The sequence below is a fragment of the Heptranchias perlo genome, chromosome 3 (assembly GCF_035084215.1).
Source record: "Heptranchias perlo isolate sHepPer1 chromosome 3, sHepPer1.hap1, whole genome shotgun sequence".
Lineage (NCBI taxonomy): Eukaryota > Metazoa > Chordata > Chondrichthyes > Hexanchiformes > Hexanchidae > Heptranchias > Heptranchias perlo.
The window spans coordinates 113,321,811-113,424,309 of NC_090327.1; the positions used below are offsets into that span (position 1 = coordinate 113,321,811).

At 45.5% G+C, this 102,499-nt stretch overlaps 1 protein-coding gene across 1 annotated transcript; it reads right to left on the reverse strand.

The window, feature by feature from the left end:
• Positions 1-10,985: 10,985 nt before the first annotated feature.
• On the reverse strand, positions 10,986-79,539 carry dpys (dihydropyrimidinase). The gene is made up of 9 exons (XM_067976426.1): positions 79,251-79,539; positions 44,186-44,344; positions 36,312-36,491; positions 32,877-33,066; positions 25,644-25,800; positions 18,644-18,785; positions 17,296-17,438; positions 14,279-14,486; positions 10,986-11,052 (listed from the first exon to the last, which is right to left on the reverse strand). The coding sequence occupies exons 1-9, from the start codon at positions 79,500-79,502 to the stop codon at positions 10,993-10,995; spliced, it is 1,491 nt and encodes a 496-aa protein (XP_067832527.1). The 5' UTR covers positions 79,503-79,539; the 3' UTR covers positions 10,986-10,992.
• Between the last annotated feature and the right edge of the window lie 22,960 nt (positions 79,540-102,499).

Genomic DNA, 102,499 nt, shown 5'->3' on the forward strand with positions numbered 1-102,499 from the left:
TTGTAGATGGTAGATGATGGAGGCTTTGATTGAGGGGTCAGGAAGTGAGCCACCTGTCAGTCTCTGCCCTGTTCTTGAAGTGATAGTGTTGATATGGCTGGTCCAGTTAAACTCCTGGTTAATGGTGATCTCCACAATGGGGAGAACTTGGTGGTAGTGGTATCATTGGAGGTCAAGGGGAGGTGACTGGGCTTTCACTTGTTCGAGATGGTCATTGCCAGCACTTATAGTGCAAATGTTACCTGCCACTTGTCAGCCTAAGCCTGGACATTATCCAGGTCCTGCTGTAGGCTGTCATGGGCTGCTTCATTACAGGAGGAGTTGTAAAGGGAACTGAACACTGTGTAATCATCAGTGAACAAACCCAGTTCTGACTTTATGATGGAGGGAAGCTCATTGATGAAGCAGCTGTAGATAGGTGGACGGAGACTGCTTATCTGAAGAACTCCTGCTGTGATGTCCTGGGGCTGTGATTATTGACCTCCGACAATCACAATCATCTTCCTTTTTGTCAGGTATGACTCCAGCCACTGAAGAGTTTTCCCTTTTACCCTTTAAGAGATAGTGAAGATCCCTCTAAGTCCCCCTACGCCCTGAATTCACAGCTTCAGGTCTCAGTAGTAATGAGCCTTAAGTCGAAGGACTTAAATTGACAACAGCAATAAAATATTTCCGGAGATAAATCCTTTCCTTACAACAGATCAAAATCTCACCTCACTGAAATAGAGGGTCTGGGAAAAGCTGCTCCCCATGGCGCTCGAGCGCTCGATTTTCCAGCCTTGTGGGGCAGGCAGGCGTTGGAGGTGTGGCAGTAGTAGAACCAGCGCCTGTCTGCCCCACGCACCTTGGCTGACCTTACAAACTCCAGTGCAGAAAATGAAGGTAGATATGATACCAGGGTAACTGGAGGGATCACAGTGACTCCTGTCGGGATATGGTTCCACATACACTGGTAGCCAGGCGCACGCATCTTTGTAGAGTCCATTCTCTGCACCTGAATGGTGAGGCCAGAGACGCCCCTGATATTGGGCCTCGGGCCTCATTTCAATGGATCAGGTGCAAACAGCCAGACTGTAAAGAGGAGACCCAGATCAGGTAAGTGAAGCCGGGCATCAGGTCGGAGGCCACGGGGGAGGAATCGGAGACCAAGGGAGAGGGGGTTGGAATTACTGAGTGCAGCCGACGCTGGCTGCATCAAGGCAAACCAATCTTAAAAGTAGAAGCCTCAAACAGACTTTAGATCCTTTGCAAATAAGGGGCCTCACGTCTGTTTCAGGCTGGACCCTGGACACCCATTTGGTTTGTGTACCAATAGGGCGGGCGGCGCACTTACGGGTGCGCGAGCTTCTTGCCCACCATATTGGGGGCTTAGTAGGCTGGTTTATGCCTGGAAAATAGGTGCTAAGCAGCTGAATTGATAGGCCAGTGAGTGATGACAATCTACTTGAACTTAAAACATGAGAGTCAGATTATGTCCTCAACTGGCGTCAATTCCTGCACACTTTCCAACAGGGTGCACTGTATAGTGATCAGGAGTCAAAACCCCTTCTATTTTTTCCCTCCCCAGCTCAAGGTCACCAAGGCCACTTGTCGGTAGTCCAGAGACTTCAGATAACTCAGGAAATAAACTTCCTGTGCTCTGAGCAATAAACTACTTAGGCAATTCAATACACTGTCAACCCTTTACCCAAGAAAAGCATTCCACCAAACCTGACTAAAATATTAACAAAGAAAAATCTACAGGATGTCAACAACAAGAAGCATTTGTATAGCAACTTTAACGTAGTAGAACGTCCAAAGCTTCACAGGAGCATTATCAGACAAAATATGACACCGAGCCACATAGAGATATGAGGACAGGTGACCAAAAGTTTGGTCAAAGAGGTAGTTTTTAAGGACCGACTTAAAGGAGGAGAGAGAGGCGGAGAGGTCTAGGGAGGGAATTCTAGAGCTTAGGGCCTACATGGGCTGAAGGCCAATAGTGGAGCGAAGGAAATCGGGGATGCGCAAGAGGCCAAAATTGGAGGAGTGCAGAGAGGTTACAGAAATAGGGAGGGGCGAATCCATAGAGGGATTTGAACACAAGGATGAGACTTTTAAAATCGAGGCATTGCTGGATTGGGAGCCAATGTAGATCAGCAAGCACATCAACATCAATAAACTGTTGCGAACCCCTACTGAAGAACTAAAAGGATGAAATTCCTGCTCTCAGTAATTTTACTGTAAAAGTGAGCTTGATTTTTAGACTAAAATTATCAATAACAAGACTTTCACCCCCTAAAAGATTTTCTCTACAGTCTACACTGAAGAGGAAGTACCTGCATTTATATAGCGCATTTCACCATCTCAAGATGTCCCAAAGCGCTTTACAACATGGCAAAGTCCGACAAACAACAATGTGATAATGATCAGATAATCTATTTTAGTGATGTTGGTTGAGGGATCAATATTGGCCAGGGCACCGGGGAGAACTCTCCTACTCTTCTTCGAACAGTGCCATGGGATCTTTTACATCCACCTGAGACGTTAGACTTGGTTTAACGTCTCATCTAAAAGATGGCACCTCTGACAGTGCAGCACTCCCTCAGTGCTGCATTCAAGTGTCAGCCTGAATTATGTGCTCAAGTCTCTGTAGTGGAACTTGAAGCCACAACCTTCTCACCCAGTAGTGAGAATACTACCACTAAGCCAAGGCTGACACCAGAAAGGTTGAGAGGAGGACTGAAAAATGAAATAAAAACAGAAAATGCTAGAAACACTCCAGGTCAGGTCAGGAGAAAGGATGTTTTGTCAGAACCTGGCTAGAAGGGAAGGTAGGCGGGGTTGAGATCAATCTAAAAGGCTTGGGTCTGTTAAGACTCATTGCCTTTTCCTGCTCCTAAAACTTGCGTTCGAAATCTGAAAATATTAATGGTGTTTATTGCCTCATACTCATCTCTGCCGCAGACTTTGCTGGTCATAGCAGTCCCATTTCCCAGTCTTCTGACTCACTCCTATTATTAAACAGGAACAGATGAATGGTGACTGCAGGCATAATAAGGAATATTCTGGCGAGGTTGGTGTTGGGGCACGTCGACAGGGCAACTTTACTGTGCATCTGGCTTGTGTCATGCTTGATCTGCACACTGGCAAAATGTTTAATTTCCCATCACTGATATCTCCCACCTTAATGAGCAGGAAATTCAGGAAATTTTAAACTTGATGCCCAGAATTTGCTGCCAAAATAACGGTGAGTTTAATGACGGTCGCCGATATTGGTGTGTAAATCATTCAGGAACTTGTGGTGAGGAAGAAATACCCTGTGAATTGCGAATCACCACAAGTTGCTGGACTACTTGCGCCACTCCGTCATTAGCCTCACGAAAATGACAGGTCGCCCTCAACTTCCCCGTGAGTTTCATGAAGTTGCTGGATTTGCTCATTAATTGCCCATTAAACGCGCCAAAGAAAGTTAGGGCTAATACTTAACAGCGTAAATACCTTTTTAATGACCAGATTTATGTTCCAGCGATGCCAATCAACCTCTCCGGCCCAGAAAGGGAACAATTTAAACTGTGGAGTCTCATTGCTACAGGTAATAAATTGTTGTTGGAGATTTCTAAAATTTAAAATTTAAACATTTTTTTACTTTTCCTCTTTGTCTCTTTTTTCTCTCTCTTTATTTTTCCTTCATTACCCTGATTTGACTCTAATTCACCCTCCTTTTCTGTCGTTGCTCTGTTTCTTTCTCAATCTTTAAATCTCATTGGTTAAGAAGATAGACTGTTGGCCCCATCGTTCACTAAGTTCCAGTGCCCTCATCACACCGTTATCAGCTTGCACTTCCAGCAAATTACAAAGCAAAAAATTTCAGCTGAAGGGTTTAGGTAAAAGTCTAACTAACAGGGCATACTCCAGCAAATTCTAGGCCGATGTCTTAATATCCACACAGCACCATCAAAACTATGTTTAAGATGCATCTCTACATTCAAGCCCTTGCAATGGCTTCTGTCACCTGAAAATGCTCTGACACAACCTCTTGAAGAAACCTCATATCCCCACAGAGACAGAATGCAACCTTGCAGCACCCACCAAAACTTAATAATTTTAGAGAACAGCATTAAAATGATTTGCTCTAAAAATTCTGCAAAAAAAAATGTTAGTGTGAATGCAGCAAAATAAAATAGGAAATTGAGGACTATATTGATATAAGGGGTAAATTCTGCAAGGCTCTGCTCCTACCCCTATCGTGTTAAGTGTTCTTTCTGAGACAAGGTCAAGCAAGGTCCCGTGATGAGAGCAGAACTCTCGCGATAGTATCTGCCTACATAAGGACGGACCACAGTGTTGGAGGCCACAGCAACTTCTTTCAATTCTGTGCTAGTTCTGGTACTAGTCCACCTTGTTTACATGTGTACATCTCATATAATTGGAAAGAAAGACTGAATACATGGGTAAATCTATTGTTCAGCGATCTGATTAAACAGGCTGCTCAGAAAAGGATGTTCGACTTGCCACCCGGTGGTGTAGTGATGTGTCTTCTCTAATAGTTCGAAGGACTCTCTTGAACAGGCTCACCTGGGGAGAACGTGAAGCAGAACAGCTCTTTGACCTTTTAGAGACAGCCAGCGTTCCGTGTAGCATGTACAGTGTATTATGAAAAATGTAGATGAGCTTAGAATACAATTTAAAATCTGTATTGATTTGTAAGCCATGCCCAAGGCCCATAGATGCATTCTGTTTATACCGCATATCAGGTAAATACAATTATAAAAGTTAGATATAAATTTTAATTTTAAATGGAAATAAAATTCACGGTTCCTAGAGTAGCTCTGGTGCATCTATTGTCCATTGTGATGTCGCCTTCACTGAATACAACAACAAACATTTAAAAGCCGATAAATCCCCAGGGCCTGATAATCTGTATCCCAGAGTACTAAAAGAGGTAGCCATGGAAATAGTGGATGTATTAGTTGTCATCTTCCAAAATTCTATAGATTATGGAACAGTTCCTGCAGATTGGAGGGTGGCAAATGTAACCCCACTATTTAAAAAAGGAGGGAGAGAGAAAACAGGGAACTACAGACCGGTTAGCCTAACATCAGTAGTAGAGAAAATGCTTGAGTCTATTATAAAGGATGTAATAACAGGACACTTAGAAAATATCAATGGGATTAGAAATTCAACATGGATTTATGAAAGGGAAATCATGTTTGACAAACCTACTGGAGTTTTTTGAGGATGTAACTGGTAGAATAGATAAGGGAGAACCAGTGGAAGTGGTTTATTTGGATTTTCAGAAGGCCTTTGATAAAGTCCCACATAAGAGGTTAGTGTGCAAAATTAAAGCACATGGGATTGGTGGTAATATACTGGCATGGATTGAAAATTGGTTAACAGACAGGAAACAGAGAGTAGGAATAAAAGGGCCTTTGTCAGGGTGGCAGACAGTGACTAGTGGGGTACCGCAGGGATTAGTGCTTGGGCCCCAGCTATTCACAATATATATCAATGATTTGGATGCGGGAACCAAATATAATATTTCCAAGTTTGCTGACGACACAAAACTAGGTGGGATCGTGAGTTGTGAGGAGGATGCAAAGAGGCTTCAAGGCGATTTAGACAAGTTGAGTGAGTGGGCAAATACATGGCAGATGCAGTATAATGTGGATAAAAGTGAAGTTATCCACTTCGGAAGGAAAAACAGAAAGGCAGAGTATTATTTAAATGGCGATAGATTGGGACATGTTGATGTACAAAGGGACCTGGATGTCCTTGTACACCAGACACTGAAAGCAAAATGCAGGTACAGCAAGCAGTTAGGAAGGCAAATGGTATGTCGGCCTTCATTGCAAGAGGATTTGAATATAGGAGCAAGGATGTCTTACTGCAGTTATACAGGGCCTTGGTGAGACCACACCTGGAGTATTGTGTGCAGTTTTGGTCTCCTTACCGAAGAAAGGATATACTTGCCATAGAGGGAGTGCAGCGAATATTCACCAGACTGATCCCTGGGATGGCAGGACTGTCATATGAGGAGAGATTGGGTCAACTCGGCCTGTATTCACTCAAGTTTAGAAGAATGAGAGGGGATTTCATTGAAACATATAAAATTCTGACAGGGCTAGACAGACTGGATGCAGGGAGGATGTTTCCCCTGGCTGGGGGTCTAGAACGAGGGGTCACAGTCTCAGGATACAGTGTAGGACATTTAGGACTGCGATGAGGAGAAATTTCTTCACTCAGAGGGTGGTGAACCTGTGGAATTCTCTGCATCAGAAGGCTGTAGAGGCCAAGTCACTGAATATATTTAAGAAGGAGCGAGATAGATTTCTAGACACAGAAGGCATCAAGGGGCATGGGGAGAGAGCGGGAATATGGTATTGAGATAGAGGATCAGCCAAGATCATATTGAATGGCGGAGCAGGCTCGAAGGGCCGAACATTTTCTATGTTTCTATTTCATGGTAATGGTAGCAATGCATGTAATGTGAACTGTCCCATTTGATTGTGCAGACGTTTAACATAAAAATCCAATTCACTTCACAACCTTGTTAGTGTCTACATGTGCAGATATCCCTCCAGGTATAGAAACAGAAACTTGTTTCGCTCTCCCAATGACCTAGTTGGTATTAGATTAAAAGAAGAGGCTTATAATGTTGTTAAGAGTAGTAGTAAGCCTGAGGATTAGGAGAGTTTTAGAAACCAGCAAAGGATGACAAAAATAATTGATAAAGAGGGAGAAAATAGAATATGAGAGTAAACTAGCAAGAAATGTAAAAACAGATTGTAAGAGCTTCTACAAGTATGTAAAAAGGAAGGGAGTAGCAAAAGTAAACGTGGATCCCCTAGAGGCTGCGACAGGAGAAATTATAATGGGGAATAAGGAAATGACAGAGGCGTTTTTCCGGGTGGCAGGCAGTGACTAGTGGGGTACCGCAGGGATCAGTGCTTGGGCCCCAGCTATTCACAATATATATCAATGATTTGGATGAGGGAACTAAATGTAACATTTCCAAGTTTGCAGATGACACAAAGCTGGGGTGGAATGTGAGCTGTGAGGAGGATGCAAATAGGCTCCAATGTGATTTAGGCAAGTTGGGTGAGTGGGCAAGAACATGGCAGATGCAGTATAACGTGGATAAATGTGAGGTTATCCACATTGGTTGTAAAAACAGAAAGACAGATTATTATCTGAATGGTGATAGATTGGGAAAAGGGGAGGTGCAAGAGACCTGGGTGTCCTTGTACACCAGTCGCTGAAAGCGGGCATTCAGGTGCAGCAAGCAGTTAGGAAGGCGAATGGTATGTTATAAGAACATAAGAAATAGGAGCAGGAGTAGGCCAATCGGCCCTTCGAGCCTGCTCCGCCATTCAATAAGATCATGGCTGATCTGATCCTAACCTCAAATCTAAATTCATGTCCAATTTCCTGCCCGCTCCCCGTAACCCCTAATTCCCTTTACTTCTAGGAAACTGTCTATTTCTGTTTTAAATTTATTCAATGATGTAGCTTCCACAGCTTCCTGGGGCAGAAAATTCCACAGACCTACTACCCTCTGAGTGAAGAAGTTTCTCCTCATCTCAGTTTTGAAAGACCAGCCCCTTATTCTAAGATTATGCCCCCAAGTTCTAGTTGGATTTCATTGCAAGAGGATTTGAGTACAGGAGCAGGGATGTCTTACTGCAGTTAAACAGGGCCTTGGTGAGACCACATCTGGAGTATTGTGTGCAGTTTTGGTCTCCTTATCCGAGGCACTGATCCCTGCGGTACCCCACTAGTCACTGCCTGCTGCCCGGAAAAACGCCTCTGTCATTTCCTTATTCCCCATTATAATTTCTCCTGTCGCAGCCTCTAAGGGATCCACGTTTACTTTTGCTACTCTCTTCCTTTTTACATACTTGTAGAAGCTCTTACAATCTGTTTTGGTCTCCTTGTCCTTGCCATGGAGGGAGTGCAACAAAGGTTTACCAGACTGATTCCTGGGATGGCAGGACTGACGTATGAGGAGAAATTGGATCGACTAGGCCTATATTCACTAGAGTTTAGAAGAATGAGAGGTGATCTCATCGAAACATATAAAATCCTAACATGACTAGACAGATTAGATGCAGGATGTTCCAGATGGCAGGGGAGTCCAGAACCAGGGGTCACAGTCTCAAGATACGGGGTACGCCATTTAGAACCGAGATGAGGAGAAATTTCTTCAATCAGAGGGTGGTAAACCTGTGGAATTCTCTACCACAGAAGCCAGTGGAGGCCAAGTCATTAGATGTATTCAAGAAGGAGATAGATATATTTCTTAATGCTAAAGGGATCAAGGAATATGGGGAAAAAGCGGGAACAGGGTACTGAGTTAGATGATCAGCCATAATCATTTTGAATGGCGGAGCAGGCCCGAAGGGCCGAATGATCTACTCTTGCTCCTATTTTCTATGTTTCTATGTTAAACAAATATTTTGTATCTGTCTTCACAGTAGAAGACACAAGAAACAGTGGGGAACCAAGGGTCTAATGAGAGTGAGGAACTTAAAGTAATTAATATTAGTAAAGAAAAAGAACTGGAGAAATTAATGGGACTAAAAGCCAACAAATCCCCTGGACCTGATGGCCTACATCCGAGGGTTCTAAAAGAGGTGGCTGCAGAGATAGTGGATGCATTGGTTGTGATCTTCCAAAATTCCCTAGATTCTGGAACGGTCCCAGTGGATTGGAAGGTAGCAAATGTAACACCGCTATTCAAGAAAGGAGGGAGAGAGAAAACAGGGAACTACAGGCCAGTTAGCCTGACATCAGTCATCAGGAAAAGGCTACAATCCATTATTAAGGATATGGTAACAGGGCACTTAGAGAATCATAATGATTAGGCAGAGTCATCATGGTTTTATGAAAGGGAAATCATGTCTGACAACTCTATTAGAGCTTTTTGAGGATGTAACTAGCAGGGTAGATAAAGGGGAACCAGTGGATGTAGTATATTTGGATTTTCAAAAGGCATTTGATAAGGTACCACATAAAAGGCTGTTACACAAGATAAGGGCTCATGGGATTGGGGGTAATATATTAGCATGGATAGAGAATTGGTTAATGGACAGAAAACAGAGAGTAGGAATAAATGGGTCATTTTCAGGTTGGTAGGCTGTTACCAGTGGGGTGCCGCAAGGATCAATGCTGGGGCCTCAGCAATTACAATCTATATTAATGACTTAGATGAAGAGACTGAGTGTAATGTATCCAAGTTTGCTGGTGATACAAAGCTAGGTGGGAAAGTAAGTTATGAGGAGGACACAAATAGTCTGCAAAGGGGTATAGACAGGTTAAGTGAGTGGGCGAGAGGGTGGCAGATGGAATATAATGTGGGAAAATGTGAGGTTATTCACTTTGCTAGGAAGAATAGAAAAACAGAATATTTTTTAAATGTTGAGAAACTATTAAATGTTGGTGTCCAGAGGGATTTGGGCGTCCTTGTACACAAAACACAGAAAGTTAACATGTAGGTACAGCAAGCAATTAGGAAGGCAAATGGTATGTTGGCCTTATTGCAAGGAGGTTGGAATACAAGAGTAAGGAAGTCATACTGCAATTGTACAGGCCTCACCTGGAGTATTGCATACAGTTTTGGTCTCCTTATCTAAGGAAGGATATACTTGCCTTAGAGACGGTGCAATGGAGGTTCACTAAATTAATTCCTGGGATGAGAGGATTGTCCTCTGAGGAGAGATTAAGTAGAATGGGCCTATACTCTCTGGAGTTTAGAAGAAGAGAGGTGATCTCATTGAAGCATATAAGATTCTGAGAAGGCTTGACAGGGTAGATGTTGAGAGGGTGTTTCCCCTGGCTGGAAAGTCTAGAACTAGAGGTCATAGTCTCAGGATAAGCAGTCAGCCATTTAGGACTGAGTTGAGGAGAAATTTCTTCACTCAGGCGGTTGTGAATCTTCAGAATTCTCTACCCCAGGGCTGTGGATGCTCAGTCATTGAGTATATTCAAGACTGAGATTGATAGATTTTTACATTCTAAGGGAATCAAGGGATATGGGGATCGGGCGGTAAAGTGAAGTTGAGGTCGAAGATCAGCCATGATCTTATTGAATGGCAGTACAGGCGGTATGGTCTACTCCTGCACCAATTTCTTATGTTCTTATGTAAGGCAATGCACATTGTAGCCTTCAGCCACACAGACCAGAAATGTCCCAGGTTCGATTCCTGTCTGTACTTAGTTAGATGGTCTTCTTTGGGGCAGCATTTTAGGCACTTCAATTGACCTTACTGCCCTGCGCTAGACGTGGGGGGGGGGGGGAAGAAAAAGATCAGCCAGGGTTCCAGGTTCTGATAGTTATCCAGTGACCCCTGCTAGAAGTGCATGAGTATGGATGCTGGGTAAGGACATCACTGGACTTGGCTGTGATGCCCCCTGTGTTTGGATCTCCAGCCAACATAATTGTTTGGACTCACACATGATGAATAGGATAGGATGGTGACTGTGGAACCATATCCCCAAGTATGAATCGTCATCTTTAGGAGAACAGTGAAGCATATTTGAAGGGGAAAAAAAGGAGGAAAAAAGAGTAGGCCATTCAGCCCTCAAGCCTGCTCCGCTATTCAATTAGATCATGGCTGATCTGTACCTCACTTCCATTTACCTGACTTTGTTCCATAACCCTTGATACCCTTACCAAATAAAATATAGGAAATATGTTGTGCAGACACACCATATTTGTGGGTATCTAGAGGTTTTTGATGAACAGCTTGTGTAGCAGCACACATTGTGAATGAAGCATTTGAACAACTTTCTTACACAGTTTGGTCTCCTCCCAACTACTGATTCTCCCTGGCGGATGTTCCAATGAGATAAGGGCCAATCCACAATACAATAAGTATGACAGGAGTCCTTTGTGATCCACTCAGTGGGAGCATTTAAGGCTTGCTATGGTAACAATTTCATTCTATAAACAGATAATACATACCAGAAAGGGTTGACTGATGCAAGTCTCTTCCACCATGGTGGGGTGTGTCAGTTGGATGTTATTTTTTCTAGGTACGGCTCTCTCTGTACTGCCGTGGGCTGACAAACCTGTATTTAAAAATACCGATTAACATGGTATAATGTCTATGGGAGTACATTTACTGTTTTTTTTAAAATGCTTTTATATTTGAGAGACGAGGGGAATTTTATGCTGATCAAGGTGAAGGAGAGTGAAATATTCCTTACTGATTTGTAACATCAAGCACTCCCAACACCTACATTAGCCATCCTTGCAGTGTCTCCAAGGCCTCGATTTTAAAAGGGGGGGAGTCGGGTACTGAGCGTGTAAGCCCCAAAGCAGGCAGTGTGCCCGGGGGCGAAGGGGTCTGGCCAATCTTAAAGACCTGGCCTCATTTGAATAAATGTTCACCGATTCCCGGCCGAACCTGGCCAGATCCGTTACCTGGCCGGCAGGTGGGAGCGGGTGTTCGGCTGCAGGAGGCCACAGCCGAGGACCCGTGGGAGTTCCCGGTCGTCAGTTTGGGGGGGGGCGGGGAGGGGGAGGGTGGAGCTGAGGGCAAGGGAGGCCAATTCAGTGTCAAATTAGGGACATTTTTGGGCTGTGCAATCCATACCTACACAGGGTGTTTACAGCTGACAGGGAGAGGTGACTTCCAATGAATTCCAAAAGTGAAATGGCAACATGTCAGGCTCAGTCCTAATTTACTGTCTGACCATCAAATCAGTGCTTGTCTTTTACTTGTTGGAAAGTGGCAGGATAATGAGAATAGTGCGTCAGTTCTGTTAAGGAGGAACCTACGAGCTCACCCAGCACCAAGGTAGCGTGGAACATAGAGAAAATATTTTTTTCCTCAGTGGACTTCAATCTTACTAATTAATGTACAAAGGATAACATTTAGGATGGAGTGTGAGACACAAACACATCAAGGTGGAAGGATGACATCACAAACCACTACAGTAAAGCTTGGGCAGTGTTCAGAAGTCATCTCAACATTAAGGTGTGTTACTGCCTTGATATACACACATACAGCAGCTATGCTAGTATATTTATTTTCCCTTTGGGTGGCAGCAGGTGTCATGGTGGGAAACAATAAATAGCAGGTTCCCTGAATTGCAAACAAAGCACTGGGGTTCGTTTCTAGAGGAACGGAATTGAAAAGCAGAGAAGTTACGTTAAACTTGTATCGGACTTTGCTTAGACCACACTTAGAGTACTGTGCGCAGTTCTGGTCTCCATATTACAAAAAGGATGTAGAGGCACAGGAGAAGGTACGAGAAAGATTTACAAGGATGATCCCAGAACTGAAAGGTTAGAACTATCAAGAAAGGCTGAACAGGCTGGGGATCTTTTCTCTAGAAAAGAGGAGGCTGAGGGGTGACCTAATAGAGGTCTTTAAAATTATGAAAGGATTTGATAGGGTAAACATAGAGAAGATGTTTCCACTTGTGGGGGAGTCCAAAACTAGGGGTCATAAATATAAGATAGTCACTAATAAATCCAATAGGGAATTCAGGAGAAACTTCTTTACACAAGGATTGGTAAGAATGTGGAACTTGCTACCACATGGGGTAGTTGAGGCAAATAGCATAGATGCTTTTAAGGGGAAGCTAGATAAGTACATGAGGGAGAAAGGAATAGAAGGATATGCAGATAGGGTTATATAAAGTAGGGTGGGAGTAGGCTTATGTGGAGCATAAACACTGGCACAGACCAGTTGGGCCGAATGGCCTGTTTTGTGCTGTAAATTCTATGCCATTGCAAGTGGCTTGAACTACTGTTCAGATTTAAGGTGGAGTAAATAGAATATCAGATTTCACTGAAGCAATTGCCAATGTCTGGATGGCCCAAAGCAACAAGAACTGGAAATTCAGTCTTGGACTACAGATGCTATTTGTGCACATTACACAGGACCAAGTTACGATTTAGTGTTCCCAGGTTTAAAACCGGTTACTACCTGCATATTAAAATGGTACATACAGGTGTATAATATGAGCTTGTTAAGCTTTCATACATGAACTTCACTGGTCAGAATTCCTACCCTTTTACCTATCACAGTACCTGCTCTATGAAAGATTGAAAAAATATCAGTGACAGAGTTTATCTGAGAAAAATGGTTTCTGACTAATGGTTCAATAGTTCAATTTTTAACTGCAGTGAGTTATTTATTTTATTTTCTCCTCTTTTTTCCCTCTTTGGGAATTGCTGGCACACCTACCAACCCAGCCAAGTCGGTGAGCGGGCGGCAGGCGGCCTATTCCTGGTGCTTTACCAATGCCAGTCTGTAACCTCTGGCAGGTGAATGGCAGTGACCCAGATTGACTCGTCCCAAGACTTCCCTTCGTGGAGACAGCACTCGATGTCTGTTTCACAACCACCACCCCCCCAACCCCCACAACAGGAGAAACGCTCAGTGTCTGCTTTACACCTCCCTCCATGATATCTGCACCACACTCCCCCTATATAGGAAGAACCCAGTGTCTATTCCACACCTCCCCCCATTGAGGCACAGCTAAGATCAGCAAACCTACATCTTGCCAATTCACAAGTTGGCATGTTACCACCTCAATGCTGTGCCATTGTCTTGTCTTCCTTTGTTCCCTTCCTCTCCTGAAGGTGATGACCTTTAACGGGGGAAAGGTTTCACAGATGTCCCAGCCCTCCAGATCCTCATCCAAATGGCCATTCTTTAAGCATGAGGCAAGACGGTGAATATCAAAAGCTACTTGTGCGTGGAAGGGAGAAGGAGAAGGAGGAGTGGGAGCATCACAGCTGAGCTCAACTGGCACGGACTAGATGGGCCGAATGCCTCCTTCCGTGCTGTAACCTTTCTATGATTCTAACTCAATCCCCACATATTCAAGGCTGGACAGTAATCGGGGGTGGAAACACTGTCTGCTTTTTCTCCCTCCCCTAGCCCAGAAACATTGAGGCCAACAGTTGTGACTGTATTGTGCCCTGGCTGAGATCAGCTAGCTCAGCACAGACCGGGAATCAAAATCAGAGCCACATCACACCACAGATAATTGTTTTCATGCAATTAAATTAACTTCCATCAGACAGCCAAAGTTGTACTTCAATCTGAAGCAGTTTGAGCCATCAATGAGGGGGGCAAGAGCTACGACAACCCAAAGCAAAAGATGAAGTACAACAACCAGAAGTAATGATAGCTTGAAGGTGACTTGGGTGGGAAAAATATGTAAATGTTGACGGCAAGCTGGAAAATCGGACACATCTGGGAAGTGACTCAGTCCCAGGCTAATAGATGAGACAGAGATTCCCGTGCCAGAATTTTTTTTAAAAGCAATCACTAACCTTATCACGCTGTCTGATTCGCTGGAAGACATACTCTGCAAATGGTTTTCGTGGAATATACTTCCCTTCCCCTGGCACAACATGTAGAATTCCGTCTTCAAACACCACTTTACCTCGTGAAATGGTAACCAAAGTGACCCCATGGCAGACCATGCCTTCAAAAATGTTGAAGTCAACAACCTGATGATGTGTTTTGGCTGAAATAGTCCTGTTTGAAATGGAAAGAGCAAATTAAAACTATAGTAAACTGAAGAGGAGTTTAAAACCGCATCACTAATACAAACAGGAATCAACAATAGCCTGTTGCTTTAGATTGAATTCTTACCTACCCAACTGTAACCAGAGTATCTCCAGCAAAGGCTTCTCTTCCCATCCTCACACCGTTACCTTCAGAGTTTTCTAACGATCTCTCCTTGGGCCTCGTCGTCCTCATCTACATGCTGCCACTTATCATCTGAAGACATAGGGGGGTAATCTTAAACTCCCCCATGACGGGCGGGAAAGGATCGGGTGGTTGGGGTTAAAAACATAAAATCGGGTAACCCGACCCCAACCCGCCATGAATGCGTCTGCTTCCAATTTAACCGCGACGGGCTTGGGGACATCTGAGCAACCGCTCTGGAGAGGCGGGACCTTAATTATAATATTTAAATGAGGCCCCGATCCTGATATTTTGGTAGCGATTTAAATTTAACGCTGGCTGGCCAGGTCTCCCAGGGTTCGGGAAACCCGGCAACTAAAGGGAGGCCTGATCCGGCAGGTAAGTGCTTTTTACAGCACTGCTTGTGGGTCAGGAGGAGCAGGAGAGCTTTCCCACCTTCCCCTCAAGCAAATCCTCTGACACAATCAGCCGACTCCCCCCCTCCAAACCCGCGATGATTCCCGGTCTACCCTCCCTCCCGATTGCCGGTCTGATCCCCCCTCCCCCCACCAACCCACGATGTTTCCCAGTTGCCGGGGACCGTCCCCAAAGGTCCAGGGCTGCGACCTTCTACCGCTGGCTTTCCCGCCTGTCAATCTGGCTGGCTGGCAGGTGGGAAACGGAGTAAAAAAATGAGAATGGAGTCCTGCTGTTAAATTCGGCAGGACCTTCGCATCTCCGGGATTTCTGGGTCTCCCCCCACTGCTCCATGCTCCCGCTCCCTCCCCACCTCGCCGGAAATATCGGGGCCATGTTCCAGATATTGGCTGACGACACCCAGTTCTACCTCCACCCCTAGTCTTGATCCCTCCACCGACAGTGTTGTCCGACATAGTCTTAGATGAGCCGCAATTTCCTCCAGTTGTTCACCGGAAAGACTGGAGTCATTGTCTTCATCACAAACTCCGAACCCAATTCCATTCCCCTCCCCAGCCACTGTCTCAGGGTGAAGCAGACTGTTTGTAACCTTGGTGTCCTATTTGACCCCAACCTGAACTTCTGACTCCAAATTCTCTCCATTGCAAAGACTGCTTATTTTCAATGCAGTAACATCGCCCACCTCAGCCCATCTTCCACTGAAGCCCTCATCCATGCCTTTTGTCATCTCCAGGCTTGATTTGGATCTGCCTTCCTTTCTCCACCCTCCACAAACTTCAGCACATCCAAAGCTCTGCTGCCCACATCCCATCCCGCACTAACTCCTGCTCACCAATCACTCCTGTCCTTGCTGATCTACATTAGCCTTGCCCCTCCCTATCTCTGTAACTTCCCTCTTACAGCCTCATTGCCAGCCATGCTATCAGCCATCTAGGCTCTAGGCTCTGGAATTCCCTCCCTAAACCTCTCCAACACACATTCCTCCTTTAAGACCCTTCCAAAGCCCACCCCTCTGATCAAGCTATTAGTCACCCCTCCTAATATCTCCTTCTTTGTCTTGGAATTCATTTTTGTCTGATTAAGCCTCTGTGCAGCGCCTTGGGATGTTGGTCTATGTTAAAGGCACTTTATAAATGCAAGTTGTTGTTGATCTCTATCCAGCAACCCTGCAAAAGTATATCTGCATGGAACAAAACCAGAAAATGCTGGAAACGCTCAGCAGGTCAGTCGGCATCTGTGGAGAGAGAATGGACAAGTTAGGGTCTCAGATATGGGCCATTTGTCGCAGTGCTGACAAAGGGCACAGAACTGAAATATTAACTTGTCCATTCTCTCCACAGATGCTAACTGACGTGACGAGTGTTTCCAGCATTTTATATTTTTGTTTCAGATTTCGAGCATCTACAGTTTTTTTGTCAGTGGATGAAAATTGGCTGTGATGACCTCCATGGTGGAATAGCATTCCAAGTTTAAAACATAAACTTGGTCAAGATACTGCAGGTGCCTGGTCAATGGGGTGAAAACTTGTCCCTGCCCGTTAGACCCGGCGATGCCAAAGCAAGAGGCCGAGGATCGATAGAAATTGGTTGTTGGCCCTCGTCTGCAAACTTGAGGTGAGCTGCAGGCACTGATCGTGGCTCTAAAGGCTTCTCGCCCAATGGAAGAATCCGATTTAGAGACGTCTGTCTTGCTGACATCGGCCTTCAGATAAGTCTTGGGGGAAGGGGGGTGGTTTGGGGGGGCGGTGGCTATCACAATGCCTGTAGAGTCGGGGAATGCTCCTACTCCTCCTGGCTCCATGGAAAGGGTTTTAAGGAATATTTCCATACTTACTTTTAGTTGGTGGCCGCGGGTGCCGCTGAAGATTCCTGAGCAGGGTAGGCCTGATGCCTGTCGTACTTGTTGGGAAATAATTTCTCCAAGGGGTCCTTCAACAGGCGTTAGGGCTCTATTTAACATATGCAAGGTGCCTAGTCCCTGTTTTAGGCATTCACTTGGGACACCTAAAAAATGGGTCCCACCAATTTAGCAGTGGGACCAGTGCCTGTGCATGGGACGTCCCACTGCTAAATTTGTATACCTTGAGCAATTTCACGCCAGAGAAACAGGAGAGACACATATCAATTTCGAGCCCAATGTCTTTAGGAAAGGAGAGGAAGGAAAGAAATTGGCAAAAAGAGGGAAAACTCTGCATTTAACCCCCAGTCAGTCACCTTACCTGACAGCACTTGGGTCCCAGACGACAATATCAGCATCAGAGCCTTTGGCTATTTTTCCCTTCCTGGGATAAAGGTTAAAGATCTTTGCTGCATTGGTACTGGTCACAGCCACAAACCTATTCTCATCCATTTTACCACTGTGCTGAAAGAGAAAGGTACAAATAGGTTGCCATTTCTCCCAAGACCCCCTAACAAACACACAGAACACAAGATTTGAATGCTGCGATGCAGGGTTTAAAAATAGCATTTGTAATTGAAAGTTATCACAGGCAGTTATACAGTATCTGGAGTGCAATGCACAGCCAGAAAACTGGAGTTATACTACTGATTACGCATCGCTGGAGGTCACTCTGAGATCACTGACTATGGAGATCGGTGCATTTATGAGAGCAAAGATGGGACTGTCTGCTTTCTATTAATTATTCGAAACATTGACGAAAGTCTTCAGACTGTCCAGTGAACCACCTAGGCACTTTTAAAGGGTGGTTTTTGCACTCAGTGCAAATTCACACTGGTGGCAGTCAGACACGACCAAATTATGTTGCTGCTTCCGCCTCCAGATGCAGCAGAAATCACTTTGAATCGAAACAACAGACTGCACATTCATTTTAAACAAATACTTGTCAAATATTTCAAGCAAAAATAGTATTTGTCGGCGTGCTGATGCCTGTTCAGCCGCTTTGTAAAGACTGGGAACCGCTTCCCACCCACAGACCTGATCAAAAGTGTTAGCTGTGTTCGCAAAGTCTCCCCCCACCACCGCCGCCCCCCACAAGTGCTTCCATGGTCTTATCATTAAGCCCCTGGGAAATAGCTTCTTTTCTACCTGTTCCACTGCTACATTACTCAAGTACATATATGGGGTGATTCTGCATTCCTGCACTCACGGAATGCATCTTGGAAAATCACAGGATTGTTTTTTGCCTTTAAAATGAATGGATGGAAAAGAATCAGCTTTAATAATTATCAGACAGATTGATGGGCAAAAGTGCAATGTAATTAATTGTCCTCACTTCGAAATGGGACATGGAAATCACACCTAAACCAATTGTGGGCGCTTACATGGTCATATTGAAGGGTTGGACTAGAATAGCTTGGCAAAGTGTGCAGGCCTTTCTTTTCAGCATTGATCTGCATGCCAAATTTAAGTGAATTTAAGTTGACAAATTTTGGAATCGTTAAACTGTTGATGTAGCAGACCAGAACTGGGTTGACCAGAATCCTTGCCTCGATGCTGCTACATTTACTTCTAATGCTAATCCCCTCCTCCCCCAAGTGGAAAGCAACCCTGAAGATCTATAACTACACATCAGAATTATTGGCTCTCAATGTTCAAGTGACACTTACCACTCCTTTCTCCCATATGATGGACATCCTGTCCTCCACACCATTCACTCCATTTGGAATCTTTGTAAAATCATCTTTTCCCAAGGCTTTTTGGCAGCCGTTGAAAGTGCAGTTGTCTGTTCCGGTCACAGTAAGGTCGTCACTATGAAGAAAGAGAACCAAATTGACAAACAATTAAGCAGGTCTGCACAGCACTGCTTTACTGAGGATATCTGATGAAGAAGGTACCCCAATCCACAAAACATCCATTCTTTACATAAACAGGAGTTACAGAAACATAGAAAATAGGAGCAGGAGTAGGCCATTCGGCCCTTGGAGCCTGCTCCGCCATTCAATGTGATCATGGCTGATCCTCTATCTCAATACCATATTCCCGCTCTCTCCCCATACCCCTTGATGCCTTTCATGTCTACAAATCTATCTAGCTCCTTCTTAAATATATTCAGTGACTTGGCCTCCACAGCCTTCTGTGGTAAAGAATTCCACATAGGTCCATCCCCATAGGTAAGAATGGGGGGGAGGTGAGAAAGAGGAGAAATCAGATGACCAATCAGTGGCAAAATAATGTTCTTCCTAGTGGGCGACTCCAGAATGACATGGGCCAGGGCTGTAGCCACCACAATGTCTTTTATCCGTCCCAATTTATAAGCACAAGCCACTGCTCAATTGTAACTGCAAATAAGGTGGTTATTTCCTGTACTGTAGAGCTGCAGACAAAGTATTTCAGCTCCAAAATGTGTTACCATACACCTAGGGAAACATGTTATTCCTGTGCACTCGCTGACTCAGTCCTGCTTTGTGTATTCGCACAACTCATCACAGTGGGAAGTGGGCAGAACCCTTGAGAAATGCAGCATTTGACGTCAGACTTGGAAGCAGAAAACCAAACTGGCAAGTCAGGGGAAAAAAGCATGTCTTCGGCCTGTTTGAACAATGCAATCAATCACTGCTATCTACTGCATAGCTGAAATCGGCCTTTGAATTTTAAAATTCTGCCCCCATTCTCCCAACATAGTCCCTGGCGCCCAGCATTGCTAAGGGCATAAATGAGTAAAATATGTTAAACGCGGAAATCCGAAAGTTGTTGTCCGAGTTGCGCTGTTCCTCCAAAAGTTGCACGAAAACAGCACCTCACCGTCTGGTTCCCCGTTCAAATACATTGAACAGTGTGAAGTTCCTGTACTTATCTGATGGATATGAACTATATATTATTTTAAAACTTTTTCTTTCTGTCCCTTTTATCTCTGTCTCTTATTCCAGTCTTTCTTTCACTTTCTGTACCTGATTTGATGTGGAGATGCCGGTGATGGACTGGGGTTGACAATTGTAAACAATTTTACAACACCAAGTTATAGTCCAGCAATTTTATTTTAAATTCACAAGCTTTCGGAGGCTTCCCCCTTCGTCAGGTGAACGATGTGAAATGAGATCCTCGAAATGAAATCGCATTTATAATTCACAGAACAATGCTTGGTGAGTACAGACAGTTTTTTCAACTGCCCGTTGCCAAGGCAATCAGTGTGCAGACAGACAGGTGTTACCTGCCAGGTCTCACAGAATATACAAATCACCAAAAAAAAAAAAACAAAAAAAAACAGAGATAGAGAGGTAGAAACATAGAAAAGACAGCAACTGACCCGTTATATTAAAAACAGATAACATTTGTTCGCTGGTGGGGTAACGTGTAGCGTGACATGAACCCAAGATCCCGGTTGAGGCCGTCCTCATGGGTGCGGAATTTGGCTATCAATTTCTGCTCGACGATTTTGCGTTGTCGTGTGTCTCGAAGGCCGCCTTGGAGAACGCTTACCCGAAGGTCGGTGGATGAATGTCCATGACTGCTGAAGTGTTCCCCGACTGGGAGGGAACCCTCCTGTTTGGCGATTGTTGCGCGGTGTCCGTTCATCCGTTGTCGCAGCGTCTGCATGGTCTCGCCAATGTACCATGCTCTGGGGCATCCTTTCCTGCAACGTATGAGGTAGACAACGTTGGCCGAGTCACAGGAGTATGAACCATGCACCTGGTGGGTGGTGTCCTCTCGTGTGATGGTGGTATCTGTGTCGATGATCTGGAATGTCTTGCAGAGGTTACCGTGGCAGGGTTGTGTGGTGTCGTGGACGCTGTTCTCTTGAAAGCTAGGTAATTTGCTGCGAACGATGGTCTGTTTGAGGTTGGGTGGCTGTTTAAAGGCGAGTAGTGGAGGTGTGGGGATGGCCATAGCGAGGTGTTTGTCCTCATTGATGACATCGATTCATCCACCGACCTTCGGGTAAGCGTTCTCCAAGGCGGCCTTCGAGACACACGACAACGCAAAATCGTCGAGCAGAAATTGATAGCCAAATTCCGCACCCATGAGGACGGCCTCAACCGGGATCTTGGGTTCATGTCACGCTACACGTTACCCCACCAGCGAACAAATGTTATCTGTTTTTAATATAACGGGTCAGTTGCTGTCTTTTCTATGTTTCTACCTCTCTATCTCTGTTTTTTTTTGTTTGTTTTTTTTTGGTGATTTGTATATTCTGTGAGACCTGGCAGGTAACACCTGTCTGTCTGCACACTGATTGCCTTGGCAACGGGCAGTTGAAAAAACTGTCTGTAATCACCAAGCATTGTTCTGTGAATTATAAATGCGATTTCATTTCGAGGATCTCATTTCACATCGTTCACCTGACGAAGGGGGAAGCCTCCGAAAGCTTGTGAATTTAAAATAAAATTGCTGGACTATAACTTGGTGTTGTAAAATTGTTTACAATTGTACCTGATTTGACATTGAATTCACTATTCTAACTTACACTTCCTGGTTCAGTCTGCGCTGCTCATTAACGATTCTTCAGTCTGAATGGTTAAGGACACACACAGTTACTTGCCCTGTTCACACAGATCCCAGATGCCCTGTAGAAGGGGCTGCAATGTTTGGGTTTCTAATTTCCAGGAACTTGCCGTGCAAAAGTTGATAGAAAGCCGACGGGCAAATGCAAGTCTAACGAATGGCTGGTGCCACGCATTTGCCGTTCGCGGCAAAATCCGGCCCATCGTCTTATAATGCACCCGCTCCTGGAAGGACTGGGATTTCTGATGGGGCCGAAAAGGCGTGGGACCCTAGCACATCCAGAGTCCGGGCCAAATTCCAGCCTCCCCACCCCACTACTGCCAGTGCACTTAAAGATCAACCCTGGCCCCAGGAACTTTGGGACCTGCACACAGAAATATATTACACAGGCAAAGCATCACTAAGGCTTTGGCCCTGAAATTCGGGGCCCGTTTATCAGGCACTACGCGGCCTAAGTCCCCAAAATGGCAGGCAGGAAGCGCGTACAAACTTCCGACTGGTAGAGGAGGCAAGACTCGTATCAGCAGCGCACGCCGGGAACATTCTAAGTTAAAAATAATGTATACAGAGGAAGGGCCTGCACTTCTTGCAGGACCCGTTTCACAATTTGGACCACCCCAGCGCTTCATCTGTCACATGCTGACCTTGCTCAGCACAGCGGGACACTATCCAGCAGGAAGGCCCTCTCGCTAGTGCTATTTAAAGCGATCATGCAGATCTTACAGCTTAGTTGCTGGTTTACTATTTCTGGCTATTAGTCGACTTCTAGGCATTTCATCCTGTGTTCTATCACTCTGGAAAGTTCACTTTGTCTCCCATCAGAGAAGTTTTGTTGGTTTCTGCTCCTGTTCCTGCTCTTTGCCTCACAAACAGACTGGCTCCAGACATGGGTGGTCCGGTATGGCTAACTTTGGGAATAGAGCATGAGGGGGACCAGCAAGGAAGATATAACAGAGCAGGAGACTGACAGGTCTTGCCCTCACCAAATCCAGATGCAAAAACAAAATTTATCAAACAAATCATATAATTTACAAGACAAATGTATACTCACCATTGTGCATGCCCTTAGTGTCTGACTTGCATGTTCCTTTCCCTACAGGGTGTTTCCCCAGTGGCTACAGCTTGGGAAGTTGAAGATTGCTGAGCTTCCTTTGAGGAGTCTTTAGATAACCTTGAAGGATGACCAGGAGCAGCTCTGGGCCTAGAGGGCCTGGCTGCAGACTACACCATCTCAGCCTGGGCTGCAGCAGTCTGGGCTGGATAGCTAAATGACACCAACAAGGGTTGGAGTGTCTGGCAGGGGATGCTGTCATCCTGAGAGAAAACAGCAGGTTCCTCTCCCATACAGCCATGGCCTTTCTCCTGGGGTGTCGCCTCAGCGCTCCTAGTGCTCTGCTTGAGAACAGAGTGCAGGAGTGATATGACTCCCTGGAAACCCCTTTCAACAGTGGCCCCCAAAGCTAAGATGTCAGCCATCTAAGCTCCCATGGTAGTACTTTGTGCCACGAGGAAGCTGTCAGATCTGTCATGAGACCCTCCATCACGGCGGGTTCTACTGCGTTGCTGTTGGAGCTGAGCACTCCACGTTGAACAGAATGGGCTCCAAGCTCTGTGCAAAGCCTTCTGCCAAGTTGGAGTTGGACTCCTCCATGCTCCGCGACATTGTGAGCAAGCTCTCCGGCGGACTGCCCAGAACACCAAGCATTTCCTGGTGTGTGCCCATCAGCCGCCTTCGGTAGCCTGGCCCATCGAAGTCTGCATCTGAGTCCTCTGCAGCAGAACTAGTGAGCGACCTCGTCCTCCGGCGAGCTGGCACCTGTGGCGTCCTGTCCCCCTACCCTGGCTCCTGTGCACTCATGCCCGGTGAGTCACCACGTGCCGATCCCCCCACTAACCTAACCTCTAAGGACTGCGTGGTGTCAGTATCTGAGCTGGTGGTTGCGAGAGTCAGAGCAAGTGACGCTGCATCTTCTGCAACACCGCACTCATCTTCCTCCGCTGGCTGAGGGACGTCCACATTCTCAGGAGCTGAAATGATGAAGGGGCAAGTGTTAGGTTGTGGTTTGAGGGAGAGCAGAGAGAAAGAAGTGAGTGTTGAAAGCATCTGCAGCTTGTCATGCAACGTGTGTGGGGTGAGGGAGAAGTCGTAAGAGATGAGGAGGATTAGGTATAAAGAAACCCTCCTCAGCATCACCAATGGCCACTTCCTCCACTCTGCCCCTTCCCATTATTGCCAGGACGCTGTCTTCAAGGGGGGGAAGAGGGTTAGCAGACGGGCTCTTCCTCCTCCGGTGGCAGCCTGTTGCCTGGTGTTATGCACCACCTTCTCCTGCAAGAAAGAGGGAAGTGTGCTAGAGAGAGTCTTGAGGTGTTCAGGGAATGTGGTTGTCATGGTTGAATAGCTGAGAGTGTGTGTGTGAGATGTGAGTGTGAAGTTTGTAATGGTGCTGAGTGTGAGAGGATGAGGGAAATGAAGTGTGGTGCAATGATTGAAGCAGAGAGAAGGGTAGTGGGGGAGGGCAGCGTTGTGAGTGCTGCCGGTGTTGCAATTAATGAGGCTGTTAGTGGTGCAGCTGTGAAGAGAAATTATTTTAGCAATATTCTTATCTTGACAACTCTAGTCAAATCATTGACATTCTTCTTGCATTACATCCATGTTCTTGGAGCAATGCTCCTGGCATTGACATACTCAGCAATCTCCTCCCACTGCCTCGTTAGCTGCCTCCCGGGTGGAAGAGGATGTCCCTCCTCCTGTCCACTGCCTGCACTAAGGCCTCCAGTGCAGTGTCAAAGAACCTTTGTGCCTGCTCACTCGCTACTTCGGCCATTTCCTCCATACGTATTTGCTGAACAGATCTTGCAGCTAGAATGCACTTCCCCTTTAAGAGGTGCTCACTGCCTTTAAGTAGCAAAGTCTAAACCCGCCCCCCACCCCCCCCCCCACAACCAACCCCACCCCACCCCAGCAATCAGGAGTCAGATGAGCGCCTTGGGCAAAAGTGAAGTGGTGATCGGACGTCCAGTAAGGACTGAACTAAAGAGGGAGGCCACTCTATCGCTGCACTTCACAACAGGCCAAGCAAAGCTGCCAAAATGGCTGACAGGAGAGCAGGCAGCAGGCTGTTGTGTTATAAAACGAGGTGCCAGCCAGAAAGCCAGCAATCGGGCCAGCAAGAATTGTACATTGGGTTTGGGACCAGGCTATGTATTGCAGTCAAGGACAAGGTATCTGAAGTCACATGTGTGGATATCAGTAATGGAGATGAATGCCCTGCAGTCAATGCTTTACTTGAAATCTAGTAACAACTTGTCGAAAAAATACTCCAGAAAAATAATAAATCATGCCCCCAAAAAAAGCCAAGAGACATTGCTTTTGGCTGAAAATGTTTTTCTCAGTGTGGAGTAAATATAATCAGACAGGGGCCAATAGCAAAAGAAAAAGAATTGAGAACAGGAGTCACAAGGCATTTTTCTGCAGTACAAGAAGTGACAGACCAAGTGGTTCATCAAAAGTCTCTGAAAAAAGACCAATAACCCTGTGATTTTCCCTCGGTTTCATAGGACACTTAGGAAAAGGTGGGAGAAGTCCATTTAAACCTACTCTCTCCAAGCATGGTATAGCCACACACAACAATAAGGCTCATTTCCGAACCACTCAATCTCCTGGGAGAGGCAAATACTCAAAGAGTAAAACCTGTAGCCAATTCAGGAAAAACTCCAGGAAATTCTTCTCTGACTCCCTGAGGCAATCAAGTGAAAAACCCAGGAGACTGTGGTCCTCAGAAACCCTCACCATTACAACTGCTAGCATTAATATCCTCTATTAATGGAAATGGCCTTTTCACTCAGAAAGAGTCTTACTCATAGTACAACAAATGAGAATGAATGTTAGTCATTTAACAGGAGAAATCTAATTTACTCCCAGCCCAAATTTTCAATTAGTTCCATTTCTATCGATTTTTCGAAACGTCAGCCAGTATTACTTTTCCTATAGTTTATAAGATTACAGAAATCCACAGTACAGCTGACTGTGCTACTTAATAAGTAGGGACACCACCAGTGATAAGGATTGCTGGTATCAAAGTGTTGTACTCCTCATTTTCATTGTTCAAGTAAAATTAAGATTCACAGTTACCTGCCAATGAAGTGTGATTTCCCAATACTCACATCGCCAGCAGGTCCATGAGGTATCCTGGTGTTGTGGGGTCAGGTCTGAGTGGAGGTCCCATGACATATCCTGCGGCTTTGCGCCAGTCTTTGTCCCAGTAATGAGTCCCGTCTATCCCTAGACCGGCTGCAATGGGCTCCCCAAAGACAACCTTTCCTGGGAAGAGAATTTTTATTTGGAAACATATTTAATTAAAAAGAAGCACTGATTTTAAAACTACACAAAATGAACCATGTATTCTTGTTGATGTTTTGAGTTCATTCCTGTTAACTAAAGCATCTTCATGTAAAGGTAGGCATTTAGCTATTGGCAATAGTGTGTGGAATTCTTCAGATCCTAGTGTTTCTACATACAACTATGACCTATGATGGGATACTGGGGTGTTTAATACAATAATGATACAAATAATAATTCTTGGGTCAAATTCTTTTACAGATGCTATTTATATAAAATGTGGAGATTAAATACTCCATGCATAATTTTTAAAAATTATTTTTCTTGCCCTTCTTTAGTTCGGCTGGTTCATGCACATTTCCCAGGTAAAAGGTTAGGGAGATGACCTGTTCTAGACCTCTTCCCATGCTGCCTCTATTCAATTGCCCTTTAATTTCTCCCTCTCTGTAAGAGAATCATACCTGGCTTCCACTCAGCAATTTCTCCTGTCAGCCCTGCTTTGATCTGGAACTAGCCAGGGGGGAAGCTACAAACCAATGCTTCAAATATTTCATTAAGGCACCTATCAAATTCACAACATCAAATAGTGTAACAGGATAACCTTGTATAATCTGAGACAAATCGAAATCATCAAGTCAGAAATCATCAGTGATACAAGCTCTATATGATTGGATTAGTACAGTGTTATTCTTTTCTGAATAGCTTTTAACAAATAAAGTATCACTGGAAAAACTGTACATCTCCTTCAATTAAAATATATGCCTTTGACTGTCAGGTATGGTATCTGGCGCCCCCATGAGGTCACAAATGGCACAGTACATGCAGCTTAGAGTCATCGGGCCAGAATTTGCGATCAAAATAATGATGAGGTTAATGCTGCTCTCCGTTATTTATGCGCAAATGCTACAGCGGCTTCAGGCGAGGGGCAGATGTGCGGTTAAACGGGGTTATCTAAAAGTTGCAGTTTGAGATGCGCTGCTCTGCCGTTAGCTTCGCGAAAACTGCATCTCGTTGTCTGCCTCAATATTGAAATGAATTGAATGGCATGAAGTTGCTGTATTGCACGGTAGATACAAATTAAACTCGCCACAAAAAGTTAAGTCTTGTCCATTTCAGTCTAAGTATCCTTTTAACAATATGGTAAGTGTTAATTACTGCCAGTCAACCTCTCTGGTACTAAAAATTAACTATTACAAGTGGAGTCTCATTCCTTCAGGTTTTAATTGTTGTTGGAGATTATAAAAATGTAAAATTTTAAATAAATTATTTTTTTAACATTTCCTTTCTGCCACTATTTTCTCTCTCTCTTAATCCAATCTTTCTTTCCCTCTCTATTTCTCTTTCTGTACCTGGTTTGACTTTGAATTCACCCACTCTAATTTACACTTCCTTCTCAGTCCTTGCACTGTTTATTTCTCAATCCTTTAATCCAATTGGTTAAGGAGATCCCCTGTTGTTTGCCCTGTTCACTCAGGTCCCAGATGCCCTGTTTCCCTCTCTGCGACGTTATCAGCTCACACTTTCAGCAACTTGCCACGCAAAAAATGTAAAAACCTAAATGTGCAAGGGCAAGTCTAACTAATGGCAGATGCCTCTAGATGCCCTGCTACAGCAAATTATGGCCCATAGAATCATAGAATGATACAGCACAGAAGGAGGCCATTCAGCCCATCGTGCCTGTGCCAGCTCTTTAAAACAGCTATCCAATTAGTCTCAATCCCTTGCCCTTTCCCCATAGCCGTGCACATTTTTCTCCTTCATGTATTCATCCAATTCTCTTTTGAAAGTTATTATTGAATCTGCTTCCACCACCCTTCAAGCAGTGCATTCCAGATCATAACAACTCGCTGCGTAAAAAATTCTCCTCATCTCGCCTCTGGTTCTTTTATCAATTATCTTAAATCTGTGTCCTCTGGTTACTGACCCTTCTACCATTGGAAACAGTTTCTCCTTATTTACTCTTTCAAAACCCTTCATGATTTTGAACACCTTTATCAAATCTCCCCTTTACAACGACAAAGGTAGGACTAAGAAAGAGGTTCTGCTGAGAGAGTTTGAGCAGCTAGGGACTAAATTAAAAAGCAGAACCACTAAGGTGATAATCTCCGGATTATTACCTGAGCCACGAGCAAATTGGCACAGAGTAAATCAGATCAGAGAGATGAATGCATGGCTCAAAGATTGGTGTGGGAGAAGTGGGTTTCGATTCATGGGGCACTGTCACCAGTACTGGGGAAAGGGAGAGCTGTTCTGTTGGGATGGGATTCACCTGAATCATGCTGGGACCAGTGTTCTGGCAAAGATGGTAGAGAAGGCTTTAAACTAAATCGAGGTGGGGAGGGCTGAGTTGGGGCGAAGTTTAGATTGATAAAGAGAAAAGACAAGGAAGTGTACAGGAAAGTGATGGGGGTAATGATAAACAGAGTGTGTCAGGAAGGGACAGAGTGTACAAACATAAGAGTGCACTAGCAAAGGGGGCTGGGGTAGGAAAGAATGATGAAAAGATAAAATTAAAGGTTCTTTATTTGAATGCGCGCAGCATTCGTAATAAGATAGATGAATTGACGGCACAAATAGAAACAAATGGGCATGATCTCGTGGCCATTACAGAGACATGGTTGCAAGGTGACCAAGGTTGGGAGCTAAATATTCAGGGTTATTTAACATTTCGGAAGGATAGGAAAAAAGGTAAAGGTGGTGGGGTAGCTCTGTTAATAAAGGATGAAATTGGTATAATAGTGAGAAATGATCTTGGTATAGAAGATCAAGATGTTGAATCAATTTGGGTGGAGGTAAGAAATAGCAAGGGAATGAAATCACTGGTGCAGGTAGTATATAGGCCCCCTGACAGTAGCTACACTGTAGGGCAAAATATAAATCAGGAAATAAGGGGGGCTTGTAAAAAAGGTAATGCAATAATCATGGGCGATTTTAACTTTCACATAGATTGGACAAATCAAATTGGCAAAAATAGCCCTGAGGAGGAGTTCATAGAGTGTATGAGGGACTGTTTCTTAGACCAATACATCGGGGAACCAACCAGGGAGCAGGTCATTTTGGATCTGGTAATGGGTAATGAAACAGGATTAATTAATGATCTCAAAGTAAGTGATCCCTTGGGAAGCAGTGATCATAACATGATAGAATTTCACATCCAGTTTGAGAGCAAGGATCTTGGGTCTGAAACTACTGTATTAAACTTAAATAAGGGCAATTATAAAGGAATGAGGACGGAATTGGCTAAAGTGGACTGGGTAAACAGATGAAATGGTATGATGGTGAATAAGCAGTGGCAAACATTTAAAAAGATATTTTATGACTCGCAACAAAATATATCCCTGTGAGAAGGAAAGACTCCACAAAAAGGGTGAACCAACCATGGCTGACTAAGGAAGTCAAAGATGGTATCAGGTTAAAAGAAAAAGCCACAACTTGGCAAAGATTACTGGTAAACCTGAAGATTGGGAAAACTTTAAAAACCAGCAAAGAATGACTAAAAGAATAATAAAGAGGGAGAAAATAAATGATGAGAGTAAACTAGCAAGAAATATAAAAACTGACAGTAAAAGCTTCTACAAGTATATAAAAAGGAAGAGGGTAGCTAAAGTAAACACTGGTCCCTTAGAGGATGAGACTGGGGAAATAATAATGGAAAACAAGGAAATGTCAGAGGAATTGAACAGATATTTTGTATCTGTCTTCACAGTAGAAGATACGAATAATATACCAATAATAGTAAAAAATCAAGGGACAAAGGGGAGGGAGGAACTAAAAACAATCACTATTACTAGAGAAAAAGTACTAGGTAAACTAATGGGTCTAAAGGCTGACAAGTCCCCTGGACCTGATGGCTTGCATCCGAGGGTCTTAAAGGAAGTGGCTACAGAGATAGTGGATGCATTGGTTGTAACCTTTCAGAATTCACTAGATTCTGGAAAGGTCCCAGCGGATTGGAAAACCGCAAACGTAACGCCCCTATTCAAGAAGGGAGTGAGACAGAAAGCAGGTAACTATAGACCAGTTAGCCTAACATCTGTCATTGGGAAAATACTAGAATCCATTATTAAGGAAGTAGTTCCAGGACATTTGGAGACTCATAATACAATCAAGGAGAGTCAACATGGTTTTATGAAGGGGAAATCATGTCTGAAAAATTCATTCGAGTTCTTTGAGGAAGTAATGGGCAGGGTGGATAAAGGGGAGCTAATGGATGCAGTATATTTGGATTTCCAAAAGGCATTTGATAAGGTGCCACATAAAAGATTACTGCACAAGATAAGAGCTCATAGTGTTGGGGGTAATATACTGGCATGGACAGAGGATTGGCTAACTAACAGAAAACAAAGAGTCGGGATCAAAGGTTCATTTTCAAAATGGCAATCTGTAACTAGTGGGGTGCCGCAGGGATCAGTGCTGGGGCCTCAGCCACTGACAATATATATCAATGACTTGGATGAAGGAACAGAGTGTCTTGTGGCCAAAATTGCTGACGATACAAAGATAGGTGGAAAAGCAAGTTGCGAGGAGGACACAAAGTGTCTGCAAAGGGATAGTGACAGGTTAAGCGAATGGGCAGAAATTTGGCAGATGGAATATAATGTGGGAAAATGTGAAGTCATCCACTTTGGGAGGAAAAATAAAAAACTAAAACATTATTTGAATGGAGAAATACTACAAAATGCTGCGGTACAGAGGGATCTGGGTGTCCTCGTACATGAAACACAAAAAGTCAACATACAGGTGCGGCAGGTAATCCGGAAGACAAACGGAATATTGGCCTTTATTTCTAAGGGGATGGAGTATAAAAGCAGGGAAGTCATGCTACAACTGTACAGGGTGCTGGTGAGACCACACCTGGAGTACTGCATACAGTTCTGGTGCCCTTATTTAAGGAAGGACATACATGCATTGGAGGCAGTTCAGAGAAGGTTCACTAGGTTGATTACATGTATGGAAGGGTTGTCTTATGAGGAAAGATTGAACAGGTTGGGTCTATACTCATTGGAGTTTAGAAGAATGAGAGGAGATCTTATTGAAACATACAAAATTCTGAGGGGACTTGATAGGGTAGATGCTGAGAGGATGTTACTCCTCATGGGAGAATCTAAAACTTGGGGGCATAGTCTCAGAATAAGGGGTCGCCCATTTAAGACAGAAATGAGGAGGAATTTCTTCTCCCAGAGGGTCGTGAATCTTTGGAATTCTTTACCCCAAAAAGCTGTGGAGGCTGAGTCATTAAATACATTCAAGGCTGAGTTAGACAATTTTTTGATCAGCAAGGGAGTCAAAGGATATGGGGAAAAGGCGGGAAAGTGGAGTTGAGGTAAAATCAGATCAGCCATAATCTCATTAAATGGAGGAGCAGGGTCGAGGGGCCGAATGGCCTACTCCTGCTCCTATCTCTTATGGTCTTATGGTCTTTACCTTCTCTGCTCTAAAGAGAACAACCTCAGCTTCTCCAATCTCTCCACATAACTGAAGTCTCTTATCCCTGGTATCATTCTAGTAAATCTCCTCTGCACCCTCTCTAAGACCTTAACATCCTGCCTAAAGTGTGGTGTCCAGAATTGGATGCAATACTCCATCTGGAGCCTAACCAGTGATTTTAACGACTTAGCATAACTTCCTTGCTTTTGTACTCTATGCCTCTATTATAAAGCCAAGAATCCCGTATGCTTTTCTTTTAAAAACAGCCTTCTCAATTTGTCCTGCCACCTTCAAAGATTTGTGTACTTACACCACCAGTTCTCTCTGTCCCTTCACCCCCTTTAAAATTGTACTATTTAGTTTATATTGCCTCTCCTCATTCTTTCTACAAAAAAGTATCACTTCACACTTCTCTGCATTAAATTTCATCTGCCATGTATCTGCCCATTTCACCAGTCTGTCTATGTCCTCCTGAAGTCTGTTACTATCCTCCTGACTGTTTACTACATTTCCAAGTTTCGTGTCATCAGCAAACTTTAAAATTATGCCCTGTATACCCAAGTCATTAATATATATCAAGATGAGCAGTGTCCTAATTCCAACCCCTGGGAAACACCACTGCATACTTCCCTCCAGTCTGAAAAACTGTTCACCACTACTCTCTGCTTTCTGTCCCTTAGCCAATTTTGTATCCATGCTGCCACTGACCCTTTAATTCCATGGCTTCAATTTTGCTAACAAGTCTATTATGTGGCACTTTATCAAACGCCTTTTGAAAGTCCATATACACAACATCAACCGCACTACCCTCATCAACCCTCTCTGTTACTTCATCTAAGAACTTTACATTCTACAATTTAGTGGTTGAGATCTGACATGTTGGAAGTTTCATTCTTTAGCAAAGTTTAGCTTTACACATTCACTTACCCATTGTTTTGATGAAATACAATTCAAATATTGGAAAAGTATTTTATACTTTAAATCAGGATAATAGATTTCCATGTAATTATATACAAGGGTCCTGATAACTCCCGGCCCAGTGTAAACTGAGCCACACAGAAAAGGTTAAAAGTTCGAGTCCAAGTCAGGGTTCAGTAATGGGAACTACAACTGGTGTGAAGGCCCCTGGATCTGGCGGGGGGAGGGGGGCAGAAAGAGAGGGAGGAATAATAAATCTGCCAGGATTCTTGCTCCTGTTCACAATCCGGTGGCTCTCTTTAGGAAAGTGTGCATGCGTGCACATCATGTGAAGACAAGATCTGACTTGGCTGTGATCACTCCGTCATCCCACAGCTGAGTAGTCTGTCAACAGTCACAGTCTAGACATATGCACAAGTACAGGAAGGATGCCTATGGAACTACAGGGTAAATTCACCCTATAGCTCCAAGGGAGGGAGAATGGATGTGTGGATCAGAGATAAGCTACAAAACTAGCACTGATTGGTCCTTCGAGTGCAGCTCCCATTGGGAGCAAGAGATCAGTGCGTTAACCCTGACATTCCAGTATGTGACACTGCCTTCAAGTCAGAATGGGAGAAAGGTCAGAAAATTGGGAAAAAAATTAAACATTCATTATTTATCAATCAACTGTGTGAGAATGAAAAAGGGTTAAAAGTCTACATGTTTCTCACCATTTCTCCGTGCACGGACAATCACATTAGCTGCAGATTTACTCATTACATGGACTATATAGAGTGGGCAGTTAATACAACTGGCTATAGTAATCGCTCTTTGTGTGGCTTCAGCCTCCACCTCTTCAGGTCGACAAAGTTCATGACCTTCAGGCCCAGTGATTCCCATCGAGAGCATCTTTTTTGCACCCTGCAAAAAAAAATATAGGTGGCGTGTTATTTTAAGAATTTTGTTGTACTGTGTATACATTTTAAGGTTTCTCTATGTTTGATATTATTGTGATAGAAAGTAAAATTCTTCTATATTTTACACTGTCACAATTCTTCATGCATTTCTGTAGATTTATTTTCTGTATTAGTTTTATCTTCTGGAAGTATTAATTAGAAATTGAAGGATACTGAGATCTCCAAGAAGTCCTTACTCTGCCATAGATCATTCTTTGCCTGGTTTCCTACAATCCCACTCATGAAGGACCATCACCAGGTAATGTCACTTTTTTTCCCCAACACTTCCTTGTCTGTATATCCCTCAAATTTTGGATGTGTACAACTCTCTAAATAATATGACAATTCATTTTACACAGAACTGTTATATTTGAGGGGATAAATCCCCTCAGATGGAAACTGAATTTTATTCTATTCCCCATCCCCATTTTTGAACTTATTTTCACTCTTCTTTGATTTCCCTGAACCATACACCATTTCCTGACAAACTGACCAGGCAAGAGACCTAGTCCGAAGCTCCTGCGAACCGTGCTCTGAAAGCAGCTGCTAGGAAGTGCACAAGAGCAGCTGGGTGACTGAAATTCTGACTCTCACCCTCTCTGTAGGGAAGCACAGGCTTCTGCTCAGTATCTTCCCAATGGGTTATTTGAGATAATGTCCTTACCAAGTAAGGGGGCAATGAATCTGCATCTTCATGCTGCACAGTTGTACAGCTGAGTTGCTCACTAGTGTTAAGTTCCCAAAATGTAAGGTTTAAGATTCTCTAGGCAACCCAGGGGTTTGTACGCTCGGACAGTAGGCCTCCGGAACATTCCCGCTTGCTTATTTAATTGTTGAGGGACAAAAGGGAGCACGAAATACACTAACTGGAAAATCAGAAATTACTGGACAATCCAGGACACTAAGATGTAATGCATATCTAGACTTTGGGAATGAAAATGAAGGGTGCTGGTGCACCAATGTACTGTAGTGTGCCCCTTTTATACAGCAATAAAGAGTGCACAGTGAATTTTATTCTCAGTGATGCAACGTTTTCACTGCTTTCTCTGGAGTTCTTTGATATCACTAAAAGTAGTGACGCAGGTTAATAAGGCCATAGAAAAGACAAATTAAGCACTGGGGTTCATTTCTAGAGGGATAGATTTGAAAAGCAGAGAAGTTATGTTAAACTTATATAGAATCTTTGTTAGACCACACTTGGAGTACTGGGCACAGTTCTGGTCTCCATATTATAAAAAGCATAGAGGCACTGGAGAAGATGTAAAAAAGATTCACAAGGATGATACCGGAGCTGAGAGGATATACTTATCAGGAAAGACTAAACAGGCTGGGACTCTTTTCTCCCGAAAAGGGAAGGCTGAGGGGTGACCTGATAGAGATCTTTAAGATTATGAAAGGGTTTGCTCAGGTAGATGTAGAGAAAATGTTTCCACTTGCAGGGGAGTCCAAAACTAGAGGTCATAAATATAAGATAGTCACTAATAAATCCAATAGGGAATTCAGGAGAAACTTCTTTACCCAAAGAGTGGTCAGAAAGTGGAGCGCGCGACCGCAAGGAGTTGAGGCGAATAGCATATGTGCATTTAAGGGGAAGCTAGATAAGCACGAGGGAGAAAGGAATAGAAGGGTATGCTGATAGGGTTAGATGAAGTAGGGAGGGAGGAGGCTCGTGTGGAGCATAAATGCCAGCATTGACCAGTTGAGCTGAATGGCCTGTTTCTGTGCTGTAGATTCGATGTAACTCAAGTTCCCCAAGGATCCATCCTTGACTCTTCCCTCATCTACATGTTGCCTCTTGGCAACAGCATCACGAGGTCAGCTTCCACATGTGCTTTCTGCCACCTCTCTCGACCCTTCCATTGCCTGTGTCGTTAGACTGATTATCCCACATCCAATCTTGGATGATCCTCAATTTCTTCCCATTAAAGATTGGGAAGAAATAGTCTTCAGCCCCCACCACAAACTCCATACCCTTACTACCAATTAAATTCCCCATCCCAGCCACTGACTCAGGATGAACCACACTCTTTGCAACCTCAGTGTTCTATTCGACCCCGAGTTGTGTTTCCAATCCCATATCCTCTCCATCATAAAGACTGCCTGCTTCCACCTTCGTAATATCGCCCCCGCCCCACCTCAGGCCATCTGCTGCAGAAACCCCCATCCCATGTTTTCGTCACTTCTGGACTCGACTATTACATGTTCTCCTGACCACCCTCCCATCCTCCACCCTCCATAAACTTCAGCTCGTCCAAAACTCTGCTGCCCGTATCCTATCCCATAACAAGTCCTTGCTTACTTACACTGGCTCGCAGTCCCCAAATATAAAATGTTCACCCTCGCATTTTTAAGTCTCTTCGTGGCCTTGCCCCTCCCATCTCTAACTTCCTCCAAGCCAACTAACCCTGCCGACAAACTCTCTGGTCTCTTGTACATCCCCCCCCCTCCCTTCGCATCCCCATTGGCGGCCATGCCTTCAGTCGCCTAGGCCCTGTGATCTGGAATTCCCTCCCTAATACTCTCACCTCCTTTATGACCCTCCTTAAAACCCACTTCTTTGAACATTTGGTCAACCCTCCTAATATTTCTTTCTTTAGTTCAGCAACCATCTTTTTTCCTTATGCCTCTGAAGCACCTCGGGACACTTTTTCTATGTTAAAGGTGCTATTCCAATGCAAATTCTTGTTGATTTGTACCTTTGCATTCTAATGGATTAAACCCTTTGTCTGACTTCTGTATTTGCATCTGTTCCATCCGTTATTAGAACCGCAGAGGTTTAAACACGGAGGGAAGCCATCCACCCCACCATGTGTGTGCCACCTCTTTACCAGAGCAATCAAAACTAATCCCACTGCTCTGACCTTTCTCCATAGTCTTTTAACTTCCTCTGCTTCAACTGCTTATACATTTATCCCTTAAAAATAGAATCATTATTAATAGCTTACAAAAAAAGGGAGAGAACTCAGCATTATAACAAATTACCAATCCTGGTTTAGGAATGCTGAGTACCAAGCAGAAAATGATTCATGTTCTAGCACTGCAAATACTGAAAACTAACATTTTTCAAATGTGGGCAGTGTCAGCTTTTTATTTGAATTCCCTGACTTGTAACAAAAGCCACTTTACTCTAAGAAGAAAAATACAGCATTTGTCCTATACGTAGACAGTTTATTATTCAAACAAGGCTAGAGATTTGGTAATAAGACCCACCTCTGCTATTAAATGTCCATTTTCAGCATGAACCTGAGCAATAGCTCCCAACTCCTTACACTGGCAGAAAACAGCATACAGCTCATCATCCTGAAGCATAAAGACATCTTTATACGCCATGAACATCTTAAAGGAATTCACACCTCTCTCCTTGACTAGAATTTCCATTTCTTCTTTCACCTGTGAAGAGACAGAATAAATGGGAAAGTTCACCACTGCAAAACAGTGGCAAGAGCTGGAAAATCACAAGTGTAAGATATATGGTTCCTACCATGAGGGTGGTCACCGAGTTTACTATTGCTTTCATCACATTTTTCTTTGAACAGGCTTATTCCATGTCTTTTATCCCCCCAGTTATCTCTCTTTCTGTGAACTCTCTAGTTCATGGAGTGAGACCTGATTCTACCGCTAGTTTGAGCCAGACTTTTGGAGCTGTGCAAGTCTGCTTTACACCCCTGACATCAGTGGAAAAGGAAAGAAAGAGGTCACCGTTTTCCGCATGCCAAAAGAAGTTAAAATTACCCCTGTGATGTGTGAATATAGAGAAAAATATCAAAGTCTTGATCATTGCACTTCGAGCGTGGCAGTAGTTAAGATTGTTTAAAATAATTTCGGGTACGATAGTGTAGTGGGTTATGTTAGTAATCCAGGGAACGCAAGTTCTAATCCCACTATGGCAGTTTGAGAATTTGAATTCAGCTAAAAAAAAAATCTGGGGAAGAAAAAACGGTATCAGTAAATGTGACCATGAAGCTGTCAGATTGTCGTAAAAACCCAATTAAATGTCTTTAGGAAGGAAACCTGCCATCCTTACCCTGTCTGGCCTATAGGTGACTCCAGTCCAACACTAACGTGGTTGATTCTTAACTGCCCTCTGAAGTGGCCTAGCGGGCCATCAGTTGTATCAAACCGCTACTCGGCGGTTCAAGGCAGCGGCCTCTCAGGAATGGGCAATAAATATCACTCTTACCAGTAACGCCTACATCCTGAGAATGAATTAAAAGATGACTTCATGCATTTACAAAGAGTGAATATTTAAAAGTGATAGAGAATTATACTGTTGTATTTAAAGGTCTGGGACACAGCACAGAAGCAGAGCATAGTCAGTTCAACCAAGGAAAGTGCCCATGACCTTCTGTGATAAAGTTCATGAGCTAGATAGCAAGCAGAATCAGTGGTGACAGTAGTCAAATCAAACAGTGAATGAGTGAAAACATCAGCTTCATTTGATAGGAAGCAAACAAACATGAAAAAAAAAGCAACAAAAAAGATCTGGGCCCCGATATTAGCGGGGAGGCGGGATGGCAGCGGGGGAGGGGGGCGATTGGGCACGTGGGTAACCCGCCCAATAAAATCGGTCCGTTCCCCATGTGATCACGGGTAAATTGGAGCCACTTAACATGGCTTCCGGGTTTGCCGTCGGAAAGCTGCGCAGTGGGCGGACTGCACACCCACATCACAGGCTGTCAGCTGGAGGAGCTCTATTTAAAGGGGCAGTCCTCCAATGGCTGCTCCTGGAGCAAAAACCCAAACAGCACAATGGAGCAGCCCAGGAAAAAGGCTGTTCCTAGATTCAGCGATGCCTCACTCCAGGTGCTACTGGATGGAGTGAGGAGGAGGAGGGATGTCTTCTACCTGGCGGATGGAAGAAAGTGACCTGCCTCTGCCACCAAGAAGGCTTGGCTCGAGGTGGCAGAGGAGGTCACCAGCAGCAGCAACGTCTCCTGCACATGGATCCAGTGCAGGAAGCGCTTCAATGACCTAACTAGGTCAGCCAAACTAAGTACACTTACTCATTCTCCTACTTTCCATCTTCCACATCACCGCCCCCACCCCCCAACTCATTCTGCACTGCCAACACTACTCTATCACATCACTCCTCACACCCACTCAAAGCTCATCCTCAACTTACCTGCACTTCCTCACCTCCCCAGTACTTATCCCACCACTACCACTCAACCCAATCCTCATACGACGTCATGGCTCTGTCTCATACTCACCCTCTGATGCACCTCTTTCACTTTCAGCCGCACCCAAAACCAATGCATTCAGCGGTTGGCCACGTCACCATCCCTCACTCACGTCTCTCTACTTTCTCCCCTTATAGGAGAAGAGAGCCAAGAATGCACGGGAGAGGGCGAGGACCAAAGGGGGACCACAACAGGTAGGCGTGCTCACAAACGTGGAGCAGGAGGTGCTGGAGGTGAGCCGCACCCTCGAGTGCCTGTCCGTCGGGGACACCGAGACTGGCACCCGACAAATGTCTGGTGACAGAACTTTAACATTCAGCACTCATAATATCAATTGATGTTAATATGCCTTGCCATCTTCAGCACCTCAACATCTGACCTCATGCTTAATATTGCTTCTGTTCTTTTATAGGGCCTTCAGTGATCGCTGTGATGGTGGAGGGCGATTCCTCAGAGGACCTGCCGGCCTCCGAGGGTGCACGGTCACATCTGAGCGAGCCATCCACCAGCGCAGATACACACACCTCGGTGGGTCCCAGTCCGCAGTTAGTTGCAGTCACACATGGTGAGTCACCACACACGAGCACGAGCAGACACTGGTGGCAGCGGCAGCTGTGGAGAGTCCGCGTCGATGGGAGCACTCTTCTCCAGGCTCTGCTTGCTGGAGACAGATGCTGAAACCTGGGGGCCATCCTTTAAAAGAAGAATGATCGAGGGGCAGCAGCACATTTGCGAGGTGCTGGAACAGGTGCCACGCACACTCTCCACAATCGCGCAGAGGATGGAGGAGTCCAACTCCTGCCTGAGTGGAATAGTGGCACATGTAAGGGAGGGCATCTCTGAGATAGTATTGCGGGTAACTGCGGGAATGTATGCAATGGAGGGAAGGCTAGGCTCCATCGAGCTTGAAGCACGGCTCACAAATGAGTCCATCCAGACCCTGACAACGGCTGTTCGGACTCAGGGTGAACAACACTCTGCCACCTTAAACAGGCTGACAGATACACTAGCACTGGCCTTACAAGGCTTCACACATGTCCCCCAAACTGTCGTCCAGCAGAGTGGTAGGAGTGGTGTGGGCCTGGCACAGGGGAGGGATGATGGTGAAAGGGGACATGGAAGTGGGGACGCCACTCAAAGCGTCCCCACGTCTCACCCGTTGCCCCCCTCTCAACCAGTACCCGCAATGCTGCCTCCTCTCCAGGTGGTCGAGTCTGCCCCTGCACAGGTGCAGGTGGAGCAGTCTTTGGAGGGGCCGTCTCGGGCACCAAATCCCAGAGGACATAGGCCCAAAGCATCTAATCGGTCAGGGCATGAACAAGAGCAACCTGCCACTACCTCTGCTGCAGCCACAGGGGATGCACCACGTAGAAGTAGTCGGAAGCGAAAGGCGAAGGTTTTGTGAGCACAAAGGGAATGCACAAGGGTGTTTGACATTTGGTTATGTTTTTTATTTATATTTGCTTTTTGTTAAAACGCACATTAAATATTATTATTGTTACCACTACTGCCATGTCTTGGCCACTCTTGACTGGCTTCTGTAATAAGGCCCTTTCATGAGGTTCACCATGAATGCCCACACCGTTGGGTCACTCTACAGTGGGTGTATGTGTAGTTGCAGGACTGTTTTGTGCAGGGAGGGGCGGGGGGAGGGGCACTGGTGTGGCCGCTGCTCGATCCAGGTGGTGAGGACTGGAGTCTTCACACTCTCTGATGTTAGGAGAACCGTTCACATATCAGTGACTCCCTGGCCTCACCAGCAGCCAGGTGAGCCGCTGTTCTGCCCTTGGGTTGCTCCTCCTCCTCCTCCTCCTCCATCTCCTCCTCTTCCTCCTCCTCAATGTGGGTGGCAGATGTGGATGGGGCCTCCTCAAGCAGCACCCCTCTCTGTTGTGCCATGTTGTGCAGGGCAGAACACACAACTATAATGCGTCCCACTCTGTCTGGTGCGTATTGAAGCGCTCCCCCAGAACGATCAAGGCATCTGAAGCGCATCTTGAGCAGCCCTATAGCATGCTCAATTGTAGACCTGGTAGCGATGTGGTTGTCGTTATATCGACGCTGTTTCTCGGTGGTGGGATCCCTCAGAGGTGTCATGAGCCATGTGTGCAGCGGGTATCCCTTGGCCCGAGAAGCCAGCCCTTGCGGGTGTTCGGTGCGTCGAAGAGGGGCGGGGTGTTGGACTCCCGGAGGATGAAGGAATCATGGCAGCTGCCAGGGTATCTGGCGCACACGTGAAGGAATCTCTTGCAGTGGTCACAAATGAGCTGAGTGTTGATGGAGTGATAGCCCTTCCTGTTGATGAATAATCCTGGCTCGTGTGGAGGTGCTCGTATTGCTATATGGGTGCAATCGATTACACCCTGCACCTGTGGGAAGCCAGCCACAGTGTGGAATCCCACTGCCCTCTCCGTCTGGCTGAGGTCATCCATGGGGAAGTTGACGTAGTGCGAGGCCCTGCGAAACAAACTGTCGGTGAGCTGCCTTATGCACTTGTGTGCAGACGACTGAGAGACCCTGATAATGTCCCCTGTGACACCCTGGAATAATCCGAAGGTGAAGAAGTTGAGGGCAGTGGTGACTTTGACAGCGACAGGTAAGGAGATGCTGCTCGGCCCAGCCGGGAGCAGCTCGGCATGAAGGAGGCTGCAGATGTCTGCGACTACCTGGAGACTGACTCTGAGCCTCCGAATGCTCAAAGACGTCCAGGAAACTGAGCCTCGGTCTGTAGACCCTGTGGCGAGGGCAGTGCCTCCTGCGACGTCGCTCTCTCTGTTGTTGCCCTCCGTGCTCTTGTGCAGGTGCCTGTGGTGCAGCACTGTGTTGTGGAGTTCCACATGGCAGAGGTGGACGGTGTGCCTGGCGAGGCTGGTGATGTTGCTCGTCCTCGGATGAAGTGGTGAATGCAGCTATGGCATCCCCCCATCCTGACGGTGTGAGTTTGAGGGGGTCTGCAAAGTAGGTAACTTTGTTTACAAGGCAAAGTTTTGGGTGAAAAGTAAGAATTTTGAGTGGAAACATAACGGTCTTGCAGCCAAAACCTTGTCTGAAGTAACAGAGTGCCCTGCTGCAATAAATGATGTTTTCTCCCCACCTGTCAAATAATCATTTGCATCTCCCACTGGCTGCTGGCTGAAACACGTCTGTTGCAACAGGGAGTGTTTCCCACAGCACAGAAAACACGCTGAGGATGCTTCAAAATTGCACCCCTGCCAAAATGTCTACTCAATCAGGTATCTCAAGTACTTTAACTATCTGTCAAACTATGCAAATTATCAATCCGCCGGCTTTAATTGCCGGTGGGACTCTCGCATTCTGGAGGCACGCAAGCACCCGAATGCGTCACTAGGGAACCCAGAAGTCAGCGGGCTCCGAACCCGCTCTGGATTTCTACGATTTTAGGAGTCCCCAATGCACCCCTCTGCCATCTGGAAATTGGCCCCCTGGTTTCATATCTAGCCATGGTGAACTATTTAGATTTAATTGGTCAGATTTTTTTTTATTTGTTCATGGGATGTGGGGGTCGCTGGCGAGGATAGCATTTATTGCCCATCCCTAATTGCCCTTGAGAAGGTGGTGGTGAGCCGCCTTCTTGAACCGCTGCAGTCCGTGTGGTGAAGGTTCTCCCACAGTGCTGTTAGGTAGGGAGTTCCAGGATTTTGACCCAGCAACGATGAAGGAACGACGATATATTTCCAAGTCGTGATGGTGTGTGACTTGGAGGGGAACGTGCAGGTGGTGTTGTTCCCATGTGCCTGCTGCTCTTGTCCTCCTAGGTGGTAGAGGTCGCGGGTTTGGGAGGTGCTGTCGAAGAAGCCTTGGCAAGTTGCTGCAGTGCATCCTGTAGATGGTACACACTGCAGCCACTGTGCGCCGGTGATGAAGGGAGTTTAGGTTGGTGGATGGGGTGCCAATCAAGAGGGCTGCTTTGTCCTGGATGGTGTCGAGCTTCTTGAGTGTTGTTGGAGCTGCACTCATCCAGGCAAGTGGAAAGTATTCCATCACACTCCTGACTTGTGCCTTGTAGATGGTGGAAAGGCTTTGGGGAGTCAGGAGGTGAGTCACTCGCCGCAGAATACCCAGCCTCTGACCTGATCTTGTAGCCACAGTATTTATATGGCTGGTCCAGTTAAGTTTCTGGTCAATGGTGACCCCCAGGATGTTGACGGTGGGGGATTAATTGGTCAGATATTACAAAATCACTAAGATAATTGAAGAAAGCACAACATTGCACTGGACTGATGAGCAGGATAGGAATTTTCAAGAGCTGCAACGCCTGGTGATAAATTCCAATGCTGAAATACTACAATATGATGAAGACAATAGGGATTACCATTGATGCTTCAAGTATAGGAACGGCTGCTTTAGTACCAAAAGATGACCAACACAAAACCTATGCCTATGAGCACTTACATTAACTGAATGCCATTATGCCCAAATAGAGAAAGAACCTGCAGCTGGAGTACTGGGGATCTAAAAAGTTCCACAAATATGTGTGTGTAAGAAACTTTATAATGGAGTGTAGTCATGAGTCAATTGTAAAAAAAAGTCGCTTCATGAAACACCAAGATGACAGAGCACGCTATTTAATTGTAACCGGGCAGTTCAACATTAGAATACAAGAAAAGGTACAGAAATGTATGTAGTTGATGCTGTTGAGTTAAACTACCTAACTGCAACTGATGACAAAGATGATCAAATAACTTTTCATGGTAACCTATCTCAGTATTGATACCACACTTGTGCCTGCCAGCCAGGGGAAACCTATAAAGCCACCAAGGAAATGAAAAAAGCCAAAAGGTCAGCAAGGGATGACGTGTTTGAACCAGGGAGATCTGTGACGCTGGGTTCAATATTCTACCCCCTGCCTCTCTCTCGCCCGCCCCCCCGCCACCCCCCCCACCCCACTCCTGCATAGCACATTCTCATTGGACGCAGTGGGGTTAAAATCAGCCATTGAGACATGCTCCAGAGTGTCCCGAATTCCTGAATGTTATTGTTAAAAAATAAAATAAAATTTCCTCCAACTAAATATTGGGAAAACGGAAGCCATTGTCTTTGGTCCGCGCTGCAAACTCCGTTCCCTAGCCACCGATTCCATCCCTCTCCCTGGCCAATGTCTGAGGCTGAACCAGACTGTTTGCAACTTTGCCGTCCTACTTGACCCTGAGATGAGCTTCCGACTACATATCCACTCCATCACCAAGACCGCCTACTTCCACCTCCGTAACATCGCCCGTCTCCACCCCTGCCTCAGCTCATCTGCTGCTGAAACCCTCATCCATGGCTTTGCTACCTCTAGACTTGACTATTCCAACGCCCTCCATGCCAGCCTCCCATCTTCCACCCTCCATAAACTTGAGTTCATCCAAAACTCTGCTGCCCGTATCCTAACTCGCACCAAGTCCCGTTCATCCATCACCCCTGTGCTCGCTGATCTACATTGACTCCCAGTCTGGGAACACCTCGATTTTAAAATTCTCATCCTCATTTTCAAATCCCTCCACTGCCTCGCCCCTCCTTATCTCTGTAACCTCCTCCAGCCCTGCAACCCTCCGAGGTCTCCGCTCCTCCAATTCTCGTCTCTTGCGCATCCCTGATTTTAATCGCTCCACCATTGGTGGCCGTGCCTTCAACTGCCTAGGCCCTAAGCTCTGGAATTCCCTCCCTAAACCTGTCCGCCTCTCTACCTCTCTCTCCTTCTTTAAGACGCTCCTTAAAACCTACCTCTTTGACTAAGCTTTTGGTCACCTGTCCTAATATCTCCTTATGTGGCTCTGCATCAAATTTAGTTTGGTAACGCTCCTGTGAAGTGCCTTGGGACGTTTTATTATGTTAAAGGCGCTGTATAATTGCGAGTTGTTGTTAATTAAACAAAAATGTTAATCAGTATTTTTACTGTACCTTTGCACTCCACCAGGTTACAGCCACATGGAACGAGTAGTCACAACAGACTTTAGGATCTGCCCAGCTTTTCCATTTGTCATAGGCCTCTAACAGAGAGACACCTTTGTGGCCCAGCACAAAGTCTAATATCATGGTGGTGCCTCCAGCCACAGCAGCCTGGAAAGAATGAAATATCACAGTTACCTTTATTTTAACATATTCAGACAAAACTAACCTCCATGTAAACCATGTGATTTGACTGAGGTTTCTAGGATTTGTTGTGAGCTTCTCCTCTGTGTGTAAGCCTTACATTTGTTTACATTACATTAGTATCAGCTGTGGCTCAGTTGGTAGCACTCTAGCCTTTGAGTCAAGATAGGTCATAGGTTCTAAGTCCCATTCTAGATACTTGAGCACAAAATCTGGACTGACACTCCAGTGCACTAGGGAGGGTGTGCTGCACTGTTGGAGGTGCCATCTTTGAGATGTTAAACTGTCTGCCCTCTCAGGTAGATGTAAAAGATCCCATGGCACTATTTTGAAGAAGAGCAGGGACGTTATCCCTGGTGTCCAGGCCTATATTTATCTCTAAAACAGATTAACTGGTCATTATCAAATTGCTGTTTGTGGGAGCTCGCTGTGCGCAAATTGGTTGCCCTGTTTCCTACATTACAATAGTGACGAAACTTCAAAAATACTTCAGTGGCTATAAAGCGCTTTGGGATGTCCTGAGGTTGTGAAAAGCACTATTTTTATAAAGGCAAGTCTTTTTTTTTAAGTATTTAGTGGACCAAAGGGAAGAGGTTATGGCTGGGGTTTTGTATTTCTGCACGCACCAGCCCGCCATTTTCTTTCCATTCACTTCAATGAGTGGAAAATCACAGGCTGGCAACCACAGAATCACAGAATCATAGATAAGATGAATCAAAGGTGAATCCAAAGAGCTTCTACAAATACATAAAGGGCAAAAGGGTAACTAGGGAGAGAGTAGGGCCTCTTAAGGATCAACAAGGTCATCTATGTGCGGAACCACAAGAAATGGGTGAGATCCTGAATGAATATTTCACATCGGTATTTACGGTTGAGAAAGGCATGGATGTTAGGGAACTTGGGGAAATAAATAGTGATGTCTTGAGGAGTGTACATATTACAGAGAGGGAGGTGCTGGAAGTCTTAACGCGCATCAAGGTAGATAAATCTCCGGGACCTGATGAAATGTATCCCAGGACGTTATGGGAGGTTAGGGAGGAAATTGCGGGTCCCCTAGCAGAGATATTTGAATCATCCACCGCTACAGGTGAGGTGCCTGAAGATTGGAGGGTAGCAAATGTTGTGCCTTTGTTTAAGAAGGGCGGCAGGGAAAAGCCTGGGAACTACAGACCAGTGAGCCTGACATCTGTAGTGGGTAAGTTGTTAGAGGGTATTCTGAGGGATAGGATCTACAGGCATTTGGAGAGGCAGGGACTAATTAGGAACAGTCAGCATGGTTTTGTGAGAGGAAAATCATGTCTCACGAATTTGATTGAGTTTTTTGAAGGGGTAACCAAGAAGATAGATGAGGGCTGTGCAGTAGACGTGGTCTACATGGACTTCAGCAAAGCATTTGACAAGGTACCGCATGGTAGGTTGTTACATAAGGTTAAATCTCATGGGATCCAAGGTGAGGTAGCCAATTGGATACAAAATTGGCTTGACGACAGAAGAAAGAGGGTGGTTGTAGAGGGTTGTTTTTCAAACTGGAGGCCTGTGACCAGCGGTGTGCCTCAGGGATCGGTGCTGGGTCCGCTGTTATTTGTTATTTATATTAATGATTTGGATGAGAATTTAGGAGGCATGGTTAGTAAGTTTGCAGATGACACCAAGATTGGTGGCATTGTGGACAGTGAAGAAGGTTATCTAGGATTGCAACGGGATCTTGATCAATTGGGCCAGTGGGCCGATGAATGGCAGATGGAGTTTAATTTAGATAAATGTGAGGTGATGCATTTTGGTAGATCGAATCGGGCCAGGACCTACTCCGTTAATGGTAGGGCGTTGGGGAGAGTTATAGAACAAAGAGATCTAGGAGTACAGATTCATAGCTCCTTGAAAGTGGAGTCACAGGTGGATAGGGTGGTGAAGAAGGCATTCGGCATGCTTGGTTTCATTGGTCAGAACATTGAATGCAGGAGTTGGGATGTCTTGTTGAAGTTGTACAGGGCATTGGTGAGGCCACACTTGGAGTACTGTGTACAGTTCTGGTCACCCTATTATAGAAAGGATATTATTAAACTAGAAAGAGTGCAGAAAAGATTTACTAGGATGCTACCGGGACTTGATGGTTTGACTTACAGGGAGAGGTTAGACAGACTGGGACTTTTTTCCCTGGAGAGTAGGAGGTTAAGGGGTGATCTTATAGAAGTCTATAAAATAATGAGGGGCATAGATAAGGTCGATAGTCAAAATCTTTTCCCAAAGGGAGGGGAGTCTATAACGAGGGGGCATAGATTTAAGGTGAGAGGGGAGAGATACAAAAGGGTCCAGAGGGGCAATTTTTTCACTCAAAGGGTGGTGAGTGTCTGGAACGAGCTGCCAGAGGCAGCAGTAGAGGCGGGTACAATTTTGTCTTTTAAAAAGCATTTGGACAGTTACATGGGTAAGATGGGTATAGAGGGATATGGGCCAAGTGCAGGCAATTGGGACTAGCTTAGTGGTATAAACTGGGCGACATGGACATGTTGGGCCGAAGGGCCTGTTTCCATGTTGTAACTTCTATGATTCTATGATTTAACCAGTCAGCTACTGCAAAAGATGCACAGCTTTTCAATCTGGTAACTTTAACAGAGCCAAACTTTAAAGCACTTTTACTGCTACGGAGCTTTCCCATATGAAAACATTGATATCACTGCTCCAGAGTCCATTGCTCTAAGCAGACAATGTTGAAGTGGGTTAGAGTTAGTTGACTTCAATGAGACTTCATGTGGCACAATATCGGTCATAAAAACAGTTATTATATTTTTATCAGGCCTCTGCAAAAAAAGATTTGCAAACCAAACCTCTTAAACATTTCACTAAGAATTCAATGTTGTGGACTTGGTACAGCTGTTGTTGCTGCATACTTTATTTATTTATTATATTAAACACTAATGTCATAATACATAGCCTCAAAGTCTTTCCCTGCCTATCCAAAGGTTTTGCATTTTTCTATCGCTGTCTGTTTGAGTACAGTTGATGGGGAAGCAATTTAAAATGTTTATGTGGCTCGAGCTCAGTATTAGTTAAGTTTCCACTCCAAAATCACTAACCCCACTGTCTCCATAATGAAAGGCTGAAGATTTACATATTTACAAACTACTGCACTGATAAAAGCACACCTTTAACACCATTAAAGGCTACAGCTTTAAATTAACAAGTCTCAAGAGATACAAGAAACTAGAATCCCACCCCCCCTACAGAGTAGTAGATATGTGGAATGGACTCCCAGATATAAACAGTTCATTAATTAATCACTAATACACATAGAAAAAAATGGAAACACTCAGCAGGTCAGGCAGCATCTGTGGCGAGAAAAGCAGAGTTAACAGCCCCAATATTTACCGAGAGGTAGAGAGGGAGCAGGGGAGCCTGTTTGCGGGAGGAAACATGAAAATGCCAGGAATGCGGAGGTCCTGCCAAATTTAATGGTAGGACCTCTATCATTTTTTATTCCTTTTCCTGCCCCGCAGCCGACCAGATTGAAAGCCTGGCCGGCTGACCGTTGGGGACGGTCCCTAGCAACTGGGAAACATCGCAGGTTGGTGGAGGGGGGGGTCGGACCGGCAATCAGGAGGGTAGGGGGACCAGGAGAGATCGCGGGGTTGGTGGGGTTTCGACCGTTTGAGGCAGAAGATTTGCTTGAGGGGCCGGGGCGGGGGGGGGAAGGGGGGAAGGGCTCCTGCTCCTCCTAGCCCACAGGCAGTGCTGGAAAAAGCACTTACCTGCTGGATCCAGCAGCTCCCGCCTCCCTTTAGTTGTCGGGTTTCCCGAGCCTTTGGAAACCCGGACGGCCAGCGTTAAATTTAAATCGCTGCCAAAGTATCAGGAACGGAGCCTCATTTACATAATATAATGATGGACCCAACTCTCCAGAGTGGGTTACCCAGACGCCCCCAAACCCATTACGGTTGAAACGTGGGCAGACGCGTTCGCTGCAGGTTGGGATCAGGTTTTGCAAATTTGCCAATTTAACCTCCCACCCACCCCCGACCCTCTCCCGCCTGTCATGGGGGGGGGAGGGGGAGTTAATATTTCCCCCAAAATGGGGGGCCTGGAGATGGTGGGGGAAGAGGGAAGAGGTGGAGGGGGAAGAGGGACGAGATGGAGGGGGAAGATGGACGAGATGGAGGGGGAAGAGGGACGAGATGGAGGGGGAAGAGGGACGAGATGGAGGGGGAAGAGGGACGAGATGGAGGGGGAAGAGGGACGAGATGGTGGGGGAAGAGGGAAGAGATGGCGGGGGAAGAGGACGAGATGGAGGGGGAAGAGGGACGAGATGGCGGGGGAAGAGGGAAGAGATGGAGGAGGAAGAGGGACGAGATGGCGGGGGAAGAGGGACGAGATGGAGGGGGAAGAGGGACGAGATGGCGGGGGAAGAGGGACGAGATGGAGGGGGAAGAGGGACGAGATGGAGGGGGAAGAGGGACGAGATGGAGGGGGAAGAGGGAAGAGATGGAGGAGGAAGAGGGACGAGATGGCGGGGGAAGAGGGACGAGATGGAGGGGGAAGAGGGACGAGATGGCGGGGGAAGAGGGACGAGATGGTGGGGGAAGAGGGAAGAGATGGAGGAGGAAGAGGGACGAGATGGCGGGGGAAGAGGGACGAGATGGAGGGGGAAGAGGGACGAGATGGCGGGGGAAGAGGGACGAGATGGAGGGGGAAGAGGGACGAGATGGAGGGGGAAGAGGGACGAGATGGCGGGGGAAGAGGGACGAGATGGAGGGGGAAGAGGGACGAGATGGTGGGGGAAGAGGGAAGAGATGGAGGAGGAAGAGGGACGAGATGGCGGGGGAAGAGGGACGAGATGGAGGGGGAAGAGGGACGAGATGGCGGGGGAAGAGGGACGAGATGGAGGGGGAAGAGGGACGAGATGGAGGGGGAAGAGGGACGAGATGGAGGGGGAAGAGGGACGAGATGGCGGGGGAAGAGGGACGAGATGGTGGGGGAAGAGGGAAGAGATGGAGGAGGAAGAGGGACGAGATGGCGGGGGAAGAGGGACGAGATGGCGGGGGAAGAGGGACGAGATGGAGGGGGAAGAGGGACGAGATGGCGGGGGAAGAGGGACGAGATGGCGGGGGAAGAGGGACGAGATGGAGGGGGAAGAGGGACGAGATGGCGGGGGAAGAGGGACGAGATGGTGGGGGAAGAGGGAAGAGATGGAGGAGGAAGAGGGACGAGATGGCGGGGGAAGAGGGACGAGATGGAGGGGGAAGAGGGAAGAGATGGAGGAGGAAGAGGGACGAGATGGCGGGGGAAGAGGGACGAGATGGAGGGGGAAGAGGGACGAGATGGCGGGGGAAGAGGGACGAGATGGAGGGGGAAGAGGGACGAGATGGAGGGGGAAGAGGGACGAGATGGCGGGGGAAGAGGACGAGATGGCGGGGGAAGAGGGACGAGATGGCGGGGGAAGAGGGAAGAGATGGCGGGGGAAGAGGGAAGAGATGGCGGGGGAAGAGGACGAGATGGCGGGGGAAGAGGACGAGATGGCGGGGAAGAGGGACGAGATGGCGGGGGAAGAGGACGAGATGGCGGGGGAAGAGGACGAGATGGCGGGGAAGAGGGACGAGATGGCGGGGAAGAGGGACGAGATGGCGGGGGAAGAGGGACGAGATGGCGGGGGAAGAGGACGAGATGGCGGGGGAAGAGGACGAGATGGCGGGGAAGAGGGACGAGATGGCGGGGAAGAGGGACGAGATGGCGGGGGAAGAGGGACGAGATGGCGGGGGAAGAGGGACGAGATGGCGGGGGAAGAGGGACGAGATGGCGGGGGAAGAGGGACGAGATGGCGGGGAAGAGGGAAGAGATGGAGGAGGAAGAGGGACGAGATGGTGGGGGAAGAGGACGAGATGGCGGGGGAAGAGGACGAGATGGCGGGGGAAGAGGGACGAGATGGCGGGGGAAGAGGGAAGAGATGGCGGGGGAAGAGGACGAGATGGCGGGGGAAGAGGACGAGATGGCGGGGAAGAGGGACGAGATGGCGGGGAAGAGGGACGAGATGGCGGGGGAAGAGGGACGAGATGGCGGGGGAAGAGGGACGAGATGGCGGGGGAAGAGGGAAGAGATGGCGGGGGAAGAGGGAAGAGATGGCGGGGGAAGAGGGACGAGATGGCGGGGGAAGAGGGACGAGATGGCGGGGGAAGAGGGACGAGATGGCGGGGGAAGAGGGAAGAGATGGTGGGGGAAGAGGGACGAGATGGAGGGGGAAGAGGGACGAGATGGAGGGGGAAGAGGGACGAGATGGTGGGGGAAGAGGACGAGATGGCGGGGGAAGAGGGACGAGATGGAGGGGGAAGAGGGACGAGATGGTGGGGGAAGAGGGACGAGATGGCGGGGGAAGAGGACGAGATGGCGGGGGAAGAGGACGAGATGGCGGGGAAGAGGGACGAGATGGCGGGGAAGAGGGACGAGATGGCGGGGGAAGAGGGACGAGATGGCGGGGGAAGAGGACGAGATGGCGGGGGAAGAGGACGAGATGGCGGGGAAGAGGGACGAGATGGCGGGGAAGAGGGACGAGATGGCGGGGGAAGAGGGACGAGATGGCGGGGGAAGAGGACGAGATGGCGGGGGAAGAGGGACGAGATGGCGGGGGAAGAGGGAAGAGATGGTGGGGGAAGAGGGACGAGATGGAGGGGGAAGAGGGACGAGATGGAGGGGGAAGAGGGACGAGATGGTGGGGGAAGAGGACGAGATGGCGGGGGAAGAGGGACGAGATGGAGGGGGAAGAGGGACGAGATGGTGGGGGAAGAGGGACGAGATGGCGGGGGAAGAGGGACGAGATGGCGTGGCCTGGAGATCGCGGGGAGGGAGTGTTGGGGCGGGGGGGGAGGAGCATTTCTGCTCCTCCTGGCCCACAAGCATTGCTACAAAAAGCACTTACCTGTTGGATCCAGCAGTTCTCGCCTCCGTTCAGCTGCTCGGTTTCCCGAACCCTGGGAAACCTGGGCTGCAGCAGTTAAATCTAAATGGCTGCTAAAATCTGAGGCACACAGTCCTATTAACATATTTAAATTACTGACACGTCTCTCGAGAGCAGGTCACTCACCTGCCCCCCAACCCGCCCCAGTTAAACCGGAAGTAGGCGCGTTCGCAGGGGATCGGGGTCGGGTTTCACATTTGTAAGAACGGGGGTGGGGTGTTGATGGTGGGCTGGCAGCGGCCTCAGGACTGCCGTGAATCTGGGAGGAGCACTCCCGCTCCTCCTGATTTCACATCAAAATGAAACCTGTCGGCAGGCGATTGCTTGCTAGGCCGCATCCACGACAGGAAGACCTGGATGGGTCAGGCACATCGCCTGCTCCACTCATGGCAGAGGGGTCCCAAAACATGGCTTAGGCCCCTCATTACCATATGCAAGGGATCGAACAACCCGAACAACCTGAAAAATGGCCCCAACCCAACATCGGGTCGATACGCGTCCTTGAGGCCCAGGGTGTTGTCCCCAAAATTTGCCCTTGCTGTGCCCATTTTACACCCTTCCATTTGCCAACTGTCCAATGACTCCCACTGGAAACTATTAACAGAGACATGAGGAAAAACATGGTTGGGCTTAGCTGTGATGCCTCACATGGTAAAGTGCTGCCATTCACTGTGGAGGGATTTCATCTGATTGCTATTTGTAGTGAAATAGTAAACATGTTCTTTATGCATATAGTGAACGAGGAAACCTATGCTTACTCGCTACTATGTTAAAGGCGCTATATAAATGCAAGTAGTTGTTGTTGCAAATTCACACAGGAAGGAAGGTCACTTGGCCAAAGTGCCTGTGGGCATCCAGGATCCGTGGAATTGAACTCAGGCAAAAGGCAACACCTTCGGAACAGAGAACTGAAAAGGGACAAGGAAGAACTTCCACCACACATAGCATTTCCCTTACGTTAAAAGCTATAAGTCTTTTCTTTCCTGACCCTTTACATCGCCTGTAGGAACAGCGAGTGTTGAAGTTTGGGAGTAGCAATTTAAACACAGACCCAAGGCTGCCATTGGGATGAAGGGGTTGGGAGACAGGGCAACACATGGATTTTCAGGTTCAGGTATGTAGTCAGATCACCAGCCAGGCTGCTTTTTAAAATGCAGTAGGTAATTCAGGGCTTCCAGGGTGATGAGACTTAACTGGAAAATGTAATCTTCCCCTCTGTCTTTACTGATAGTTTGAAGTCTATCTGCATCAGACTGTAGTGTTAGCAGCACACGTGGCAGCTGGCAGCAGCAGCAGGCCTAGGTTACCTTCAACTTTTTGGAGACCTTTAGACCCTGTGGCAATTTTTTATCACTCTGAAAAAATGCTCTTTAGAGTACAGCAGGATCACCTCATAGCAGCCTGAACTCTGACCTGCCCAACTATTCTTCCCCAATCCTGGACCCACTGACATGAGCAGACTGGAATGTTATAACTGGTTTTGGCCATGTTTATAATGAAGAAAAGATAAATATATCTGATGAAATGTTATATGGAGGTCAATTTAAATATTAACCGAATAAGCTTTTATCAGAAATGTCAGCGGGAATAGGCAAACAGTTTTAACTCTTATTCGGAAAATAGGAATACATGGTATTAATGGGACGGTGGTAACTTGGGTACGTAATTGGCTAAGGGATAGGAGGCAGAGAGTAATGGTGAACAGATGTTTTTCTGACTGGATTGAAGCATGCAGTGGGGGTCCCCCAGGGATCAGTATTCGGACCATTGCTTTACTTGTTATATATAAATGACCTGGACTTGGGTATAGGGAGTACAATTTCAAAGTTTGCAGATGATACAAAACTTGGCAACATAGTGAATAGTGAGGAGGATAGTAGCAGACTTCAGGAGGACATAGACAGACTGGTGAAATGGGCTGACACAGGGCAGATGCAATTTAATGCAGATAAGTGTGAAGTGATGCAATTTGGGAGGAACAACATGGAGAGGCAATATAACCTAAATGATACCATTTTGAGGGGGTTGCAAGAGCAGAGAGACCTGGGGTGCATATTCATAAATCTTTGAAGGTGGCAGGGCAAGTTTATAAGACAGTTAAGAAAATGTATGGGATTCTTGGCTTTGTAAATAGGGGCATTCAATACAAAAACAAGGAAGTCATGCTAAACCTTTACAAATCACTAGTTAGGCCTCAGCTGGAGTATTATGTATAATTCTGGGCACCACACTTTAGGAAGGATGTCAAGGCCTTAGAGAGGGTACAGAGGAGGTTTACTAGGCTGATACCAGAGATGAAGGACTTTAGTTGTGTGGAGAGATTGGAGAAGCTGGGATTGTCCTCCTTAGAGCAGAGATGGTTAAGGGGAGACCTAATAGAGGTATTCAAAATAATGAGGGGTTTTGATAGAGCAAATAGGGAGAAACTGCTGCCTCTGGCAAGTGGGTCAGTAACCAGAGGTCATAGATTTAAAATAATTGGCTAAAAAACTAAAGGGGAAATGAGGAGAAATTTCTTCACACAGACGGTTGTTAAGGTCTGGAACGCACCACCTGAAAGGGCGGTGGTATCAGATTCCATTGGAACTTTCAAAAGGCAATTGGACATGTACTTGAAGAGGACAAATTTGCAGGGTTATGGGGAAAAAGCTGGGGTGTGGGATTAAACTGGGCAGCTCTTTCAAAAAGCCGGCACAGGCTCGACGGGCCAAATGGCCTCCTTCTGTGCTGCATTGGCTACTGAATGAGTTTTACGTGATTCCGGCAGAAAGAGAGGACATTGTGTCAAGCACTATACCAGCTCTGAGCAGCAGCACAGCTACTACAAACCCTGGAAAATATAGTGAGTTGGAGGAAGGGGCATTGGGTGAAGCACGATGCAGAAGGGAGAAGAGCAAGTGGGGGTGGAAGGAGAGGAAGATGATGTGCCATCTTCATGGAGGTTGAATGTATGTTTCTTCATTGATGACCCACAGCAGTACAGTGCCAACAGCTGCTCGTAAATAGTTATGATGTGGAGATGCTGGTGATGGACTGGGGTTGACAATTGTAAACAATTTTACAACACCAAGTTATAGTCCAACGATTTTATTTGAAATTTACAAGCTTTCGGAGGCTTCCTCCTTCCTCAGGTAAATGTCAGGAACTCCTCGAAGCCTACGCATTTATAAATCACAGAACAATACATGGTGATTACAGATAGTCTTTGCAACTGCCCGTTGCCAAGGCAATCACAGTGTTCAGACAGAGAGGTGTTACCTACAGAGCCCCCGAATATACAGTCAACAAAAAAAAACAAACAGAAAAAAAAACAGAGAGAGAGAGGCAGAAACATCCGGAAGGCAGAGAAAGCCAGCAAATGACCCGTTATATTAAAAACAGATAGCTTTTGTTCGCTGGTGGGGTTACGTGTAGCGTGACATGAACCCAAGATCCCGGTTGAGGCCGTCCTCATGGGTGCGGAACTTGGCTATCAATTTCTGCTCGACGATTTTGCGTTGTGTGTCTCGAAGGCCGCCTTGGAGTACGCTTACCCGAAGGTCGGTGGCTGAATGTCCCTGACTGCTGAAGTGTTCCCCGACTGGGAGGGAACCCTCCTGTCTGGCGATTGTTGCACGGTGTCCGTTCATCCGTTGTCGCAGCGTCTGCATGGTCTCGCCAATGTACCATGCTCTGGGGCATCCTTTCCTGCAACGTATGAGGTAGACAACTTTGGCCGAGTCACAGGAGTATGAACCAAGCACCTGGTGGGTGGTGTCCTCTCGTGTGATGGTGGTATCTGTGTCGATGATCTGGCATGTCTTGCAGAGGTTACCGTGGCAGGGTTGTGTGGTGTCGTGGACGCTGTTCTCCTGAAAGCTGAGTAATTTGCTGCGAACGATAGACTGTTTGAGGTTGGGTGGCTGTTGAAAGGCGAGTAGTGGAGGTGTGGGGATGGCCATAGCGAGGTGTTCGTCATCATTGATGACATGTTGAAGACTGCGGAGAACATGGAGTAGTTTCTCCGCTCCGGGGAAGTACTGGACGACAAAGGGTACTCTGTTGGTTGCGTCCCGTGTCGACAGCGGCGGAGGAGGAGCCTTTCTTTCTCTCTCCCACAGAGCGGTCGGCAGCGGGGAAGGAGGAGCGGACCTGGTTGGAGCGGCGGGAGCGGCGGCGAGTCGATAAAGGGAGCAGCGGAGGCCTGAGGTGAGTAATTAAACTCACCTACGTGGGTCTTTTTCCCCAGCGGGGAAAGAGCTTCGCGGCTTTTTCAAAGGCAGGGGGCGGGGCCAATTCATTGGTACCCGTATATAGGTGGAGCGGTTGCTAAACCCGAGACACTACACTAGTAGTGACTCCCACCCTCCCACCTCCTCTAACCTTTTGGGGGGGTAGAGGGAATTTAAAGGGTAGGGTCGATTTTATATTTTGTTTTCAGGGACTTAACTCCTGGACCTAAGATAAATAAGAAGCAAAAAGTAATCCAAGTGGGACGTCACCAAGGAAGAGGTAAGTGATTGGCTGGTGAGTATTTTCCTGCTGAATTTGTCTAAGGTTAGAGTTTGTGGATTCTCTGGTCTCTGTTGTGTCGTGGGGGACTGCTGTTCAGCAAGGGCCCTTGAGTATACCTTTTAATTGAAGTGAAATTGGTGGGATTCATTTAATTTGAATTAATTAGTTAAAGGGTAAGTCATGTCAGGACAGCCCAGCCCCGTGTTATGCTCTTCCTGCTCTATGTGGGAAATCAGGGACCCTTCCGGTGTCCCTGACGACCATGTGTGCGGGAAATGTATCCAGCTGCAGCTACTGACAAACCGCATTGCGGCACTGGAGCTGCGGATGGATTCATTATGGAGCATTCGCGATGCTGAGAACGTCGTGGATAGCACGTTTAGTGAGATGGTCACACCGCAGGTAAAGGTTGTACAGGCAGGAAGTAATTGGGTGACCACCAGGCAGAGTAAGAGGAGCAGGCAGGCAGTGCAGGGGTCCCCTGTGGCCGTCCCCCTCTCAAACAAATATACCGCTTTGGATATTGTTGAGGGGGATGACTTATCAGGGGAGGGCAGCAGCAGCCAACTTCCTGGCACCAGGGGTAGCTCTGCTGCACAGGCTGGGAGGAAAAAGAGTGGAAGAGCTATAGTGGTAGGGGATTCTATCGTAAGGGGAACAGACAGGCGTTTCTGTGGCCGTAAACGTGACTCCAGGATGGTTTGTTGCCTCCCTGGTGCCAGGGTCATGGATGTCACTGAGCGGCTACAGGGCATTCTCAAGGGGGAGGGGGAGCAGGCAGAGGTCGTGGTCCACATTGGGACCAACGACATAGGTAGGAAGGGAGATGAGGTCCTGCATCAAGAATTTAGGGAGCTAGGTAGCAGATTAAAGAGCAGGACCTCAAAGGTTGTAATCTCTGGATTACTCCCAGTGCCACGGGCTAGTGAGTATAGAAATAGGAGGATAGAACAAATGAATGCGTGGCTAAAGAGTTGGTGCAGGAGGGAGGGTTTCAGTTTCCTGGATCATTGGGCCTGCTTCTGGGGAAGGTGGGACTTGTACAAGTCGGACGGGTTGCACCTGAACCAGAGCGGGACAAATATCCTTGCGGGGAGGTTTGCTAGCACTGTTAGGGGGGGTTTAAACTAACTTGGCAGGGGGATGGGATACAAAGTGGAGCTACAATAGGGGTTGAAGTGCAGCCAAATATAGAGAAAAAAACAAGTCAGCTTGGAAGACAGGGCAAATATGTAAGGGCAAGGCTGGATGGCATCTATTTTAATGCAAGGAGTCTTGCGAATAAGGTGGATGAACTGAAGGTGTTGATAAACACATGGGAGTATGATATTGTTGCTGTCACAGAGACATGGTTGAGGGAGGGGCAAGACTGGCAGCTCAATATTCCGGGGTACAGAATCTTCAGGCGAGACAGAGGGGGAGGTATAAGAGGAGGGGGGGTCGCAATATTAATTAAAGAATCAATTACTGCCATAAGGAGGGATGATATATTAGCAGGCTCCTCGAATGAGGCCATATGGGTGGAGCTTAAAAACAAAAAGGGGGCAAGCACTTTGATGGGAGTGTACTATAGGCCCCCAGTCAGGGGGAGATAGAGGAACAGATATGTAGGCAAATCTCAGAAAATTGTGCAAATAATAGGGTAATAATAGTGGGGGATTTCAACTTCCCCAATATTAACTGGGATACTCAGAGTGTAAAAGGCTTAGAGGGTACAAAATTCTTAACGTGCATCCAGGAGAGCTTTTTGAGCCAGCATGTAGAAAGTCCTACAAGAGAGGGGGCGGTACTGGACCTAATTCTAGGGAATGTGGCCGGCCAAGTGGAAGACGTGCTAGTAGGGGAGCACTTTGGTGACAGTGACCATAATTCGGTGAGATTTAAGGTGGTCATGGAAAAGGACAGGGAGGGGCCGGAAATAAAGGTTCTAAATTGGGGGAAGGCCGATTTTAATAGGATAAGGCAGGATCTGGCCAAAATGGACTGGGATCAGCTGCTTGTAGGAAAATCCGCATCGGAGCAATGGGAGTCTTTCAGAAGGGAGATTGAGACCATACAATTGCAACATGTTCCCGTAAAGGTCAAGGGTGGTTCCAAGAACTCCAGGGAACCTTGGATGTCAGGGGATATACGAGAATGGATTAGGAAAAAAAGAAGGGCTTTTGGCAGATACAAAAGGCTAAAGACGGAGGAAGCCCTAGAGGAGTACAAAAAGTGCAGGGGGATACTTAAAAAAGAAATTAGGAGATCAAGGAGGGGCCATGAAATAACACTGGCGAGCAAAATAAAGGAAAATCCTAAGATGTTTTATAAGTATATTAAGGGTAAGAGGATGACTAGGGAAAAAATAGGGCCCATTAGGGACAAAAATGGCAATCTGTGTGTGGAGCTGGCAGATGTAGGAGGGGTTCTAAATGAATTTTTTGCATCTGTTTTCACTATGGAGAAGGACGATGTAGACATGGAAATACGGCAGGGGGACTGTGATATACTCGAACATATTAACATCGAGCGGGAGGAGGTATTGGCGGTTTTAGCAGGCCTAAAAATGGATAAATCCCCAGGCCCGGACGAAATGTATCCCAGGCTACTGTGTGAGGCAAAGGAGGAGATTGCGGGGGCTCTGACACATATATTCAGAACCTCTCTGGCCACAGGGGATGTGCCAGAGGACTGGAGAACCGCTAATGTAGTACCATTATTCAAGAAGGGGAATAGGGAAAAACCGGGGAACTACAGGCCAGTGAGCCTAACATCAGTGGTAGGAAAATTATTGGAAAAAATTCTGAAGGACAAAATTAGTCTCCACTTGGAGAAGCAAGGATTAATCAGGGATAGTCAACATGGCTTTGTCAAGGGAAGATCATGTCTGACTAATTTGATTGAATTTTTTGAGGGGGTGACTAGGCGTGTGGATGAGGGTAACGCAGTGGATGTGGTATACATGGATTTCAGTAAGGCCTTCGATAAAGTCCCGCACAGGAGACTGGTCAAGAAGTTACGAGCCCATGGAATCCAGGGTGCCTTGGCACTTTGGATACAAAACTGGCTTAGTGGCAGAAGGCAGAGGGTGATGGTCGAAGGTTGTTTTTGTGACTGGAAGCCTGTGGACAGTGGGGTATCACAGGGATCGGTGCTGGGTCCCTTGCTGTTCGTGGTCTACATTAACGACTTGGATATGAATGTAAAAGGTATGATCAGTAAGTTCGCTGATGATACAAAAATTGGTAGGGTGGTAAATAGCGAGGAGGATAGCCTCAGTCTGCAGGACGATATAGATGGGTTGGTCAGATGGGCGGAACAGTGGCAAATGGAATTTAACCCGGAAAAGTGCGAGGTGATGCACTTTGGAGGGACTAACAAGGCAAGGGAATACACAATGAATGGGAGGACCCTAGGCAAGACAGAGGGTCAGAGGGATCTTGGTGTGCAAGTTCACAGATCCCTGAAGGCGGCGGAACAGGTAGATAAGGTGGTAAAGAAGGCATATGGGATACTTGCCTTTATTAGCCGAGGCATAGAATATAAGAGCAAGGAGGTTATGATGGAGCTGTATAAAACACTGGTTAGGCCACAGCTGGAGTACTGTGTGCAGTTCTGGTCGCCACACTACAGGAAGGATGTGATCGCTTTGGAGAGGGTGCAGAGGAGATTCACCAGGATGTTACCAGGGCTGGAGCGCTTCAGCTATGATGAGAGACTGGCAAGATTGGGTTTGTTTTCCTTGGAGCAGAGGAGGCTGAGGGGGGACATGATTGAGGTGTACAAAATTATGAGGGGCACAGATAGGATGGATACTAAGGAGCTTTTTCCCTTCGTTGAGGGTTCTATAACAAGGGGGCATAGATTCAAGGTAAAAGGCGGGAGGTTTAGAGGGGATTTGAGAAAGAACTTTTTCACCCAGAGGGTGGTTGGAGTCTGGAACTCACTGCCTGAAAGGGTTGTGGAGGCAGGAACCCTCACAACATTCAAGAAGCATTTGGATGAGCACTTGAAATGCCATAGCATACAAGGCTACGGACCAAATGCTGGAATATGGGATTAGATTAGACAGGGCTTGATGGCCGGCGCGGACACGATGGGCCGAAGGGCCTCTATCCGTGCTGTATAACTCTATGACTCTATGACTCTAGTCTCCTGAGGAGGTCTATGCGATTTTTCGCTGTGGCCCGTCGGAACTGTCGATCGATGAGTCGAGCATCATATCCCGTTCTTACTAGGGCGTCTTTCAGCGTCTGTAGGTGTCCATCGCGTTCCTCCTCGTCTGAGCAGACCCTGTGTATTCGCAGGGCCTGTCCATAGGGGATGGCCTCTTTGACGTGGTTAGGGTGGAAGCTGGAAAAGTGGAGCATCGTGAGGTTGTCCGTGGGCTTGTGGTAGAGTGAGGTGCTGAGGTGCCCGTCTTTGATGGAGATTCGTGTGTCCAAGAAAGAAACCGATTCTGAGGACTAGTCCATGGTGAACTTGATGGTGGGATGGAACTTGTTGATGTTATCGTGTAGTCTCTTTAGTGATTCTTCGCCGTAAATAGTTAGCAATTAGGGAGTTTTGCTCCACTTGCTGTGCCTGAACAGCATGCTTCAGCATGCTAATCTTGCTTCACATTAATTCTGGTGGTGGCATAGGCCTCAATGTATCATCATTCCTAAAAGCCAACCAATTAATCTGCGGGGTCCCTTAGAGTTGCAGCATGGTGGATTGCTGCAAACTGAAAGTCATCAGAGCTCCTTGAGAAGCAGGATTATATTTCTGTGGTTACTAATCACCTGGACACTTATGGATCAGATCAAACAACAACAACCTGCATTTATATAGCGCCGTCAATGTAGCAAAACGTCCCAAGGTGCTTCACAGGAGCGTAAATCAGACAAAGACTTACACCGAGCCAAAGGAGACATTATGACAGGTGACCAAAAGCTTGGTCAAAGAGGTAGGTTTTAAGCTGAGTTTTAAAGGAGGAGGGGTGGAGAAAGCAAAAGGTTTAGGGAGGGAATTCCAGAGCTTAGGGTCTAGTCAGCTGAAGGCACAGCCACCAACAGTGGGGCGAAGGAAGTCGGCAAAACATGGCATGTCACTTGCTGATTTGATGACTCCTGCTATCGCCTGGAAGTACGTAGTTCAGGCCATTGTGACCTTCACAGCCACATGTGGTGCCTTTGCATTCCTGGAGATAGTCTGCAGATCAGCCTGCAGCAGGTGACATAGCTCAGTCATTGCCTCTTGGTGAACGGGAGGTGACAAAAACAGGTCTCCTCTGGCATCCTCAAGTACAACTGGCGGGATCTGTAAAAGCACTTCCTGGTGTGAGTGAATATAGCCCATGAGATGGCGTGCCCTCTTAAATGGTTTCTCTCCATCCAAGTCACGAAGCACAGTTGGAATGCCCAAGGGGATTCCCTTCCTCTCTCCTTTCTTGCTTGCACTTGGGGACAGCAGTAGTATCAACCAGGAGTGCAGGCAAGTGTGAGCTGCAGAATTTCCCTCTTCTGTCAAAATAACCAAAAGTGCAGCCTTCACAAATGTGTAAAATGTCCAATAGTCTAAAATATAGTCTAAAAGCGCAGCCAGGTAAATCATTAGGTAACCGATTCAATACAAACTGCACCAAGTCAGCTTAAAGACAAGATTCAAAGGAGGCCAGAACACTTTCAAATTGACAAGCCTGTCTTATATAGGCAAGCAGCTTGCTGGGGACAGAGCCTAAACCGAATATGAAACATCTAGCTGGCGCCATATTTACATAATTTTACTTTGCAAAGAAAAATTTGGCACAAATTCAACAAGGCAACTTTTTCCAAAGGAAAAGCAACCATCTGAAAAATGGGCACTGCAGGAATGCAGCATGTGAGGTTAGAGGCCCAATTTTCTGATTTGCACATGCTGCCATGGCAGTTGTGTGCCTCAGGTGGATCTGCGGAAAATCGACCCCATAAGGAACATGCTATACATCATAGTCCCATAGTTGGATTGGTGGGCCCGAAGCACAGCAGCCCTGTATTATTGGGTTCAAGAGGCCTAAAGCCCACTGTGCGCCTAGTGTGCATTTACAGCACACAGAGCTTACGTATACAATGTGCACAAGGGTCCTTAATCCTCCAGGATTTACATGGTTTGGGACAAAGGTACCTATTTTTTTATTCGTTCATGGGATGTGGGCGTCGCTGGCGAGGCCAGCAGTTATTGCCCATCCCTAATTGCCCTTGAGAGGGTGGTGGTGAGCCGCCTTCTTGAGACGGTGCAGTCCGTGTGGTGAAGGTTCTCCCACAGTGCTGTTAGGAAGGGAGTTCCAGGATTTTGACCCAGCGACGATGAAGGAACGGCGATATATTTCCAAGTCAGGATGGTGTGTGACTTGGAGAGGAACGTGCAAATGGTGGTGTTCCCATGTGCCTGCTGCTCTTGTCCTTCTAGGAGGTAGAGGTCGTAGGTTTGGGAGGTGCTGTCGAAGAAGCCTTGGCAAGTTGCTGCAGTGCATCCTGTGGATGGTACACACTGCAGCCACTGTGCGCCGGTGATGAAAGGAGTGAATGTTTAGGGTGGTGGATGGGGTGCCAATCAGGCGGGTTGCTTTGTCCTGGATGGTGTCGAGCTTCTTGAGTGTTGTTGGAGCTGCACTCATCCAGGCAAGTGGAGAGTATTCCATCACACTCCTGACTTGTGCCTTGTAGATGGTGGAAAGGCTTTGGGGAGTCAGGGGGTGAGTCACTCGCCACAGAATACTAAGCCTCTGACCTGCTCTTGTAGTCACAGTATTTATATGGCTGGTCCAGTCAAGTTTCTGGTCAATGGTGACCCCCAGGATGTTGATGGTGGGGGATTCGGCGATGGTATTGCCATTGAATGTCAAGGGGAGGTGGTTAGACTCCCTTTGTTGGAGATGGTCATTGCCTGGCACTTGTATGGCGTGAATGTTACTTGCCACTTATGAGCCCAAGCCTGGATGTTGTCCAGGTCTTGCTGCATGCAGGCTCAGACTGCTTCATTATCTGAGAGGTTGCAAATGGAACTGAACACTGTGCAATCATCAGCGAACATCCCCATTTCTGACCTTATGATGGAGGGAAGGTCATTGATGAAACAGCTGAATTTGGTTGGGCTTAGGACACTGCCCTGAGGAACTCCTGCAGCAATGTCCTGGGGCTGAGATGATTGGCCTTCAACAACCACTACCATCTTCCTTTGTGCTAGGTATGACTCCAGCCACTGGAGAGTTTTCCCCCTGATTCCCACTGACTTCAATTTTACTAGGGCTCCTTGGTGCCACACTCGGTCAAATACTGCCTTGATGTCAAGGGCAGTCACTCTCACCTCACCTCTGGAATTCAGCTCTTTTGTCCATATTTGGACCAAGGCTGTAATGAGGTCTGGAGCTGAGTGGTCCTGGCGGAACCCAAACTGAGCATTGGTGAGCAGGTTATTGGTGAGGAAGTGCTGCTTGATAGCACTGTCGACGACACCTTCCATCGCTTTGCTGATGATTGAGAGTAGACTGATGGGGCGGTAATTGGCCGGATTTGATTTGTCCTGCTTTTTGTGGACAGGACATACCTGGGCAATTTTCCACATTGTCGGGTGGATGCCAGTGTTGTAGCTGTACTGGAACAGCTTGGCTGGAGGCGCGGCTAGTTCTGGAGCGCAAGTCTTCAGCACTACAGCCGGATGTTGTCGGGGCCCATAGCCTTTGCTGTATCCAGTGCACTCAGCCATTTCTTGATATCACGTGGAGTGAATCGAATTGGCTGAAGACTGGATACTGTGATGGTGGGGATATCGGGAGGAGGCCGAGATGGATCATCTACTCGGCACTTCTGGCTGAAGATGGTTGCAAACGCTTCAGCCTTGTCTTTTGCACTCACGTGCTGGACTCTGCCATCATTAAGGATGGGGATGTTTGCAGAACCTCCTCCTCCCGTTAGTTGTTTAATTGTCCACCACCATTCATGACTGGATGTGGCTTTGTTCTGATCCATTGGTTGTGGAATCGCTTAGCTCTGTCTATAGCGTGTTGCTTCCGCTGTTAACAGGCCTCTATTAATTCCAACCTGTAACCAGATAGAAACTTTTTCCTTTCCTGTCTGTGAAGAAGCTCAAAGTTCTGCTTGGCACTGTAATGGAATCAAATGATCCATCTTGTTTCATATCATTAGAATCGCTACATTATTTTTTCTTTATTAGGAATTTATTGGGGGCAAATATTGTAACCAGTTTGAAAGTGACATCTGCATCTGCTTACTACGAAAGCATTTTGGCAGCATTCCACAAAGGCTGTCTACAACTCCCATAAGGAAATGACTCATCCCGTTCATGGTGATTGCTTGTGCACAGCTCCCCACTCGAGAGAAAATAGTTTGATTGTCTTAACAGACACATGTTGTTTAACACAAAGCGAGTCTTATTACTCAACAAAAAGGTAGGAGATGTCAAGGTCACTCGGGAAACTGGAAGAGCAGGGAGCAGGACCCATCCTTCAGAAACAAGCCATTACCAGGCAGAGCATCTCAGCAAGATCCAGAGAGGAGGGGAAAACACACAAATCTTAACTCCTTCATCAAACAACTATTTGAACAACCCAAACACCTAATTAGGGCACTAAAAGAAAGGACAAACTTGCATTTATGTAGCACCTTTCAGAGCCAATTAAATACTTTGAGTGTAGTCACGATTGTACATTTCGGCTGCTAGGAATATTGTGCATGAAGTGTTATTTTTGTTAAATATAAATATATTTATAAAACATTCATCAGTTTTTCACGTGTACTTCACTCATGCAATATCACAGGGATGATTCTGGGAAGCGATCTATTTTGTGCCAATAGCTGAATGTGAACCCTTGTCATTAGTGAGTAAGCACAGCAGTTTCTGCCTGGAAATAAACTTAAGACGCTGTAACCTGCAACTTTGAAACTGACTAATGGTTATCGCATTTTGGCCGATATAAGCGACTGCCTGTTTTAAACGCGGACGTTTTAAGTGGTGGGGACTGTAATAGAAATAATTCATATTGATCACTGGCTCTCAACTGCTTATGTTTACAGTCTATGGCTTTTGTAATTGTCCCATCAGGGGGCTCTGCAAACAAGATTCTCGCAGTTATGCTCATCCTGAATGTGTATGGATTCTGAGAGGCAATCCAAGTGCCTTTTGAAATCCGTTTTTGACTGACAGTTTTGATTAATTGTGAAGGCGCCTGTTTATTTTCCTTTTGTATTGGCTTGACATAAAAAGGGGAAGAGAAGTACCTGGTGCCCCATGTTCTTTAGTTTACTTCTTGTTGTACCGCTATATGGACAAGACGACTCAGTAGGTGAATTTGATAGCAAGTGTGGAAAACACAGATGTACCTCACTCCAAAATCAGAGTTTAGAAGCAAACCTACAACTGGACAATCATGGCAAATAGGCACATTAAAGTGCTAGCATTGTTCAGTTGGTAGCACTTGTGCATCTGAGTCGCAAAGGATTTTAACCACCCCCCCCCCCCCCCCCACCCAGCAAAAATGGTGCATGGGAGAAGTTAAAATTAGACCGAGTCCACTTACCAGCTCCGTTCCCGCCAGACACCATTTCATCTCAGCTGAGTCTCCTGTGGCAGGCTGGGACCTACTTTACATTCAAAAGTCTGTGTGATCTTAACGTCCAGTCAGGGAGAGTCCCGCACCGTGTGGAACCAAACAGCCAAACCACGGCGGGAGGTGCTGACTGGCCAGAAGAGGGCATGGTGAGTTTTTAAAAATTAGTTCTCTCAGAACTGCTTGTGGGTCAGGAGGAGAAGGTGTGTGCCCCCCAGGCCCCGCAAGGAGTCCTTGGACCTCTCCAGCCGGAGCCTTGCCTCTCCCATCCGCACCCCCGGCCGACCTGAATTCACCCCCCGGTAAAAATCGAGGCCATAGTTTCAAGCCCCACTCCAGAACATGAACCTAGCTTGACACACAATGCAGTACTGAGCGAGTGCTGCATTGCCAGAGCTTTTGGATGTTCCTTTGATTTAAGAAAATCTTAACGGTCTTAAAACACTAACCAGAGAAAAATGGAAATGTCAACATTCCTCCCTCAATCAACATCACAAAAAAAATTAGATAAACTGATCATTCATCTCACTGTTCTTTACTGATGTGGGATCCTGCTGAGTGTATATCAGCTGTGTTTGTCTCACAACAACAGTCACTATGTAATTAACCGCAAAGTGCTTGGCAACGCTTCTCATAAATGTGCTAAAACAACAATAGCGCCTCGAAAGTAGAAAAACATCCCTATGGTGCTTTAGAGAGCCGTAATCAAAAAAAATGGGCACCAAGCCAAAGTGGGAGATATTAGGAGAGGTAACCAAAAGTTTCTTTAAAGAGGTGGGATTTAAAGAGGGTCTTAAAGGATTAGAGAGAGTTAGAGAAGCAGAGGGGTTGAGGGAGGGAATTCCAGAGCATAAGGCCTAGGCAGCATGAAGGCACAGCCAATAATGGTGGGACGAAGTGAGGGGGAAAGGAATAGAGGTCAGAATCATAGGAATGGAGAGTTCAGAAGGGGCTGTAGGGTTGGAGCAGATTACAGAGGTAGGGAGTGTTCAGGCCATGAAGTTATTTAAATACAAAGTTTCAAATTTTTGATTTGAGCCATTGGGGGACCTATGTAGATCAGCAAGGACAGGGGTAATGGGTGATCGGGACTTGGTGCAGGATAGGACTTGGGCAGCAAAGTTTTAGATGAGCTGAAATTTACATAGGGTGGAGGATGGGATGCCAGCCGGGAGAGCATTGGAATAGTCAAGGCTGGCAGTGACAAAGGCATGGATGAAGGTTTCAGCTGCAGATGGGCTGAGGTAGGGAGCAGGACAACAAAAAGCAGCAAAACATTCAATTATAAAAATTGGGACACTTCAGTAGAACTGTCACAACTGTTAAGAAAAGTTCTGACTTTGGCATAATAAGCATCAGACATCCTTCTGTGCTTGTGTTGAATGATTCAAAGAATTAGTAATTAATAAATACAGTAGATAAACGCATTGACAACAGATTTGTTGTGAAACAGAAATCTCACATACAGGGTCAGTGAGCATCGTGTGAGCAGTGAGACAGCCATGGTAGAATCATAAAATCATAGAATGGTTACAGTAAAGAAGGAGGCCATTCAGCCCATCGAGCCTGTGCCGGCTGTTTGTAAGAGCAATCCAGTTAGTCCAATTCCCCTGGTCTTTCCCCATAGCCCTGCAAATTTTTTCCCTACAGTATTTATCCAATTCCTTTTTGAAAGCCACAAGTGAATTTGCTTCCACCACCCTTTCAGGTAACACATTCCAGATCATAACCTCATGTCACCTTTGGTTCTTTTGCTTTTGCCAATCACCTTAAATCGTCCTCTGGTTCTCAACCCTTCCATTAATGGGAAAAATTTGTCTTTATTTACTTTCTCTAAACCCTTCATGATTTTGTGCACTTCTATCAAATCACCTTTCAACGTTCTCTGCTCTAAGGAGAACAACCCCAGCTTCTCCGACCTGTCCACGTAACTGAAGTCCCTCATCTTTGTAATCATTCTAGTAAATCATTTCTGCACCCTCTCTAAGGCCTTCACATCCTTCCTAAAGTGCGATGCCCGGAATTGGACACAGTAAACTATGTTTTATACCAGGTTCTCCATAACCAGATTCAACATAACTTCCTTGCTTTTGTACTCTATGCCTGTATTTATAAAGCCCAGGATTGCTTTTTAAAATACTTTCTCATCCTGTCCTGCCACCTTCAAAGATCTGTGCACAATTATCCCGAGGTCTCTCTGTTCCTGCACTCCCTTTAGAAGTGTACCATTTAGTTTATATGATAACATCTCACTAGTCGCTGCACTCCACCTAGCGGACAAGTAATATAAGATGGAGGCTCCAGGCCTCATTGACCACAAATACAGAAGATAGTTCGGTTAGAGCAACATCACTGGATTTTGTTCGAGATTCTGTTCCAAGCTGAAATGATTGTAATTGCCCTGTCTGCGGAGCTTTAATTGTGAAGGAATGTTCTTTTTAAAGTGTTTCAAGAGAAACCAAATGTTACATTTAATCTGCCTTGCATACATTTCCATTCCTTTACTCAAAAATTAAATTTCCTTTGTAAAATATGTTCAAAGTCAAAGGGGAAATAAGTCAATGAAAGTGTTTAAAGGCCAACAGTACTGAGGATCCACTGAAAGAAGTAAGCCTGCTTCAACTCATGCAAGGTCAAAAAGAATGAGCAGAAATATTTCCATTCATTTAGTCTCATCATGTTGTAGAAATAACTCAAAATGTTTCCGATGCATGTTTAGGATTTTATCGCAGATTTTCTCCTTGGGGCTCAGCGTCACCGGCTACTCCCAGAGTGTGTTCTAACTCACCCAATATCTTGGTAGCTGTAGCAAGACACAGGGGTTGAACAGAGGATCCTCATCACTGTACTCTGTGTTACAGGAATATTTCATAGATCACCATGTGACCGCCTCGACTTCGGTAGGTGAAGGAATAAGCACGCTTATCAGACCGAGGCTCAGGGTATAAACCGACAGATGAGTTTACTCAACACATAGAACAGGTAAACGAACAGTACTCAGTACAAACAGTATATTTCCAGTCATTACAATCCTTTAATTTTCTCAACATGGCAAAAAACAGCAAAGACATTTTACCACATGAAAGGAGTTATTTAAATGCAAGTTGTTGTTGTAGAGTATTAAAACAATAACATGTATTTATAGAGTGGCTTTATCACAGAGAAATGTCACACGGCACTTCACTGAGGCATAAGGAAAATGAACAGCAAGCCAAGATTGAGAAGGCATTTTTCAAAAGACATTTGATAAAGTTCCACATAAAAGGTTGTTTAACAAGATAAGGGCTCATGGGGTTGGGAGCAACATATTAGCATGGATTGAGGATTGGTTAACGGACAGAAAACAGAGAGTTGGGATAAACAGGTCATTTTCAAGTTGGCAGGCTGTAACGAGTGTGGTGCCGCAAGGATCATTGCTGGGGCCTCAGCTATTTACAATCTACATTAATGAATTGGATGAAGGGACCAAGTGTAATGTATCCAAGTTTGCTGACGATACAAAGTTAGGTGGGAAAGTAAGTGAGAAAGACACAAGGAGTCTGCAAAGGGATATAGACAGGTTAAGTGAGTGGGCAAGAAGGTGGCAGATGGAGTATAATGTGGGGAAATAAGAGGTTTTTCACTTTGGTAGGAAGAATAGAAAAACAGAATATTTTTTAAATGGTGAGAAACTATTAAATGTTGGTGTCCAGAGAGACTCGGGTGTCCTGGTAAAACAAACACAAAAAACTAGCTGGCAGGTACAGCAAACAATTAGGAAAGCAAATGGAATGTTGGCCTTTATTGCAAGGGGGTTTGGGTACAAGAGTAACGAAGTCTTACTACAATTGTACAGGACTTTGGTGAGGCCTCATCTGGAGTACTGTGTACACTTTTGGTCTCCTTATCTAAGGAAGGATATACTTGCCTTAGAGGCAGTGCAACAAAGGTTCACTAGATTAATTCCTGGGATGAGAGGGTTGTCCTATGAGGAGAGGTTGAGTAGAATGGGCCTATACTCTCTGGACGTTAGAAGAATGAGAGGTGATCTCATTGAAATATATAAGATTCTGAGGGGGCTTGACAGGGTAGATGCTGAGAGGTTGTTTCCTCTGGCTGGAGAGTCTGGTACTAGAGGGCATAGTCTCAGGATAAGGGGTCAGCCATTTAAGACTGAGATGAGGAGGAATTTTTTCACTCAGAGGTCTGTAAATCTTTGGAGTTCTCTATCCCAGAGGGCCGTGGATGCTGAGTCATTGAGTATATTCAAGCTGAAATAGATAGATTTTTGGACTCTATGGGAATCAAGGCATATGGGGATCAGGCAGGAGTTGAGGTTGAAGATCAACCATGATTTGATTGAATGGCGGAGCAGGCTCGAGGGGCCGTATGGCCTACTCCTGCTCCTATTTCGTAGGTTCTTAAGGGGTTAGAAGGGGTGATCAAAAGCTCGGTCAAAGTGGAAAGTTTTAGGGAGGATCTTAAAGGAGGAGAGGGAGGTGGGAAGGTCAAGTGGTTTAAGGAGGGAGTTCCAGAGATCTAGACAGCTCAAAGCACAGCCAGCAAAAGTTGGTTGAAGAGAGAGGGACGATACACAAGAGATAGAGAGGAGTGTAGACATGGGGGGATTTCAACACAAGGATGAAAATTTTAAATTAGAGGCATTGAGGGGACTGGGAGCCAACACAGGTCAGCGAAGATGGATGTGATGAGCAAGTGTGACTTGACGCAGGATATCATGCAGCAGCAGAGTTTTGGATGAGCTGAAGTTTATGGAAGGTGCAGGATGGGAGGTCAGCCAGGAGGGCACTGGAGTAATCGAGTCTGAAGGTGACTCTGACATGGATAAGCATGGGCTGACGCCAAGGGGAATGTCTGGGAGTTCCCAGTCTATCATAGAATTCGAAGCAGTACACTCTTAAAAGCCTTCAACAGAACTCTCAACAGCTGAAAGCTGGCATTAATTCCATGGAGTGCCCAGGAAAGGTTCCAGACCTTCCACAGACAAAAGGTAATTGATCCCCAATGGGATTGATTATCTTGGAGGTAATTTTGATTTTGGGTAATAGTGTAAAATGGGCGATATGGGATCAGTTGTCCATTATACATCTCTCCCAATTTTCATTTCTATTGAAGACAACAACATCTTGCATTTATATAGTGCCGTTAATGTAGTAAAACATCCAAAGCTGCTTCACAGGAGCGTAATCAGACAGAAACTGACACCGAGCCAAAGAAGGAATCTTAGGTTGGGTGACAAAAGCTTGATCAAAGAGGTAGATTTTAAGGAGCATCGTAAAGGAGGAGAGAGAGGTGGAGAGGTTTAGGGAGCGAATTCCAGAGCTGAGGGGCTAGACGGCTAAAGGCCACAATCACCAATTGTGGGGGTAAGGAAATGAGGGATGCACCAGGGGCTAGAGCTGGAGGAACGCAAAAGTTCTCAGAGACTTGTAGGGTTGGAAGAGGTAACAAAGATAGGAAGGGATGAGGCCATGGAGGGATTTGAACACGAGGATGAGAATTTTTAAATCGAGACGTTGTTGGACCAGGAGCCAATGTAGGTCCGCAATAATAGGGATGAACGAATGGAACTTGGTGAGAGTTAGGATACAGGCTGCCGAGTTTTGGATGAGCTCAAGTTTATGATGGGTGGAAGGTGGGCGACTGGCCAGGAGAGCATTTGAATAGTCGAGTCTGGAGGTAACAAAACAATGGATGAGATTCAGCAGCAGATGGGCTGAGGCAAGGGCGGAGACGGGTGACGTTACGGAAGTAGGTGGTCTTTGTGATGGAGAGAATATGGGACAGAAGCTCAGCTCAGGGTCAAATGTGACGCCGAGGTTGCCAACAGTCTTATTCAACCTGTGCGAGTGGCTAGGGAGGGGGATGGGATTGGTGGCTAGGGAATGGAGTTTGTGGCAGGGACCGAAGAGAATGGCCCAGAAATTGCTGGAATGGCACATCTCACGGCGAGCGACGTCAACTGGAGTTTTTAACCTTACCCTTCAGATCGCACTATATTTGCGCCACAAATTGCTGAAAATGTGAATTGATAACAGGGCAGTGACGTCAACAACGCACCTGGGACCTCATGAATGTCTTGACCAATATTCTCTCCTTAACCAATGAAAGGAAAGGATAGAGAAAGAAACAGAGCGAATGATGGAGAAGGAAATAAAGTAATTTAGAGTCAAATTAGAGAACAAGCAGAAGAACAGTTGTGTTTGGGAATTGTTGTATTGTTCCTGGAGAGGTTATCAGTGAATGACAGGGTAGGTGTGAGAAATGTACAAACATTCTTGAGCTAATAAGTATCGAACCAACATGATCAGGAACAGTGAAACTGCTTTCATAGGAATCGCTAGATGAAAAAAGACAAGATGCAATTTGTTCTCCTTCTAAGATTCTGGTAGTTCCATGATACAACTAACAGGAGTATAGATGGCAAGGCTGGCCCAAAAATACTACCAAGGCAGATAAAACAGGTTTTAAAAATCTCTAGGAACAATTTACTACCTGTGGGAGTGAGACTCTACAGTTCAGTTGTTGCCTCCCTGGGCCTCCAAGTTAAGTGGCATGTCAGCACCATAAGTCACATCATTAACAGAGTCCTTACGACATGAATTACGACCATTAAATGGCTGCGGTGAGATTAATTTGCATTAACGGTGTAAATCCAGCAATTTCATGACAATACTAATTTCAATGGGAAGTCTCACGGTGAGGCTGCAATTTTTTCAATTTTTGTCAAGGCTGATGGCGGTGCATCGCAAATCGTTCAGCAATTTATGGAGACTCGGAACTCATGGCGTACCTCTTCTTCGCCACAAATTGCTGGATTTTTAACGAACTAATAATGGCGAGTGCTGTTAATTTGCCATTATTTTTCCAGCAATTTCTGGGCCAAAGGCTTTGAACTTCCCAGTGCTTAATTGGAGTAAATTTCGGCTGATCCAGGACTGGATGTCAGTCAAACAATTTGACCACACACAGGCAGTGGAGGGGTCAAGAGAGGTGGTGGTGAGATCGAGCTGGGTGTCGTCAGCGTACACGTGGAACCTGACATTGTGTTTTCGAAAGATGTCGCCGAGGGGCAGCATGTAGATGAGAAATAGGAGAGGGCCAAGGATAGATCCTTGGGGGACTCCAAAGGCAACAGTGCAGGGGTGGAAAGAGATGCCATTGCAGGAGATTCTCTGGCTACCACTGGATAGGTAAGAGTGGAACCAGGCAAGGGCAGTCCCGTTCAGCTCGACAACAGAGGAGAGGCATTGGAGGAAGACGATGTGGTCAATCCTGTCAAAGGCTGCAGACAGATCAAGAAGGATGAGGAGGGAGAGTCCATCGTGGTCACAGTCACAGAGGATGTAATTTGTAACTATGATAGGGAACGTTCCAGTGCTGTGCATGGAGTGCAAACCTGATTGGAGAGGTTCAAGCATGGAGTTGCGGGAAAGATGGGCACGGATTTGGGAGGCGACAACACATTCAATGGCTTTATAGAGGAAAGTGAAGTTGGAGATGGGGTGGTAGTTTACAAGGACAGGGGTTAAGGATGGGCTTTTTAAGGAGGTGGGTGGTGATGGCAGATTTGAAAGAGAGGTGGACAGTACCTGAGAAGACGGAACCGTTAACAATATCAGCTAGCTTGGGGGTTAGCAGTTAGTGGGAATAAGGTCGAAATAACAGTAGATAGGTCACATGGACAAGGTGAGCTTGGCAAGGCCACGAGGGGAGACAGGAAAGAAACCAGACAAAGATGCAAGTTCAGGGCTAGGGCAGCAAGGGCAAGGGAGGGATTCAGCTGAATGGATGGTCTCAATCTTATTGACAAAGAAATGATTGAACTCTTCATATTCCAGGGTACAGGAACAGAGAGATCTGGGGGTATATGTACGCAAAGCGTTGAAGGTGGCAGGGCAAGTTGAGGAAGCGGTTAAAAAAGCATACGGGATCCTGGGCTTTATAAAAGAGGCATAGAGTACAAAAGCAAGGAGGTCATGATGAACCTTTATAAAACACTGGTTCAGCCACAGCTGGAATAATGTGTCCCGTTCTGGGCACCGCACTTTAGGAAGGATGTGAAAGCCTTAGAAAGGGTGCAGAGGAGATTTACTAGAATGATTCTGGGGATGAGGGACTTTAGTTATGTGGAGGATAGACTGGAGAAGCTGGGGTTGTTCTCCTTGGAGCAGAGAAGGTTGAGAGGAAATTTGATAGAGGTATTCAAAATCATGAAGGGTCTAGACAGAGGAGATAGAAAGAAACTGTTTCCATTGCTGGAAGGGTGAAGAACCAGAGGACATAGATTTAAGGTGATTGGCAAAAGAACCAAAGGCGACATGAGGAAAAACTTTTTTACACAGCAAGTGGTTAGGATCTGGAATGCACTGCCAGAATGGGTGATGGAGGCAGATTCAATCATGGCCTTCAAAAGGGAACTGGATATATACTTGAAAGGAAAAAATTTGAAGGGCTAGAAGGATGGGGCGGGGAAGTGGGAGTAGCTGGATTACTCTTGCATAAAGCCAGTGTGGACTCGATGGGCCGAATAGCCTCCTTCTATGCTGTAACCTTTCTATGATTCTATGATTCGTTGTACAAGGTGAGGGTGGAGGGGCAGGGGTTTAAGAAGACGGTTTGTAGAGGAGAAAAGAAGCCGGGGGTTATTTTTGCATTCCAGGATGCTCCTGGAATCGTGAGCAATTTTGTCAGAGGACAGCAGGCCCCATAGTACATGATGTAGTCCAGCCAGATCTGGCGATGAATGGCTAAACCAGTTGTGCGCTATAAACGTTCCAATCTATGTCCCTTGGATTTAGGGAACAAAGATGGCAGCTATACCAAGGTGGGAGAGAGTAAGGGCTTTTACTGAGGACAAGGGCATCAAAAGTGAAGGTGAGGGTGTGTTTGAGCAGATTGGTAGCTGTAGAAGTATCTTGGTGGACGGAGGGCCAAAGTCTAGACAATTGCGAGTTTGAGTGACTCGGGGAAGTTTTTTTTTCCAGGGGTGGATGCAGAAGGAAGAGGGGTAGGAGAATTTTGAGGCCCATGTTGGGAATTGCAAGGACAAACTCATGCCCTGCCATTTTGTGGTGTAATATAATGGACCATCAGCTACTTGATGCAAATATGCTTGATAACAAAGTAAATAATAAATGGTTTCAAGGCAGTCTTCTCAAAGGGTCTGGAGCTCATCGAGAATACAACCAACATCTAACGCTCAAGCTGAAATCACATATACATTGCAGCTTTGCAGGTAGTTTTATTCTGTTTGGGGTCCTTTTATTGCTTGCAGTGAATGTCATGATGGGCACCAAAACCAATGTACTTGGTGTAGTTGATGCACAATGACTAGAGGATTACTGATTATATGTAAGGATATAAAAAAGTACAGGATGAATAAAGGCTACTTAACCCAGAGATCACTCTTCACAGAAGGCTATGTATTATTTGCCTGTCAATTTATTTAACTCCTGAAGCCGGTGAATGATTAACATAGGAAAACCGTCCAAAAGATAAAACTGACATTTTTCAGACTCCAGAAGTTAATTGATCAAAGACTTTAGGAATTCAGGATCACTGAATTCTGACTAGCTACAATCCACTGGTGACATTTCCATGGTCCCAATAGAATTAAAACTCAAGAGTAAGTGTTACAATTCCATACTCCCAGGGTGGAGCTTCACGTAACTGGATGCATAAGGAAATATTTGTCCACGAAGGCCCTGCCGAATTTTCTGTGTACTGACCTCTGCACCCAAATTGCCAAATGGCACTCCCAGCAAGTGGAACATAAGAACATAAGAAATAGGAGCAGGAGTAGGCCAATCGGCCCTTCAAGCCTGCTCCGCCATTTAATAAGATCATGGCTGATCTGATCCTAACCTGATCTGATGGAGTTCCGCATCAGGAGTGCAAATTTGTAAAATGCACCCTGTAGAGCATTTGTCATCTACGTCGTCATTCATCACTATCACTTCAATTCTGTTCTTAACAAGATACTTATTCAGCTCTTTTGTAAAGGATTTAATATAACATTAGCCTCTTGATGAATATCTGCTAGTCTGTGGGGAACAATAAAATCCTTCTGATACGGTGATGCTTGAGGCTTGCTAATACTGTAATGTGTTCTCCAGTTCAAGATCACAGTTCAAGATAAATAACTTTCTTGCATCTACATTGTCTGTGTCTTTCAGCACTTTAAAGGGTCAGAAAATGTCCTTGCTCAGTGTCCTTTCCTCCGTGATATGAACTCTCTTTGTAATAGAAGAGTTTTGAGTCCAAGGATAATCCTTGCCATTCTTCTCGGAACCATCCCTAATGCATCAAAGTCCATTCGAAAGTAGGCTGCCCTCAGTTGCACAGTATTCTAATTATAATTAACTAAAAGTGTCAAGTGTCATTGAGATGCATCCTAGTACTTCATTACAATGCCATCTTAATACACCCACCCATATGTGGGGGCTTTGTCCTGTGCCATTACCATCTCAAACAGGGTGCACAAATTAAATATTAGATTAGAAGTAAGAAGGGAAGCCCAGCAGAACCTTTTCACCCAAAGGATGTCAGAGTTATGGACCAAGTTACCATTGAATCAAACAATAAAAATGGGTTCAAGAGGCAACTGGATATATTTCTGGAGAGGGGATGAGAAGGATGATGTATTGCGGGAATGTGGGTGGGTAGAATCGATTGATCAAAAAAAGGCCAGGCTCATTGGGCCAATAGTCTGTTCCGCTTACAAATTCTGAAACTTCCTAAACCAGCATGAAACATGGGACACTGTGATACGGATAATCTAACTAATAGGAGGCTGCTGATTCTGATTTTTTTAAAATCAAATCTAATTTTATTACATTTCTATGCAGACACTTAACATATACAGAAAGAAAAAGGAATTGTTTGATTATTGAGCATTCTCTAAAAGTAACCAGTCAATGTGAAACTGTTGTCAGCAGGGTAGTCATGTGTTAAGAAGCATTCCAAGCGCATTTACTGTACGTTTGGGCTGATTTCATGAATGCTTTACTCACTGATACTGTGCATTTGTAAAATCAGCCCTGTTTGTATAGATCATTGGTGAATAGTGGAGTAAATTTTATGAGTTGACACTCACAGTGTGAGCCTCATTAGCCTCACCACTGGACCAAAATTTGCTGTCAAAATAACGGTGAGGCTAATGGCGCTCGCCGTTATTTATGCGTAAATGGTACATCAACTTCAGGCGAGGGATAAATGCACAGTTAAACGTGGAAATCCAGAAGCTGCTATCTGAGATGTGCCGCTCCACCATTAACTTTGTGAAAACAGCATCTCGTTGTCTGCCTCACCACTGAAATACATTGAACGGTGTGAAGTTGCTGTATTTGTGCGGTACATATGAACTAAATTCACCACAGAAAGTTAAGTGTTGCCCATTTCAGTCTAAGTACCTGTTTAGCGAAGTGATAAGTGTTAATTACTGCCAGTCAACTGCTCTGGCACTGAAAATTAACTATTACAAGTGTGGAATCTCTACTTCAGGTATTAATTGTTGTTGGAGATTTTAAAAATGTAAAATTTAAAATGTACATTTTTTTAATTTTTATTTTCCTTTCTGTCTCGTTTTTTTCCTCTCTCTCTTAATGCAATCTTTCTTTCCTTCTCTATTTTTATTTTTGACATTGAATTCACCCACTCTAATTCACCCTCCTTCTCAGTCCTTGCGCTGTTAATTTCATAACCTTCAATCTGGTCGGTTAAGGAGACACACAGTTGCTTACCCTATTCACTTCGATCCCAGAGCCCAGGATTTACTGCCAAACTAACGGTGATGTTAATGGCACTAATGGCTTTTTCATGAAGCTAGCGGCACATCTTGGACAGCAACTTTTGGATTTTCACATTTAACCGCGTCCATTTCAGTCTAAGTACCCATTTAATGGTGTGATAAATCTTAATTACTGCAAAACAACCTGCCTGCACTGAAAATTAACTATTATAAGTGTGGAGTCTCATTACTTCAGGTTTTAATTGTTGTTGGAGATTTTTTTAAAATTTAAATTACATTTTTTTTTACTTTTCCTTTCTGTCTCTTTTTTCTCTCTCTCAATCCAATCTTTCTTCCCCTGACTTTGGGATGATTTTGCTGTAAAAATAACAGTGAAGCTAACAATGCTCACCGTTATTTATGTGCAAATCAGACAGTAACTTCCGGCGACCGCACATATGCAGTCAAACGTGCAAATCAGGAAGTTGCTGTCCGAGATGTCCTGCTCCTCCAAAAAGATGCACGAAAACAGCATCTTGCCGTCTGACTCACCATTCAAATGCATCGAACAGCGTGAAGTTCCTGTACTTACCTCATTGATACGGATGAAACTCACCAAAAGAGGTTAGGGCTTGTCCATTCCAGTCTAAGTACCCTTTTAACAGTGTGGTAAATTTTAATTACTGCCAAATAACCTCTCTGGCACTGAAAATTAACTTTTACAAGTGTGGAGTCTCATTCTTTCAACTTTTAATTATTGTTGGATAATTTTTAAAAATTAAATATTTTTCTACTTTTTCTTTCTGTCTCTTTTATCTGTTTCTTAATCCATTCTTTATTTTGCTTTCTGTACCTGATTTGACATTGAATTCACTATTCTAACCTACACCTCCTGGTTCAGACTCTTCTACCCTGCTCATTAACGATGCTTCAATCTGATTAGTTATGGAGATGCACAGTTGCTTGCCCTGTTCATACAGGTCCCAGACGCCCTGTAGAGGGCGCTGAGCTGAATGGATCTCTAATTTACAGCAACTAGCTGTGCAAAGCCCCATAGAAAGTCTATGGGTAAATGCCAGCCTAACGAATGTCTAGCGCCCTTATAGTTCGCCTCTCACAGCAAAATCCGGCCCATTTAAATCACTACGCTAACTTACGCTTCCTGGTTCAGACTCTGTGCTGTTCATTTAGCAATCTTTCAATCTGATTGGTTAAGGAGATACACAGTTGCTTGCCCTGTTCATTCCGATCCCTGATTCACTGTTTCCATCTCCCATTTACAGCAACGTCCAGTGCAACCTCCCATGGAAATTAAACAGGCAAGGGCAAGTCTAACGAACTGCATGTACCATTAATTCACCCAATTCAGTAAATTCTGGCCCCAGATGTCCTGTTTCCTGTGGTCAATGAAGGTCTTGCTGTTAAGCTGCATGGGGCTTGATGATAATTCTGCCTTGTGGCAAGGGCAAAGTGAACATCCCATAGTGCTGCTTACATTAGAGTTTGCCAATCATAATCTAACCTCTGGTGTAGCTCGTGTTTTGTATTCTAGCTTGATCTGTAGATAGGTTTTTTAAGTAGGAGTTTGAACAGTATTTAACCTGGATATCTCTGCTTCAATTTAGGTACCTTTTTGAAGAAATTAAATAATTTTGAACAGTAAAAATCATTTTGGAAGTCTACACAGGCATTTGGAGATGTTATTTCGCTAATCTCCCACTATAATAAACTTGGTTTCTGGCCAGGAAAGAAAATGCAGTGGAAAATTTGTAATTTGACCTGTGCCATTATCAGCTCATAGCGCACTTTCAGCAACTTGCCAGGCAAAACGTTTTAAAACCTAAACGTGCAAGGGCAAGTCTAACTAACGGCGGACACCGTTGGATGTGCCCTGCTACAAGAAAATTTGAGCCCCAGTGTTGATCGCATTCATTTCACTGCACAAAAAATTCCTTAGACAGTGATCAGGGGGCTGTGTGCTGCTGAAAAAGTTTAAGTTTTCAAGTAGAAGATATCCAAAGTTTAGCCCATCCAGAAGATTAAAAAGGGCGAGCCGTGCAAACGAAGAACCGTGAAAGACAAATTACAATGCTTAACAAAATCAAAAATACAATAAAACCTTCACATGCGGAGTTTGTACCTTGGTTCCATGATAAAAGTCATCCACAGCTTGGGACCCCATGAAAGGGAGCTGCATGTGAGTGTGAGTGTCGATTCCCCCGGGCAGCACAAGTTTATCGGTGGCATCGATCACTCTCACTCCTCCCGGGATCGGCAGATTGAGCCCCACGTCCTGGATGATCCCGTCTTCAATGTAGACGTCGGCAAGTAGCGAACAGTCTTCGTTCACCACTTTTCCTCCTCGAATCAGGATCCGATTGCAGTCGCTCATTGTCGCTTCCAGCTCTTGGAGAATGGACTGATCTACTCACTCCTCTGTTCGCTTGAACTTCGCTCGGCAGCTGCCGAGGGACCCTATTAATAGTGAACTGAAAGCAGACCCTCCCTGGAACCTTACACACCCACTCACAACCAGCCTGTAGAATAACGAGAATTTCAATGTTTTGGGCCTTTTCCAGGCAATCAATCAAATCACCAGTTGCAGGAGCAACCATTTATGGGTTATGGAGGGGGAAATTGGCCAGAATTCCCACTCCTTATCACTATCTGGAGACTCCCTTTGGAAAGTGCAAATATGTGGCTATCAGGTGAGGATATCATAGGTTTCATGGCTGAGCCTGACAGTAAAGTAGCCCAATGACACTCTGCATCTTTGGTCTCACAGAAATAACAGAAACAGTAATGGGTTAGGTACCAGATGAAAAGAAAGAAAGATAAATTTGCATTTATATAGCACCTTTCACGACCTCAGGACGTCCCATAGCTCTTTACAACCAATGAAGTACTTTAGAAGTGTAGCCACTGTGATAATGTAGGGAATGCAGCAACCAATTTGTGCACAGCAAGGTCCCACAAACAGCTGATAATGACCAGATAATCTGTTTTTTTTTAGTAATGTTGGTTGAGGGATATAGATTGGCCAGGACACTGGGGAGAACACCCTTGCTCTTCTTTGAATAGTGCCATGAGATCCACCTGAGAGGGCAGATAAAGTCTCAGTTTAATGCCTCATCTGATAGACAGCATCTCTGACAGTACAGCACTGGAGTGTTAGTCTGGATTATGTGCTCAAGTCTCTAGAGTAGGACTTGAACCCACAACCTTCTAACTCAGAAGCAACTGAGCCACAGCTGAAATACAGACGACAACTGGTACCCATGAATTTATACCCCATGCAACCATGCCCCAGCAAGGAGTTAATCCCCTCAAGCAGATAGCTCAACCTCTTAGTCAGTCAATCATGCCTCAAAAATGACAAGTCAGGAACACCCTTTTCATATATCCGAAGTGTCCTGAATTCTGCAAGACTAGGCAAAGTAGTTACATCCAACTGAGAAAGATATATTACCTACCGGGCAGGATCCTCGTTCTTTGAATGATATGCATACCGAAGGATTATACAACAACAACCCGCATTTATATATCACCTGTAACATTGTAAAGTACCTTTGGATGTTTTCCTGAGGCATAATCAGACAAAACCCAAAAATGTTTTATAAATACATAAAGAGCAAGAGGCTAACTAAGGAAAGAGTAGGGCCTATTAGAGACCAAAAAGGTAACCTATTTGTGGAGACGTGGGTTCTTAACGAATACATTGCGTCTGTCTTCACAAAAGAGGTGGATGATGCAGAGATTGTAGATAAGGAGGAGGTGAAATAGTGGATGGGATAAACATAGTGAGAGAGGAAGTATTAAGGGGTTTAGCATCTTTGAAAGTAGATAAATCGCCAGGCCCAGATGAAATGTATCCCAGGCTGCTAAGAGAAGCAAGGGAGGAAATAGCAGAGGCTCTGATCATCATTTTCCAATCCTCACTGGATACAGGCATGGTGCCAGAGGACTGCTAATGATGTACCGTTGTTTAAAAAGGGAGAAAAAGAGATAGACCGAGTAATTATAGGCCAGTCAGTCTAACCTCGATGGTGGGCAAGTTATTGGAATCGATTCTGAGGGACAGCATAAATCATCATTTAGAAAGGCACGGGTTAATCAAGGACAGTCAGCATGGATGTATTAAGGGAAGGTCATATCTGACTAACTTGATTGAATTTTTTTGAGGAGGTAACAAGGAGGGTCGATGAGGGTAATGCATTGATGTGGTGTACATGGATTTTAGCAAGGCTTTTGACAAGGTCCCACATGGCAGACTGGTCAAAAAGGTAAAAGCCCATGGGATCCAAAGGAAAGTGGCTAGTTGGATCCAAAATTTGCTCAGGGCAGGAAGCAAAGGGTAATGGTTGACGGGTGTTTTTGCGACTGGAAGGCCATTTCCAGTGGGGTCCCGAAAGGCTCAGTACTAGGTCCCTTGCTTTTTGTGGTATATATTAATGATTTGGACATGAATGTAGGGGGCTTCATCAAGAAGTTTGCAGATGATACAAAAATTGGCTGCGTGGTTGATAGTGAGGAGGAAAGCTGTAGACTGCAAGAAGACACCAATGGACTGGTCAGGTGGGCAGAAAAGTGGCAAATGGAATTCAATCCTGAGAAGTGTGAGGTAATGCATTTGGGGAGGATAAACAAGGCAAGGGAGCACACAATAAATGGGAGAATACTGAAAGGTGTAGAGGAACAAAGGGACCTTGGAGTGCATGTCCACAGATCCCTGAAGGTAACAGGACAGGTAGATAAGGTGGTTAAAAAGACATATGGGATACTTTCCTTTATTAGCTGAGGCACAGAATATAAGAGCAGGGAGGTTATGCTAGAACTGTATAAAACATTGGTTAGGCCACAGCTTGAGTACTGCATACAGTTCTGGTCACCACATTACAGGGAAGATGTGATTGCACTAGAGAGGGTACAGAGGAGATTTACAAGGATGTTGCCAGGGCTGGAGAATTTAGCTATGAGAAAAGATTGGATAGGCTGGGGTTGTTTTCTTTGGAACAAAGGGGGTTGAGGGTTGATTTAATTAAAGTATATAAAATTATGACGTGACTAGATAGAGTGGATAGGGAGGACCCATTTCCCTTAGCAGAGGGGTCAGTGACCGGGGGCATAGATTTAAAGTAATTGGTAGAAGGACTAGAAGAGAAATGTTTTCACCCAGAGGGTGGTGGGGGTCTGGAACTCACTGCCTGAAAGGGTGGTGGAGGCAGAAACCCTCAACTCATTTAAAAATGATGTGGAGATGCCGGTGATGGACTGGGGTGGACAAATGTAAAGACTTGCACAACACCAGGTTATAGTCCAACAGTTTTATTTTAAATCACAAGCTTTTGGAGCTTACCTCCTTCGTCAGGTGTGACTTGAATGTGCACCGTAAGTGCAGTAACCCACAAGGCTACAGACCAAGTGCTGGAAAGTGGGATCAAGCTGGATAGCACTTTTTCGGCCAGCATGGACACGATGAGCCAAATGGCCTTCTTCTATGTCATAAGTTTCTATGATTCTATGAAAAGTGGCTGTCAAGCCAAAAAGGATTCATTACAAAGGGTGACCAAAAGTATGATCAGAGAGGTAGGTTTTAATGTTGGTCTTAAAGTAGGAGAGGCAGGTGGAAAGGTGGAAGGGTTTTGGGAGGGAATTCCAGATTGTCAGGCCTAGATGGTTGAAGCCACGGCCATGCAGAAGAGGCCAGAGTCAGAGGAAGAGTGTGTTCTGAGGGGGGTTGTAGGGTTAGAAGACATCCCAAAGCACTTTATGGCTAACAAAATATGAACAAATACTAATAATGTAGTGTAGTCACTGTGATAATGTGCGGAGATAGGTCAGCCAACGTGCAAGATCCCACAAACAGCAATGAGATAATGACCAGATAATTTGTTTATCCCTCAACCCCAACATCACTATAAAGACTGGCTAGGACACTGAGGAGAACTCCCCTGCTTTTCTTCACAATAGTGCCATAGAATGTTTTACATCCAGCTGAGAGCGCAGATGGGGCATCGGTTCAACGTCTGATGCGAAAGATGGCCCCTCCCTCAGTACTGCACTGAAATGTCAGGTTGGATTACATGCTTAAGTCTCTGGAGTGGGGCTTGGACCCACAATCTTCTAACTGAGAGGAGAAAGGCTGACACTCGAAAAGGTCATCATAACATTGCAGATAGTGATGCTGCAGTTTGACTCCCATGTCACATAAATCCATTGGCATCAATTTTAAACACCACCCCGCCCCAGCCCCGATGGGCAGGAAAGGTTAAAATCCTAAAAATCATGACCCTGCCTCCAAGCCGCCGTGTTCCTGGCCGCCGTAATATTCACTACGGTGATACAGGCCCTGGACGAGGCTCCCACTCAACAAGTGGGGGCCTACTTGAGATTGAAAAGTCACGGCCCGATGATGTCATTGGTACCACAACGTAATTTTAAAGGTCCACGCAGGAGGAGTCCTGCACTGGCTGCCCAACAGCAGCAACACAGCAGGAGGAGCCAACTGGCCAGAAGAGGCCCAGGTAAGTTTTAAAACTTTGCACTCCTTGTGGGCCAGGAGGAGCAGGAGTGCTCCCCCTACGCCCCTTAAGGACTCCTTGGGCATTCCCCAGCCTTAGTGCCCCACGATCTTCAATCAAGAGGAAACCCCGGCCTGCCCCTCCCACCGCGAAGCCAGGGAATCCCCTCCACCCACTGACTGCCGGGGACCATTCCCACGGGTGCCTCTTGCTGCCAGATTCCCACACCTGACCACTGGCCAGGTAGTCAATCTGGCCGGGTGTCAGGCGGGACTCTACAAATAATTATTCATATCAGGCCCGGCCGTTAAGATCACCAGGGCCTCCACGTCCCTGGCCTTGCCGGGTTCATCACCCGCTACCAGGCTCCCATGCAACCATCCCGCCCTCCCCATAAAAATCGAAGCCATTGTCTAAGGCTGTTGCAGTTCTTTCTCCCTCATTACAGTGTTCTTGTGTGACATTTAGGTACACCACATCAAAAAGAATTCCAGTGGGTTACATTGTAGATCACCCAGAGTGATCTAGGCCCCTGGATCTCTGCTTTTGTAGACCAAAGGTTCACTGTTACATTCATGTACTGGGGACGTTGGCTCCCCGAAGACCAGTATGCTTGGGCATCCAGGAAAGGCAAAAATATTGGGTGGCTAACTGTTCATATCTCTACTAACCTTCTGAAATCCAAGCTCATATGCATTTTTAAGAATAGGAAACATCATTGGCCTCAACAAGCCTGTTCTTTTTTGATTGATGCTAACCATATCCATCAGCCTTTTAAAAAAAAATACAGCCAAGCACTAGGCTGATAGTTTTATAGATTTGTCCACAATAAATCTAGATCTCTTCCAAACCTGCATAATGTAAGGCTGTTCTAGATTGCATCCGTCAACAATTGATCCAGTTCCCTAAAAAGGGGTGAAACTGGTCTTTGCCAGGAGCACGAAACGGGCTCATAGCAAATCGGCAGTCCATTTTGCACCACACCCAGTTTTCATTTCTGTTGAAAGTGCAGTGTATGAGAAATACGATTTCTAGAACATAAGAACTAGGAGCAAGAGTAGGCCATACAGTCCCGCGAGCCTGCTCCGCCTGAGTGAAGGAATTCCTCCTCATCTCAGTCTTAAATGGCTGATCCCTTATCCTGAGACCGTGCCCCAGACAAAATCATAATCTAGACCAAATCATAATCATGTATCCCAAAGCTTCAGACATTTGGCTAAAAAGCGATGCCGAGCGAAACGCAGACCTTGCGTTTGCGAGAATACAAAGGGAGCCAACATTCCACAGGAAATGATATGTCTGACATCGGGCAAAGTGATTGGGAAAATTGTAAAGACAATAGAAGCATGAATCAGACACATTGAAGACCAATTGTCAGAAACAGATAACAAGAAGTTCCAAAGCATAATCAAAGACTCAGGACTTGGACACAGACTAATCCTGAGTGCGTGTGTGTAAATGCGTGAAGCGTGGTAAATAAGGCTGTGAGCTACAGGCGCAAATAGCAGCGTAGGAATATGATGTAGTGGTGATAACGGAGACCTGGCTCAAAAAGGGCAGGATTGGATACTAAATATTCCTGGATACAAGGTGTTCCAAAAAGATAGAGAAGGAAAAAAAGGAGGGGGTGTGGTGGCAGTATTGATTAAGGGGAATATTGCAGATCTGGAGAGAGACGATGTTCTGGAGGGGTCAAGGACAGAATCTACTTGGTTAGAGTTAAGAAACAAGAGGCACCATTACACTACTGGGTGTATTCTATAAGCCACCAATTAGTGGGAAGGCTATAGAGGAGCAGATTTGCAGTGAAATTACAGAGAGGTGCAGGAACTATAGAGTAGTGAAAACTGGGGACTTCAACTATCCTAATATAGACTGGGATAGTAATAGTGTAAAGGGCAAAGAAGGGGAGGAATTTCTGGAATGTGTTCAGGAGAACTTTCTTGAACAGTATGTTTCCGGCCCAACGAGGAAGGAGGCATCGCTGGATCCAGTTCTGGGGAATGAGGTGAGTCAAGTGGAGCAAGTGTCAGTGGGAGAACATTTAGGGAACAGTGATCATAGTATCATAAGGTTTAGATTAGTTATGGAAAAGGACAAGGAGCAATCTAGAAGAATACGTAAGCAGAGGACGGCCAATTTCAGTGAGTTGAGAACGGATCTGGCCCAGGTAAATTGGAATCAAAGATTGGCAGGCAAAACTGTAATCGAACAATGGGTGGCCTTTAAAAGAGGAGATGGTTCGGGTACAATCTAGGTACATTCTCACGAGGGGGAAAGGTAGGGCAACCAAAGCCAGAGCTCCCTGGATGACGAAAGAAATAGAGAGTAAGATGAAGCAGAAAAAGGGGGCATATGACAGATGTCAGATTGATAATACAAGTGAGAACCAGGCTGAATATAGAAAGTACAGAGGAGAAGTGAAAAATGAAATAAGAGGGGCAAAGAGAGAGTATGAGAATAGACTGGCAGCCAACATAAAAGAGAATCTAAAAGTTTTCTATAGGAATATAAATAGTAGACAGGTAGTAAGAGGAGGGGTGGGGCCGACTAGGGACCAAAAAGGAGATCTACGCATGGAGGCAGAGGGCTGAGGTACTAAATGAATACTTTGCATCTGTCTTTACCAAGGAAGATGATGTTGCCAAAGTCATAGTAAGAGGAGGTAGTTGAGATACTGGATGGGCTAAAAATTGATAGAGAAGGTATTAGAAAGGCTGGCTGTACTTAAAGTAGATAAGTCACCCAGTCCAGATGGGATGCATCCTAGGTTGCTAAGGCAAAAGGCATGGATGTTAGGGAACTTGGGGAAATAAATAGTGATGTCTTGAGGAGTGTACATATTACAGAGAGGGAGGTGCTGGAAGTCTTAACGCGCATCAAGGTAGATAAATCTCGGGGACCTGATGAAATGTATCCCAGGACGTTATGGGAGGTTAGGGAGGAAATTGCCTTTGTTTAAGAAGGGCGGCAGGGAAAAGCCTGGGAACTACAGACCGGTGAGCCTGACATCTGTAGTGGGTAAGTTGTTAGAGGGTATTCTGAGAGACAGGATCTACAGGCATTTGGAGAGGCAGGGACTGATTAGGAACAGTCAGCATGGTTTTGAGAGAGGAAAATCATGTCTCATGAATTTGATTGAGTTTTTTGAAGGGGTAACCAAGAAGATAGATGAGGGCTGTGCAGTAGACGTGGTCTACATGGACTTTAGCAAAGCCTTTGACAAGGTACCGCATGGTAGGTTGTTACAGAAGGTTAAATCTCACGGGATCCATTGTGAGGTAGCCAATTGGATACAAAATTAGATTGACGACAGAAGACAGAGGGTGGTTGTAGAGGGTTGTTTTTCAAACTGGAGGCCTGTGACCAGCGGTGTGCCTCAGGGATCGGTGCTGGGTCCGCTGTTATTTGTTATTTATATTAATGATTTGGATGAGAATTTAGGAGGCATGGTTAGTAAGTTTGCAGATGACACCAAGATTGGTGGCATTGTGGACAGTGAAGAAGGTTATCTAGGATTGCAACGGGATCTTGATAAATTGGGCAGTGGGCCGATGAATGGCAGATGGAGTTTAATTTAGATAAATGTGAGGTGATGCATTTTGGTAGATCGAATCGGGCCAGGACCTACTCCGTTAATGGTAGGGTGTTGGGGAGAGTTATTAACAAAGAGATCTAGGAGTACAGGTTCATAGCTCCTTGAAAGTGGAGTCACAGGTGGATAGGGTGGTGAAGAAGGCATTCAGCATGCTTGGTTTCATTGGTCAGAACATTGAATACAGGAGTTGGGATGTCTTGTTGAAGTTGTACAGGACATTAGTAAGGCCACACTTGGAATACTGTGTACAGTTCTGGTCACCCTATTATAGAAAGGATATTATTAAACTAGAAAGAGTGCAGAAAAGATTTACTAGGATGCTACCAGGACTTGATGGTTTGACTTATAGGGAGAGGTTGGATAGACTGAGACCTTTTTCCCCTGGAGAGTAGCAGGTTTAGGGGTGACCTTATAGAAGTCTATAAAATAATGAGGGGCATAGATAAGGTAGATAGTCAAAATCTTTTCCCAAAGGTAGGGGAGTCTATAACGAGGGGGCATAGATTTAAGGTGAGAGGGGAGAGATACAAAAGGGTCCAGAGGGGCAATTTTTTCACTCAAAGGGTGGTGAGCGTCTGGAACGAGCTGCCAGAGGCAGTAATGGAGGCGGGTACAATTTTGTCTTTTAAAAAGCATTTGGACAGTTACATGGGTAAGATGGGTATAGAGGGATATGGGCCAAGTGCAGGCAATTGGGACTAGCTTAGTGGTATAAACTGGGCGACATGGACATGTTGGGCCGAAGGGCCTGTTTCCGTGTTGTAAACTTCTATGATTCTATAAGGGTGGAAATTGCAGAGGTGCTGGCCATGATCTTCGAATCCTCCTTCGATACAGGGGTGGTGCGAGAGGACTGGAGAATTGCAAATGTTACACCCTTGTTCAAAAAAGGGTGTAAGGATAAACACGGCAACTACAGGCCAGTCAGTTTAATCTTGGTGGTGGGGAAGCTTTTAGAAAAAATAATCTGGGCCAAAATTAGTAGTCATTTGGACAAGTGTGGATTAATAAAGGAAAGCCAGCATGGATTTGTTAAAGGCAAATCGTATTTGACTAACTTGATGGAGTTTTTTGATGAGGTAACAGAGAAGGTTGATGAGGGCAATGTGGTTGATGTTGTGTACATGGACTTTCAAAAAGACGTTTGATAAAAGTGCCACATAATGGGCTTGTCAGCAAAATTAAAGCCCAGGGTATAAAAGGGGCAGTGGCAGCATGGATACAAAATTGGCTAAGTGACAGGAAACAGAGAGTAGTGGTAAACGGTTATATAATGGTGTTCCCCAGGAGTCGGTACTGGGACCACTGCTTTTACTGATTTTCATTAATGACTTGGCCTTAGGAGTACAGGGCACAATTTCAAAATTTGCAGATGACAAAACCCGGAAGTGTAGTAAACATTGAAGAGGATAGTAATAGACCTCAAGAGGACATAGACAGGCTGGTGGAATGGCCGGACACATGGCAGATGAAAATTAACGCAGAGAATTGCAAAGTGTTACATTTTGGCAGGAAGAATGAGGCGAGGCAATATAAATTAAATTGTACAGTTCTAAAAGGAGTGCAGGAATGGTTCCAGGGATGAGGGACTTCAGTTACGTGGGTAGACTGGAGAAGCTGGGGTTGTTCTCCTTCGAGCAGAGAAGGTGATTCTATGATATACATATAGAGCTTTGTACATATCCACTTAAGATGTCTTAAGCTAGCAACATGTACAGTTCTAGTTATTAATCAAACCAGGCTATTTAAAAATATCTTGATTAGATGTTTAAAATAAAACAAATATATGCTAAGGTTCAGTATACCTCAGCAGGGGTTTATACACACACACACTAATATATATACACACACGTATACACACACAAACTGTCTAGAAAGATGATGATGTCAGCACCAAAGCAGTTCAATTACTTTTCCATGCTGCAACATCAGGATTGGCTGAAGAGTCCAATTCTCGAGTGACAGTCCTTGCCACTGATGGTGGAGGCGTACATCACAGGGTCAGATGCTGAAGCCCGCACAGCATTATCTCTTGAAGCCTGATGCGCTGTCCTCATTACTCTCGTCTTCCCTCTCAGCCCTCTAATGTGGCCTGCTGTTAGCCACATCTTCTCAACTTGCGGTATCGATGCTAAAAGTTCCACTTGCATGTCTTCAAACCTAATCCTGGATCAGTCCAGCGGCCTTAAAGCATCTACAAGTTCTCCATACAAATGATCCTTTGGAATACGCCCACCTTCCATCCAATATAGATGATCAGGTTGACGGAGGCATCTGTGTTTGAGAAAAGTTATTAGATTTGGCTACTTAGCTTTCTCAAGTACTTTGGCTTCCCACTTAATATTTAGAATACGGCAGAGACAGCAGGTGTGGAAAGAGTTTAGCCTTCTCTCATGCCTGCTGGTGGTGGTCTAGGCTTCGGTGCCATAGAACAGCGTGCTCAGAACACATGTTTGGCAGACCTGTATCTTGGTGTTTAATGTTAAATTCTTATCATACCACAGATGCTTAGTCAAATGGCTGAATGGCCAATGTCCCAGGCTCCTCCATCACCATCCCAGGTATGGCCTGTACCACCGCCAGGACAGACCCACCAGAGGTGGGGGCAGAGTGGTATACAGTCAGGTGGGAGCGCCTTTGGGAGTCCTCAAATATTGACTCTGGACCGCATGAAGTCGCATGGCTTCAGGTCAAACGTGGGCAAGGAAACGTCCTTCTGACCTCCAATCAGGTTTCCGCCCCTGCCACAGTACTGAAATGGCCCTTATCAAATTCACAAATGATATCCTATGTGACTGTGACCATGGTAAACTATCCCTCCTCATCCTTCTCAACCGGTCTGCAGCCTTTGACACGGCTGACCACACCATCCTCCTCCAACGCCTCTCCTCCGTCGTCCAGCTGGATGGGACTGTCCTCATCTGGTTCCATTCTTATCTATCCAGTTGTAGCCAGAGAATCACCTGCAATGGCTTCTCTTCCCACTCCCGCTTCGTTACCTCTGGAGTCCCCCAAGGATATATTCGTGGCCCCATCCTATTTATCATCTATGTGCTGCCCCTCGGCGACATCATCCGAAAACACATCAGATTCCACATGTACGCTGACGACACCCAGCTCTACCTCACAACCACCTCCCTTACCCCTCCACTGTCTCATTTGTCACACTACTTATCTGACATCCAGTTGTGGATGAGCAAAATTGCCTCCAACTAAATATTGGGAAGACCAAAGCCATTCTCTTTGATCCCCCACACAAATTCCATTCCCTAGCTACTGACTCCTTCCCTCTCCCTGGCCACTGTCTGAGGTTGAACCAGACCGTTCGCAACCTTGGCGATCCATTTGACCGAGATGAGCTTCTGACCACATATCCACTCCATCACAAAGACCGCCTACTTCCACCTCCGGAACATCGCCCGTCTCCGCCTCTGCCCTGCCTCAGCTCATCTGCTGCTGAAACACTCAACCATACCTTTGTTACCTGTAGACTTGACTGTTCCAATGCTCTCCTGGCCGGCCTCCCATCTTCCACCCTCCATAAACTTGAGCTCATCCAAAACCCTGCTGCCCCTATCCTAATTCACACCAAGTCCTGCTTTCCCATCGCTCCTGTGCTTGTGACCTACATTGGCTCCCGGTCCTGGAATGACTCGATTTTAAAATTCTCATCCTTGTTTTCAAATTCCTCCATGGCCTCGCCACTCCCCATCTCTGTAACCTCCTCCAGCCCTACAATCCTCCAAGATCTCTAGGCTCCTCCAATTCTTGCTTCTTGCGTATCTCTGATTTTAATTGCTCCGCCATTGGCGGCCGTGCCTTTAGCTGCCTAGGCCCTAAGATCTGGAGTTCCCTCTCTAAACCTCTCCGCCTCTCTTTCCTCCTTTAAGATGCTCCTTGAAATCTACCTCTTTGACCAAGCTTTGGTCACCTGTCCTAATATCTCCTTATGTGGCTCAGTGTCAAATTTTGTTTGATGACAATTTTACTACATTAAAGGCGCTGTATAAATGGTTGTGTTTGTTGATTACCACCTACCACCCTCCCTCAGCTTTTCAATCAATACTTCATGTTCGACACCACTTGGAGGAAGCACTGAGGTTAGAAAGAGCACAGAATGAAATCTGGGTGTGGGGGGATTTCAATGCCCATCACCAAGAGTGACTCGGTAGTACCACCACTTAGCAAGTTGGCCGAATCCTGAAGGACATAGCTGCCAGACTGGGCTTGCAGCAGGTGTTGAGATAACCAACAAAAGGGAATAATCTACTTCACTTCCTCTTCACCAATCTACCCGTTGCAGATACATCTGTCCATGACAGTATTGGTAGGAGTGACCACTGCACAGTCCTTGTGGAGACCAAGTCCCTTCTTCACACTGGGGACACCCTCCATTGTGTTGTGTGGCACTACCACTGTCCTAAATGGGATCGATTAAGAGTAGACCTAGCAGCTCAAAACTGGGCATCCCTAAAGATGAGGTGCCAATCTGGTGCAGCTACAACACAGGACTACAGGAATGCTAAACAGTGAAAGCAGCATGTTATAGATGGAGCTAAGCAATTCCACAACCAACAGATCAGGTAAAATCTCTGCAGTCCTGCCACATCCAATTGTGAAAGGTGGTGGGCAATTAAGCAACTAACGGAAGGAGGCGGCTCTATGAAAATCCCCATCCTCAATGATGGCAGAGCCCAGCACGTGAGTGCAAAAGACAAGGCTGATGCGTTCGCAACCATCTTCAGCCAGAAGCGCCGAATGATCTCCTCGAGGTTCCCATGATCACAGATGCCAGTCTCCAGCCAATTCCATTCACTCCACGTGATATCAAGAAACGGCTGACCATATCCCAGCTGTAGTGCTGAAGACTTGTGCTCCAGAACTAGCCGCACCTCTAGCCGAGCTGTTCCAGTACAGCTACAACACTGGCATCTATCCGGCAACGTGGAAAATTGTCGAGGTATCTCCTGTCCACAAAAAGCAGGACAAATCTAACCCAGCCAATTACTGCACAATTAGCCTACTCTCAATCATCAGGAGTTGTCGTCAACAGTGCTATCAAGAGGCACTTACTCACCGATAATCTGCTCACTGATGCTCAGTTTGGGCTCTATCAGGACCACTCGCTCCAGACCTCATTGCAGCCTTGGTCCAAATATGGACAAAAGAGATTAATTCCAGAGGCTGTCAAGGCAACATTTGACAGAATGTAGAACCAAGAAGCCCTAGTAAAAGTCAATGTGGATCAGGGGGAAAATTCTCCAGTGACTGGAGTCATACCTGGCACAAAGGAAGATGGGAGTGGTTGTTGGAGGCCAATCATCGCAGCCTAGGACATTGCTGCAGGAGTTCCTCAGGGCAGTGTCCTAGGCCCAACCATCTTCAACTATTTCATCAATGACCTTCCCTCCATCATAAGGTCAGAAGTGGGGCTGTTCGCTGATGATTGCACAGTGTTCAGCTCCATTCATAATTTCTCAGATAATGAAGCAGTCCGAGCCTGCATGCAGCAAGATCCGGACAACATCAGGCTTGGGCTGATAAGTGGCAAGTATCATTCGTGCCAGACAAGTGCCAGGCAATGACCATCTCCAACAAGCGAGAGTCTAACCACCTCCCCTTGACATTCAATGGCATTACCATTGCCAAATCCCCCACCAACATCCTGACGGTCACCAATGACCAGAAACTTAACTGGCCCAGCCACATAAATGCCATGACTAGTAGAGCAGGTCAGAGGCTGGGTATTCTGCGGCAAGTGACTCACCTCCTGAATCCCCAAAGCCTTTCCACCATCTATAAGGCACGAGTCAGGAGTGTGTTGGAATACTCTCCACTAGCATGGACGGATGCAGCTGCAACACTAAAGAAGCTCGACACCATCCAGGACAAAGCAGTCTGCTTCATCGGCAGCCCATCCACAAGTTTAAACATTTACCCCCTCCATCAGTAGCGTACTGTGGCTGCAGTGTGTACTATCTACAGGATGCACTACTGCAAGTCGCCATGGCATCGTTGACAGCACTTCCTAAACCCGTGGCCTCTACCAAGAATAAGGGCAGCAGGTGCATGGAACACCATGACCTTCTTCCCACTGACTATACAGTGCTAGTTGCACAGTGAAATGGAACTTAAACAACTTTGCAATAGCTTTTCACTGGCTTGTAATAAATTTGGAACAATCTTCATTCTAAGAAAAGACAGTGACCATGGTGGTTTATGCTCAGTGATTCTGCAATGTTACTGGGCTTGGAAATGTCGAGACTTATTTCTGATCACTCCTCCAGTATTTCTGTTCTATTCCATAAACTTTTCCACCTCAACCAACACCACCAAAAATCAGATTGTCTGGTTATTCATCACATTAATTTTGTGGTATCTTGTTTGTAAAATGACTGCCGTGTTTGCCTACATAAAATTCACTGCACTTCAAAGTAATTTAATGCATGCAAAGTGCTTCGAGATGTTTCTGAAAGATGTGATAAGGTGCCGGTCTTTCTTTTTGTTCTGTAGATATAAGGAGAGGAATGATGTTTAGCCATCTTTTGCCCCATCATGAATTTTATAAGATATTCATGAATGCACAAAGCACATAGAAAATGCAACTGCAGCAGAATGACAAACTACCTTAGGCCAACAGCTGCTAAATAAAAAACAATTTCTGCATACCAGGGCTGCATAACGTGCTATAAATGTCACCCAAAACATTTTAACAAAATATCAATGGAATGCTTATTGTTGGGAATTTCTAGCAACAGGCTCCATTTTATCTGCCCAGTTAAAAAAGCACAACTTTTTCCAGTTTAAAAAAAAATCTAATGTAGTGCTCCAACTGGCTGTAAGAATAACACTGCTGCTTCAAGCTCTGCTCAACATAAACCATAAGTGATACATGACCTTGGTCATGACAAACTGACCATTTTAGTTTTCACTAGGCTGATAAAAAGGTATATATTAGACAGCAGAAGCAAGAAACAAATGCACCTAGCAGATGTTATGTGGTGGAAAATAAATAAAGACAGCAAAAATGAAAAAAAGAGTTCTTCTGCTCTATATAAAATAGTACCACGTAAGCAAATGAAAGACTCTCTTTTCCCCTCTCCTAAGCATCCAATGCGCTCATTATAAGCTGGAAGTGCGCCATCCACTATATTGTTGAAGGCAAAAAACGAGGCATCCATGGCCTGCACCTGAAACACGTATTAGGCTTTTTGCATATGCAAATAAGGCACCCAACATCTATTTTGAGGCCCCCATTGCAAAATTGGGTGGCAGGCTGGCTGCGCTCAGGAAAATGTGGTCTACATGTGGCCCCAACCAGTAGCCCTTAAAGGAGGCCACTTGAGGCTGCCACCAAAAAGGTATGTTTTAAAAAACAAACTTAGCTGAACATGCAGAAGTGCTCCTTCCGGCTTCACATTAACATCACAGGCCCCTGCTGGCTACCGCTCACCCCACTCCTGATCGTCCCCCTCCTTCTCAATCACTTCCCAACTCTCCCACCCTCCAAATTGCTCCCCCCCCCCCCCCCGTTTTCTCCTGATCGCTTTCCTGCATCTCCTCATTGTCTCCTTCCCGCCAGATCGCTTCCCACCCTCTCCCAGGACCTACTTAAGGACCACTGCCAGTGATGCAGTGGCCCAAAATTCAATTGCTCTTCACTGGTGCACTAACTGGGACGCCCAGCAGGCATCTACAGCTCACCAGCCTTATATAAATGAGGCCTGAGGCCCAATATCGGTTGGACCTTGGGCCTACCCGATATGGTGCAGGGATTGTTCCCTGCATCCAATGTCTAGGCCTAATTTTCTCTAATCTTTCTTCATAGCTCAGGCCTCTGACAATAGGGATTAGCCTCATGGTTTTTCTCTGCCCATCTTAGCAGCAGTAAATAGCAAAGGCCGTTAGAGGCTGTTCGAACATCGCTCTCCAGCCATATCTGACACATCTTAGAGCTGGATAACTGTTGCTCTAGAAGTATTGAACAGATCTTTCCTCAGTTTCTTAAATTTTTGCCTGTATGCTTCGGATGTTAAATCAGAAGCCACAAGAAAACATTGTTTTCTGTTTAGTGAGGTCACAAGTCAGCTTGCTCATTTGTTTTTGTCCCATTTGTGGTGATCAGCTAACAATTCGAATGCCCAGATAAAAATATCAGTATCATCTCGCTCTTTAGAATTTGGAATCATATTCAATTTAATAAAATGGTGGGCCCCGAATTCTGGGGCCCACTTACTCAACCCACTGCAGATGCACATTTATTTGCCAGTTCAAGAACATCATGATTTTCCTCCTTCTGTCCAGGCCTCCTTACAGCAATGTTTCTTCTTGCTGGACTTGAATTCACAACAGTCCCTCGCTGTTTCCTGTCTATCATGCTCAAACTCCAATTGAAAGTCTCTCCACTGCTTTCTCTTTTGCCTGTAGACTCTAACTCAAATGCAACTTTTGATTTGGACATTTTTAAATCTCACTGCCTCTGTTCAGTTTTGTCTCTGCACACCTTAACTCCTGCAAATCTGCTTAAGCATCTCCAGATGGATATTTATTCATGAGACTGGAGCATTAGATGGCAGAGCATCTGCCACTGTGTTGTCAAACCCAGGTAAATGCTGAGCGGACAGCAATCTTGTATCCCAGACACCAGTGAAGAGCAGCATCACATTTTGACAAAAAGGCATGGGAACAAGTATCTTTCCCCCACTCTGCTTCTTCATGCAACAAATCACATAGTTGCTGCTTAGGGCTGTTCCACCACGTAGACATCTGTAGTTGTACCAGAGCTAGTCTTCATTGCCCTTAGTTCCAATCAATTGACGTACTAAGTGGAATGTTCAATTGGCTACTTGCCCTAAGCTCAGTTCCGCTGCAGGTGAGAACCCCATCCTATCAGCTCTATTACCACAGTTAACTTTGTGTAAGTGTGTCACAGAGATTGGCCAACTCACGAGGTCCAGGGCCAAGGCTCAGTTGGCCCGTACCTAGCTGGTTCAGGGAAGCTCTGCAGGAGAGGGCAGTGGCCAAGCAAGTTCAACTGAAGTGGTTACATAAAAAGCGGGGTATTGGTAACTACATCGATGACTGCTGCTGCCAGATCCAAAATTCTTAAATAACCTTTCATTAGGATTCATAAGTCTGTGTGCAAAGAGGATTATTAGATCCTTGAGGACTCTAAAGACAGAAAAACCTTCTGCTCTCAGGAGTATTAATCTCCCTTGGGTTGTAGCTGGGACCTCTCTTATGAATCCCATTTCTTGGACTGCACTCAGTATCCACCATAAGGCTGTGCTGGCAGACTTCAAGCAAGAGGTTCTGATCTAGGTACAGATATTTATCCATCTATATTAAAAATCTTACATCTGCACTCACTTTTGTCACATTTTTATTATAAATTCCTGTGCCTACATTTATAATAGAAGCTACCAATGCAAACTTATCATGCTGTAATTATACGTAATTTTATCTCATTGGTAAAAGGAATCCTGCTTTTCATAGTCGTCCCTATCATGGCACACATTGTCTACTGTTTTTTCTTGAGATTCAAACAGTTCTTCTAACTGGCCCACTAAAGGATAATTGGAATAGTTGCTGCCTTTAGTGTTATTCCTATGGGAGTGGCAATAAATGCAACCTTGCCAGTCTGCAGAACAACAATGAGACCTCTGGATCTCAATGCTGGTTACAGGAAATTATCCATTGCTTCTGCTAGTTACAGGAAATTATCTATTGCTTCTTGTTAGTTACAGAAAATTACCCATTGCAACCTACTGAAACAGAGCCTGCAATAAGTCTTCAGATAAGGGACAGCAACTGACCGTGGCAAAATGCTTCAATTTGCTTCAACAACTGTTGAGCTGTATGGCCTTTGGTGCACCAAAACCTGCCCAATGGGCTTGGTGACAAGCTGTCCAAACCTGCTGAGATCGTTTAGTAAATTTTTTGACCGACCGCTTCTCTATATCCTTGGACTCGTCAGACGTTTGGGTTTGTTGCCCACGCGATGCATTTTGAACACTAGGTGTATTATATAAGGATAGGGTAGGCCTTGCACCCTCAATATCTATCCCTGAAAGGGACTAACAGTTTGTAACTGTTAGGTTAGATCTTTATGACCATGGTCAACCTCGGTTTGTAATGGTGAGCAAAACAATGAAACCAATCTTCTATGATCTATGAGAGATCCAGCGAAATGTCCCACTTCAAGGCAATGGAGCCAGTTCAGAAATATTTCGGGTGACTTTCATGTAAATGCACGTGTATTTGAATCTTTAGAATCACAGAATCGTAGAATGATACAGTACAGGAGGCCATTCGTCCTATCTTGCTTATGCCGGTTCTTTGAAAGAGCTATCCAATTAGTCCCACTTTCCAGCTCTTTCCCAATAGCCCTGCAAAAGTTTCCCCTTCTAATTCCCTTTTAAAAGTTACTGTTGAATCTGTTTCCACCACCCTTTTAGGCAGTACATAACTAGTTGCATAAAAAAAAAGTTCTCCTCATCTCTCCTCTGGTTCTTTTGTCAATTACCTTAAATCTGTGTGCTCTGGTTACCGGCCCTTCGGCCATAGGAAACAGTTTCTCCTTATTTACTCATCAAAACCCTTCATGATTTTCAAGACCTCTATCAAATCTCCTCTTAACCTTCTCTGCACCAAGGAAAGCAACCTCAGTCTCTCCTCATAACTGAAGACCCTCATCCCACATACCATTCTAGTAAATCTCTTCTGCATCCTCTCTAAGGCCTTGACATCTTTCCTAAAGTCTGGTGCCCAGGATTGGCCACAATAGTCCAGCTGGGGCCTAACTAGTGATTTATAAAGGTTTAGCATAACTTCCTTGCTTTTGCACTCTATGCCCCTCTTTATAAAGCCAAGGATTCCGTATGCATTTTTATTTTTAAAAAAAGCAGCCTCTCAACTTGTCCTGCCATCTTCAAAGATACACCCCCAGGTCTCTCTGTTCCTGCACCCCCTCTAGAATTGTACCATTTCATTTATATTGCCTCTCCTCATTCTTCCTGCCAAAATGCATCACTTCACACTTCTCTGCGCTAAATTTCATCTGCCATGTGTCTACGTCCTCCAGAAGTCTTACTATCCTCCTATTTACTACATTTCTGAGTTTTGTGTCACCTGTAAACTGAGATTATGCCCCGTATACCCAAGTCCAGGTCATTAATATACATCAAAAAGAGCAGTGGTCCTAATACCGACCCCTGGGAGACACCACTGTATACTTCCCTCCAGTTTGAAAAACAACCATTCCCCGCTACTCTCTGCTTTCTATCCCTTAGCCAATTTTGTATCCATGCTGCCACTGCCCCTTTAATCCCATGGCCTTCAATTTTGCTAACAAGTCTATTATGTGGAACTTTATCAAATGCCTTTTGAAAGTCCATATACACACATCAACCACACTACCCTCATCAAACCTGTTACTTCATCAAAGGACTCAATCAAGTTAGTCAAACATGATTTGCCTTTAACAAATCCGTGCTGGCTGTCATTTATTAACCCATATTTTTCCAAGTGGCAATTCTTTTTAACTCAGATTATTGTCTCTAAAAGTTCCCCCACCAGTTAGACTGACTGGCCTGTAATCTAACAACGTGCTTTCAGGAAAATAGTTACTACTTTCTTCCTCAGCACAGTACTGTTCCCAATCGCCTATAGTAGACGGGGATTTTCTGAAGCAGGACCTTGGGTTTCCGCTGGTTGTGTAGTTCTACTCTGCCAGTTGTGCCAGGATCATGGCTCTTCTTGATTCCACCAAATCAACTGACTGTCTTGATCAGTGTGCTGAATTGGTTATGGAGTGTGCTGATTCCTCAGCATATTGTCTGGGGAAAGATGCCAAGCTCTCCTGTGTTCCCTCAAATCTTCCTTGCTAGAGAGGCTGTGAATGTCTCAATAAAAATGGAGCAGTGACCATGGAAGCAGAAGTGAATTACTCATCCCTCAGTTTGATTGCTGGGAGCACAAAGCCAGGCTCCTTGAGATACTTTTGTAGGGTATGATTTCGGAATATCCCTTAAGGGATATTTACACTTGAGGGAGCATAATACGAAGAGTACCCAATACCAACTTAAACCAGGATTGCTTCAGTAAAGCCATCCTCATTGAGTCTACGACCTCTAAGTTGAGGTTCTTGTTTGCAGGGAGTCCCATGTTATTAGACAGTTATTGATGCGATTCTGGCTTTCTCCGAACTTGTTCACACCAGAATGCAGTTTCCACAGGCAGATCCATACCCACTACGATCTGAAAAGTTCACCTTTATGCATGCACATCTACCAAGGTCTTTAAATGCTGTGCAAAATACAAAACCATTCACATTCACCAACATTCATGACAGCTGCACAAAATGCTTGTCAAATTTAACTGGGTTTACAAAACACACCCATAATGTAGAATTCAGAACAAGGTACAGTTTTTCAGAGAGAAAATAATTACAAACCATGCATTTCACAGCTAGGCAAAATTCAACACCATGAAAAGAAAATAACAGGAACAAACAACTAACCTTACGTTGTACTAGTGATTGCATTTCCGAGTGTACTACCACTGTTATCTTCTTGGTCCAGCCCATTGTTAACCATCCTAATATTTTTAGTAGGTAACCACATGACAGAGCAAGATTGCACTTCATTTTTTCATGTAAAAATGAAACATCGACTGAATAACCTTAAGAGCTAAATGGAACTTAAAATTTGTCTTATACTTTTCTTTTTAAATGAAATTTCTAATTTTCATAAATAACCACAAGCAGCTTGCCTTTTAAACGGAATAAATTAAATAAGCTTAGCGCTGGGGGATGGGAAAGAACATCTTATGAAGCCAGCAATTTCTTTGGCAAAACACAAAGCATTGGAATTAATCACCACCACACGAACATATATTTAGTTAATTGATCTACAATAAAAATTCAATTACTGCTTGGAAATTAAAATCAAAAACTGTCTAAACCTCTAACTGCAAAGCTAAACAATTTTTAGTTTAAACTTCGAACAGCAGTGAAGAGAATGTTGACACACAGCATTGCAGATAGACACAATTAACATTCTGACCAAGTATTTTACACGAGCGCGCCAATCACTGCATCAGTATTGATTCCAGTCATCTAATCAAAATGAAAAGCCTGCAGAGAGTAATTGTCTTCGATAGTCCACGTGCATGTCGAATTGATGCAATAATAAAGCTCTGCTTAAGCAGAAAGGTTTTGAGAGATGTGATTCACCATAAATGCCCCAACGTTTCTCTATTTTGTCCAGAGGATGTGGGTTTGCTTTTTCCCTTTCACTGCCCTTTTAATGCCTACATGAACATTGCCACTTCCTGCAGCTGAAAGGGTGGGGTAGGTGATCCTTGTTCCAACTCAGTGCTGCTCTTAAACTAGGCACTGAAAGCTACATAACATCTGGGAGATAATTCTTCCTCCCATTATCACTCCCTCTCCCCATGGGATGTAGGGTTGCCAACTCTGGTTTAATATATTCCGTAAGGTTGCATCATGTGATTTCCTGCAACCGGAGGAAGTGAGAGTTCAGGAGAAAATTGCTGGGGAAAGCCAGCTGGGATGCCTGCCATGGGGAACCAGGGCACGGAGGACCTGATACTACTGGTCAATAAGCTGCAAGGTAAATTCAGCTCCACCTGACAAAGCTGCAACCTTTACCTGCTGCAAAGAGTGCCAGCAAAATCTCAGTGCTCGAAAACTTAATCAGCAGAGATTTCGATCTTTGAGAGTCAGGGATTGTCATTCTGCAGCTTATCAATGCCGAGTTTTTGCACTGTAAAGGGAAGTGTTATACATTTTCAGAGACCCAATTGAATCAGCATTGTCTGCAATACAATGGGCAGAATATCAGAAAACCTCCTGGGTTGCTTGCAGCCATATCAGGAAAATTAATCTTCAATCTTAAACTGGTCTCTGCTCAGCTCTCCACTGTAAAGTGGCTGAGCTTGGAAAATCAGCAGAGTCGTGGGGGGGGGGGCAGGAATTGAACACAATTTCTTACTCTGTGGACCACACATTGGCACATCACCTTGCCATCATTGGAAATCATTTAAATTCAGGTTGTAGTTCACAAAAGAGAATCATTAAAACTACAGCTGTAATATTTTATCCAAATAAGAATGGTCGTTTCTACATAAGCTGATGAAATTTCAAGACCTCCTGGTCTTTATCTCACATCCCTCCTGCACGAAGAGTACATTTGACTGATGTAAACATGTATTGGAACATAATCTGTAGAGCTGTCTTGCTATTTAAAGGGTCATTGCTGTCTAATAGCTGATCTTGCATGAAAGAAAAGTCACACGGTTTAAATAACAAGGGGTTATGAAAGGCTGATCATGCCCTACAGTTACTGAAGATGTAAGAGTTGATACCTGAATGAAGGGTAATGATTATAATAGGTGCTGGCCATCAGAAAGCATATAAGGTTCTCTACTGGAGACTTACAGCTAATATTAAAGATCAAAGCTTCAAATTTAAACATTTGGAGCTCCCTGGTAGCTCAATGGATTACAGTACCACCAGGTGTGGTACTGAGCTTCATAGACAAGGTCCCAGGCTTGATCACTAAGTTAATCACAAATGGTTGTTGGAATGGTTGTTACAAATTATCTATTTCTCCAAGCTTGGGGGGAGGGAAAGAGAAAGTCAGAGAAGATTCCCACTCCTTACCACAGTAGTGCTGCTAGCATCCTTGAATCCCAGTATGAGCCAATGCCTTAAGAAAGGGGAGAAAACTGGGACAAAAATTGAAGTTGTAAATAAAGAGTGAGTTCAATGACAATAGCTCTAAACCGGACAGCTGTGTCAGAGCTCCGTCCTGAGACACTTAACACTGTAAAGTTTAATTTTGCCAGAGAAAAATGTGGGAAAGCAAGATTTTCTGAGGAGATGGATATCACTTAGAGATTTATAAATAGCAACTGAGCAGTTAGATAAACATTCAATATTGAGAAATGCATAGATTAGTACTAAAAAAGGAAATATAATTATTATTCCTTCTTAAACAAGGCTATGTTATCCAATTCCTTTTTTTGTTAAGATCTCACTGCATCACATACCCTTCCTTCATAGCTAACGGGGTAAACAGGTAACTCAAATCAGTTCTGTAAGCAGCCACTATAAACCAATCTGATGTAACTTAGCCACCCCTTTTCCCTTACTCACTGCAGAAAAGTACTGGATGCTTCTGTCCCACATCATTGCTGCACAGGAATATACTGTTTGGAAATCACAGTACTAAACTATGTCCTACC

Bases quoted from the DNA above. Each gene is read 5' to 3' on its own strand.
- dpys (XM_067976426.1), bottom strand. From the start codon at position 79,502: ATGAGCGACTGCAATCGGATCCTGATTCGAGGAGGAAAAGTGGTGAAC. The intron at 36,492-44,185 runs GTACAGTAAAAA...GTCTCTTCACAG, and splicing joins TAACCTGGTGGAGTGCAAAG to GTGAAAGAAGAAATGGAAAT. The intron at 33,067-36,311 runs GTGGGTCTTATT...TTTTTTTTGCAG, and splicing joins ATGGACATTTAATAGCAGAG to GGTGCAAAAAAGATGCTCTC.